Below are 125530 nucleotides of genomic sequence, written 5' to 3' on the forward strand. Positions count from 1 at the left end.
TGTTACTAGAATGAAATGCAAACTAGATTGTGTGTAAGGAGAGGACACTGAGCAGCTGTTTTCACATCTGGACACTGGAGCACTAGTGTGGGACACAAGAACACCATTTTTATTAGGGGGGCCACACAGGTGCCCCAGTGTATACTATAGGGGGGGGCTACATCTGTGAAGCTTTTACCAAACAGGTAAAGTATTGCAGCTTGACAAAGGGCACTAAAAAAGCTACATCTTGGAACTCGGCTAAAATAGACAATTTTACCCCACTTCCAAGCAATGTTTCATCTTTATAGTTCTGACATTAAATATCTGTGTGCTAATTATACCATTTTTGTTTTACATAGGGGAGAAAAGACTCGGAGGACACCCCTCATCCGAGGAGACCAGAGCCCCCCCCCTCTGGAAGAAGGGGAAATCCCCCCAACACAAGATGAGCAGGAGGATGAAGACGTGGTGGAAGTAGTTACCACAACAGGTGAGTGTCTGCGACCACAGGCTCAGATAAGAGATGGATTGTGGCATTTTTTTGAAACCTAATTTATTTTGGGTTTCCTCTCTTTTTAGGTGATCGTGAGGTTGTGGATCCAGATCATTTCACATCCGAAAGTGCCCAGATCCTGATCGGGGAGATCATGGGGTGTAATTTACAATTGGAAAACATCAAGCAAAACATCAATGATGTTATTCCAAAATATAAAAACATAATTGATGTTTTGGGGCGAGTTTAAAACCCCTCCAAATCACTTTCTTCTTTTGTGTGCTACAATGTGCGAAATGTTTTTGTGATTTTTCCCAAAGCCAAATTTGGAGGATGCACACAGTGTGTCAACATGTGCTATCTGCCATCACGGGAGATCAATGGACGCGTTTTGGGGGTGCAACCCCTTCCTCAATAATAAAGTAGCGGTGAGGAAGGGCTTTCTCCCCCAAAACACGTCCCTTGATCCCCCCTGATGGCAGATAGCACATGTTGACATTGGGAAATTTGTGTGCATCTTCCAAATTTGGCTTTTCCTGGGGTGATTTCCCCCCATCTGAATGCTATATCAAACACAGTTCCTAAATACTCATGTCTGATATAGCCTTCCAGTTCTACCAAATGTGAACTTTGTAAGATCAAGATTTGTGTCTTTCTTGTTGGTTTTACACAGGCCTGTTTTCTATAAAATGCACATTTTGATTTTGGATAATGACACCACAAAAATTGTTATACAACAAACATGTTGGTTTGTCAGAAAAACCTTTGGTAAATGCACATGTGATTGTGCAGGTATTAAAAAGATTGTTCATCAAGAATGTGTGGATTATTGTCTCACGCTACAACACTTTTGGGGTGATGTAATTGTTGTTTTATGAGAAAATGGGGGTTATTTCCTAAGGGGAAATCCACTTTGCACTACAAGTGCAGTTTCAGTGCAGTTGCAAGTGCACTTGTAGTGAAAAGTGTCTTTGCATTTAGTAAATAACAGCCAACAGTCCTTTGTATAAGGGTACACAATCACGACATTTTCTGGACTCCACACATTTCTGTCAGGGTCAGCTCAAACAAACACAAGCAGTAAATGTCCACAAAGAAGAGCCTGGGGGGAGATGCCTGTCGAGAACTTGAGGTCCTGCAGGCTTCTCCCTGTGGCCAAATACCGCAGGGTAGCGACCAACCTCTGCTCCGGAGTGATGGCTTGCCTCATGCAAGTATCCTGCCTGCTAATATAAGGGGTCAGCAAAGCCAACAAACGGTGAAACACGGGGTCCGTCATCTGGAGAAAGTTCCTGAAATCATCAGGATTATTCTCACGGATCTCACGGAGCAAAGACATATGAGAGAACTGGTGACGCTGAAGCAACCAATTCTTGGTCCATGAACTCCTCCCCACCCTGTTCATGGACTGGACTTGTGTCAAGGTCAGGACCCCAACACCAAGCCCCCCGCATAGCACGAACTGTACGAGGAGTACGCATACGAAACATGGCTAGAAAACGGTCGGCTGCTCAGAACGAAGTAACAGAACGCACTGAAGAACAGCAAGGCCTGTGAAGAGCGACCTGAAAAACAGCAACGAGCGGGCAAGATCACACAGAAAACTCTGATACGAACTGACTGCACGCACTGAAGAGCAGATACAAACCCACAAGCACAAACTGAACGGCAGAAAACGATCTGAAAGCCACTAGTCTGAAAAAGCGCGAATCGTCTCTCACCAAACTTTTACTAACACGAGATTAGCAAAAGGAGCCCAAAGGGTGCCGCGCTTGGTTCTGAACCGGCCTTTTCTAGTCTCGTCGTACATGGTGTACGTCACCGCGTTGTTGTCGATCGGAAATTCCGACAACTTTGTGCGACCGTGTGTAGGCAAAACAAGTTTGAGCCAACATCCGTCGGAAAAAATCCTAGGATTTTGTTGTCGGAATGTCCGAACAAAGTCCGACCGTGTGTATGGGGCATAAGGGGATCCCCCAGGTACTATATTTAAAGGATTTTTTTATTTTTATTGTTGCACTTAAAGAACCATAAAATCACTACTCCTGTAAAACCATTGCATTGGTACGAAGAAATAAAAATAGATGCTGGATAGCCGCACTCCAAATATTCACCTTTATTTATAAAAAATGGAATCAAAGCATCATATGTAGATACAGACCAACCGCACATCTAACATGTTTCACACCATATATGGTGCTTAATCATAGCTAGAGTGCCACACATACACACAGATATATATATATATACAAACAGGCAAAACATGTAGAATATTAATTGTGAACATCAAACCTGCAGATTAACCATTGAATAGGTGAAAATAAACCTCCTTACAGGGAATTCTACATATGAAAAAGAGAAACACAAGTGCAAAAGACAAAAACATTACATACAATTTTAAAAATATTTTTTATATATGTAATAAAAAACACATGCACTAAGATCTGCAGCAAAGGGGGGGTGACATATACCTCTTGCCGATGCCGCTCAAAAAAGTCTCCTCTGTTCCATGATAATATATCGTTACTCCTTTATTGAATTTTTGTTACATTCTTATCTTATTTTATTATGTTTTCCCATTTTATATAAATATATAAAATATATAATATATAAAATATAAACTATCTTGGCACCCCCATCCCATTGCTGAAAAGTGGACTACATGTGGCCAATGAGATTAGCTGTACATACACCTCTCCCGATACAAGTCCACGTAATCAAACCAAATGACATGAACATGTCTAAGCAGTGAAAAAATAATTTTCATGGAAACATCGGGGGAAACATATAAAAATACACAAATATAAACACATTGGTATGTCTCCATGAAAAAATACACAACACTACTGGAAATGGTGTGTCATGGTGCAACATGGCCATACAGCAAACCATGAATGCATAAATAGCATAAATATATATGGATAATTGACTATAAGAACTATATCGCATGTATTGTGACTAATGTGTTTGACTCTAATCTCTAAAGGTCCCAGTCTAGCAAAGGGAATGAGAAAAAAGGGAGGGGGGAGGGGGGAAAAAAAGGGAAGAAACAAAAAAAAGAAAAAAATGAAGAAACAAGAGAGAGACAATGAGCCAAACAAAACTCAGATAAAATAGTACAGCACTACGCGAGCAACAATATTCCCCATCAAGGAACACAGTTTAAATATGTAACTGGCCCAAAATAGGGACATCTCAAACAGACCTCCAATCAAATCCCTTTTAACCGGTTCAATACAGGGCAATTTCACCCCCTTCCTTCCCAGGCCAATTTTTAGTTTTCAGCGCTGTCGCACTTTAAACGTCAATTGCGCGGTCGTGCGACGTTGTACCCAAAAAAAATTGACGTCCTTTCTTCACCACAAATAGAGCTTTTTTTTGGTGGTATTTGATCGCCTCTGCGGTTTTTATTTTTTGCGCTATAAACAAAAGAAGAGCGACAATTTTGAAAAAAACACAATATTTTTTACTTTTTGCTATAATAAATATCCCAATTTTTTTTTTTAAAAACACATTTTTTCCTCAGTTTTGGCCGATACGTATTCTTCTACATATTTTTGTTTAAAAAAATCGCAATAAGCGTATATTGATTGGTTTGCGCAAAAGTTATAGCGTCTACAAAATATGGGATAGATTTATGGCATTTTTAAAAAAAAAATTTTTTTTTATTTTTTTAGCGGCGATCGCGATTTTTTTTGGTGACTGCGACATTATGGCGGACACATCGGACACTTTTGACACATTTTTGGGACCAATCACATTTATACAGCGATCAATGCTATAAAATTGCATTGATTACTGTGTAAATGTTACAGGCAGTGAAGGGGTTAACCACTAGGGGGCGGGGAGGGGTTAATGTGTTTCCTAGGGAGTGATTACTAACTGAAGGGGGAGGGGACGCACTAGGGGAGGAGACGATCAGTGTTCCTCCGTTCTGGGAACACAGATCGCTCTCCTCAGAGCTGACAGGCTGTGGATCTGTGTGTTTACACACACAGATCCACATGCCGGCCCGGTTAACGGGCAATCGTGGGTGCCCGGCGGACATCGCGGCCGCCGGGCACACGCACCGGGTCCCGAGGAACGCGGCGGGCGCGCGCGCGCGCTCCCGGCGGCGCGCGCGCGCCCCCTAGACGCCCGGGAATCCCAGGACGTCATATGATGTCCACCCAGGATGGGAGATCCCATCTGGGGACGTCATATGACTATGGGCGGGTAGGGAAGTGGTTAAACACTTATACCGCCCCCCTACTAATTTCAATGTAAGCAAAGGATATATATATATATATATATATATATATATATATATAGATAATACCCAGGGGGAGGGAGGGAGGTAGGGGGGGAAAGGGGGGGAGGGGGAATGGGTGGGGGTAGGAATGGGGGGGTGCAGTGTCAAAAGCCTAGATGATAGATTATAATTAATCATTCATAGAAGTGTGAGATGTCCCACTCAAAGTTGAGGCCAATGGGCCTTCTGGTATTGAGATGGAATATCCAGTACACTTCCCTCTTGCAGAGTAATCTAAACTTGTCATCCTCCCCTTTTTGATAGCACTATCTTCTCAACTCCCTGGATACGTAGGCTACTGACATCCTTACCATGACACAAATTCCAATGTCACGCTACGTTGGTAGAGTGGTCTTTAGATATGTCATACAAATTATCGTATAACCGATCCCTAAGCCTAAAAGACCCACATATTGGACGGAGCACTGTTCACAGGTAATTACATATACTAAAAACTTAGTGTTACAGTTAATGAATGTAGATACCTTAAAATCCTTGTTTAGAGAAATAGAACAGATCATACCCCCCCCCGCCCCGTTGTATATGGGGCAACACGTGCAGCCATTGGCACCACAACGATACAATCGCTTAAACTCTAACCAATTTGAACAGTGAGGTCTACTCATATAGAGCCTGGGGGACAATGTCCCTCCAATAGTGGGAGCTCTAGGAGACGCTGATTTGATGCCTTTAGACAGAACCTAATCATTAACCACTTCCCGACCGCCGCACGACTATGTACGTCCTAAGTTTGAACGGGGATATCGTTGTTATGGCAGCAGCTAGCTGCCATAACCCCGGTATCCCCGTTTTCGTGCGGCGGCCGGCTTTCAGATAAAAGCGGTCCCTGCGGCGGATTCGCCGCGAGATCACTTTTATCGGTGGCGGGAGAGGGGCCCCCCCCCTCCCGCCGCGATCCGGTGCCCTCCGCCGCTTACCGGAGCCGTCGGTAGCGGCGGAGGCGATCGCGTCCTCTGCCGTGGTGTGTATAGAATGAGTGAGGCCAAGATGGCGCTCACTCGTCTCCATGACACTGCTGGGCGGAAGCGACGTCAAAACGTCACTTCCGTCCACGCCTCTTAAAGGCATATTTTTTCAAATGTCATTTTTCTAAATGAATTTTTTTTTTTTTTTTTTTTTTTTATTGCATTTTAGTGTAAATATGAGATCTGAGGTCTTTTTGACCCCAGATCTCATATTTAAGAGGTCCTGCCATGCTTTTTTCTATTACAAGGGATGTTTACATTCCTTGTAATAGAAATAAAAGTGACACAATTTTTTTTTTTTTTTAAAGTGTAAAAATAAATAAAATATTGTAAAATAAATAATAAAAATAAAAAAAAAAATTTTTAAAACCCCCCCTGTCCCGACGAGCTCGCACGCAGAAGCGAACGCATACGCGAGTAGCGCCCGCATATGAAAACGGTGGTCAAACCACACATGTGAGGTATCGCTGCGACCGGTAGAGCGAGAGCAATAATTCTAGCCCTAGACCTCCTCTGTAGCGCAAAATATGCAACCTGTAGAATTTTTTAAACGTCGCCTATGGAGATTTTTGAGGGTAAAAGTTTGACGCCATTCCACGAGCGGGCGCAATTTTCAAGCATGACATGTTGGGTATCAATTTACTCGGCGTAACATTATATTTCACAATATAAAAAAAAATTGGGATAACTTTACTGTTGTTTTATTTTTTTATTCAAAAAAGTGAATTTTTTCCAAAAAAAGTGCGCTTATAAGACCGCTGCGCAAATACGGTGCAAAAAAAAGTATTGCAATGACCGTCATTGTATTCTCTAGGGTGTTAGAAGAAAAACCATATATAATGTTTGGGGGTTCTAAGTAATTTTCTAGCAGAAAACCTGTTTTAAACATGTAAACACCTAAAATCCAAAACGAGGCTGGTCTTAAAGTGGTTAATAGGATCGTTGTATAGAACCGGCAGATACTTCTCAATAGTATTTTTTTATTTCTATGTCTCTGTTGCAAACAGAGCCGGCACCCAACTTGATTGTGGAGACAGCTGATCCCAGTAGAGGTAATTGTCTTGGAGCGGTGAACTCCCACATTGCATTGATATATGTCCCTCGGGGCAGTACCCAGCCCCCATACCCTTTTTATGGCCAATTACTTGCATATAAGCCTTCAAAATGGGGATTTTTTAAGTTCGGTCCCATAGACTTTAATAGGGTTCTCCGTTCGGGTCAGAACTTTTTCTCTGTTCCGTAGTTCTGGTGCAAACTGAAAAGGGGGGCGTTCGGCCTATCTCTACTCCTAATGATCATTGTACAGTAACCAAACTTCTCCCCCGCCCATAGAATGGTCATCATATCTTGGTTCCTACTGTTCCCAAACTATCCTGTAGAATCTGGAAATTGGGCGCTTTTATTAATCAGATTCTTTTAGGGACTCTGCTGTAACTTCCAAGCAAAAGCTTGGCTATGGATACATTTTAAGTGAATTGTACATTTTAAATGTAAACTTGAATTAAACTTTAAGGGCTCATGCACACAGGACATTTTTACAGCTGCTGTTAGGGGCATTTGATGTTTTTTTAACTGCCTCTAAAAGCCCCTCCATGTTAGCCTATGTGTCCATGAACACATAAACTGTCAGAGGCATTTGAAGCCATAAGCGTTTAGTGGCAGTAAAAAAAAATCGTAAAAATGAAAAATGGCAAAATACACGTCTAAACGCGGCTAAATGCTTCAAGCTGCATTTAACCGGGTTTAGTCGCCATAGATGTTTTTATATTATAGGGAGTGTTTTTTATGAAAAAACTTCCAAAACACTAATGCCGAAAAACGCGGCAAAACGCTATTGTAAAAATGTGGCAAAACACGCATTTTTAACGCTGCTGTAGTACTGGCGTTTTTAAAACGACCTGTGTGCATGAGCCCGAACTGCCATACTACTGCCATATTGAAAATAATTTAGTAGTTGTCAGTTATTTCTCTGTTTATAACTGTCACTCTAGAAATAGCCTTTGGGTGGAAGGTGCACTCATTGATGTCTGCAATGGAGCCATCTATAAACAGGGCTTTTCAAAGGCCCTCTTTATAAAGCCAATCTAAATGGCTCTGTACTATGTGATTGCTGTAATGACCATTCACAGAGATCACATTTTATTTGCTATGTTTTATAACAGAAAGTAAGTGAAACGGTTATTTTCACAAGTTTTAATTTTTTTTCCTGTATATAATTAAAAAAAAATGTGGTTATTAAAAACCACTAAAAAATACTCTGTCTCACAAAATGATATCAAACTCATTTGTGATTTGTGTTGTATGATGGAGCAATTGTTAGTCAAACTATGGCCACATTGAAAACTGGAAATTAGCCTGTTAACAGGCTGATACTGACGTGGTTAAAGTGTATCAAAACCCAAGAACAAAAGTGTAATACAATTCAGCTACATTTGTTTTCTTTTTTTTCACCTGGTGATCCGGACAGTTTTACACTTACTGTCTTAGCTTGGCTACACGTACTCTTCAACTGTATCTACACTACCATGCAAAAGTTTGAGGCAGTTGTGAAAAAAATGCAGTAAATGAATACTGCTTTCTGAAATAGAAGTGTTAATAGTTGACATTTATCATTTAACAAAATGGAAAGTAAATGAAGAGTAGAGAAATACAAATCAAATCAATATTTGGTGTGACCACCCTTACCTTCAAAACAGTTGTTCTAGGTACACTTGCACACAATTTTTGAAGGAAGTCAGCAGGTAGGTTGTTCCAAACATCTTAGAGCATTAACCACAGATCTTCTGTAGAAGTAGCCTGCCTCAAATTCTTCTGTCTCTTCATGTAATCCCAGACAGACTTGATGTTCAGATCAGGGCTCTGTGGGGGCCAAGCCATCACTCACAGGACTCCTTGTTCTTCTTTATGCTGAAGATAGTTCTCAATAACATTGGCTGTATGTTTGGGGTTGTTGTCCTGGCTGCAGAATAAATTTATAGCCAATCATTTGCCTTCCTTATGGTATGGCATGATGGATAAGAATCTGCCTGTATTTCACAGCACTGAGGACACCATTAATGCTGGCCAAATCTCCAAATCCATTATCAGAAATGCAGCCCCAAACTTGCCAAGGACCTCCACCATGCATTACTGTTTCCTGCAGACACGTATTGTACCACTCTCCAGCCCTTCAGCAAACAAAGTGCCCCCTGGCAAAGCCAAATATTTAAAATTTTGACTCATCAGTCCCGAGCGACTGCTGCCATTTTTCTGCACCCTAGGTCCTGTGTTTCTGTGTAAAGTTGAGTCCCTTAGCCTTGTTTACACATTGGAGGTACGGCTTTTTGGACAAAATTCTTTCATAGGGACCACTGCTGGCCAGACCTCTCCAGATAGCACATGGGTGTACCTGGGTCCGATTGGTTTCTGCTAGTTCTGTGCTGATGGCACTGCTGAACATCTTCCGATGTTGAAGGGAAGTAAGCATGTTGTGTCTTTCATCTGCTGCATTAAGTTTTCTTGGCCAACCACTGCGTCTATGGTCCTCAACACTACCCGTTTCTTTTTGCGTCTTCAAAAGAGCTTGATAGGCAAACCTTGAAACCGGAGTCTGCTTTGAAATCTTAGCCTGTGAGAGACCTTGCTGATGCAGTATAACTACCTTGTGTCTTGTAGCTGTGCTTAGTCTTGTCATGGTGTATGACCTGTGACATGAAACTGTCTTCCACAACCTCACCTTAGTAGCAGAGTTTGGCAGTTCCTCTATTCTCCTACACAGATGTTTCTGTTTCAGTTAATGACTGTGTTTAAACCTACATATGAAATTGATGATCATTAGCACCTGCGTGGTATAATTGGTTAACCATACACCTGACTCTAATGCCGCGTACACACGATCGGATTTTTCGACAACAAATGTTCGATGGGAGCTTGTTGACGGAAATTCCAACCGTGTGTAGGCTCCATCAAACATTTTCTGTCGGAATTTCCGACAAACAAAATTTGAGAACTGGATCTCAAATTTTCCGACAACAAAATCCGTTCTTGTAAATTCCGATTGTGTGTACACAATTCTGACGCACAAAGTTCCACACATGCTCTGTGCTCTGAATCAAGTAGGAGACAGAAGCACTCATTCTGGTAAAACTAGCATTTGTAATGGAGATAGCACATTTGTCACGCTGCAAATTTTTAAATCTTTTAATGCAGCGCATTCTCTTCTTCTTTATATGCTAGAATAATGAAGTTGTTTTGCTGCTGATATTCACACAGAGTTCTGACAAACTGATTTCTCTATTATTTCTCGTGATCTCATGAATATTTACTGTTTTTTTTTTCATCAGATCTCCATAATAATGTTTACAATTTTTGTTTATAGTTTTTTTTTTTTTTTTATCAAGATCTCCTATTTTTTTTTTTTTTTATAGTGCTCTCCATAATGTTTTCTTTCGTTTTGTGTCAAGTTACCACAACACCATTATTATCTTGTATTTTTTAACCTCAAGGAGGTTGGTGTTGGTGTCCCTTGTTAATTTGACATTGTATTTTTGAAATGTACCTGCCTACTCAGAAACAAACTGTCCTTTTTGAAGTAAAACACATAGGCAAGTATTTGTGAAAAATAAATACCCATTTATTATGGGTCATAAAAAAATAAAGAGGAAGGCAACGCTAGAGAAACTGGTGAAATTTGCGAAGTCTTTGTACCTCAGGGCAGTCATCAATTATTTTACAGTCAAAATTGGTGGCCTAGAGGAGTCCTTATAATAGTGAGCACAATCCGGTCCAGGACTACAAGAGATCAGGAACAGCAGCAGATGACATATCTGTCCCCAGGCTGTGGGCTTACCACAGCCTGCATCTTTTGTCAGACCAGACAACCCAGGCCATCACTTTCTTTTCTTCCTTCCACGCTTCCTTCCACGCTTGCTTCCAGGCTGTGGCTCTGGTGTTGTAGTTGTGGCAGGAGGTGGAGGAGGACCATGGTTGAACTCACAAATGTGGCTTTGGCTTGTGAGTTTGTAACATAACTTCCTCACATAAGAGGCGTTAGCCCTCCTCCATTTCCTGCATTTTGCAGGCTGCCATGTAGGCAAAGTCATCTTGATTATTGGGGGGGGTCCTGAGGGCAGCAGTAGTCTTCCGAAATAGGCCAAGTGTTGCCTCCTCCAGGTTACTCCTCTTCCTGGGACTTTTTTTTTGGAAGGCGAAGGGGAGGGACCTGGGATTCGGGCATGCTACTGGGCCTGGCCACATCCTGGCTGCCACTTACCCCCGCCACCTCCTGGCTGCCACTTTCCACAGCCTCCTCCTGGCTGAGACTTCCCTGTGTATGAAAAAGGGACATAGTTTTAGTTTTTGGTTCATCAATCACACACAATTTTCAGCTCATGACTGTTGCAAATTGAATGTTAATAATTAAAAAAGACTATCATTCTGACCCCAGCATTTTTCATTCTTGTCCCAATCTTTTGTGGCCACTACTGTCTATTGATATGTAAAACACATTGTAAAATCAGAAATTACTGATCAATAATAACATCTAGTTAACATCAATATGTTGAACAATGCTATACCTGGCTCAAGCTGGGCTCCTCCACTTCTTCCTGGCTGGAAGGCCCAGGTTGGATGTCGGAAGCCTAAGCTGAGGTGGAAGGAAGCCTTGAAGGAAGACTGGAGAGTGCTGGCCTGTGTTCAGTCTGGCCTGCCAGAAAATGCAGTCTGTCATAGTACCACAGCCTGGGTACATACATGTCATCTGCTGCAGCTCCTGATCTCTGGGAATCCTGGACCTTCTTGTGCTCCCTATTATAAGTGCTCCTCATGCCACCAATTAGGGCCTTCAAATAGGGGAAGTCTGCCCTGGGGATCACCAGCTTCACAAATTCCAGCAATTGATCCAGCGTTTCCTTCGCCTTTGTTTTATTGTTATAAAAGGGGTGGTTTACCTGCCACAGACAGGCCAGCTCCCTGTACATATCAATGAATATGGGAATAAAGTCCTCATCATTGAATAGATCCATTTTCTCTGCAAGACAAACCTTAATGTCAGGCTAAACTCTCCTAATCTTGTCCCAATATAGGCCTCAATCTATAAGCAGTATAGGTCACTGATGCACCAAGTTAAAATTGTACCTTCATTCTAACGATCGGCGCTTCCGATACTCCTTCCTCCTCTCACAGATCGTACGTACGACGCACGCGTGTTACGCTTTATATACACTGCGCATGCGTGAAACTCCGCCCACGCCTGATGTTCTTTCTAGTCTATTCCCCACCCTTTGTCTTTTGGCGCAGTGGGGGAGCACATGGCGGAGAAAGAGCAAGTGCATGCAGAGGAGAGCAGCAAGGATGAAAGCCCGGAGCTACGAACGTCCCGATCTGGAGGAGACTTAAGGCCTCAAATATGTCCTTTATAGAGATGGTGGAGATGGTGGACATCTTGAAGAGGGTCGACTATAATGGGAAGCATGGACCTTACCCAAACCCAAATGTCAGAAAGGCCAAGATCATGGCTAAAGTTGTGAGTCTGCACAGGAATTTTGAGGTACGACGATCCAAGGATCAATTGAGGAAACGCTGGTCAGACCTGAAATTGAGGGAGCAGGATCAGTACAGAAAGACCAAGAGAGTTCTTCAAAAAAGTAAGTATTTGTCGTTTGTTCCTATTATTATTATTACTTGCATGCTCCTCCATGTGCTTTTCTTTACTGTTGTACAGTTTAAAATGTCAACTTTCAGGTTCGTGGGCACAGTAATCATTCATAGTAAAATTCGTTCGTTCGCCCACAAATACGATGTTTTTGGCAGATACAGGTTAACTACATTTGTTCAATCCTATTTGTATTAAAAGAAGTTTATGACATTTTTGTCTAGATGGGTTTGTACTAGAATGAAATGCAAACTTGATTCAGTGTAAGGAGAGGACACTCAGCAGCTGTTTACACATATGGATGCAGGAGCACTAGTGTGGGACACTAGAACAAACTTTGTAGGGTGTCCCACACAGGTGCTCCAGTGGATACTAGGGGTGTCTCCATGTGTGAAAATTGTACTAAAAAGGTAAGTATTCCAGCTTTATAAAGGGAAAAAAAATAATGTCTTCAGCTTGGAACTCTGCCAAAAAAGACAATTGTACAACACTTCCAAGCAATGTTTCATATTACTATTTCTGGCCTCAAATATCTGTGTGTTAAGTATACATTTTTTATATTCACATAGGGGAGAAAAGACTTGGGACATCTGAGGACACCAGGGGCCCCCCACCCCTGAAAGAAAAGCAAATCCCCACACCACAACCGGAAGATGCGGAGGAAGGAGAGGTTTATGAAGTGGGTGAAATAGTGACCACAACAGGTGAGTGTCTGAGACTACAGCTTCAGGTAATAGATGGATGCCTGCATATTTATAATACATGTATTGTTTTAATTTCAGGTGATGTGGATGTTGTGGAAGAAGATTCGTATTTCACAAGTGCAAGTGCACAGGTCCTCATCGGGGAGATCATGGTGTGCAATCGTGATTTACAGATGATCAAGGAATACATCAATGATGTGGAAAAAAGATTCAAAAACACCATTGATGTTTTAGGCAGAATCTAAAAAACCCCAAAATTCTTCTAGTTTGTTTGTATTTGTAGTATTTTCATACATTTTAAATATTTATTAGGAAGCCAAATTTTGAAGATGCACACAGTGTGTCAACATGTGCTATCTGCCATCACGAGATATCAAAGTACGCATTTTGGGGGTGCAACCCCTTCCTCGCAACTAAAGTAGATGAGAAGAAGGGGTTGCACCCCCGAAACACGTCCATTGATCCCCCATGATGGGAGCTAGCACATGTTGACATTAGGCATGGGATCAGGAGGGAAATCCCCAATTTGACTCTCAATTTGTGTGCATCTTCAAAATTTGGCTTTCACAGGGGTGACATCACCCCATCTGATGAAGGCAAGATCAACACAGTTTGGACATACTAATGTCTGATATTGCCTTCACTTTGTCAAAGTTGAACTTTGTAAGTTCCGGAGTTGTGTATTGTTTTATGGTTTTAAACATGCCTGTTTTAACACAAAAAAGGCTATTTGTACTGTCAAAAACAAAAATGTTATTACTAAAATATGTTGGTTTGTTCAAAAACCATTTTCTAACGCAAATGTGAATGTGCACAGAGTAAAAAGTTTTCTAATCAACAATGTGTGGCTTCTTCTTTCAATGCTCAATATCATTTTTTGGACTACATTGGTGTTTACACTGAAATGGGGGTTATTTACTAAAGGCAAATCCACTTTGCACTACAAGTGCTCTTTCAGTGCAGTTTCAAGTGCACTTTTGCAGTGCACTTGTAGTGCAAAGTGGATCATCACCAAAATTCATTCATGGTGCTGAAAATGATGTATATTTTTAACAGTGATGCATTACATACATTAACAACAAAAACAAGGCGTGTGTGTGTATCAGACCCACAACATAATAATAGTTCGCTGAAGAAGAGATTGTCACCTCATGTATCAAATAAATTACGTTTGAACTATTGAAGAAAATGGCTAAAAAAAAAAGCCCAATGGAGAACCTAGGAGACAGCTAAAAGAAAAGCAGTAAATCAAAGGAAATATTATTTCAGTTTAACTAAAAAAAATGTATTTTTTAAATGTTTATTTAACATTTTCTGGCATATCAATGGCCCCCCTACCCACAAAGTACTCAATAAATTTTATACAGACCTCACGTGCGCTTTGGGGGGGCAAGCACTGAAAACCAGATACGAACCCACAAGCACAAACTGAAGAGCAGTAACAATTGGAAAAGCACGAGGCTGAAAAGCGTGAATCGTCTCTCACCAAACTTCTACTAACACAAGATTTGCAGAAGGAGCCCAAAGGTGTGGCGCACTGGCTATTGAACTTCCCTTTTCTAGTGCCGTCGTACGTGTTGTACGTCATCGCGTTCTTGACATTCGGAATTTCCTAAAAGATTTGTGTGACTTGCAAGACAAGTTTGAGCCAAAATCCATCGGAAAAAAAACATGGATTTTGTTGTCAGAATGTGCGATCGTGTGTACGTGGCATAATCCTGTAAAAACCCTGACTTTGTGCAAGTGTACAAAGTGTGCAAGTATAAGAATTGATGCTGGTTTTAAGCCAAAGGGTAGGCACACCAAATATGGATGTGATTTTGATTTTTCCTGTTCGCTCACTTGGCATTTTGTAAATTGATAAACATAAACAATTAAAATATATATTTTTTTTCAAAACATTCTTACTTTACATCATTTCTTCACATCTGCCTAAAGCTTTTGCACAGTACTGTTTGTAGGAGGAATGTATCATCCCTGGACAGTAGGGATGAGCTTCATGTTCGAATCAAACGCATGTTCGACTCGAACATTGCCTGTTCGGTGGTTCGCCGAATTCCGAACTATATGGACCATTTGCGCCAAATTCGAATGGCACGTCACGGCCCATAATTCACTGCGGCATCGCAGTGCATTGCTGGCTGATGATTGGCCAAGCATGCACTATGACCCGCATGCTTGGCCAATCACAGCGCCGTCTGTACAGAGAGCCATAATTGGCCAAAGCCAGTGTCCTCTGCACAGTGTGTACCTAAAGCTACCTGAAGAAAATTTGTGGTGTTCTTCTGATCCTATTAATACCACAGGCAGGCAGCTACAGTATTTACAGTTAGTGTAGTGCATCCTCTGCACAGTTTGCACCTAGAGCTACCTGGAGACAATTGCTGTTGTTCTGCTCCTATTAATACCACAGGCAGGCAGCTACAGTACAGGACACGCTTGTCCTTTTTTCGGCAGCTGGCCGTGTTGAGCCGCAACATGTGGAAGACTTGGTATAGTGGATGACCAAGCCGTCCTCATCCTCCTCATCTTCTCTCACCCAGGCTCAGGGGGGTACTTTGTCTGGCAAAGCAGCTGCCAACGTGGCCTCTTCCCTCGGCTCAATGGCATCAGTCACTCCTTCCCTAGCCCCACCATGTCCTCCTGAGGAGTCCCCAGAACTGTTTGACCACAGTGTTGGGTACATGCTCCAGGAGGATGCCCAGCGTTTTGAAGGCTCCGATGATGGTACCCAGCTAGAGGAAGGCAGTAACGTGAGCCCAGAGAGAGGGGGTGCCTAAGAAGGACAGCAATCTGGCAGTCATGTTCCCCCAGCTGCAGCATACTGCCAGCTTTGCTCCAGTGATGAGGAGGGAGGGGATGATGAGGTCACTGACTCCACGTGGGTGCCTGATAGGAGAAAGGAGGAGGAGGCACATCACCAACAAGGCAGGATGCCCTCCAGGGGTAAGCTTAAGGGCAGCACACCGACTGCATCACACCGCATGTGCAGGGTGCTGCTGTCTCTGCGCGTTATTCCAAAAGTTCTTTGGTGTGGGCCTTTTTTGAGACAAGTGCATCAGATCCCACCGCTGCTATTTGCAACATATGTCTCAAGCATATCTCTCGTGGCCAAAACATCTCCCGCTTGGGCACCACATGCTTGACCAGACATATGGTGACCTGCCATGCAGTTCGTTGGCAAGCGTACGTAAAAGACCCACACCAAAGAACAAAGAGGACCTCTTCTTGCTCCTCATCAGTTGGGATCTCCAACCCCACTATACCTTCAGTCCTCTCTGAGACCTGCACTGAGAGGGATGAAGGTGTAGAATTAGGTGTGTCACAGCCAAGTACTTGGGGGCAATCTGCTATTGGTACACCGACGTCAGATTGTACCAGGCAAATTTCCCTGCCCCAGCTGCTGCACCGCCGAAAGAAGTTCGCTCCCAGCCATCCACATGCCCAGCGGTTGAATGCTAGCTTGGCTAAATTGCTAGCACTTCAACTGCTGCCTTTTCAGTTGGTAGACTCTGCCCCCTTCTGTGAGTTTGTGGTGGCAGGTTCCCAAATGCCACTTTTTCTCAGGGAAGGCGATTCCGGCTCTCTACTGGCATGTCTTGGCCTCGCTAGACAGGGCGGTCAGCGGTAAGGTGCATATTCCTGCTGACTCATGGTCCAGCAGGCATCTATCTATCTTTCACCGTGCACTGGGTGACTCTTCTGGCAGCTGGGAAGGATGCAGGACAGGGTGCAGTAGTGTTGGAGGTTGTTCTGCCACCACGCCTCCAAAATAATACTAGTGGTGATTCTGCCACACCTCTCTCCTCCACCCCCTCCTCTTCTTCTTCCTCCATGGCCTCTTCCTGTGCTGATTTGACTTCGGAACCAGTGGTGCTCCGTAGGCGTTCAAGGGGCTACGCAAGTACGCAGGCCAAAAGATGCCATGCGGTGCTTGAGCTGGTGTGCTTGGGGGACAGGAGCCACACTGGGTCAGAGATTCTGTCAGCTCTGCCAGGGCAGGTTCAGAGGTGGTTGACGCCACGCCAGCTTAAGGCATGTATGGTGGTTTGCGACAATGGCACTAACCTCCTCTCCGCCCTCCGACAGGGACAACTGACCCATGTGCCCTGTTTGGCTCACGTCCTTAACTTGGTGGTGCAGCGGTTCTTGGGCAGGTACCCGGGCTTACAGGATGTCCTGAGGCAGGCCAGGAAAGTATGTGTGCATTTCCGCAGGTCATATAATGCCAGTGCTCGGCTGGCTGACCTCCAAAAGGAATTTAACCTGCCCAAGAACCGCCTAATCTGTGACATGCCCACCAGGTGGAACTCAACGTTGGCCATGCTGCAGCGGCTGCACACGCAGCAGAGGGCCATCAATGAGTACCTGTGTGACTATGGCACCAGGACAGGGTCAGGGGAGCTTGTTTTTTTTTCCCCACGCCAGTGGGCCATGATCAGGGATGCATGCACTGTCCTGTCACCATTTGAGGAGGCCACGAGGATGGTGAGCAGTGACAGTGCATGCATCAGTGACACTGTCCCCCTTGTCGACCTGTTGGAGCACACGTTGCGTGGAATAATGGACAGGGCACTTGAGGCAGAACAGAGGCAGGAAGAGGAGGACTTCCTTAGCTCTCAAGGCCCCCTTTATACAGACAGTGTTCCTGCATGCCCGCCGATCACACAGGAAGAGGACGAGGAGGAGGAGGAGGAAGAGGAGGATTGTGTCAGCATGGAGGTGGAGCCTGGCACTCAGCATCAGCAGCAGTCTTTAAAGGATAATTTACAGTCCCAAGAAACCCATGGACTTGTACGTGGCTGGGAGGAGGTGGCTCTGGATCATGTCGTCCTTAGTGACCCAGAGGACTCCGGACCGAATGCCTCAGCAAACCTACGCTGCATGGCCTCCCTGATCCTGCAAAGCCTGTGGAAGGATCCTCGTATTCTTGGTATCAAGGAGAGGGATCAATACTGGCTGGTAACCCTCCTTGATCCACGTTACAATGGTAAGGTTGCGGACCTTATCTTGCCATCGCAGAGGGAGCAGAGGATGAAACATCTTCGGGAGGCCTTGCAGAAAGGTCTGTGCAATGCGTTCCCAGAGACTGGGAGGTTACAAACTCATGTTCCTGGACAACGTGTTGCTGAGGCTTCAGTCAGTCAAAGAAGGAGCGGTGGAGAAGGTGGCCGTCTGACCGATGCGTTCAGACAATTTTTTAGTCCGCAGCCCCAAGGTATGATCGGTTCCAGCAACCATCACCAGCGTCTGTTTTACATGGTGCAGGAATACCTAGGGGCAAGATCTGACTTGGACACCTTTCCCACCGAAAATCCTCTGGGTTACTGGGTCTTGAGGATGGATCACTAGCCAGAGCTTGAACAGTATGCAGTTGAACTACTGGCCTGTCCTGCATCCAGCGTTCTTTCGGAACGCACATTCAGTGATGCTGGAGGTTTTGTAACCGATCACAGGGTGCGCCTGTCCACTGACTCAGTCGATCGACTGACCTTCATAAAAACGAATCAGTCTTGAATCACCACCAGATGCCAAGCACCTGATGCTGATGTAACCGAATAATTTTTTTTGAAATATCAGATCCCTTCAAGACTGCCTATGCTGATGCTGAGTAACTATCCTGTTATGCTGAGTGACTATCCTCTTCCTCCTCAATGATCATGCTGATAGCTTGTAAGAATATTTTTGGTTCTGGGCGCCGCCACCAGTGGCTAAGGCCCAATTTTTCAGCCCCTGTTTAACAGGGGTGTGTAATTACAATTTTTGATGCAATATTTTGCAAGGAGGGTTCGTTGCTGCACTCAACTAGAGTATTTGTGAGGGGTTGCAGTGTTGTGGCACCAGCACCAGAGCCTAAGGCCCAATTTTTCAGCCCCTGTTTAACAGGGGCGTGTAATTACAATTTTTTTAGCAGGGCTTGTTCCTGCGCTCCAACTAGAGTATCTGTGAGGGGTTGCAGTGTTGTGGCACCAGCACCAGTGCCTAAGGCCCCATTTTCTGCCCCTGTTCAACAGGGACATGTAATTACAATTCTTGATCTAATATCTCATAGCAGGGCCTGTTTCTGCGCCCACCAAGAGTAACTGTGAGAACTTACAGTGTTGTGGCACCAGCGTCAAAACCACCAAAGGCCCAATTTTTCTGCCCCTGTTCAACAGGTGCATGTAATTACAATTCTTGATCTAATATTTCACAGCAGGGCTCGTTTCTGCGCCCACCAAGAGTAACTGTGAGGGCTTACAGTGTTGTGGCAACACCAACACCTAAGGCCCCAATTTCTGCAGAGTATATAGGGCAGGCCCCTACCTTCAAACATCCAACTTACAAATGACTCCTACTTGCAAACGAAAGGAGACAACAAGAAGTGAGATGAAATCTACCCCTAGGAAGGGAAATTCTCTCCTGTAAGAGTTAATATGGGAAAAACATGTCTCCTTTCCACTGATGCTTTATCACCAATCCTTGTTTCACTAAAAACTGCAAATTGTCAAAAAAACATTTGTAATTGGGACAGAAAGTGAGGTAAAATCTTCTGAAGAGGTGCACAGACAGCAAAACAAATGCCACAGGGGTGATAACCCTTCCCTATGTTTTCCAAAAAGCTTAAAATAGATTTTTTGGCTGGAGCTACACTTTGAAAATGTACCAGTTCAAAATTACAAACAGATTCTACTTAAAAACAAACCTACAGTCCCTGTCTTGTTTGCACCGCCTGTATACTGCTGCTCAGAGGGCCTGGGGCCCCACGCCTTTTTTTAATTTGGGTGCGGGGTTCCCCTTAATATCCATACAAGACCCAAAGGGCCTCGTAATGGACTGGGGGGGGGGGGTACCCATGCCATTTGTCTCACTGATTTTCATCCATATTACCAGGACATTACATTAAAGCCGTAAGCAGTTTTAAATGACTTTTATTCCTTTAAAAAAGTCATTTTGTGCAGGGACTGTTCTAAGCACGGGAAACACGCGCCACTTTACAGGCATACTATAGACACCCCCCAGGTACGATATATAAAGGAATATTTCACTTTTTTTTTCACTTTAAGCATCATTAAAATCACTGCTCCCAAAAAAACGTCAGTTTTTAAAACTTTTTTTTTGCATTGATACATGTCCCCTGGGGCAGGACCCGGGTCCCCAAACCCTTTTTAGGACAATACCATGCAAATTAGCCTTTAAAATGAGCACTTTTGATTTCGAACGTTCGAGTCCCATAGACTTCAATGGGGTTCTAACGTTCGTGCAAATTTTCGGTCTGTTCGCAGGTTCTGGTGCGAACCGAACCGGGGGGTGTTCGGCTCATCCCTCCTGGACAGTAGCATTATCAAGCTGTCAGGAGGGTAGTACTAGGCAGACTATCAGATTTAGATGAGCTTTACTTAAGTAATTTTGCATTTAAATTTACTGAGGCAATTCTGGTTTTCATCTCATTGACAGTAATTTGTTGTTGCTTATTTTGTACATTTGGTTGGCCCACTAGTGAAATCCCTGGAGTTGTCAGAATCATTATCTTCCTATGGACCACAAGCCTGCGGAAAGGCAGCCCAGTGTGTTCTATGGTTTGAGCATTGCGCAAAAATGCATCCACTGCAGTCCAATGTCCTATTTCTGTGGCATTAAAGGAATGTCAGATTCAGATGTCAGGAATCGCAGATTCATATGACAAAAGGCTGCAGTTCGTTCTATAATCTCCTGCTTATAAGAAAATAAAGACCTAAGACTCTGTAAGTATCTGCTACCGTTTACTGCTATCTGATAATATCACAGTGTTGTGTATAATTATTATAGAAAGGTCTCCGGCCTCCTTCAGTTTATTGAGAACCTCCAGAGCCAGAGATAGCTGACATCCTTCTGTATGGGGTGAGTTGTAAGGCATGGTGGGTGCAAGGTGGATAAAGTTATTGGGCGCCAGACACTTCTTGAATGGAAAAGAGATATTTATTTCTCTTACAAACTTTTATAAGGGAAAGAGGGTTAGGGCCAGGACACCCTTGAGTAGATGCAAGTTCAATTAGCAGACTCCAAGACTTCAATAGGAGGACAGTCGTGCAGGGAAAGGCCTCCAGCAAGAAGCCACATCTGCATGTGCAGGAATGCTGTCCCCTATGGCAACAGTCTTTAAGAGTTCCTAACACAAACGTAACAGTTCTTTCACCTTCACTACAACTTCTCTTTGTAGTTCTTCAACACACTGAGCTCCCGGTCTCTCACTAGACCCACTGATTCACTGCCACTGAATCCCTTGAGCTACTCCAATCTTCACGGTGGTATCTTCAAGCGTCACTCCCACCTCTCTGCTGGGTCCCTGGCTTGGCACTCCCGATACTTCTCAAGCTTCACCATTGCTGGCCTGCTCGGTCCCTGGCTTGACAAACAAGGCTGCTCTGCAAGCGTCACCTCCGCTGGCTGGGTCCCTGACTTGATCACCACCTGAATTTTCCCAATTCTCCACGTGCCCGTTCGGTGAGAATACTGCTCCGGTACTTGCTTCAGTTACTCACTGTGGTCCCTGGTAATAAGGTGGTTGGTCCCTTAGTGGCAACAGCTTCCCCTCTACCTCCGACCATGACAGGTTCTCTGGTCGGTAGAACTGTCACTTTTGGTTGGACTGGAAGCCGCAATCCCAACCCTGTGCTGCTCTCTTGCTTCTGGATAGGCCCACAGACAGCCTAGCAGCCAGATGCCCCCGGGATAGGCCCAATGTTTGGCCTAGCACCCAATCTTCAGCCTAGCAGCCCGGGGCAACATGACACACATCCACCCAGACAGCCGTCCAGGTGGCACAGAACATAGATCACCTGACTTTACCCAAATATATAGGTGCTCCCAGCAGGCCAAGGGATTAGATGCCCAATATTCCCATAACCTGACCTCGAGTTGCCTTTCTCATATCTAGTACCACCAAGTATCCAGCCACCTAGTGGTAGTAGAGAAAAGTGCAACAAGGCCAAGCTTAGGGAGAAATCAATAGATCTCTAACAATTGACCAGGATAACTACTCCTGGCAAGTAAATTTGTGGGGAGCTCCCTGCCTAAACTCCAGGGTGCTACATTATGTATTAAGACTTCTTGTCTCTGGGAAGGGAAGTGAAGAGAGAGACAGAAAATGGAGAGACAGAGAACTGAACTGATATTATTAATATTATTATTAGTAGTATTATTATGTCTTATACACACAGGGGCTGCTACTGCTGCTGTATTTTCAGCCACATCACAAGTAGAGACCATTATACAAGTATTCCTATGTTCTTATAGTTTAACTGCAGCTGCCCATAGCTTCTTGAGTGTATTTCTGAATTCATGTGGCAGACATACTTCTGTTCTATTGCTATTATGTCATATGCACAGTGCCTGGTAGCTAGGTCTGCACTACTGTATGTGTAGTAGTGGTCATCTTGATGCATGTTAGTAGATGAACCTGTTTATTGCAATATAATTTGTATACAGCTCCTGTTATTCTAGTTTACCCTGTCCCTTCTGGTCTGGGATTCTATATCTGATTTTAATTTTAGGCTCAATAACCAGCATAGGCTAAAGCCAGGTTAGGCTTCCGTGGCCATGTTGGGATTATAGCCTTAGAGGTCTGTTTGTATTTCATATTAGAAACTATAAGGGAGGGACTAAAGTGCAGAGGTGATAGGCTCACTCTGAGTTCCAGAGCTACAGTTACAGTGATGCAATACAGTTCCTGCCAGTGAAAAGCTCTATTCTAGGCTGGTTGGACAACAGCTGGAAGATTCCTGTGACCGCTGATCTTGTCTTCAGGTTTCTAATACAAAGACAAATGCCACATCATCCTTATGGGCCCCTTTAACCACTTACAGACCGGAAGATTTGACCCTTTAATGACCAGGCCATTTTTTGCGATACGGCACTGTGTCACTTTAACTGACAATTGCGCTGTCATGCAACGTTGTACCCAAACAAAATTAACGTACTTTTTTCCCATAAATAGAGCTTTCTTTTGGTGGTATTTGATCACCTTTGCACCTCTTTATTTTTTGCGCTATGAACTAAAAAAAGAGACACAGTTTTGAAAAAAAAAAAAAAAAGATTTCTTACTTTTTGCTATAATAATTATCCCTTTCATGACTAAGCCTAGTTTTGAAATTTGGTGTTTACAAGTTAAAATCCGTATTGTTTGCTAGAAAATTACTTAGAACCCCCAAATATTATATATATTTTTTTAGAAGAGAGTCTAAAGAATAAAATGGCGATTGTTGCAATATTTTTTATCACACGGTATTTGTGCAGCAGTGTTTTAAACGCAAATTTTTGGAAAAGTGACACTTTCATGAATTTTAAAAAATCCAAACAGTAAAGTTACCCCAATTTTTTTGTATAATGTGAAAGATGATGTTACGCCGAGTAAATAGATACCAAACATGTCACCCTTTATAATTGCACGCACTCGTGGAATGGCGACGAACTACGGTACCTATGAATTTCCATAGACGACGCTTTAAAAATTTTTTACGGTTACCAGGTTTGAGCTACAGAGGAGGTCTAGGGCTAGAATTATTGCTCTCGCTCTGACGATCGCGGCGATACCTCACATGTGTGGTTTGAACACCGTTTAAATATGCGGGCGCGACTTCGGTATGCGTTTTCTTCGCTGCGCGAGCTCGCGGGGACGGGGGCGCTTTAAAAATTTTTTTTTTTTTTTTATTTATTTTATTTATTTTTGTACTTTTATAAATTGTGTTTAAAAATTTTTTTTTTTTTTTTACTTTTATTGCTGTCACAAGCAATGTAAACATCCCTTGTGACAGTAATATGTGGTGACAGGTACTCTTTATGGAGGGATGGGGGGTCTAAAAGACCCCCCATCCCTCCTTTACACTTCAAAGTATTCAGATCGCCGAAAACGGCGATTCTGAATACTGTGTACTTTTTTAAATTCTGCGCCATTGGCAGCCGAGTAAACGGGAAGTGACGTCATGACGTCGCTTCCGCGTTTACAATTAGAAGGCTGGAACGAAGCCGCTCACAGCTTCGTTCCAGCCCGCCCCCAGCCGCCGGAGATTCCCGAATGGACACCGGGCCTCCCGATCGCACGGGAGGCCCGGTAACAGCGGCGGGAGGCGGCGGGAGGGGGGGGATGTCCCCTCCCGCTCCTCCGGTATAACAGCCGAGCGGCTTTTAGCCGCATCGATTGTTATATTCGGGTAGCCGATCGCCCGCTGAAAACAACGGTACCGGGATGATGCCTGCAGCTGCGGGCATCATCCCGGTATAACCCCGGAAAGCCGAGGACGCATATGTGCGTTCGGTCGGCGGGAAGGGGTTTTAATTATCCCCAAAAATGTTTTTAAAAAACAAAATTTCTTCATCAGTTTAGGCCAATATGTATTCTTCTACGTATGTTTGGTAAAAAAGATCCCTATAAGCATATATTGATTGGTTTGCGCAAAAGTTATAGCATCTACAAACTATGGAAAGGATTTATGGCATTTTTATGGCATTTTATTTATTTATTTTCTTACTAGTAATGGCGGTGATCTGCGATTTTTAGCGGTACTGCGACATTGGGGCGGACAGATCGGACACTTTTGACATATTTTTGGGACCACTGACATTTATACAACGATCAGAGCTATAAAAATGCACTGATTACTGTGTAAATGTCACTGGCAGGGAAGGGGTTAACACTAGGGGGCGATCAAGGGCTTAAATGTGTTCCCTCGTGAGTGTTTCTTACTGTGGGGGGATGGGACTGACTGGGGAAGGAGACATATCGCTGTTCCTACTTACTAGGAACAAACGATCTGTCTTCTCTCCCCTGTCAGAACAGGGATTTGTGTGTTTACACACACAAATCCCCGTTCTTGCACTCGTGCCCATGACCGTGGGTGGCCAGTGGCGATCGCGCTCACTGGCCATGCGCATCAGGTCCCCTGCCATGCCGTGGGCGTGCGCGCCTGCTATGGCTCTTAAAGGGAAGACGTACCCATACATCGTTTTGCGGGAACGTGCCAATTTGCCAACGTGTATCGGGGCGAGTCGGTCAGCAAGTGGTTAAATGTACTTTGCTGCAGCATTAATCTGGAGGTATAGTAATAACTATATATATACCCGGGTATACTGTGTGTTTACAATTCCACAAGGACAACTATCGGCCACTTTGCTGATAATACCTCTCTGTACATTGGATGTAGGTGCTGGTATTAATCCTATCTGTTATTAATGCTGGTTTTGGTAGTCTTTTCTGCTCTCAATTACTTTGTTTAGATTACTGATTCGTTTCCTAGGAAAGGAATCCCCTCTGATCACAGAGGCCAAGTCCTGGGTGGAGGCACTACCAATTTTATTAAGAAACACACTCTTCCACTTAGCGAAGGTTCTGTTTTTTCTATGTGTGACTTCTTTGTAGTTATTGGAGCAGCGATTGATATTAGGCTGTTTTGGGTTTCATAGACTGCAGGTTTGACTATTTCCCCCTGCCTTCTTGAACATGAAGAGGGGAGAGTTAAATTTGGAGCCTAATATTTATTGAGTACCAGCCAATCTTTGCTTCTGAGGATAGTAGCATAGGGAAGAGTGTCCTCTTATTGCACCTTGTAGCCTATACCCTCAACTCTCCCCAATTGTTAAAGTTTCTAGAAATAAGCCCTGGTTCACACTGAGTGCTGGAATTAAATCGTGTGAGTTCAGCTGAACTCGCACAATTTCATTCCCACATATCAGTCTTGATTTCGGGGACGATTTCAGAGACATCTGTACGGGTTTCTGCACAGATGTCAATGGAAATCGCATCCCAAAATCACCAAAAGTATTACAGAAACTACTTTTGGAAATTTATGTGGCGCCGCAGTGATTAGGACGGTGCCATTGCCGCCAATTTGGCATGCGATTTGACATGTCAAATCGCATGCCAAATCTCACCAATGTGAACCAGGGCTCAATCATAAAAAAAGACATTCCCCTAGATTGCTCCTTGCGTCAGTGTGCTTGCACTGTGGTCTGTTTGTGCTGGTAGCCTCTGCACTAGTAGGGGAGAAGTTTTATCATCATCATCAACCAGCGACCCCTTTAGGGGTATCGCTACAAATGCAAAAGCTGTTGCTAATGTTTTTAGAAGATTCTATCTAAAGGTGATGATCCAAGAAATGTGCAGTGTTTTTCAGGGTAATTTCCCAACTTTGCATAGGAATATACCACCATCCAAACCTGGTGCTGCCTGTACTATTCAATCCCATGTTACTATAATGCAAGCATTATTAAATGGGCAGAACAGTGGTGTAGTGGTTAGCACTTTCACCTAGCAAAAATAGGGTTTCTGGTTCAAACCCTGACCACGACACCATCTGCCTGGGGTTTGCATGTTCTCCCTGTGCCTGCGTGGGTTTCCTCTGGGTGCTGCGGTTTCCTCCCACACTCTAAAAGATTTGCTGGTAGGGTAATTAGATCCTGTCAAAAAAATTGACCAAATATTTGTATGTAAGCGCTTCGGGACCCCATGGAGTAAAGGACTGCGCTATACCGCCGATGGACATCAGCGGCAAAAAGCGCCCTGAGGCGATTCAGTTTGCATAGGTAGCGCTATACAAGTCACTCATTCATTCAAGCATCCAGTGTGGACATTCTTCTGTAGAAGCCCATATATACTCTGTTTCAAAATATATCACTATAATTTCCCATTATATCTGCCAGAAGCAGCTGACACTATAATTATGTAAGAAGGGTTTTCAACAAGAACCCCCTGAGCGGACTTTAGAGGCACAACAAACCTAAGAAAGCATAATCAAAATAACAATATAACCATTTTATTAAATATAAACACATACAATACATACATACAATACAAAGACATAGAAAAAAGATAATAAAAAATCATCTATATAGAAATATACATGATACAAGCCCTGATGTGTCTACGCGTTTCGTATAGAACTTCTTCGGGACACATTCAGGTTTCAGTTAATACACAAGAGGGTTTCACTAAAATGAGAAAAGATTTTATAAAAAAGTGAACACATAAACATATAATATCGTACAACAATGGATGAAAAGTGATAGCCCATGCCCAGAGATCAAACACTATATTAGTCCACTATATTACCTTGTAAAGAGACTTTAACAAAAACAGTAGTTCAAATTTGTTCAAATATAGACGTCAAGGTCTTAGCAATAGAGGTGGATGACCATCAACTAGAGAAGGAAGAAGAAGAAAAAAATAATAATAATACATAATAAAGATAGGAAAAAATATATGTGTATACAAAGGTCATAATATAGGAAAACAAGATGATATGATGTATACCTGTTTCCATTTACAACCAATCTCGGGGTTCAGTTCCAAGGAGAAAAAAGCCATTAAATAGCCAATAATAAATAGTAGTACTACAGCAACCATAGGAAGGCATCAAAGAGCCCATAGACCGTATCTGCTCAATGGTCCATGTGGAACCGTGCAAATGCACTGGGAGAGCCTATGGTAAAACATAACAGAGAGAGAGGAAAAAAAAACCACAGTAAGTTTGGGGTCCATTTATGTTCAATAAAAACGAATATAGTAACATCACAGCAGAGGATAGAATTGGATGTAAATCCCCAGGAGGATACAGAGATGTTCCTGGGTTGAAAGAGAGTGAGCAACTGCTATATAGTGTGTTTAGGCGCCAAAAGGGGAGGGGAGGGGGTGTGGCAGACCATATAGGCACCAAAAATTAACCAGTAAGGCACAGAGGGAACATCCTAAAGTATAACAAAGCAAGAAGGCGGAGAAAACCACAATATGTGGCTAAAACACACATTTACACAGGACGTGAAGTCTCTGTGCCAGGAACCAGATTACATCCTGTATAGAACAGTAAGTAGCGGCCACTGGAGGACCAGAAATGAAAAAAAAAAAAAAAAAAAAACCTAGGAAGATAGATGCAAACAGACATACTCTGTCATAGGCCACATGTCAACACATTGAAGTACGATAAAATGAAATGATATAAAAACAATATACAGTAGTATGCATTGGAATAATTAGTAAATACAAAAAAACAAATATAATTGTAGTAACAGATTTGCTCAAGGGTATAAGAGAGTACTTCTAAATAAAATATTATAGTTCTAATGATCCTGTTAATTGCATATTATCAATAGATTAGTGGTAATAGAGAAAAAAAAAGGAAATCATATAAAAAATAAACAGAAAATATAAACAAGAAAACATTTATAAAAATGGTTTGAAACTAAGCATATCATTAAGACCAGGGTATGATGTAGCTTGTAAATTATACACCCACTGGGTCTCCCTTTGGAGTACCCTTTGGTCAAAATTACCGCCTCTGGGATCATCATAAATACGATCCAGAATGGCAATTTTGAACGATTGTGGATCGTAGTTATGCCTAAATGCCACATGTTACCCAATGACCTTGTTCAGTATGCCATTGGTGGCATAATAGACATGATCTTTCACTCTTTTCCATAGAGGTCTAATTGCTTTACCGATGTAGAACACTCCACATCGGCACAAAATAATATAGATAACCCCTTAACATGTAACATGGTGCTTTAAGCGATGTAATTGACCATTAGGCAAGGTAAAGGAAGGTCCCTCCAACAAAAGATGACAAAAATCGCAACTACCACAATGGAATAAGCCAGGTGGTTCTTGTTGTGTATCTCGAGATTTGTGGTAGTTGCTATGCACAAGAAAGTCCTTAATAGATCTCGGACGTCTATATGTTATCTGAGGACGTGGTCCTAGGTACTTTGTTGGAGGGACCTTCCTTTACCTTGCCTAATGGTCAATTACATCGCTTAAAGCACCATGTTACATGTTTAACTAATGGGTGTATAATTTACAAGCTACATTATCCCCTGGTCTTAATGATATGCCCTGTTTCAAACCATTTTTATAAATGTTTTCTTGTTTATATTTTCTGTTTATTTTTTATATGATTTCCCTCATTACCACTAATCTATGTATAATATGCAATTAACAGGATCATTAGAACTATAATATTTTATTTAGAAGTACTCTATTATACCCTTGAGCAAATCTGTTACTACAATTATATTTGTTTTTTTTTGTATTTACTAATTATTCCAATGCATACTATATTGTTTTTATATCATTTCATTTTATCGTACTTCAATGTGTTGACATGTGGCCTATGACAGAGTATGTTTGTTTGTATCCATCTTCCTAGGTTTCTTTTTTTTTTTTTTCATTTCTGGTCCTCCAGTGGCCGCTACTTCCTGTTCTATACAGGATGTAATCTGGTTCCTGGCACAGAGACTTCACTTCCTGTGTAAATGTGTGTTTTAGCCACATATTGTGGTTTTCTCTGCCTTCTTGCTTTGTTATACTTTAGGATGTTCCCTCTGTGCCTTACTGGTGAATTTTTGGAGCCAATATGGTCTGCCACACCCCCTCCCCTCCCCTTTTGGTGCCAAAACACACTATATAGCAGTTGCCCACTCTCTTTCAACCTAGGAGCATCTCTGTATCGTCCTGGGGATTTATATCCAATTCTACCTTAAGTGAGTACTTTATCCTCTGCTGTGATGTTACTATATTAGTTTTTATTGAAGCATAAACGGACCCCAAACTTACTGTGGGGTTTTTTTACTCTCTCTCTCTGTTATGTTTTGCCATAGGCTCTCCCAGTGCATTTGCACGGTTCCACGTGGACCATTGAGCAGATACGGTCTATGGGCTCTTTGATGCCCTCCTATGGTTGCTGTAGTACTACTATTTATTATTGGCTATTTATTGGCTTTTTCCTTGTTGGAACTGAACCCCAAGATTGGTTGTAAATGGAAACAGGTATACATCATCTTGTTTTCCTATATTATGACCTTTGTATACACATATATTTTTTCCTATCTTTCTTATGTATTATTATTTTTTTTCTTCTTCCTTCCCTAGTTGATGGTCATCTACCTCTATTGCTAAGACCTTGACGTCTATATTTGAACAAATTTGAACTACTGTTTATGAACTTGTTAAAGCCTCTTTACAAGGTAATATAGTGGACTAATATAGTGTTTGATCTCTGGGCATGGGCTACCACTTTTCATCCATTGTTGTACGATAGTATATGTTTATGTGTTCACTTTTTTATAAAAGCTTTTCTCATTTTAGTGAAACCCTCTTGTGTATTAACTGAAACCTGAATGTGTCCTGAAGAAGTTCTATATGAGATGCGTAGACACATCGGGGCTTGTATCATGTATATTTCTATATATAGATGATTTTTTATCTTTTGTCAATGTCTTTGTATTGTATGTATTTATATTTAATAAAATTGATTATATTGTTATTTTGATTATGCTTTCTCAGGTTTGTTGTGCCTCTAAAGTCCGCTCAGGGGGTCCTTGTTGAACCCCCTTTTTTCTTTTCTATGACATACAATTTATATGGATGTGGCCATAGGAATGTCCTTTTTTTCTATTTTTTGTACTATAATTATGTAATCCAACAATTCAGTTCTGCATAAATATTGTAAGCCTTGCAGTGTTCCAGCTACAGAAAGAATCACTAGTGGTACATGTCCCACATTAGGGAAACAACTGGAGGACAATTATTTGATGCATATTGACTTAGGCTGGTTTCACATGGACATTTCGTCTTTTTGTTCAGTTCAGTCACATTTTTTTTTGTAAAAAAACAGATAAAAATGGATAAGCATGTCAATTTTTACATCTGTTTTCATATCCGCTTACATCCGTTTTTTACACACACAAAAAAGTGACTGAACTGAACGTCAAACACTATATATAGCTGGTTGCTAAGGAGGGGGCAGAGAAGCCGGCTGCTGCATCCTTAACAACTAATGAGTTATCAGCTGTCAGCGAGATTCCCTGCTGACAGCTGAATGTAAAAAAAAAAATTGCTGGCAAAAAAAACGTGAAAAAACATGGGTCTAGTATGGATTCAGAGGAAACCCCCCACGCCAACATTTAAAAAAAAAATGGTGTGGGGTCCCCCCCAAAATCCATACCAGACCCTTACCCGAGCATGCAGCCTGGCAGATCAGGAAAGAGAGGGGATGAGCGAGTGCCCCCCCCCTCCTAAACCATACCAGGCCACATGCCCTCAACATGGGGGGGTTGGTGTGTGTATGGGGACAAGGGCCTCTTCCTGACAACCCTGGCCGGTGGTTGTCAGGGTCTGTGGGTGGGGGGGCTTATCGGCCCCCAGATCCCAGCCCCCCTCCATGTGAATGGGTATGGGGTACATACTACCCCTACCCATTCACAAAAAAAGGCAGTGAAATGTAAAAAAAAAAAACAAGAGACGGTTTTTGACAATTCCTTTATTAATAGCCGCTGTTCTTCTGTTGCTGACTTCCTCCGTTGTGTTGTCGTCCGCTGTCTAGCAACTGTTATATAGCCATGGGGCATGGCTATCTGATATCGTCACCTGAAGAGCCCGCCCGCTGTGGTGTCACAAGGTGACGTCATCTGATGGCCACGCCCCATGGCTATATAACAGAAGTGGGTAACTGTGGCGAGGAAGAAGACGGCAGTGGGAGAGAAGGTATCGAGGAAGACAGTGGCAGAAGAAGTTGACGGTGGCAGGAAAGAAGGCACTGGGAGAGATGGCAGAAGATGGCGGCGGGAAAAGATGGCGGAGAGGACGGCATCGGGAGAAGACTATTAATAAAGGACAAGTCAAAAACCAGCTCGTTTTTTTTTTTACATTTTACTGCCTTTTTGGTGAATGGGTGGGGTAGTATGTACCCGATACCCATTCACATAGGGGGACCTGGGATCTGGGGGCCCCCAGATTCCGATAAGCCACCTGCCCGCTAACCCTGACAACCACCGGCCAAGGTTGTTAGGAAGATGCCCTTGTCCCCATCAACATGGGGCACGGTGCTTTGGGGCGGGGGGGCGCCGAGCCCCCCTGCCCTAAAGCACCTACCCCCCATGTTGAGGGCATGCGGCCTGGTATGGTTCAGGAGGGGGGCACTCGCTTGTCCCCTCCCTTTTCTAACCTGATGGGCTGCATGCTCGGATAAGGGTCTGGTATGGATTTTGGTGTGGGGGGGCCCCCTCCCAATCCATACTAGACACCAAAGGGCCTGGTATGGACCTGGGGGGGACCCCACTCCATTTTTTTCATGTTTTTTTACATTCAGCTGTCAGCGGGGGAACCCCGCTGACAGCTGATGACCCCGGCCCCCTCCTTAGCAACCAGCTATATACAGTGCGTTTAATGAGAGGGGAAAAAGGGTTTAAAAATGGATCGGATGTAAGCGGATCGTCCGCTAACATCCGTTTTTCATCCGTTCCATTTTTTTACGGGTATAAAATTAAGGTTTTCTTTTGTCATAAAAAACGGAGCTTAGCGGAGACGGATGTCAGCGGATGATCACCTGCTAACGTCCGCTATCCCATAGAGATACATGTATGTCCATTTTTCATCTGTCAATAGATGGATGAAAAATGGACATACGGAACGGCCGTGTGAAAGGGGCCTTAGGTGATAAGATAGATGTAATGGTGAGACCAGGTCCTTTAGAACCCAAGATAAAGACTGCAAAGTATGCCCCGTCCCCTCTTCCCCTTGAGATGAGACTGATTGTGCTTGCACACACTTTGGCTGGACCAGGCAGTGTGCAGAAATACAGCAAGGATTTCAGCCTTGTGGTTTATGGAACATTGGACAGGTTTGGGGAAAGAGGGTGTTACAATATGGTTAAACCAATGTGAATGGGCACAGTGAAACCAGACCAGGTCTTTATTACCATTATGATAACCAACACTTATTCTCCTATTTGAGTGCTACTCATACTGCTCATCAAACCTGCATGTGATTCGTCACTTAAAATTACGTATCTGATACAAAGCAGTTTTTTTACATTTTGTGTATCTTTGTAATAGCGCGCTGCACAAATAAAATAGAAAAATAAAATAGTTTAAATTCAAAAAGCAAGCAAAAAAATAGATACAGGAGTTTAAAAAGAATTTAAAAAGGTTTAGAAATGACTAATGCTGCATACACTCGACCGGACTTTTCGGCATCAGAGGTCCGACGGAACAAATCCGTCGGACAATTCGATTGTGTGTGGGCTTCATCGGACCTTTTCTGTCTAAAAAAACAGACCTTAGAAATAGAACAAGTTTCAAATCTTTCCAATGGACTCAATTCCTATAGAAAAATCAGTTTATCTGTATGCTAGTCCGACGGACCAAAAATGATGCAAGGGCAGGTATTGGCTACTGGCTATGAACTTCCTTATTCTAGTCCGGTCGTATGTCATCACGTTCAAAACAACCGGACTTTGGTGTCATCGTGTGTAGGCAAGTCCGTTTCGTTGGAACTCTGTCGAAAAGTCCTTTGGGGTTCAGTCCGATGAGAAGTCCGCTCGTGTGTACGTTAGAGTTCAAAAGGGTTAGCTAAAATGAATTTTTTTTAATACAATTGATGGCCTATTGGAAGTGACTGTGCAGAAATAGATCAAAGGACAAATATTAATTTATGAAGGCTGCAAACAGGTTGCCAACTAAACCTGCTCAGTGTTTTGGGGGCCACTGTCAGCAGACCAGCCCTCAAACTGATGGAGAAGTCTGTAGATTATATTAAGAAAGCTGTTCTTGTGTCCTGTGGGACAGGGCTGTAAGTTTGACAACCAAGTCCTCAAGGACATTGACAGCAGAAAAGGCTGCTGTTAGAGCTGCCCTTCCAACATCAAATGACCCAAGGTGGAAGCCCCTAAATAGGTCCACTCACTTTGCCTGCAAGCATTTAAACAAAGTGGCTGCTTACATTTTCATTTACAATTTCAGAATCTACATAAATGAGCTGAAGACCCATAAACTCACAAAGGATGCACAAACCATATGCATTCAGTAAATGATCTCCTAAATGATCAAATTGTTTGTTGTCCATGTGACATAATAATAACAAGGATAAAATGAAATCATGAGAATCAAACGTTCATCAAAATAAATATGCGTAATGAGGGACAAATGATGTGCATCAATGTAAAGAGGTCTGAGCAAAAGCCCTCAGGGACAATTTTGTAAAAATAGATGAACAATAACAAAAGAGACAAATAAAGATGAGGGGACAAATCAACAATGAGTCACTTGTGGTGGATAATGAGACTTATATGAAGGCTAATGGTTAACAAGGGCTGAATTATGAAAGGTGGATAATAATGAAAGAATTGTAAATACAATTTGTTTTTTTTTTTGTGTTAACATTTTTCATTTTTATCACTGGCTAAATTGTGCCCTAAAAGTCAATTCTACGTAGCATACTAAAGTGCTAACCAGGTTTTTTCAGCACAATAAAGAGGTTTTTAATTTTTATTTTGCTAACTGAAGGGCATTTGGGCCATCAGCATACCTCTTTGTTTAACTGCAAACCCCTTACAACATACTGCGACTGATTGGCTCCATTCGCTGTCCCCCCTCTTCCAGTCTGTGTTGCTGTGCAGGTGAATACAGGAGCTGATGAAGACAAATTCAGGCAATTGCATTCAAAAATACAGTTCATTAATTTTTAAATAAACACCTAACTTTATTAATTGATATACTATCTAAGGTGTCCCCTAAAGGTGAACTTCCGGCTAACAGCTAAATGCACAGATGAGAAGAAAATTTGTATTGCTGTCCATCCAGTCCCAAAATGTACACAACTCAGCCACATAGCGCAGCCATGTCTGGAAAGGAGTCCTGATATTTTTCTGCTGCAGTTTAAGCAGAACTAATTTGCTGACTGCAAGAGGGAGCTTTTGTCATAACCGGCGCTATGCACAGCATACTTGCATATTATGACAAACTTGCCTGCAAGCCAGCAATCCTTGTTCCTATTTCAGCCTGTACCAGGACAGTGAGAGGATACGCAGCATACTGATGAGCTCATCTCTCTGATACTCTGTTCTCTCCTCCTATCAGCATTTTCCTCATAGGCGTGCGCATAGGGTATGCCAGGTGTACCTGGGCACACCATAATCACCCCATGTAGCGCAAATATCCCATTTAGACCCCTGGTATTTCTCCAAAGCCCCCTAACTGGGCTTCTAAAAGAATTATAAAAAAAAGAAATAATAAAAAATAACATTGAAAAAAAAAAAAATAAAAATAATAAAAATAAAAACTACTGACACTGTCCACTGCCCTACTGACACCGTCCATTGCTCTACTGACAGTGTCAGTATATATACACATGCACACACGCGCATATGTGTTTGAGCTTTGGGGTGAACACCCTAATGAAATAGGCTGTGCACACCTATGGTGTTCCTTGTTAGCATATGAGCGCTGCTGCACACCTGACTGGTTTATTTTGCTGCTTCTCCCTCTCTCATTCTAAACTCTGCTGTACAGTGGATTGTAAAGGTTGATATCAAGTAAAATTCAGGTATTTACACTGCTTGCATTTAAAAAATATATTTATTGATGTAATAATAAATACAGAACTGCATTTGTTTGTGTCTTTTATATCTGCATGTACTCTCTTCACAGCTAAAGTATATGTATTCCCTAACAATGAACTTCTCATATGTATTCTCGTTTGGCCTGTTAAATATATACAATTGAAAGCATTGAGTTATATCTGTTTGATACCTGCAAAAAATCTGTGGTTCATGTCAGAAATTCAGGGCTCTCCTGTGTCCTCTGCATGCTTCCTGTCTTATCTCAAAGAATCTAGTTAGCCGTCCTCATTCTTATTGTGGACTACAACATGATTAGTCTTTATGTTGTATGGATCTGAGAGTGAGATTGGTTAAAGAGGAACTCCAGTCCCCTTTTATGTGGCTCTATCCACACTGCTATTATGGCATGTGCGCAGATGTGCCAAAGGATTCCACCCGGCCTTTGGGTCTTAACAGAGCCCTTTAGCACATCTGCGCAGAAGATTTCCTGAGCTTCAACAAAGATGGAGAAGTTTTACTGCTTCCATAATAGCTGCTTTTGTAAATGCATGGAGAAAACCACATGTGCACAAATGTGCTGGGAAATCTGTGTGTGCACAGATGTGCGGCAGTGCTCAGTCAGGACCCGATGCTCTGTGACATGTCTGCGCATGTTAAGAATCTGGGCTTGGAGGGGGGGGAAACATCATTTTCACCTAGGCCAGAAATGCAGAAGTGCTGCTTTGGAGCAGAAAAAATTATTTTCGTTTTACAATGATTTTTATTGAGGGTTTTAAATACAGTGTGGTAAAAAAGCATTCAGAACAGATACTTGAGCAAGAAAGTGTATGACACCAAAGGGAGTGAAGCTCCTCACAGTTTGGATCAGAAAGAGTGCAAGTACAAAGGTTGACAAGGCTTTCCATGGGAAGGTTTATAAGTATACTGCATAACAAAATAACGAGAGGTTTGTAAACCCATCAGTAGTCTGCTGCCAGCCAGCAGATAAACACCGCCATTTAAACAGTGAAGGGGTAGCCTGCAAACTATCCATTTGGTGAGGTTTCATAGGCAGAGTAATGAGAAGCTAGGCAGAGAAGAGAGAAAAGTGGAGTAAGAGGAACGAGAGAGGAAAAGGGCTAGCCGAGTAGGAGGAAGGGGAGGGGTCCCGTTGGGTCCAGCATAAATCAGCTAGCTCATGGCCTGCGATCACAAGGACAGAAGACAGCGGTCAATGCTCAAATGCTCAGTATAATCTAACCATGGGCTCCAGACCCTGAGATAGTTTGCATGAGTATCGTTAAGTATGAAGGTTAACTTTTCATATATCATGGTCCCCAGGAGCCTTTGTTTGACCTCAGTAAAATGTATTGATGCCCATTTCCAGACTCTAGCCAGGATCTGCTGAGCTGCTAGGAATACAAACCCCGTCATCTTCCTCTGGTGTCTATTTAGATGTGGGATGGGTTTATGCAGTAAGGTCCATGGGTCTCAAGTAAGGTTAGTGTCCAAGACCGAATGGAGCATGTTATATACCCATATCCAGAAACAGGTCCACCAGATATGCAGTAAGGTACTCCGGTCAGTACAGCCCTGAAGGCAGCGCGGAGAGACATTAGGGATGAATTTAAACACACGATCAGGGGTCATATGCCAGCGGAATATCAGTTTATAAGTGTTTTCCTGGGCAACTACATTAAGCAAGCATTTAGAGGAAGCCAGCCAGATGGCATTCCAGTCCCGTGTGTCAAGAGTGGTGCCTAAATCCTTTTCTTAATTTTCCATATACTTGTTAGGAACCAGGGAGTCCACAAGGGATGCGTAAAGAGTGGACACTAGGCCTTTGGAATACAGGTCCTTCCTACAGCAGTCAGTGCCGGAGTCAGGTGCTGGGGAGTTTTGGTGCGGTGTGACTGGATCCAAAAGGTAATGCTGTATTTACGCATAACTGAAGTGTTCTCTATTCGGCATGTCCCAGTGTTTGCAGATGTGGGTGAAGGACTTTATGCCATCCATAGAAAATAGCTGTATCTGAGCGCCACCATCAGAACGCAAGGGGATTACTGTAGGCTGGGATGAAGAAGGGGGTATCGAGAATCCACGATAATGGGAGGTGGGAAGAGATAAGTTTGCCCGAGTATTTACCAAATTCCATTGTCTAAGAGAGTGTTGCAAGGAGGGGGCCTGAAATCTTGGGTTTCAAGGAGGGAGGGTCTAGGCAGTCAGCCTCTGAGAGGTAGGTACAGATAGGCTATTCGTGTAAGGCATGTAGCGAACCTGGTGGGGATATTTGGGCCACCAGATAAGAATGTATAAGGGAAGGTACCACTAAATCGCTCGCAAGAAGCCTGCGATAAAGCGTCAAGGCTGGAAGTCTAGGTTTACGATGGCCCCAAATAAATTGTAGCCATTTACGTTGTAAATTTGCAGAACATTATTTGGTACAAGGATGGGTTGTTTAGTACCCTGAAATAATAGAGCAGTTTAGGCAAATAGGTCCTTTTTATGTTGTGTATTTTATAGAGCCAGGAGATGGAGAATGACCTCCATGAGGTGAGAAGGGTAGCTAAAGTCCTAAATAACGGGGGGATAGCAGGTCCTATACAGCGAGTCGAAAGACGAAGTCAGTTTGATACCCAGGTAGGGTAAAGAAGCGGACCAAGCTAAATTATAGTTGTCTGGTGTTTATGTGGGCATAGAGTAAGATTTAGGGCTTTAGATTTAGCTTCACTGATGACTAAATTTGAAATGGAGCCAAAGTCCACCAGAAGAGCAAAGGCATAAGGAAGTGTGGGGGGAGTAGAGCACATCAGGATGTCATCAGCGAACAGCAACAGTTTGTGGTGTGTCGCCGATGTTTGGAGGCCATGTACGTCTGGGTTTCGCTCAGATAGCAGCTGCTAAAGGTTTAAGGGCCAAAACAAATAAAATGGGGGAAAGGGGGCACCCTTATGTTGTGCCTCACCGAATTGCAAAGGAGTTGGCAGTGTAACCCATGTATCTCAGTGTAGCTGAAACCCGGGCCTACAGGGCAGAGATCAAAGAGAAAAAAAACTTTTAAGTAATAAAAAAGTGTGTCCAATTGTGGAAGACAGAGAGGGGAGGAGGCAGGGCTAACACTGATCAGACCATAAAAATGCTGTGTGTTGTCAACTCACAAGGCATAACAGCTAAATGCATATCTGTTCTTGCAGGGTCTGTTAAAGGAAAAAAACACAAAGAAATATGCATGTATTGCAGAGATATATTGTATATATATATATATATATATATATATATATATATATATATATATTTTACTTGATATACATGTTAATGTATGTAGTATGATAGGAAATGGAGGCCAGATGCACCAAAGAGGATTTATTCAGTTTTCTTTTTTTATTTTTATTAAAAAACTGGAAATCTGAAGGAGCCCACAAGACATTTAGGCTGGTTCTGGCCTTCCCTATCAAGGCTCTACTTTTACATTGAATAATACCTGACCTTGTAACCTGGAACCACCAGCACCTTTTTGGCTATCTTGCCAAGTGCTGTGATTAACACATTGTTTTCAGACTCGTGTTAATTCTTTCTGGTAGCTGAGATAATTTTTATTTTATTAGGATACTGATTTGAATATTGCTATAGTTCACTTTGTTATTGCTTTAATTCAGTTTCTATTTTAGTCTATATTTCTAAACCTACCCGTGTATTAAAGAGACAACAGAAACACAAAACAATATTTCAACTGAAAAGGAAACCACTAGGTATCTATTGCTCACTGTTAAGAAACCGATGGTGGTATTCTTTGTGTACAAGCTTGTGTCTGTAAAGGACTGCTGATTTTTCATTCTATACCATAACACTTAATTGGTAATATTTGCCAAAATGCAATTTCTGTTACACAGTTTCAAACAGTTTGAACAGGCAACTGTCTTGCAAGTTCCCATAGTCCCTAGTACTAAGTTACCATACGTACAAGGTAACATATTCTTACAACATAATGTTGGTATAGCACAGTAGTTCTCAAACTTTTTTGGTCATAATTTCCTTTGGAAGCAGATGAGTTTTCATTCCCCCCTCACCCCCGTACACATTTATTAGAAGGGCTGGGCAGCAGACACAAAATGTCAGACTGTCTTATGACGTCACTCTATGTAAGCTGTGAACAAAGCATCCGTATGCTATGTTCATAACACGGGAAAAACAAGTCTTAAAATCCTCCATGAACAATATGAAGTTGGAGCTATGAACTAAAGAGGAAAAAAATGCTATCTTAATTCTTAATACAGTACTCTGACTTGCGGAGTCTGTAAAATCGTTTCTACCTTCTCTCTGATAGCATGTGAATGTAGCTTAGGATGTCAAAAGGGTTGGAGGGTGCATAACAACAAGAAAAAAAAAGGTGTCTGTGGCCTTGTCACCTGGAAACAAAGTTTTGAACTGCTCAGATTTTTACAGCCACAACACTGAAATACAAGATCCAATCCAACAATTCCAAAATGTGGACAGCAAAAAGATGGTACAAAAGAGCTGGATCATGCACTGTTATGAACTGCACACTGAAAAAAAAATTAATAAAGAGGTGGGTTACCATCTAAATAGATGATTTACCAGATTAAGACAGTCCCTCCAATAGCTTTGGCATCCACCACCACTGCATCCAGCATCACCACAAAACATAGTTTGGTAGGAATAATGGAGCACTGTTTCTTGTTTAATCATTGAAGTATACAGTGGGAATATAATTATTTGATCCACTTACAAAGATTTAAATTTAAATGATAAGAGACAGGATATCAACCAAAAAAACCACATGATACAGATGTTATAAATTGAGTTGTAGTTCAGTGAGTAAAATAAGTATTTGATCCCCTACCAACAAAAATTATTCTGGCTCCCACAGACTGGCTACATGTGGTACACAGATTAGTCCTTAATTTCTTCCTCCCATTCAAACCTCACCATCATGCTCAAGACCAAAGAGCTGTCAAAGGATGTCAGGGACAAGATTGTAGAGCTGCACAAGTCTGGAATGGACTACAAGACCATCAGCAAGAAGCTTGGTGAGAAGGAGACAACTGTTGGTCCAATTATTTGCAAATGGAAGAAATACAAAATAACCATAAATCACCCTTGGCCTGGAGCTCAATGCAAGATTTTGCCTCATGGGGTAAAAATGATCATGGGAAAAGTGAGGGATCAGCCCAGAACTACACAGGCAGGCAGTTGGGACCACAGTCACCAAACAAACCATTGGTAACACAATGCGCTGCTATAGATTGAAATCCTGCAGTGCCCGCTAGGTAGGCCTGTCTAAAGTTTGCCAGTGAACATCTAAATGATTCAGAGAAGTATTGGGAGAAATTAATATGGTCAGATGAGACCAAAAATTAGCTTTTTGGCATTAACTTGACTTGCCGTGTTTGGAGGAAGAAAAATGCTGACTATGACCCTAAGAACACCACACCTACATTCAAGCACAGAGGTGGAAACATTATTCTTTGGGGAGGTTTCTCTGCTAAAGGTACAGGCTGAATTTCCCACATTGAGGGGCCAATGGATAGGGCCAGGTATTGTAAAATCATGGATGAGAACCTTCTTCGCTCAGCCAGAACACTGAAGAAAGGTCATGGATGGGTCTTCCATCATGACAATGACCCAAAACATACTGTCAAGTTAACAAAGCAGTGGCTCCAGAAGAAGCACATTAAGGTCATCGAATGGCCTAGCCAGTCTGCAGACCTTAATCCCATAGAAAATTTATGGAGGGAGATGAAACTTCAAGTTGCCAAGCGACAGCCAAGGAACCTTAAGGATTTACAGAAAATCTGTAAAGAAGCGTGCACCAAAATCCCTCCTGAGATGTGTGTAAACCTGGTAACAAATTACAAGAAACATCTTACCTCTGTGCTTGCCAACATGAGTTTCTCCACCAAATACTAAGTCATGTTTTCTTGGGGATCAAATACTTATTTTACTCACAGAACTGCAGCTCAATTTATATAATTTGTATCATGTGTTTTTTCTGGATTTTTGGTTGATATTCTGTCTCTATCATTTAAAATACACCTATGATGAAAATTATAGACCCTTAATTTCTTTGTAAGTGGGCAATCTTACAAAATCTGCAGGGGATCAAATAATTATTTTCCCCAATGTATACCACTCTGATTAGTGCTCACTCCACTATCATAGACACAGGAGGCTGGGGTAGCCATCACTGTGCAGAGGCACAGTAATTATGTAGCACCTTGGGTGCTAGAGTATAGTAACAGTGAATGTCACATTCGGAGGCTTCATAAATATAGGGGATTATTTACTAAAGGCAAATCCACTTTGCACTAAGAGTGCACTGCAAGTGCACTTGAAAGTGCACTAAAAGTGCACTTGGAAGTGCAAGTTGATTTAGATCAGAGGGGGACGCGCAAGGATAATAAAAAACAGCATTTTAGCTTGCACATGATTGGATAATGAAATCAGCAGAGCGTCCCCTCATTTCAGATCTACCCCTCAGATTTACAGCGACTGCACTTCCAAATTCACTTTCAGTGCACTTTCAAGTACACTTGCAGTGCAAAGTGGATTTGTCCTTAGTAAATAACCCCCATAGTGTCATTAGCCCCAGGCTGAACCAGAAGGGTGTCAACCCTACACATGCCATCCACTTCCTGTACTGAAGGGGTCTCCTCCAAAGGGGGGTGTACGCTCCACAATCTGAGAATCACTGGTATACCATAACACTTTTGCACCGCTTAAAGATAAATCCCAGGTATGGAAAATTTCACATTCTTACATCCAGCTTGGAACAATGGAAACATGCAAAACGTGTAAAACTTGTGGGCTGTCCATAGAAGCAGAAAATCACTGTAGTCAGCACTGCTACTACAGTGATTGCTGCTAGCTTCCAGGTCCCATGCCAGGTGGCTGCACTGCTGTTCACTGAACACAGGAGGTCACCAGCTTGGCATGGGCCCATTCAGAGAACACTTTACATATTCTTAATGAATGCAAAGAGTTCGCTGACTGTACAAGGTGGGGACTGCGATGTCACTATCCCTCTCTGCACTGTTCAATCAAAGAATGCTTTTCATTCATTAAAAAAATGTAGAGTGTTCCCTAAATGGTGCCTAAGCTAAGCATGCAGCCTACTTTGTTCACAATGCAGTAGGGCAGGCACTCGGCATGGGACCCGGAAGCTAGTAGAGATCGCTGTAAGAGTGGTGCCTAGTAGAGTAATTTCCAGTTTCCACGGGTATCCCACAGGTATGGTGCATACATACTTAAATTGGTCTAAGCTGGACCAATGTAACTATGGTAAAATTGCCATACCTAGAATTCATCTTTAACTTTATTGAGCTGTACTCCAGGAAATGATGACACCAAATAAACACTGGCACTGTTGTCCCCGTTGTTTGGGGTATTAAATGTCCAATACATCTTTACCTGAAAAGGAAGTTGGTTGAATATGCTTGCACCTGAAATGGCTGGTATGTTATTCACTAATGCAAATGACTAATTTCTTTGTCTATATCACTACTCACTTCACCCTCATTCTATGACAACATGCAGTACCTAATATCTGGACATACCCTCTTTAGAAGGTGTGTTGCTTAATTTTTTTGCCCCTGTGCTCTCAGAGTGCTATCTTGCTTTGATGGTCATGGCTGGTAATTTTCTCCCCAAGCAATCAAAGACCCATTTCAAATGAGCTCAGTGACTTATAGGTCCGTGATCATTTAGGGCAGGGATATGCAATTAGCAGACCTCCAGCTGTTGCAGAACTACAAGTCCCATGAGACATAGCAAGACTCTGACAGTCACAAGCACGACACCCGGAGGCAGAGGCATGATGGGACTTGTAGTTTTGCAACAGCTGGAGGTCCGCTAATTGCATATCCCTGATTTAGGGATCTAAGAATCTGCTCTCATTGCCAGAACAATGCAATTCTAGGAATGTTTCTGCCAATCAAGACATTGGATGGAAGAACACAAAATGCAAGGGGCTTGTTCTGGAGACTGTGCAGATGCAGTTATGCAAAAGAGTCACATATATAGTGTGAGCATGTATAGTTGATCCTGTCAGTCACACAAAATCATTACACAACATTGGATACCGACTATTTCTGCTATCGTGCACCTGTTAGGTCAACATCAAGTAAAAAGCTTAAAGGAAATATACTGAGAGAAATATTGAGGTAGCCATTGCTGGCCTTGATCAATAAATTCCTGGGAGAGTGGAAAAATGGCACTGGAACCCTGAATTTTCTTATTACCATCCAATAGTATGGAGGTAGTGTTAATATATGGAGTCTGTTTGCTGGCGACTTCTACAGTACACACCAAAGGATTTCCATTGTTACCTTGGGTTGTGGTAGGGATGAGCAAATCTAGGACCAAAGTGTAACACTGTGAAATTAAAGTCAAAATAAAAATTTGTTTCAGTGTAAGAATCAAATGAAAGAATGTATACAGAACAATTCAATTTTGGGAGCTACAGTCTTGTCCTCTTCATCAGCGCTAAATACAACATTTCTTCATAGTTCTTTGTGTTGTTTTTAGCCCTGATGAAGGGGGCAAAAATACATCCCCAATATAGTGTTGGCTTTGTGAATAGTCTTTCATATGACTTTTACATTAGAATAAACGTAGGATATTGATATCATCATGTCGCACTTAAGTTTTAGATTTACTCTTTCTCTAAAAATTGTCTGGCTGTTTCTGGCTTCAGTACCTTCTGAGACAGAATAGTCAGACCAGGAAAGTCAGAGCCAAGTCAGACCTTATCTGTACACATTTTCCAAGTCAGAAAGTATTAAAGGCATTGAATCATTATGGCACCCAGAAACCTAGCATTTTCAGCAATGGCAGCCTCCATGCTCCGTCAGTGCACTTTTCCTTTAGGTCATTTGTCAGCAGTTTACAACACTTGGGTATTGACATCTTGCACAGTCCAGGACTGGAATAGCTATTTTAAATACAAAGGTATAATACTTGTATGTGCCCAGCAATTACAGAACACTGTCATCTAAAAGACTTTTCATAAAGTTTTCCTCCCAATCACTGTTGTCCGCAGCAACCTGCCTAAATAAAGCTTGTATTGTGTGTTTCCTCTTCGTATGCCTGCGGAGGGTGTTTTTTTCTGTGAAGCGCACATAGCAGATTTCACATTGATAGGGCTTTTCCCCAGTGTGCACCCTTTGGTGTCTTTGTAGTTCACCCGATTCACGGAACCCTTTGCGGCAGATGTTACATAAGAAAGGTCTTGCTCCAGTGTGAATATGCTTGTGCCGTTGCAGGTGAGAAGAGCGTTTAAAGCTTTTTCCACAAACTTTGCATTCAAAAGGTTTGCATTCAGTATGGGTAATACTATGGCGTTCCAGATCGGACACGTACAAGAATGACCTGAAGCAGACAGGGCAGTAATGAAGTCTTCTGGGATCCTCTGATGATAGATCATCTAGGTCATCACCATTTTGTAGTGATGAGATTATATCATCTTTGAAAACAGTGTAAGGAATCCCTTGATCATCTATCAACAGGAACTTGCTTTTCTCTGTACAAGATTCATTTTCACTCCCTTGGGGCTGGCATCTGAGGCCTTTGGATTTGGGAACATATTGTGAAAAGCAATTGTTGACCTTGTCACCTTCTTGCTCCTCTTCAATAGTGTCTGATATGTTCATTATGCCTGATAGATCATTATTGAGAGGTTCTAAACCAGAGCTTATCTCAGGAGAGCAAGGATCCTCAATTCTGGAATCTAGAGAGACAGGGCTAGCCTGTACCCCCTCAGCTACTGTTGATACTGAGTTTGAACAATGTAAAGGTTGTGGAACCTCATCGACAATTTCACAATCATAATCTCTTACTGCCTCAGGGGCATTCTCTATTGCATTCCAAGGAGTTCTGAATAATGAATGTGAAATTGGTACTGTAGCTACTTTTATTAGCTCTGTTCCAGCCGTTATCCATTGGGAGGTTACATCTTCAGCTATTTCTTTGCTTATCCATTGGGATGTTACATCTTCAGCTATATCTTTGCGATGGGTATTATCAAAGTGATTGTATGGAATGTGAAATCTGTCTTCAAATCTAACATCTGAGCTGGCAGAAGGCAAATGTTGCAGAAAGCAACGAGCGTGAGCTTCATTACTAACACATGCTTGTAGATTACTACCATACTGATATGTCGGTAGAGGTACTGGCTTTACATGTGAAATATAGGGTGTTCTACTGACAGGTTGAAGGGCATGAGTCCAGGCCCGGTTCCATGTCATATGATGGCTCAATGGGTTTGGTAGGTTAGTCCAATCCTTAGGACACAGCTGATTAACCATCCAAGGCTGATGAAATTGCTTGTTATAGTTCGTAGACTCCATAATTAAGTATTTTTCATACACAATCCATTAGTCTTTACTTACTGGTCTATAACTGTAAATAAAAAGGAAAACATCATTTCATTTGTATACTGCAAATAACTACAAGTAAACCTGTTACAAAGCTGTGTAATTCTTACTTAGCACAATTAAGCATATGGAAAACAAAAAATTTAAGCAAATATTAACTTCGGTAAAAAAGTAAAAACTATGTGAAAAAGATCAGCCGATCCAGAGATAAAGGCAACTGAATTTTTCACCTCCCAAGCCTCCTTTGTAGTCAGTGAGGCTGCCAATCAGTTCAAAGGCCATTAAAAGGGTTAGGAGGAGGAAAAGACAGCACCAATCATAACAGGATAGGTCAAGCTCTGCATTTAACTTTAGCTGCCTATATGTCTTAATCTGTTTGTTGTTCTGACATGCAGTTTTTACTGAATGTTTTTTGTGATTACACATTTTTTATCTCATGCTTGGTTGGAAATGCCCAGTTTTGTAACAGGTTTAGGTTAAAGCCGAACTGTAGCCATTTTCAACACAATAAAGAATAAAGCACTAGGAGCTTTTTTAATGCTGTCCTTGTGTTGTTTACATTTTGTTGGCTTAAATTTCTGTTCAAGAATTATCTCCTTCCAAGTTGTGTGGTTACAGAGTGGTAATTAAGGCGCTGGATGGGATAGAGTTTCAGGAGAATATGCCCCATTCACTCAGTAACACCAAATACATGATCTGTAAATGTAACGTTGTTACCGTTAAGCAATGAAGACATGTCGGTGGCTGCACTGTTATATCCAACTGGGGCATCAACCGACAAAGTGATAGATATTCCCTGCTACTATGCATGGCTGTCAATAGGAAAAAAATCAAGTGATTTCAAATAAAAATTCACAAACAATATATACACATATTTCTAAACATAATTTGGTAGCAGAAACATAAATATAATCCACTGGGGTGGCTACAGCTCCACTTTATAGCACAGCTATCAATTGACAACATACAGCAAATTAATTTGTAAATTGAATGAAAAGGCAAGCACATTTTTCCATTGCCTGACTCTGCATTCTAATTTGTCCACTCTGCAGAGAATTCAATAATTCATGATTTATGATTGCCCAGATTCCTTATAACTTCATGAATCAAAAGGCAGGTCAATTAAATGAAAGTTAAATATACTTTCCACGTTTTAAAAACATTAGTTTTGTTAAAAAAAAGTAGTCAGGAAAACATGAAATATTGCATAATAATAAAAATACAGTAAATACTAAACCTGCGCTTCTACCTTACCCAAACAATGTGAAATTTTTATTATAAACAGCTGCATAAGTTAAATATGGCATGTGTAACTAAATGTGTCAAAATTCAAACAGCACTACAAGTGTCCCTTACTTATATTATATTATTAAATCAATTGTGCAACAAATCATTTAGGTATAAATAGATCCATATGTAACAGTAATGTAATACAAAGGTAAAAAAAAAAAAAAAAAACAAGATTAAGAAGCCATCTTATGTGAATGGTCAATTATAGTCCCATTAACCCCTTTTAGGTGGATCCCACAGTTCTTTAAAACCCCACCAGTAATCTCACTAACTGAAAGTGAGAACATATTGACATTCCATGCATCCGTTCAACGTGTTTCATCCCATAAAAACTTTTTCAAGAGTGGCAACTCAAGGGATGGATTGAGATCTGTGAAGGCTTAAAGGGGTTGTAAACCTTTTGTTTTTCACCTTAATGCATTCTATGCATTAACTTGAAAAAACACCTGGCAGTGACCAGCCCCCCAGCCCCCCCGTTTTACTTACCTGAGCCCTGGAACTTGACCCGGCGGGGACACGCTGTCTCTCTGCCCGGGGGTTCTCAGTGTCAGAAACCATGAATCAGACTGAGACAGAAGTACAGTTAAATCATACTTGTTTAATAATATAAAAAAAGGTAAACAGAGTAAACATAGTCAAAACATAGCCAGAGTTCAGGAACGGGTAGTCAGATAAGCCAAACGTCAGGGAGCAGGAGATGAGCGTAGTAAAACAGCAAGCAGGATGTGGAGCCAGAAGGGATGTCAGCCAAGCAAGTCTTTAATAGGAATGCAGGAGATAGTCTCTGTGATGGTGACCAAGGCGAAGGCAGAGACCCTCTGGGCTGGACGGCTTAAGTAGGCAGGACTGACGAGCAGGATATCAGCAGCAGCTGAGTAACTGTGGAGAGATAGGATCTGGCAATTAGGCGACAGCTGAGCGGCCAGCTCAGAGAAGGAAGGGCAGAGCCCAGCCCTGACAGTACCTCCTGCTCAACGACCCCTCTCCCTCGGAGGACCACCAGGCTTGAGGGGAAATGTCTATGGAAATCACGGAGTAGGACAGGGGTATGTACGTCCGAGGATGAGACCCAAGAGCGTTCCTCCGGACTGTACTCTTTCCAATGCACCAGGTACTGTATGCGCCCATGGAACCTACGGGAGTCAACAATGGACTGTATTTCATACTCTTCATGGCTCTCAACCTGTACAGGGTGAGGACGTGGCACCTAGGTGGTAAAGCAGTTACAGACCAAAGGTTTTAATAAGGAGACAAATACATTCGAAATACCCATATTAGAAGAAAGGTCTAATGCGTAAGCCAATGGGTAATCCTGCAAAGAATACAGAAAGGCCCAATAAACCGAGGTGCGTACTTCAGTGAGGGGACACAAACCCGGAGGTTTTAAGATGACAGCCAGACTCTGTCCCCAACCTAGTTTAAATGCGCAGGCAGGTGAAGTGAGAAGGAGAAGTGAGACTGGTGTGAACCGTAGCCAGAATACAATCAGGAGGAATCACAGGAACCGGAACCAACTTCATCTTGGAAGTGGAGGAAAATTGTCGTGACAAAGCGTCAGCCCTTACATTCTTAGTACCGGGTAAGAATGAGACAATGTAAACGAAACTTGACAAGAAAAGAGCCCATCGCGGCCTTCTGGGAGAGAAGCATTTAGCCTCAGACAAGAATGTGAGATTCTAATGGTCAGTAAGAATGAGAATCGGCACAGGGTTCCTTTGAGGAGATGTTTCCATTCTTCAGGGCTAAAATGATCGCCAGCAGCTTTCTGTCACCAATCTCGTAATTGCACTCCACAGGTGGCAATTTCTTGGAAAAGTAGCCACAAGGATGCATAGCGCTCTCAGAGGTAGGACGTTGAGACAGAAGGGCGCCAACATCAGTCAGCATCAGTCAGAAGCATCAATCTCAAGGATAAAAGATAAGATGCGATCAGGATGTGCCAACACAGGAGCAGAAACAAAGGCAGCCTTGAGACTCTCAAAGGCCTTAACGGACTCTGGAGACCAACTCTGTGGGTTACTGTCTTTTCTGGTCATATTAGTCAGGGGCTTGACCAGAGACGGGAAGTTACAAATACATTTCCGATAATAGTTGGCAAAGCCCAGGAAACGCTGCAGAGGACGTAAGCCCATTTGTCGGGGCTACTGTAGGACTGCTGAAAGTTTCTCTGGGTCAATCGAAAAACCAGCAGTGGAAATGACATAACCCAGGAATTTAACCTGTTCACGATGGAACTTGCACTTCTCCAGTTTACAATAGAGATTGTTCTCTCTTAGTTTCTGAAGCACATGACAGACATCTGTGTGGTGGCTCTCCAGGGACTTGGAAAATCACACATAACTGCAACAAATTGGAGGAGATCATTAATAAATTCCTGGAAAACTGCCGGGGCATTACAAAAGGCCAAAAGGCATTACGAGGTACTCATAATGGCCTGTTCTGGCATTAAACTCAGTTTTCCACTCGTCACCCTCCTTAATCCTCAGAAGATTGTATGCCCCTCTCAAATCAAGCTTCGTGAAAACCGTTACTTGAGGCGGTCAAATAACTCTGTAATCAACAGATTCGGATAGGCATTCTTAATCGTGAAACTATTGAGGCCCCTATAATCAATACAAGGTCTCAGTTCACCACTCTTCTTCTTCACAAAGAAGAAATCAGCAGGAGTCAAGGATTTGTGGATGAAATCTCGAGAAAGTGCATCTGCAACATACTCCTCCATGGCCTTATCCTCCAAGACTGACAAAGGGTAAACTCGGCCACGAGGGGGTATGGCACCAGGTTGAAGGTCAATTGCGCAATCATACGCCTGGTGTGGAGGCAAACTACCGGCTTGACCTTTGTCAAAGATATCGCTAAAATCTTAAAAAGAAAACTGTGCTATTATCTAAAAAGGACCAAGCTGCAACTCAAGGCATTATACGACGCCAAAACAGAAATAAAACAAGATGAAGCTGCGCTAAGGATTGATATTAAAAAAACAATCTTTTGGAATTGGGCCAATGCATTTACCAATAGCAAACGGTAAGTGCAACATGATAATAAAAAGGCAGATGAAACCCAATGCAAATACCGTTTAAATGTGAGCACAAAAATTATATATAAAAAAATTTTAAAATATTATATTTCAAACATTAAAAATGCAAAAACACTGAGTGTATATATGGATGGGTTGGTGAAACCCAATCTCAAAGAAATACAGTGATGGCAAAAGGTATGGCGAGAAAGTGATTAATAAAAAACATCAGTGACAAAATGTAATAATAGACAAGTGAATCTTGATTGGCAAAAAGAACAAATAAGTGAGTCCATATAGCATGTGATATCTGATGTAAAAAAACAAATAAAGAAAAAAGATCCAAAATAAGTCCATACACAATATGTGAAAAACTTGATCACGGTGAAAAAATTCAAAACAGTACAGAAACCGCGCAGAGAGTAATAAAGATACCTCCACCTACAGACACAGTGCCGCTTACCAGAACGATATGGTCCCTTATGACAGGGGACCTAGAAGCGCAAGTGGCTTATAACTCAGCCTGGGGTCTCAATGGCAGGCACAAAACTCCTCAATCCCAGCAACAGTAATCATCATCTCAATGCAGCCAGATGGTTGAATCCTCAATGTGGCGTCCCTCTAAGGAGTGGGCTGCCGTGCCCACACCAACGTGGCATGAAGAGCCACAGTTGGCCTTACAAAGCAATTTCCACATGTAGCTCTCTCTCGGGTAGTTTTCCTGAGTCGCAGGCCAGTTGCAAAAATCGCAGTACTCCTCCGGCAGGGAGAAGAGTAAAGAGGTGCACAGGACCTTGGCCACCTTCTGAAAGCATGTCTTACTGCATTGTGATGACCAGGAGAGAACCTAGGCATGGAGCCAATCAAAAGAGGGGTTGTGCCTCTGTAACCAAGGATAACCAATAATCAGCGGAAACTTAGGTGAGGAAATAACTTGGTGAAGTTATGGTGAAGCGCCCCTACGGCCTTGGACAACGGGAAAGTCTCATGAGTCACATGGGCAGGCTGTAGAGGTCTTCCGTCAAGAGCCTAAATGGCAAGTGGAGTGTCACGCAGCTGCAGCGGAATTGAATGCTTCGATACAAAGGCAGCATCAATAAACAGGCCTGCAGCCCCAGAGTTGATTAGAGCCTGTATCTCAATGGATGACATAGCCCAAGAAAGGGTGACCGAAACCAGGAGCTTATCCTTCTGGATAACTGGGGACAAAACAACCACACCTAAGGTCTGTCCATGACAGGACCTCAAGGTTCGGGCGTCCCCTGGATGGGTAGGACAAGACTTCAAAAAGTGACCTGCCTGGCCACAATAAAGGCACAATCTCTGCCTCCTCCTAAAGGTTCTCTCATCCGCAGAGAGAAGCGTGAAACCCAAGTGCATGGGTTCACCTTTACTGACCGACTCGGTACCAGTAGGCATAGGAGGTGAGGGAGGCACGGGTGGGACTGCAAAGCTTGGAGACAAATGTACAGGAGGTTTCCGCAAGCGCTCCTTAAAAGAGAGTCTTTCTCTGAGTCTGGAGTCAATGAGGATGGCAAACGTGATCAACTTCTCCAGCTCAGTGGATATATCTCATCTTTGATGGTATCCGAGAGACCATGAGAAAAAGCAGCCACGAGGGCCTCATTGTTCCACACAACCTCTGCTGCCAGAGTACGAAATTCAATGGCGTAGTCGGCAACAGTTCTTGTACTCTGTTTGATGAAATGAGGCACTTGGCAGGAGAAGCGGAGCATGCAGGAACGTCAAATACCCTTTTAAAACGAAGCCACAAACTCAGGGTAGCTCAAGACAACAGTTTTTTGCGCCTCCCATAGAGGGTTTGCCCAGGCCAAGGCTCTCTCAGAAAGCAAAGATATCATGAAACCTACTTTGCTTCTGTCCGTGGGAAACGCAAATCCAATGACGTGGGCGCCGGGGTGCGGGGCTGAGTCATACATTCGGCGGCTATGGACGCTGAATGCAGGACTCGGGAGCGCGCCCACAAGGTAACCCCCTCGGGAGAGCGCTTCGCCTAGGGGGTTATCTGATGTGGGGAGGAGCCGCGAGAACCATGCGGGACCCCAGAAGACGGTGTTCGGGGCCACTCTGTGCAAAACGAGCTGCACAGTGGAGGTAAGTATGATATGTTTGTTATTTAAAAAAAAAAAAAAGAACCCTTATAATCACTTTGAGCAGAAGGCTTTGCCTGGCTTGCTCATTTGTGGGTTCACAACAGGATATGTGAATTTAGCCTTTGTTTATTAAGGGTCCAGTGAGATTCCTTAAAGTAGAACTATAGGCAAAACTTTTTTTTTTTCCATTTTGGATAGAGTAAGGGAGGGTTATAACAGATTTTTTTTTCTTTTGTCAGATTTTATATTTTTTTGCCATCTGTGTCCTATTGCAGAGATTTCCTTTCAATTCCTGTCCCATAGCCAAACAGGAAGTGAGAGGAAATCCCTGCAAATTCAGGGAATTCCTTGGGGACCCCCAAGTCACCAGAACTAGTGTCCCCATTAGAATATTTCCACTCTATTATTTTTCAGGGGACAGCTCAAAATTTGGGATTTTCTTTTACTTTCACTTTCATGAGAAGGTTGAATATCCTTAAAGATGAAGAAAACTCCTCTTTTTTGTTTGTACCTATGGGTAAGCCTATAAAAAAGCTTACCTATGGGTACTGTAAATATCTCCTAAACTTGCATCATTTAGGAGATATTTACTGTATATATATCTTTACTGTATACTGCTCAGATTATGTCATTGGCGCATGCGCTCTAAAGAAACGGCCGCCCGTGCCTTCCTTCAGGGCCTATGCCGTGACCGGTGGCTCCCGCGCACATGCGCGGGAGTGACATCATCACAGCTTCAGCCAATCACAGCACCAGAGACTGCAAACCCGGGAGAAAGACCGGGGAAGATGTGGGCTGTGTTAGCGGTGTGCGGGCACCGCTGCAAGGCTTCGTTCTAAGGTAGGTGTTTCATAATGAGCTAATATGCGATATTCACAGGGAGGTCTATTGGAAAGTCTATTGGATGGAAGATTGGTTACAATTGGAATTCTGTGCCCAAAGAGATACATCTAATTGGGACTATAATTGACTATTCATATGTTTATTTTTGTTACATTTGTATTATTGTTACTTATGAATGTGTTTATGTCCTTAATTTATTTGTTACACATTTCACATATCGAGTATGTGTAGAGACACTTGCAGCATTTTTTGAATTTTGACACATTATGTTGCATATCAAAATTTTGTATTCTTCTATTGAACCAAAGGTTTAACCACTTCAGCCCTGGAAGGATTTGCCCCCTTCCTGACCAGAGCACTTTTTACAATTTGGCATTGCAGTGCTTTAACTGGTAATTGCGCGGTCATGCAATGCTGTACCAAAACAAAATTTTCATCCTTTTTCCCCACAAATAGAGCTTTATTTTGGTGTTATTTGATCACCTCTGCAGTTTTTATTTTTTGCACTATAAACAAAAGAAGATCGGACATTTAAAAAAAAAAAATTTCTATTGTGTGATTTAAAAAAATACAATAAACTAAATTTTAATCATACATTTAGGCCAAAATGCATTTAGCCACATGTCTTGGGTAAGAAAAAATTCAATAAGCGTATATTTATTGGTTTGCGCAAAAGTTATAGCGTCTACAAACTAGGGTACATTTTCTGGAATTTACGCAACTTTTAGTTTATGCCTATCTCATTTCTTGAGGTGCTATAATGGCAGGGCAGTACAACCCCCCCCCCCCTTCCAAAATGACCTAATTTTGGCAAGTAGACACCCCAAGGAATTTGCTGAGAGGCATGTTGAGCACAATGAATATTTTATTTTTTTGTCACAAGCGATTGAAAAATGACAACAAAATAAAAAAAATTTACACAAAGTTGTCACTGAAATTTTATATTGTTCAAACATGCAATGGGCATATGTGAAATTACACCCCAAAATACATTCTACTGCTTCTCCTGAGTATGGGGATACCACATGTGTGGGTCTTTTTGGGAGCCTAGCCACGTACAGGACCCCGAAAACCAAGCACTGCCTTCAGGCTTTCTAAGGGCGTAAAATGGTGATTTCACTCCTCACTATATATCACAGTTTCGGTGGCCATGTAATGTCAAGATAGCACAACCCCCCACCCCCTCCAAATGACCCCATTTTGGAAATTAGACACCCCAAGGTATTTGCTGAGAGGCATGTTGAGTCCATGTAATATTTTATATTTTGCCACAAGTTTCGGGAAAATGACAAAAACATTTATTTTTTTCACAAAGTTGTCACAAAATGATATATTGCTCAAACATGCCACGGACATATGTGAAATGACACCCCAAAATACATTCTGATGCTTCTCCTGAGTACAGGGATACCACATGTGTGAGACTTTTTGGGAGCCTAGCCGTGTACAGGACCCCAAAAACCAATCACCGCCTTCAGGCTTTCTAAGGGCGTAAAATGGTGATTTCACTCCTCATTACCTATCACAGTTTCGGAGGCCATGAAATGCCAAGATAGCACAACCCCCCCCCCCCCCCCCCAAAATGACCCCATTTTGGAAAATAAACACCCCAAGCTATTTGCTGAGAGGCATGTTGAGTATTTTGCAGATCTCACTTTTTGTCACAAAGTTTTGAAAATTGAAAAAAGAAAAAAAGAAATGTCCTTCTCTTTCTTCCTTTTTAAAAAACAAATGAGAGCTGCAAAATACTCACCATGCCTCTTAGCAAATACATTGGGGTGTCTAGTTTCCAAAATGGGGTAATTTTGGGGGGGGGGGGGTTGTGCTATTTTGACATTTCAGGGCCTCTGAAACTGTGATAGGTAGTGAGGAATAAAATCACAATTTTACGCCCTTAGAAATTCTGAAGGCGGTGATTGCTTTTCGGGGTCCTGTACACGGCTAGGATCCCAAAAAGTCCCACACATGTGGTATCCCCGTACTCAGGAGATGCAGCAGAATGTATTTTGGGGTGCAATTCCACATATACCCATGTCATGTGTGAGCAATATATCATTTTGTGACAACTTTGTGAAAAAAAATAAAATAATATTCCCGAATATTGTGGCAAAATATAAAATATTCCATGGACTCAACATGCCTCTCAGCAAATAGCTTAGGGTGTCTACTTTCCAAAATGGGGTCATTTGAGGGGGGGGGGGTTGAACTGTTCTAGTATTTTATGCACAACATTGGAAGCTTATGCCACACATCACCCTCTGTTCTAACCACCTGAAGACAAAGCCCTTTCTGACACTTTTTATTTACATGAAAAAAATATTTTTTTTGCTAGAAAATTACTTTGAACCCCCAAAAATTATATATATTTTTTAAAGCAAAGGCCCTACAGATTAAAATGGTGGGTGTTGCAATTTTTTTTCACACAGTATTTGCGCAGTGATTTTTCAAACGCAATTTTTTTGAAAAAAAAAAACACTTTTTTGAATTTTTATGCACTAAAATACACTATATTGCCCAAATGACCAAATGTTAGTAAAATATAAAAGCTGATCTTATGCTGAGTACATAGATACCAAACACAACATGCTTTACAATTGCGCAAAACCGTGCAGCTGCGACAAACTACATACATTTTTAAAATCCTTTAAAAGCCTTTACAGGTTACCACTTTTGATTTACAGAGGAGGTCTACTGCTAAAATGACTGCCCTCAATCTGGCATTCGCGGTGATACTTCACATGCATGGTGCAATTGCTGTTTAAATATGACAGGAGGGGGGCGTGTCCAAGATGGCGCTGGGAGCGGACGTCTAGTACCAGAGCTCCCACTCCGGACTTATATCCTCCTAATATCCTAGTGTGGATTTTGCACCAATTTCCCAGCCACACACACTGAGGGTTCCCCTGTGACTCAGGGAATGCGCAGGTATAAAAAAGGGGCACAGAAACCGCAAGCTCCTGAACATACACGAATGACAGGAGGGGGGCGTGTCCAAGATGGCGCTGGGAGCGGACGTCTAGTACCAGAGCTCCCACTCCGGACTTATATCCTCCTAATATCCTAGTGTGGATTTTGCACCAATTTCCCAGCCACACACACTGAGGGTTCCCCTGTGACTCAGGGAATGCGCAGGTATAAAAAAGGGGCACAGAAACCGCAAGCTCCTGAACATACACGAACGCCGCCGAAGCCCGGGCCCTCTCTCCCCAAGGCCTGTCACATGGAGACACAGACCTCTGCTCCGCCGGATGGCGCGATCCAGGCTGGATTTCAGGCGTTTGAGGCTCTGATGCAAGCTATCTCCACATGCCAGTCAACTCTCACCATCAAGATAGACCATGTCCAGGAAGAGACTGCCCTCATTCGCCAAGACATGGATCGTTTCAGGGAGCGAGTGGGGGAGGCGGAAAGGCGGATTTCCACCACAGAAGATGTGCAGAGAGAACACCATGAGGACATACAGATCCTAAAATCGAAGGTGAGAGCACTTGAATCCAGGGCCGAGGACGCCGAGAACCGGAATCGGAGGAACAATCTCCGGGTTCTCGGCCGGAGGGCGCAGAGGGGACGGATCCGGTCGGCTTTATGGAGAAATTGCTGCCAGCTCTTCTCCCGAGAGCACAATTTTCCCCGCACTTTTCCATTGAACGCACCCATCGAATGCCTGCCAGCAGAGGCCCACAGGGAGCTCCGCCGCGCACCTTCATATTCAAGCTCCTGCACTACAGGGACAGGGACACCGTGCTCCGCTCTGCTCGCTTGCAAGGAGAAGTACAATATGAAAATACGAAACTTCTTATTTTCCCAGACTATTCTGTGGAGACACAGAGACAACGGAAGTCTTTTGATCATGTCCGTGCCATGCTGCGAGAGAAAGGGATCAAGTATAGCATGCTATTCCCAGCCAGACTGAGAGTACAGGACAGCGAAAAAGTGCAATTCTTCACCTCTCCCAGAGAAGCGGCTGCATGGGCTGACACTATCCAAAAGTGACTCTCCTCTTGGGAACTGTGAGTATATTTCTGGAGATTCTGCAGGGGATTTTGTTTGTGGAGGGGAGGGATTGATCCTTTTGGGTGCCTTTGTGGACCCCTCTCACATCATCAAGGGCGGCCATGGGCTATCTGTTCAGCATTCCCTCTTGTTCTATAACTTTGGAACTACCCCACACTCCCCCCCTCAAATGCATCTCCAGGGGCACACAGATTCCTCCAATTTCCAGTGTGGAGTCAGAAGAGACATCTGGTTTGAAACCCTGAACTCTCCTCCTATATAGACTCCCTTCATCATTGCCGTTTACTATTGGAGAAACGATGGGAACTTTTATTAATGCTGGGATGCCACTATGGATGCAGATATGACGCCTTATCCTCCTTGGGACATGACAAGGCCTTAATAGTTATCTCCCTTTTGCTTCTTTCCTTCCCCTTCCCCCCCCCCCTCCTTCCCCTGCTATTTTTCCAGCAAGACCTTGATCCCGGCCGGGGTCGGGGGTAATCATCGACTACTGCAAGTTTTGTGCCCCCGGGGCTCCGGGTGATCCACACCATCTCTTCCTTACCAGAACTTAAAGTACACTTGATTATATTTGATCCACAGAGGTTGGTTGCCTGTAGTTCACTGCCTCCATGATCAGCCTTTTGGCTGACGCAAGTTTTGGGACACAGACCTGCCTCCATGTTTGGGGGTCGGGTGGGGTGGGGGGAAGTTTGGGGATGTTGAGCCGTGTTCTTGGCTGCCAGTTTTTTGTTTTATACTATTTGACAGTACTGTATTTGCTCTTTATATTTAAACTGATGTCAGGCTCTGGTTCACTTCGGGCGTTCCTTTTGATGGCTTGTGGTGACCTAGGATTCGCAAGTAGTCTGTATCCTGTTTTTTCTATAATTGAAATATATACATGACTAATCTTGATGTCCTCTCCTGGAACACACGGGGTTTAAACTCTCCACTTAAGCGCTCCTTAGTGTTTCAATTTATAAAGAAGCACAGTCCCCATATTTGTGTGTTACAGGAGACACATCTGATTGGTAGCAAAACTCTTAGTCTAAAGAAACCATGGGTAGGTCATCACTACCATTCTACTTACTCTAACTTTGCCAGAGGGGTTAGTATTCTGGTCCTGAAAACTCTCCCTTTTAAGCTCCTTGATTTAATTCTGGATCCTGATGGGAGATATGTACTAATACATGCCCTGATCTATAATTTACCATGGGTGCTGGTAGATGTGTATCTACCCCCCCCAGCTTCCTTTAAGATCCTCAATTTAATCTCGGGTGGGCTGGCTCAGTTTCCCCCCGATAATGTTGTATTGATGGGAGATTTCAACCTTGTTCCGGACTCTGGGTTGGACAGAAGCACAGTGGGAGGTGCTACCCGTCATGATTTGGCGGTCTGGGCTGACACATATGGTCTAGTGGATGTATGGAGATGGAAGAACCCTCATACCAAAGCTTTTACATGCCACTCAGCCACGCATAGATCTTTCTCTCATATAGACCTGGCCTATGTTGCGGCCCCTGTCCTCCCCAGAGTTCGGGACATCAGTATACTACCTCGGGGGATCTCAGACCACGCCCCACTGCTACTATCCCTGGAACTGACGGTGACTCCGTCGGATAGACTCTAGAGGTTGTCCAGGTTCTGGATATCCGATGCAGATGTTGACTCTCAGTTTCGAGAAACGGTACAACAATTCTGGAAAGACAACCCGGGAACAGCTTCTGATAATACTGTTTGGGAAGACTTTAGGCCTCATCAAGGGGGCAATACCAATGTATTATTGCTAAAGGAAGGAGACTACATAGGGCAGAGCTTACCAGACTTGAGGCTGAGGCAATTAGACAAGAGGCTTTATATGTCCGGTCCCGTGAACCACGAGACTATACAACACTCCAATCCCTTATCCAACAAACCTTACTGTTACAGACCTCCCTGACACAAAAGAAGCTATTATACCAATCCCAACGCATATTTTAGCAGGGGGAAAAGACAGGTCGTCTTTTGGCCTGGCTGTCCAGGGAACAATCCGGGGTGACGGCAATAGCGCAGATTCGCGACGGGACACTTCATTCCTCCCCAGTGGAAATTAATCGATGCTTTACTAATCATTACCAGCAATTATATAGCTCACGAGTAACATATGACCAACAAGACCTTACTGACTACCTGGAGGAAATTGACATCCCAGTCCTTACACCTGCCGCAGCAAATATACTAGACGCTCCCATTCAATTAGAGGAAATACAAAAGGCCCTCAAAATGATGCAGACAGGCAAGACTCCGGGTCCAGACGGCTTCCCAGTGGAGTTCTACAAGATCTATATGGAAGAACTAGCCCCTAGATTGCAGGCGGTCTTTGGCTCAGCTTTAAAAACTGGGGCCCTCCCGGCCTTGATGAGCGAGGCGGTTATAGTACTTATCCCCAAGCCGGGGAAAGACCCTACCCTCTGCGCATCCTACCGCCCTATTTCTCTCCTAAATGTTGACGCAAAGGTCTTTGCCAAAATCCTCGCCAACCGTTTAAGTAAAGTTATCACAGCCCTGACTCACCCGGACCAAACGGGGTTTATGCCCGGAAGAGGCACAGATATAAATATCCGAAGATTGCACACTCACATTGCTGCGGTTGACCCGGGGAGCCCTGGGGTGGTAGCCTCACTCGACGCAGAGAAAGCTTTTGACTCGGTCGAGTGGGGCTACCTGTGGAGGGTCCTTTCTAGATTTGGCTTCGGTCCAGTCTTTCTCTCCTGGATTCGGATGTTGTATGCACACCCTAGAGCTCGCATACGCAAGGGCAGTTCTCTGTCGGAGCCCTTTTTCTTAGAGAGAGGGACTCGGCAGGGATGTCCCCTGTCCCCGGCATTATTTGCCTTGGCCCTTGAGCCGCTGGCGGCTCATATTAGAAGCGACCAAGCTATTAGAGGTATTAAAGTAGGCCCGTTGGAGGAGAAATTGTCCCTTTATGCCGATGACTCTCTCCTTTATTTGGATGATGCCTCCGGGTCCTTGAGGGCTGCCTTGTCTCAGTTTGATACCTTCAGCCGTTTTTCAAGAGTCCGTATCAACTGGGACAAGTCGGTCCTTTTCCCACTTCACCCCTCTTTGCCTCGCATTAATACTCAAACCCCTCTTCGATGGGTCGAAGAGTTCACATATTTGGGCGTAAGGGTGGCCCTATCTTTGGATAGATATCTAGACCGTAATATCCTTCTGGTGTTGGACAAACTCGCCAAACAGTGTACCACCTGGCGCAAGCTCCCACTTACGCCGGTGGGTAGAGGGAATTTAATCAAAATGGTGTATTAACCCAAGTTGTTATATTATTTTCGTCACACTCCTGTCCATATACCCCGGGCCTTATTTCGGATATTGGACAGCATTGTGAGTGACTTTGTCTGGGCGGGTAGACCTCCTAAAATGGCCAGACGAACCCTTTATCTTCCCCTGTCTGGGGGTGGTCTGGCCCTTCCAAACTTCCTTATATACTATTGGGCGGCGGTTTTGGTTACCGTCCGCTGGTGGTTTTCCCAGCCTAGGCAAAACCCAGCGGTTACCCTTGAAGCAGCAATCCTTGGTTCATATGCGGCCCTTTCTAACCTAAACTTCAGGGGGTGCAAAGCACACCCGGGTGTTACGGTGCCCATGAAGACCACAATTCGAGTTTGGCAATGTTCCTGGGCAGCCCATCGTGACCCCCTGGTGGTCTCCCCTCACACTCCCCTCTGGGGCAATCCCCTTCTCCCCCACTTGAATACAGTTCATGACCCAGCGGCGTGGGCAATGAGGGGAATTGTTACCCTCAAGCAAGTAATGCCAAATGGTAAAATCCTAACATTTCTAGAATTAAGACAATCATTTAAACTTCCTCGTTCCTTCCAATTTCGATACTGGCAGCTCCGACACGCCCTTACTTCCCAATTCCCTGGCCCAATCACTTTGAATTCTGATTCTATTGAGAGACTTCTCACTTCGGAGTTACTGCCCAAACCACTCTCCACCCTCTACATGTATCTCACAGTGGCCCATGACACGGACACCTCACACATGCTGGCCAAATGGGGGGAAGATATTCCCAACCTAGATGAAGACATATGGGAAGACTGTGTCTCTACATTTATTCCTTCTATGATAGCTTCTAGAGACCGTTTCGTGCAATTGAAATTTTTACATAGGGCATACTATACCCCACAAAGGCTGGCCAATATATACCCCTCTCTCAGCTCACTGTGCACGAGATGCTCCATTGAGCGAGGCTCCTTCTTCCATATGGTTTGGACTTGCAACAAGATCCATCCATACTGGAGGGGGGTAGCGGATGTACTAACAGAAGTTTGCGGCGCCACATTGACACTGGACCCTCTTGTCTTTTTGCTCAGCTACCTTGGGGACATGGAAGGTGACCGTTATACCAAATTATGTTTGACTTTTGCCCTCTATTATGCTAGGAGGGAAATCCTGTTGAGATGGAAGGGTACAGAGCTCCCTACAGTTGCCTCATGGTGAAGTACAATTAATAAAGTCCTTCCATTATATAAGATTACATATGAAAGTAGGAACTGCCCGGCGAAATTTGAAAAAATATGGTCACATTGGTCTGATGCCTGAACTAGTGAATTCCTATGACATGCAACTGTCACTGTATTGTGCATATGAGTTAATGGAGATCTGGGAGTTCTTGCGGAATCTCCCTCTGACTCATCTCCCCCCCCTCCCCCCCTTCCCCTCCCCTCCTATCTCCCTTTCACCTCCTTCTTTCCTCCCCGCTTTTCTCCCTCCCCCTCCTCCCTTTCCCCTCCTCCCCCCTGAAATCGTCTTCTTCCCTTTATATTTTCAGCCTAAGATCACTGGGATCAACCTAGGACTGCCTTTGTTTTTATAAAGTATACACCTCCCTCTTCTTGTACTGTATTATTTGATATTTGTAATGAATCTATAGACATATTCTTATACTACAGGATGCCTTTCACCTTTGGGAACCCTGATTCCATCAACGCCTGGCAATAGCTACATTCCATTGAGATATGATCTGGTAGCATGTACTGTACTGTTTATGCTGTTAATGCTGTTTTGTATTTCTTGATTTCTAAATAAATAAAAACTCTTACTGTCAAAAAAAAAAAAATATGACAGGAGACCAACGCTTGCGTTCGTCTTTGCGCACGAGCACGGGGGGGACAGGGGTGCATTTTTTAAAATTAATATTATTATTTATTTTGCCTTTTTATTTTATTTTTACACTGTTCCTTTCTTTTTTTTATTATAATTGTTATTGTTATCACAAGGAATGTAAATATCCCCTATGATAGCAATAGGTAGTGACAGGTACTCTTTTAAAAAAAAATTGGTGTCTGTTAGACTCTAGATCTCTCCTCTGCCCTCAAAGCATCTGACCACACCAAGCTCGGTGTGAGAAGATGCTTTCCCAATTTCTCCATGGCACTGCTTATATCCAGCGAAACTGAAGTCATAAAATGCACATAGCTTCTGATTTCTTAGATCATAGAGGTGATTGGAGCCTGGTCTTCGATCAGCTCTATGGTCAGCTGGCGGAACCACCGGCTGCATTCTCAGGTTCCCCGCTGGGACAGGAGATCCCGAGAAAACCATGGAAGATGGCGGGAGGGGGAACGACATTTCCTCCCACTGCTTGTAAAAGCAGTCTAGCGGCTAAGTAGCTGCTAGGTTTGCTTTTACATGAAAGCTGACCGCTGGCTGAAAAGAACGATACCAAAATGATACCTAAACCTGCAGGCATCATTCAGGTATAACCACTCAAAGTCCAGCAACATACCAGTTGCTGGTCCTTGTTGGGCATATATTGTAATGTTCTTTTTTTTCATGCAGTCTGTGTGCTGAACGAAAAAAGAGATTGATTGGTGGGTATGCCCACCATTAGAATACCACCCTGCATCCACCTACTTCTAATGATGGGCATACATGCACCGTTCTTTTTTAACTGTGGTAGTAAAATCACTTCCTACAGCGCTGGAGTCACTGGTTTACGTATCGTGAGAGCAAACGCTGTTGCTGTCAAGATAAATAAATCAGTGCTGCAGCTGAATGGCGTACCTGAAAAGTAAACAATGGTAACAATAAAACATTAACTCAATAAAACAACTTTTTTATTGCAATCTGTGCCAAAAAAAGTAAAATATATGCCGAAGCATGGACACAATCCGTCCCTAATGTTAGGGGTAAAACGCCCCTCCACCCCTGCCCCCATGCTTCGGCATATATGCTCTTTTTTTTCAACTGTGGTAATAAAATCCCCTCCTACAGCGCTGGAGTCACTGATTTATGTATCATGAGAGCAAACGCAGTTGCTGTCAAGATAGATAAATCAGTGCTGCAGCTGAATGGCAAACCTACAAAGAAAATAATGATTAACAATAAAACACAGTAAACGGTAAGGTATAAAAGAATGACATACCTGCAAAGCAAACATGATACAACATAGTAACAATAAAACATTGCAGTTAAGCATAAAATGCCGTAAAACAGAGCAGACCAATAGAGAGAGAGAAGAACAAGAAAAACACAACTATTTTTGGCTTTTTTATTTTATATATATATATATATATATATTTTTTTATTTTTTTTTTACACTTTTTTTGTAACTGTAACAGTTCCAGGTTTGGGTCTCTCAAAAGGCAATGGCATCTTTGGGGACCCTGTGAAAGTGTGTCCTATGACTGTGCAGTGCTGTACCCTACGCTAATACTCCACTAGTGTGTGGTAGCGTTGGAAACATTCACCGATGCAGAGACCAGGTTGGTCAGGACAGGAGGGACAATAAAAGTGGGTGTCACGCCTGTGTCCGCGTTTCCTACAGACACAACATCTTCTTTGGGGGGTTTGTTGGGTAGGGGTACCACGGAGGACATACAGAAAATGCCTCTCATGCAGCTGGCTCACTGCATTTGCATTGGGAAGTTGGGGCACAGCACAGTCTGGAAACAGAAGGGCTGTGATGACCTCTTCCTGGAATTGAAGGAAGGATTCAGTTCATCCTGACACCTTGTATAGCACATAAGCGTTCAGCAGAGCCAATTGAAATAGGTATATAGACACCAGCGTCTGGCTCTATGGGCAATTATGTACGGCGCCATCAACTGGTCGTTGAGGTCCACCCCTCCCATGTTAAGGTTGTATTCGTGGACATAGAGGGGTTTCTCCACAACACCAGTCACAGTTGCAATTTGGACTGTCGTATCTGCATGAAGGGAGGACAGAACGAAAACATTCCGTAAATCCCTCCACTTCACTGCGAGCAAATTATTACATCTCAAGTAGGTTCTCTCCCCCAGCCTAAGACAGGAATCTACAAGCCGCTGGGGTAAGCCCTGGCGATTAGATCACACGGTGCCACATGCGCCAATTCCACAATCAAAAAGGTGACTAAAAAGTGGCACACTTGTGTAATAATTGTCCACGTACAAGTGGTACCCCTTTCTGAATAAGGGTGACACCAAGTCCCACACAATCTTACCAGCGCTCCCTATGTAGTCTGGGAAGTTCTCAGGCTCCACGTGACTATCTTTTCCCTCGCAAACCATAAAACTATATGTATAGCCTGTTGCCCCGTCACAGAGCTTATACAACTTGACCCCATATCTGGCACGCTTGCTGGGAAGATACTGTTTGAAAGACAAGCGGACAGAAAACGTAATCAGGGACTCATCAACGCAGACAACTTGATCGTGAGTAAACAAGGCTGTAAACTGTTGGTTGAAGTGGTTTACGAGGGGACGAATTTTGTAGAGCCGATCAAATCCAGGGTCACCCCGAGGACGACAGAGTGCATTGTCGTTGAAGTGCATAAATCGCAAGATCTGCTCATATCTAGCCCTGGTCATGGATGCAGAGAACACGGGCATATAGTGAATAGGGTCAGTGGACCAATATGACCGCAACTCACTCTTTTTAGTTATGCCCATGAGGAGGGATGGGTCCAGGAAGGTTTTAAATTCAGAAACCAAAATAGGTATACAATCTCTGGCAAGGGTCAACTGGGGATTAGTGGCCAGAATTGGCCAGCATACAAATTTCTTGACGTGACATAAAATCAACTGTTTCCACCTGAATTCTGGGTTTGCCAGTGAATGGGGGAAGTACGGGTGCTGCAGAAGTGGTGGGCTCCCAATTGGGATTGGCAAATGCAGCAGGAAGGGCACTATGGGCTCGACGGGCCTGTGTTTGTCTTCTTGGTGGCTGCGGGACACTACTTGTGCTAGCCACCGCACCAGCTTGAACGGCACTTATGGGACACGCCACGTCACCAAATGTTACTGCAGTGCTTGTTTGACTATGATCAGGGTGTACTAGGCCTCTGGTGCTTGCCAGTTCACCAGTAAGAAGAGCGACACCAGTACTGGCTCTCTGCTTCATACAAGAGCCCTGCGGTTCTTGCACCTCAACAACAGAAGAAGAACGGGGTCAGGTACGCCTGACCTTAGCAGGGACCACTACTCTGTCATCAGAGCTATCTGTCAGGGTGCCGTTGCTGTCTACAGGATCATATTCTGAGCCTGAATCTGACAGATGGGTGACTTCCTCTTCACTCTCATCTGTCATGCTCAGAAATGTGTAGGCCTCTTCACTAGTGTACTTTAGATTGGATATTGTGGCCTCTAAATTTACTGGTACAACTAGTGAGACTCATAGGCAAAAAGAGCACCCGATTGTCAGCGACTGCTTCAAATGCCACCAAAAAAACTGTTAGCATTCATAGGGATCAGGCCTGACTCTGCAAACACTGCATTTATGTGTTTAGTGTTTTGTAAGTGACAGTGATCGATTGATACTGCACTTGGGTGGGCTGGGCTGGGCAAAGGGGCTAAACGCAGGTGCTAGCGGGTATCTGGGCTTATCCCGCTAACGCTGCATTTTTGGGAACCCTAAACTACTGGGGACGCTAATATAGTTCTGATCAGATCAAAGATATTGATCCGTTCAGACACTATACTACTAAGGGAGGTGTATGGTGCGTGCATGTGTGCGCTACTAGCACTAATCTGACGCTGCCTGGGGCGACGTGGACCCTGACGCTAAAACCTAACTGATGTCACCCGCCGGGTGATCAGGGGGTTAAACCTTTATTAGGTAATATATGGCAGGTGCCCTTGCGCTATAAAAAATAACTAACTAACCAGCGTCACCCGTGACACTAATACGGTGATCACTGGTGACAGGGGGTGAAAAGGTTAACTGGGGAATTATCAAGGGGTTAAAACTTTTATTTGGTAATATATGGGGGTACCCTGACGATATAAAAGACTGACAGTGAAACTACCATCTAACTGGCTAATCTGGGACACTAATATGGCGATCAGAATATAGAGCTATACACTGTATTAGTGACACTGGTGACAGGGGGTGAAAGGGTTAACTGGGGGGGGGATCAAGAGGTTAAACCTTTATTAGGGGGGTTTAGGGGGGATACTCTAGACCTACCGGGGCCTATTACTAACTGCCCTAACACTTATTAGTCACAAATGACACCAATGCAGTGATCAGTGAAAACTGCACTTGGTGACACTGTGACAGGGAGTGAAGGGGTTAACTGGGGGGGGCGATCGGGGGTGACAAGTGTACCTATGTGTACTGGTGTTAGTGTAGTGTTGTGCAACTCACAGTTAAATGTCCTCTCTCCTCTCTGGAACGGAAAAGAGTTCCACAAGGGGAGATGACATAATTTCCTCTGCCTGTCTTTACACTTACAGGCAGAGGACAGTCTCTCATTCGCCAGAACCGATCACCAGGTCCAGGCCAGAAATCATTGGCCTGGAGACTGATCGGTTCTGAAATTAATCTGAGTGCCGCAGGTGCGTGCTCGCGCTCCCCCTAGGCGGCCACGCGCCCGACATATACCTATGGCGATTTGCCCAGGAGAGGCCGACCTGCCGCAGTATAATGACGGCGGCTGGTTAAAGTGGTTCTAACGCTAAAACATTTTTTACCTTAAAGCGGAGTTCCACCCATAATTTCATCTTTCTATAAATCAGTTCCTTTCTGCTCACATAACAACATTTGGGCCAAAAGAATTGTTTTCCTTACTGTATTTACTTGTTGCTAGGGTGTCCCTTCTAATCTGCCAATACCGGGCCGCAGCGATGTATGTCATATCCTGTGGCGCCTGTGCTCCTGGGAGATGTTTCATCGTTCCCAGAAGTCAGTGGGCCACAGGATTCATTGCCATAACAACAGGGAGGGCTCTTCATCCATCGCCGCCCATTGTGATGGCAACCAGACACACTGTCTACGCTATGACCTGTCTAGATTGCACATGAGTGGGATTGGGAGGGGCATGCTGGGTAGCTAGCAGCACCTTATCCCAAGAGAGAGTCCTAGTGGGCTTCACATGCCCACAATCAAGATGGAAGCACTCAAGAAAACGAAAACTAAGGTAAGTAAATTCTAAAAAAGATGTACTCGAACCGGGATTGCATTATAGAGATAATTTACTGTATATTATTAATAGAAGCAGAGGGGATGCGGAAAAAAAAATTGTGGGCAGAACTCCACTTTAATGCATTTCTCTGCCAATTGTGGTTCTATACCTAATTGTGGTTTCTCTTTAGCTAGCCCACAATTTCTGAGAATCCTTTGTCGTGTCTTAAATGTTTAATTGTAAAAAAAAAGATTGTATACATATAGATACATAACAGATATATAAAAATAGTTAAAAACGAAAAAAAAAATGAAATGCCTTAAAACCATTTTAGTTTCCATTTAATGAAAAGCAGTAGGGTATTCTTAGTGTAAACTCCAAATACTATGAGCACTAGTGTATATGTTTCCTGTTATTCAGTGCATAGGCTCTATACTATATGCCTATATTAACTTATTTTTAAATGGGGCCATAGAAGAACTGATTCATTCTACAAGGTTGAATGTTTAGCATAAATTTAATAATGTCTTTTCTATTTAAACAAGATTGTGCCAGATTATTTTATTGAAGTCTTTTTCCCTTTGTTGTTCTAATATAATTCTGGGTTTATACAAATTATACAGTTAGGTCCATATATATTTGCACACAGGCACAATTTTCATACTTTTGGCTCTGTATGCCACCGGAATAAAATTAAAACGAAACAATCCAAATGAATTTGAAGTGCAGACTTTCAACTTTATTTCAAGGGGTTGAACATAAATATTGGTACAAATTTTAGGAACTGCAACCATTTTAATACACAGTCCCCCAATTTTCAGGGGCTCAAATGTAATTGGACAGATGAATATATTCATAAATAAAATGTTCATTTTTATATTTTGCTGGGAATCCTTTACTGACAATGACTGCCTGAAGTCTGGAAACGGGGACATTACCAAAAATTGGGTTTCCTTCTTTCTGATGTTTTGCCAGGCTCTAACTGCAGCTGTCTTCAGTTGTTCTTTGTTTGTGGGTCTTTCTGCCTTTAGTTTTGTCTTCAGCAAGTGAAATGTATGCTCATTTGGGTTAAGATCAGGTGATTGACTCGGCCATTGCAGAATATTCCACTTCTTTTCCTTCAAAAGCTGTTGCTTTTGCAGGGTGTTTCGGATCATTGTCCATCTATACTGTGAAGCGTCCTCCAATCAACTTGGCTGCATTTGGCTGAATCTGGGCTGACAGTATACAGTGCCTTGAAAAAGTATTCATACCTTGAAATGTTCCACATTTTGTCATGTTACAACCAAAAACATAAATGTATTTGATTGGGATTTTATGTGATAGATTAACACAAAGTGGCACATAATTGTGCAGTGGAAGGAACATGATAAATGGTTTTCCAATTTTTTTACAAATAGATATCTGAGAAGTGTGGTGTGCATTTGTATTCAGCTCCCTTTACTCTTATACCCCTATATAAAATCTAGTGGAACCAATTGCCTTCAGAAGTCACCTAATTAGTAAATAGAGTCCACCTGTGTGCAATTTAATCTCAGTATAAATACAGCTGTTCTGTGAAGCCCTCAGTGGTTTGTTAAAGAACCTTAGTGAACAAACAGCATCATGAAGGCCAAGGAACACACCAGACAGGTCAGGGATAAAGTTGTGGAGAAGTTTAAAGAAGGGTTAGGTTATAAAAAAACATCCCAAGCTTTGAACATCTCACAGAGCACTGTTCAATCCATTATCCGGAAATGGAAAGAGTATGGCACGACTGCAAACCTACCAAAACATGGTTGTCCACCTAAACTGACAGGCTAGGCAAGGAGAGCATTAATCAGAGAAGCAGCCAAGAGGCCCATAGTAACTCTGGAAGAGCTGCAGAGATCCATAGCTCAGGTGGGAGAATCTGTCCACAGGACAACTATTAGTCGTGCACTCCACAAATCTGGCCTTTATGGAAGTGTCAAGAAGAAAGCCATTGTTGAAAGAAAGCTATAAGAAGTTCTGTTTGCAAAAGCCATGTGGGGGACACAGCAAACATGTGGAAGAAGGTGTTCTGGTGAGATGAGACCAAAACTGAACTTTTTGGCCTAAAAGCAAAACGCTATGTGTGGCTAAAAACTAACACTGCACATCACCCTGAACACACAATCCCCACCATGAAACATGGTGGTGGAAGCATCATTTTGTGGGAATGCTTTTCTTTAGCAGGGACAGGAAAGCTGGTCAGAGTTGATGGGAAGATGGATTGAGCCAAATATAGGGCAATTATAGAATAAACCTGTTAGAGTCTGCAAAAAACTTGAGACCGGGGCGGAGGTTCAGCTCCCAGCAGGACAACGACCCTAAACATACAGCCAGAGCTACAATTAGATAAAAGCATATTCATGTATTAGAATGGCCCAGCCAAAGTCCAGACCTAAATCCATTTGAGAATCTGTGGCAAGACTTGAAAATTGCTGTTCACAGACACTCTCCATCCAATCTGACAGAGCTTGAGCTATTTTGCAAAGAAGAATGGGCAAACATTTCACTCTCTAGTTGTGCAAAGCTAGTAGAGACATCTCCAAAAAGACTTACAGCTGTAATTGCAGGGAAAGGTGTATTCAGCCCACTGAGTCAGTAGTTCTGACTCAGTGGGGCTGAATACAAATGCTTTTTAGATATTTATTTGTAAAAAAAAATTGAAAACCATTTATCATTTTCCTTCCACTTCACATTTATGTGCCACTTTGTGTTGATCAATCACATAAAATCCCCAAAATATGCAATTACGTTTCTTGCTGTAGCATGGCAAAATGTGGAAAATGTTAAGGGGTATAAATACTTTTTCAAGGCACTGTATCTCTAAACACTATAGAATTCATCCAGCTGCTTCGGTGTTCGGTCATATCATCAATAAACACCAATGATCCAGTGCCACTGGAAGCCATGCATGCCTATGCCATCATACTGTCTCCACCATGTTTTACAGATTATGTTGTGTGCTTTGAAGCATGAGCTGTTCCACGCCTTCGCCACACTTTTTTTCTTCCCGTCATTCTGGTACAGATTAATCTTAGTTTCATCCGTCCAAAGAATGCTTTTCCAGGACTGGTCTGGCTTTTTTTTAGCAAATTCTTCATGCTTATAATTAGTTTTCCCCTTGTGGTGAACCCTCTGTATTTGCTCTCATGAAGTCTTCTCTTGAGTGTAGACTTTGACAATGATACGCCCACCTCCTGGAGAGTGTCCTTCACTTGTCTGGATGTTGTGAATGGGTTTTTCTTCACTACAGAGAGGATCCTGCGATTATCCACCACTGATGTCTTCCATAGATGTCCAGGCCTTTTTATGTTGCTGAGCTCACCAGTGCATTCTTCTTTCCTCAGAATGTACCAAACTGTTGATTTGGCCACTCCTAATGTTGCTGCTATCTCTCTGATGGATGTTTTGTTTTTGAAGCCTTACAATGGCCTTTTTCACTTGCATGGACAGCTCCTTTGAGCGCATGATGTAGGTTCACAGCAACAGATTGCAAATGCAAATACCACACTTAGAATCAACTCCAGACCTTTTACCTTCTTAATTGATAAAGAAATAATGAAGGAATAGCCCACACCTGGCTATGAAACGTTAAGCTTTAAATTCAATTGTCCAATTACTTTTGGTCCCTTGAAAAAGCTATTCTTAAGAGCTGTAATTCCTAAACCATTCCTTCGATTTGGATGTACAATATAAATTAAACCTGAGAGTGTGCACTTTCAGCCCATATCCATTATATAACTATAGCTTAAATATGTTTTGGTAAATACCTGAAAAAAACTAAAATTGTGCCTGTGTCTTAATATATATGGACCTAACTATATATTCAAAACAAGTAACCCATTCATTGTCACTTAGAAAGTAAGTGACGCTTTAATTGTTTATAGACATAGATCCTCTTATATACTGTTAAAATGTAGACTTTCCAAAAAAAATTAAAACATCGGATCATTGTCAAAGTTAGGCAATATCTGTGAGGAAAGGTCAGCAAGGTCAGTAATTAAAGAGGAAGTAAACTTCCTCTGCAGACATTTACCTATAGGTAAGCCTTTAATAAGGCTTACCTATAGATAGTGTAAATATCTCCTAAACATTTACTGTTTAGGAGATATTTACATTACATGCAGCCAGTGACATCACTGGCGCATGCGCTCTGAAGGAACAGCACGGGTGCCGCGGGAGAGACATCATCGCGGCTCCGGCCACTGGAGCCTGCGAACCTGGAAGAAACTCCGGGAAAGATTCCAGCCACCTCAGCGGTGTGCGGACGCCGCTGGAAGGCTTTGTCCTAAGGCAAGTATTTCATGAGCTAGTATGTGATGGATACTAGTTCATTTTGCCCTTGCCTTACAGTTTTTTTTAACCACTTGCCGACCGCCTCACGATGATATACGTCGGCAGAATGGCACGGGCAGGCAGAATCACGTACCCGCACGTGATCTGCCTCCCGCGGGCGGAGGGTCCTATCGGACCCCCCTCGGTGCTCGAGGCGGTCGGCTTTTGTCCAGTGGTGATCGGAGGTGAGAAGGAGGCCATCCATTCGTGGCCCCCCCTCGCGATCGCCGCCGGCCAATGAAATCATTCCTATGCTGCTGTATGGTAAACAGCAGCAAAGGAAATGATGTCATCTCTCCTCGGCTCGGCAGTTTCCGTTCCGGCGCCGAGGAGAGAAGACTGTAATGTGAGTGAAAACACACACACACAGTAGAACATGCCAGGCACACAAAACACCCCCGATCACCCCCCAATCACCCCTCTCCCCCCCTGTCACACTGACACCAAGCAGTTTTTTTTTTTCTGATTACTGCACGGTGTCAGTTTGTGACAGTTAATGTGTTAGGGTAGTTAGGGTTAGCCCCCTTTAGGTCTAGGGTACCCCACTAACCCCCCCTAATAAAGTTTTAACCCCTTGATCACCCCCCGTCGCCAGTGTCACTAAGCGATCATTTTTCTGATCGCTGTTAGGAAGGTAAATATTTAGGTTCACCGTCAGCGTTTTATAGCGTCAGGGACCCCCATATACTACCGAATAAAGGTTTTAACCCCTTGATTGCCCCCTAGTTAACCCTTTCACCACTGATCACCGTATAACTGTTACGGGTGACGCTGGTTAGTTCGTTTATTTTTTATAGTGTCAGGGCACCCGCCGTTTATTACCGAATAAAAGTTTAGCCCCCTGATCGCCCGGCGGTGATATGCGTCGCCCCAGGCAGCGTCAGATTAGCGCCGGTACTGCTAACACCCACGCACGCAGCATACACCTCCCTTAGTGGTATAGTATCTGAACGGATCAATATCTGATCCGATCAGATCTATACTAGCGTCCCCAGCAGTTTAGGGTTCCCAAAAACGCAGTGTTAGCGGGATCAGCCCAGATACCTGCTAGCACCTGCGTTTTGCCCCTCCGCCCAGCCCAGCCCACCCAAGTGCAGTATCGATCGATCACTGTCACTTACAAAACACTAAACGCATAACTGCAGCGTTTGCAGAGTCAGGCCTGATCCCTGTGATCGCTAACAGTTTTTTGGTAGCGTTTTGGTGAACTGGCAAGCACCAGCCCCAGGCAGCGTCAGGTTAGCGCCAGTACCGCTAACACCCACGCACGCACCGTACACCTCCCCTAGTGGTATAGTATCTGATCGGATCAATATCTGATCTGATCAGATCTATACTAGCGTCCCCAGCAGTTCAGGGTTCCCAAAAACGCAGTGTTAGCGGGATCAGCCCAGATACCTGCTAGCACCTGCGTTTTGCTCCTCCGCCCGGCCCAGCCCACCCAAGTGCAGTATCGATCGGTCACTGACACTTACAAAACACTAAACGCATAACTGCAGCGTTCGCAGAGTCAGGCCTGATCTCTGCGATCGCTAACAGTTTTTTTGGTAGCGTTTTGGTGAACTGGCAAGCACCAGCGGCCTAGTACACCCCGGTCATAGTCAAACCAGCACTGCAGTAACACTTGGTGAGGTGGCGAGTCCCATAAGTGCAGTTCAAGCTGGTGAGGTGGCAAGCACAAGTAGTGTCCCGCTGTCACCAAGAAGAAGACAAACAGGCCCGTCGTGCCCATAATGCCCTTCCTGCTGCATTCGCCAATCCTAATTGGGAACCACCACTTCTGCAGCGCCCGTAATTCCCCCATTCACATCCCCAACCAAATGCATGAGAGGCATTTTCTTTATGTCCTCCCGAGTACCCCTACCCAGTGATCCCCCCCCCCAAAAAGATGTTGTGTCTGCAGCAAGCGAGGATATAGGCGTGACACCCGCCATTATTGTCCCTCCTGTCCTGATAATCCTGGTCTTTGCATTGGTGAATGTTTTGAACGCTACATTTCACTAGTTGAGTATTAGCGTAGGGTACAGCATTGCACAGACTAGGCAAACTTTCACAGGGTCTCCCAAGATGCCATCGCATTTTGAGAGACCCGAACTTGGAACCGGTTACAGTTATAAAATTTAGTTACAAAAAAAAGTGTAAAAAAAAAATATATATAAAATTTTAAAAAATAGTTGTCGTTTTATTGTTCTCTCTCTCTCTATTCTCTCTCTATTGTTCTGCTCTTTTTTACTGTATTCTATTCTGCAATGTTTTATTGTTATTATGTTTTATCATGTTTGCTTTTCAGGTATGCAATTTTTTATACTTTACCGTTTACTGTGTTTTATTGTTAACCATTTTTTTGTCTTCAGGTATGCCATTCACGACTTTGAGTGGTTATACCAGAATGATGCCTGCAGGTGTAGGTATCATCTTGGTATCATTCTTTTCAGCCAGCGGTCGGCTTTCATGTAAAAGCAATCCTAGCGGCTAATTAGCCTCTAGACTGCTTTTACAAGCAGTGGGAGGGAATGCCCCCCCCCCCCACTGTCTTCCGTGTTTTTCTCTGGCTCTCCTGTCTCAACAGGGAACCTGAGAATGCAGCCGGTGAGTCAGCCAGCTGACCATAGAGCTGATCAGAGACCAGAGTGGCTCCAAACATCTCTATGGCCTAATAAACCGGAAGCTACGAGCATTTCATGACTTAGATTTCGCCGGATGTAAACAGCGCCATTGGGAAATTGGGAAAGCATTTTATCACACCGATCTTGGTGTCGTCAGATGCTTTGAGGGCAGAGGAGAGATCTAGGGTCTAATAGACCCCAATTTTTTCAAAAAAGAGTACCTGTCACTACCTATTGCAATCATAGGGGATATTTACATTCCCTGAGATAACAATAAAAATGATAAAAAAAAAAATGAAAGGAACAGTTTAAAAATAAGATAAAAAAGCAAAAAAATAATAAAGAAAAAAAAAAGCACCCCTATCGCCCCCTGCTCTCGCGCTAAGGCGAACGCAAGCGTCGGTCTGGCGTCAAATGTAAACAGCAATTGCACCATGCATGTGAGGTATCACCGCGAAGGTCAGATCGAGTGCAGCAATTTTAGCAGTAGACCTCCTCTGTAGATCTAAAGTGGTAACCTGTAAAGGCTTTTAAAAATTTATTTATTTTGTTGCCACTGCACGTTTGTGCGCAATTGTAAAGTATGTCATGTTTGGTATCCATGTACTCGGCCTAAGATCATCTTTTTTATTTCATCAAACATTTGGGCAATATAGTGTGTTTTAGTGCATTAAAATTTTAAAAATGCGTTTGAAAAATCGCTGCGCAAATACTGTGTGAAAAAAAAAATGAATCACCCACCATTTTAATCTGTAGGGCATTTGCTTTAAAAAAATATAATGTTTGGGGGTTCAAAGTAATTTTCTTCCAAAAAAAAAAAAAAATTTTTCATGTAAACAAAAAGTGTCAGAAAGGGCTTTGTCTTCAAGTGGTTAGAAGAGTGGGTGATGTGTGACATAAGCTTCTAAATGTTGTGCATAAAATGCCAGGACAGTTCAAAACCCCCCCAAATGACCCCATTTTGGAAAGTAGACACCCCAAGCTATTTGCTCAGAGGCATGTCGAGTCCATGGAATGTTTTATATTGTGACACAAGTTGCGGGAAAGAGACAAATTTTTTTTTTTTTTTTGCACAAAGTTGTCACTAAATGATATATTGCTCAAACATGCCATGGAATGAATATGAATATGTGAAATTACTCCCCAAAATACATTCTGTTGCTTCTCCTGAGTATGGGGATACCACATGTGTGAGACTTTTTGGGAGCCTAGCCGCGTACGGGACCCCGAAAACCAAGCACTGCCTTCAGGCTTTCTAAGGGCGTAAATTTTTGATTTCACTCCTCACTACCTATCACAGTTTCGGAGGCCATGGAATGCCCAGGTGGCACAAAACCCCCCCAAATGACCCCATTTTGGAAAGTAGACACCCCAAGCTATTTGCTGAGAGGTATAGTGAGTATTTTGCAGACCTCACTTTTTGTCACAAAGTTTTGAAAATTGAAAAAAGAAAAAAAAATGTTTTTTCTTGTCTTTCTTCATTTTCAAAAACAAATGAGAGCTGCAAAATACTCACCATGCCTCTCAGCAAATAGCTTGGGGTGTCTAATTTCCAAAATGGGGTCATTTGGGGGGGCAGTGAAGAGTGAAATCAAAAATTTACACCCATATGCCCCGTACACACGGTCGGATTTTCCGATGGAAAATGTGTGATAGGACCTTGTTGTCGGAAATTCCGACCGTGTGTAGGCTCCATCACACATTTTCCATCGGATTTTCCGACACACAAAGTTTGAGAGCAGGATACAAAATTTTCCGACAACAAAATCCGTTGTCGGAAATTCCGATTGTGTGTACACAAATCCGACGGACAAAGTGCCACGCATGCTCAGAACAAATAAAGAGATGAAAGCTATTGGCCACTGCCCCGTTTATAGTCCCGACGTACGTGTTTTACGTCACCGAGTTTAGAACGATCGGATTTTCCGACAACTTTGTGTGACCGTGTGTATGCAAGACAAGTTTGAGCCAACATCCGTCGGAAAAAATCCTAGGATTTTGTTGTCGGAATGTCCGAACAAAGTCCGACCGTGTGTATGGGGCATTAGAAATCCTGAAGGCGGTGATTGGTTTTCAGGGCCCCGAGAAGCAGCTAAATGTATTTTGGGGTGCAATTCCACATATGCACAAGGCATGTGTGAGCAATATATCATTTAGTGACAACTTTGTGCAAAAAAAAAAAATAAAAAATTGTCACTTTCCCGCAACTTGTGTCAAAATATAAAATATTCCATGGACTCAACATGCCTCTCAGCAAATAGCTTGGGGTGTCTTCTTTCCAAAATGGGGTCATTTGGGGGGGTTTTGTGCCATCTGGGCATTTTATGGCCTTCAAAACTGTGATAGGTAGTGAGGAGTGAAATCAAAAATTTACGCCCTTAGAAATCCTGAAGGCGGTGATTGGTTTTCGGGGCCCCGTACGCGGCTAGGCTCCCAAAAAGTCCCACACATGTGGTATCCCCATACTCAGGAGAAGCAGCTGAATGTATTTTGGGTGCAATTCCACATATGTCCATGGCCTGTGTGAGCAATATATCATTTAGTGACAACTTTTTATAATTTTTTTTTTTTTTTTTGTCATTATTCAATCACTTGGGACAAAAAAAATTAATATTCAATGGGCTCAACATGCCTCTCAGCAATTTCCGTGGGGTGTCTACTTTCCAAAATGGGGTCATTTGGGGGGGTTTTGTACTGCCCTGCCATTTTAGCACCTCAAGAAATGACATAGACAGTCATAAACTAAAAGCTGTGTAAATTCCAGAAAATGTACCCTAGTTTGTAGACGCTATAACTTTTGCGCAAACCAATAAATATACGCTTATTAACATTTTTTTTACCAAAGACATGTGGCCGAATACATTTTGGCCTAAATGTATGACTAAAATTGAGTTTTTTTATAACAAAAAGTAGAAAATATCATTTTTTTTTCAAAATTTTCGGTCTTTTTCCGTTTATAGCGCAAAAAATAAAAACCGCAGAGGTGATCAAATACCATCAAAAGAAAGCTCTATTCGTGGGAAGAAAAGGACGCAAATTTCGTTTGGGTACAGCATTGCATAACCGCGCAATTAGCAGTTAAAGCGACGCAGTGCCAAATTGTAAAAAGTGCTCTGGTCAGGAAGGGGGTAAATCCTTCCGGGGCTGAAGAGGTTAAAGAGTTTACAACCTCTTTAAAGCCTACATATTTCTTAGGTTTCTTCAGAACTCAGTAGGATAGTGACATATTACCGAAGGATCTTGAAAAAAGGACAACAAAGAAATGTACAAAGAACAAGGGCAAATGAGCTGCTTTTGGAGGAAAGAGGATGTGTTTGATGGGGTTCTTTTCAAAAAGGGTGGGTAAGCTGTGGAATGCCCTATAACATAAAGTAGTTACAGAAAGTACAGTTTTTGTGGCTTTGCTACAAATTTGACTCCAATCCAAATCAGTCAACTATGAAGATTTTGCAAAAACAAATTCATCATTGGACTTTTGGTAGTTTTCTACCTAAAAAGCACTCTACTTAAAAAAAAATGGTACTGGGGTGCACTCACTCTGCCTCTTGTACATACCTTTTGGTCCATCACTATAAGGGGCTGCACCACTAACCAATAGGAATGTGTAAGACATGCAAGCTTTGACACTAGCAGAAAGTGACAACGTTTTGCATGATCAGAATGTCCTGAGGTTCTGGCTTGGTGATGGTCGCTAGAGGCTGCTCCAGGTATGTGAAGTCGTCTCTAGGTGCCCACACTTTCTACCTGGGAAGGAAATATTATTACAGCCCAGTAACAAAATGCTTCTGGGTTACTATTCTGTGAATGGGGAACAATCTTGTTAGTCATATGGCTAAAATGACTTGATAGAATCAGGCTGCTGCAGCCACCAGTCCCTTGCTTTGTGCATACTTTACTTTCATATATTGCCACAACGAGAAGGATGCATGTTGATAGTTGAGAGATCCGTCATTTTACCACTCCTAGAAAATTCCCACATGAGATCAGGGTCTCAAATTCGTTTTTCAGCAATGTTACAGGTCTGCATTATAAAATTCCTGAGATATTAAAATATGCAGCAACCATATAAATTTCAAAAATCTTCTACATTTTATCTTTAAAAAGCTGTCCTTGAACCCCAGTCAAGTGACTTTGGCTAGGCTCAGAAAATGTCTCAGTTTGCTGCAGGCAGGACAAAACATTTTCTTGGTTTCCTCTCTCCCTGTGATCAGACTAACATTGTAACAAGTCATAAAGGGAGAGGCTGCAGTAGGGGCTTATCTGTGTCAGGTATCTGTGAACACAGGCAAGAACCATGCAGCTACTGGGATTTAATGTTTGTGCCACCTTCTCAGCCCAAGAAGTATAGTGGATACTGATCCTGGATGATGCCTCAACAAAGATGGTTCCATCCTTCTGGGGAGAAAAGCAAATAAAAGCATTGTAATGAATCTCTGGTAGGGATAATAGATATCAGAAAGATTTTACTTTGTATTCAAATACCTTAAAAGAAACTGTCAGGCAGTGTAATAGAAATGTAATTGTAAGCTTAAAAATGACATGCAGGGTATTTTACACGTTTTATATAAATACAAATTAGCAGATAAAAACATGAATAAGGTCATGTACCTAAAAAGGTGAGCCCTGGAAGTACTGCCCCGGTCACACAGTAGTTCTTGACCGCTCTCACATCTTGCATATACTAACACCAGCTGGCTGCATTCTGTTGCAAGCTACACATAAAATATAAAGTTGATGAAAGTGTGCCTTGCCATTCTATGTGTCCAGCTCCCATGGATCCTCTGTGGCACATTTTCCATTATCTGCATGATCCACAATCAATATGGAATCTGGAGGATACACTTCAGCAAACAAGATACACCTGTGATGGTGCAAAAAAATAAAACTCAATGTTAGGCATTGTGAGTGGAGCAGTACAGAGGAATAACATTAGTTACTTTAGGCTTATTCATATAAAAACATTGTTTATGCATGGACAAAAAATAGTTAGAATAGCTGTCAGGTTTTTATGGCTGTCTGTATCTCTGCTGGGGAAATTTACCCTCTCTAGATCCAAAATGTTATAGTTGGTAGAGAAACAGAATTGGAATAGAAATAGGATTTTCCTTCACTTTGGAGAGATTTCAGCTAACTTGCTTTTTTGTCTCTAGGACTGGAGGTAAATATAAATCTGGGGCACAGACAGCAAAGGAAAAAAAACTGTCAGATGAATATCAAAAATTGCACATACATACTTCACATTTACTATCTGTGGACAGCAGGTGGAGTGCTAGAGTCTAGAAAAATTTGCTGCCTGCAGAATTTCTATAGTGTTTTAATTCCATGCTATTACATTCTCATAGAGCTTCATATAGATTTTCGATTAAAAAAAAAAAATCACTCAACAAGTAAGCAGCCTCTAGGATTTGTCAGTAGACATTTCGCATGCTAAAAACCTCTTATGGAAACACCCTGTGTTAAATATGTATTAGTGGAAAAATAACATTTATTACAAGTTACAGAAAATGTTATTCACAGAATCAATTTCTAAATTTAAAAAATAAGTATACAGTGGTACCTTGGATTACGAGCATAATTCGTTCCACGTTACTTACAATCCGAGGTATTATTGTATACTGTACATAGATAGAATGAACTAATACAATTTCCCACAAAATATCCTTACTTTCCCATATTACTGTATGTGATTTTAGGTCCAGCTCACACCAGATGCAGTTTCGTGCAGTTCCATTTTTTCTGCACCAATACAGTCATTTCCGGTCAGTTTCTAGTCAGTTTCTGCACCAGACTGCATGGTGTGAACTAGAGCCATTGGAATACATGGAAAACACTGTGCATGCATTTTTAGTGCAGAAAAAAAGCGCACGAAAATGCATCTGGTGTGAACTGGCCCATAATGTGATTATCCAAGAAATTGAGTCTGGGTTTCTCTGCTTTTTCAGTTTTTTTTTAGAAAGTTTAAATCTGACCAATGATTGTTTCACATTAAAGACTCGAATTTTGTCAAGGGGGCCAGATTTTACATTTCGGTAACCTTACTATGTGAAGCTGTAAATAAAGAGAAGAAAAAGAGTTGTCACCAGAGCAAGAAGTGAGGGTAAGGCTATGTTTCCACTAGTGCGTCCCCAAAGTCGCGCGATTTTGCCGCGATTTTTTACCGCGATTTTACCGCGACTTTTTACCGCGATTTGAAGCAATGCCTGTTTCTATGGACCTCAAGTCGCATCAAAGTGGGACCAAAGTAGTGCAGGGACTACTTTGAAGTCGCTGCGACTTGAAGTCGCACAGATATGAACGGTACTCATTGGAAATCATGGGAAACAATTTGTCATGCGACTTTTCAGTCCCAAGTCGCATGAAAAGTCGCACTAGTGGAAACAGAGCCTAAACCCTTCAATGGGAACACTTGTTCCTATGATAATGTAAAAGGTTTATAGTACCCTTAGAAAAATAAAAAACAGTCCAATTTTATAGTCATCTCACCTCCCCTTCATCTAATATGCCATCTTATACAGGGCAGTGGTCCAGAGACCTTGAGCTAGATCTGGAGTCAGAGGATTGGGATACTATTTGGACAACCACTAAATCCTCCTCTCAAAATATTTTAGCGCTTGAAACTTATAATGATGCTCTGGTATTTGGTCTAGGTAAGGATTGCCACATTTTTACCTGGTTACCCCACCTTGTGTTTCCATGCGTCTGGTCAAGAGGGTACTCATTTACATATCTTGTGGGCGTGCCCCATCGTGCAGCAACTTTGGACTGAAGTTTTCCAAATGGCCTCCTTGATGACATCACGCCTGATCCTGACCCATCACTTACGTTACTCAATCATAACACCTTAGACTGTACTAGAGCTCAGTTCCACCTCATACTGTAATTCATGATGGCAGCTAAACAAAGTATAACGTGTGCCTGGAAGTCCCCCACCCTTTGTACCATTGAAACTAAACAGGGTCACCCAGGCTATGATACACAGCAAAATTGAAGCAACTATTCAGGATAAAATTCCCAAACAACTCAAAATTTGGTAACCCTGGGTGGATTACTTTCTTCCTCCAGGCTTTGATGAGTCCCTCCTGGAACCCTGAGGCATGATCATTCATGACTGCCATGGCTAGGGCCTTGGGCTGGCCTGGAGCAGTAGACCTGCCTTCTTTCTTCCTCTTCTTTTCCCTGCTCTTTTCTCTTCCCTCTTTACCTTTTTTCCTCCTTTTATCTTCTCAAAACACTAAGGCTGGGTTCACACTATGGTGAATTGGATGCAGGTTTCACCGCATCCAATTCACATGTCAGGAGATTGTGCCCTGCTCTCTATGGAGCCGTTTCACACATCTCCGGAGCGGTTCCATTGCGAATTGCACAGGAGTCCTGTGTGTCTTCTGGTCCGTTTCAGGTCTGAATTCAGCCAAAAATTCGGGCTGAAATCGGACCTGAAAAGGTGAACATGTACGCACCGGACCCCTGCTGTGAGCCGCTCCATGCTGCGGTGTGAACCCAGCCTAAAGGAATGTGATTTTTTTTTTTTTTTTTGAGGTTTCCTCTTTATACACTTCCTGTCCACCAGTTCTGAATACGTTAGTAATTGTTCCAATGTTGGTTCTTCTGTTGTTTGATATGATTTGCTTGGAAGCCACTGTGCCTCTTTTCTGTTATGTACGATGCATAGTTAATGTGTGCCTAGAACTGACATACTGTTGAGCTTTGTACCTGCATGTATGCATTATGCTCCCTTTACATTGGAATCTGATTCGTACTTTTTTCTAGACGTGCAATTCGTTTAGTTAGTTTGTTTTTTAATGAATTTAGACAAATTAGTTAATTCGGAAATATCCAAATTTTCGAATTTCCGAACTTTTCTGAATATTCGAAAAATCGAAAATTGGAAATTCGAACATTTAGAAATTCGGAAATTTGAAAATCCAAAAATTCTAAATTTTGGAAATTTGAAATTCAGAAATTGGAAAATTCTAAATTTCGGAAATTGGGAATTCGAAAATTCAGAAATTTGGAGATTGGGAAATTCGAAAATCCGTAAATCCAAAAATAAGAGTGAAAATCCGAAAATTCTAAAGAACGAAAACTCGAAAATCTGAAATAATAACTAACTAATAATAACTTAACTATTATTAACTATTAAAGTGTAGGTATTTCATTTTCCTTTCAAATCTGGCTGTTAGTGAACGTAACGAATAAAAATTTATCTGAAGTTACGAATTATCCTTAATAACGAACGCCATATCTAAACGAATGGAATGTAACAAATTAATAATAAATAACAATAATAATAATAACTTATTATTATTTATTATTATTTAGTTTCATTCCATTTGTTTAAATAGAGCATTCTTTATTTTGGATAATTCGTAACGTCAGATAAATATGTATTCGTTACGTTCACTAACAGCCAAATTTGAAAGGAAATTCCAATACCTATAATTTAATAGTTAGTTATTATTAGTTAGTTTGTTAGTTATTATTTAGAATTTTTGGATTTTCATTCTTTCTGATTTTCGGATTTTCCTTTCTTATTTTCGGATTTTTGAATTTTCGGATTTTCGAATTTCGAATTTACGAATTTTTGCATTTCTGAATTTTCGAATTTTTGAATTTACAAATTTTTGAATTCCGAAATTTCGAATTTCCAAAAACAACAAAAAACAAATTAAATGAAACGAAAACGAACAATTTTTCCCACAGCACACATCTACTTTTTTCTATAACAATAAAAAGTTTGAAAAGAAAAGAAAACATTTCAAGCTTAGGTGAGCTGCAGGCCTAGGCTTTAGCCATTGCTGTAGAGTCATGTAGCCTTTGTCATCATCCAGGAATGATGTTCAGGCAGAACCACTGATTGGCTTGCTCTGATTTAGTGGTTTTGATGATAACCATCATTACAAAAATATCCCGCTATGGGATAGTGGGGTGTTTTTGTGACTCTGGTTCTCCTTTAAGAGTGTAGTGGGTAAACTCTTAAATATGCTAACAAAATATATGGCATGATGAGAGTGTAATAAAAATCAGTTTTAAAAACTTGCAATGTGTTTTAGAAATCCTTGATGTCTATTAGAGTTGTTTTTTAATTTTCTACAGTCTATTATAATTTTATAGTTTAAGTAAAGCATTTTTTTTTTCTAAATACCAGCAGTCCATGTGTCATTCCTCTTTTCTGCCCTGGGTAATAGTTTGGACTAATAATATATTCGCTACAACTGTGCTATCCAACAAACCAACAATTTTCCTAAACCCTAAAGCTTCATTCTCTTGAGGCGGATCCACTGCCACGGAGTCCGCCTCTGTCCGCCAGCTCAGCACGAGATCTCTCCGTTTATCTCCGCTGAGCCAGCGAATGACAGGTCCCTCTCTGCTCACTGAGCGGGGAGGTGTTTGTCGAGTGCCGCTAGTTACTATGGAGAGATCAGACGAAAATGGACAGCATGTGTTTTCATCAGAGCTCACCCGATCCACCCACTAGGTACGGAAGCGAATGTAGGGGCATCCGTCTGATTTTAGCGGATCGGATGTCAGCGGACATGTCACCGCTGACATCCGCCGCTGCACAGACTAGCATGGAGTGCCCGTTCAGGTCCGCCGACAAAACTGACAGTGTAAAAGGGGCCTTATGCGAAAAGTACCTGTGATTAAATTAATTTAAAACTAAAGTTCAAATATGTGCTACAAAATAATAAAAATACAATGTTGCAAAGTCCACAATCTTTTTATGTAACTTTGTTTCATTCAACACACAAAGAATGTCCTTAGAAATGGATCCATGGCCTTTAACCAGATGAATTTCCCCGCCACTGCATGTGTTCTTAACTACACTTCTGATGTGCCTCAGCTATGTTATTCACCACCACCTTCAGAAAAACTTACTCACCATAAGAAATGGACCTCAAATTATAAAAGTCAGATGTGCACGTTCACCGTTATCTCCAGATCTCTCATAGGAAAAAACATTCAGATAGAAATAACCAATTATTTAGTAAAATATCTCTTTTCCATCATTCCAGCTGCAACACCCATTCCACAAAGTCTTTCAATGTGGGAAAGATATAAATATAAAATACAGTCCTATACTGTTTTATTAAAAAATAATAATAAATACAAAACACATTGTTATACTTACACTGCATAAGTGCACGGAGCACAATGATAAAAAGCATGCAAGTATGGAAAAACATGGAAAGTCATCTGCATAAGGTCCAATCACAGCATGAAAGCTCTGGTCACCTTGAACTCTATTAGTGGTAGATCCCGGGCTCATCCTCCTTACAACTCAGGGTAGGAACCATGAACCAACGCAATGATGTAACCTGCTTAAGAACAAAAACAAAACAAAAAAAACGGGGAGACTTGATAGACTGCTCTGCCTTTTTTCTGCTGTCATTTTCTACCCTTCTATTTTGTCTAATGACTTTATTAAGAGCACCAGGGTGCTGTTTATCAAGCACTGCTGTACAGTATTTTTTTTCTTTAATAGAACAATATTACATGTTTACATTCATCCCACATTAATGGACTTCATGGAGTTGGATTTTTTAATTACGGAAAAGAGATCCTTTAGAAATTAATTGAGAGATCTGGAGATAATGGTGAAAATGGGCATATGACCTTCATAATTTTGGGTCCATCCCATCTGGTAAGTGAGCCTTTCGTAAGGTGGAGGTGGAAGAGACCATTGGAGCACATTTGATGTGGCATTCTAAACTCATGCAGTATGGGGATATTTCACCTGGCTAAAGGTCCCTTTCCAAGGACTTTTTTTTGTGTGGTGAATAGAACACAGTTACACAGAAACATTGTGGACCTTGCAACATGGTGTTAATTATCTGTAGCACACATTTGAACTTTGCTGCAGGTTGTGTAAGTGGATATAATAATAGTTTGGACTACACTTCCTTCCCACTTACACTTCGTGACAGTAAGACGTGGAATTATTTAGCGTTTTGGGATTGTTTGGCCCTCCCAAGTGCATTGAAAGATGCTATATTGTCAATGCAGCATAACTTCCATAGGAATTATCTCTGCTGAGATAATTACAGACTTTGCCAGGGACATGTAATGTGTAGATAAACACTACTTGCCTCACCTGCCATCTAAACACTGACTGTTTTGCTATATAACATTTGCATAATTCACTGGAGATTATCTATTCGTGTTGAGGTGTCTTGGAATGTGAACAACTTGATAAGTCAACCAAATATCAAACATTTAACACTTTACCCTGTGTTTTTAAATCTGACTGTACAGCAATAGCCCATTATACAGGTTTGCTTCATTACCCTCAATCTCCAGCAACATACTGTATACTTACATTTTCTTTGCTACCCCCACCGCTCTATTCAACACTGAGAGTCAATGGAAATATCCAGTACCTTTGGACATGGGGGTGCATGGGTCTTTAATACACTGTACTGAACAACAAATGACACCACTACAGGTTCATGTGTTAGTTATGTTGAGAATTGGTGGCAAGGGGTGTGGTGGAAGTCTTCATAGTTTTTTTACAATGTTGAATATATATCTGGTTGTGTATAACAAAGGGCAAACAATATCAGTTCTCTTAAGATGTTGCCACTGTCTTTACTGATTTACCCAACAAAATTTTAATCTGAGCCTTGGTCTATGGAAAAAAAGATAAGTGGTAGGTTAACCAAAGCACACAAGGTGAGTATAGTAGCAAGTCCTAGTTGCAATCTCGAAACACCCAATACGAGGACAATATGCGACCGGTCTAAACTATGTGGCATGTTCACCAATGCCAGGAGCATGGCGGACAAGATGGGTGAAGTAGAGATACTGTTGTACGAGGAGGATTTGGATTTTGTGGGAATTTCAGAGACCTGGTTCAACAGCTCTCATGATTGGCTGGCAAACATTCAAGGGTATACCCTATACCGCAAGGATAGAGAGGGTAAAAAAGGGGGAGGGGTATGCCTATATATCAAGAATAATATACAAGTGAATGTGAGAGATGACATCACTGAGGGAGCTAGAGAGGAGGTGGAATCCTTATGGGTAGAGCTCCAAAGGGATGAAGCTAAGGGGAAAATAATACTGGGAGTATGCAATAGGCCCCCTAACCTGAGGGAGGAAGTGGAGACGGATCTCCTATCACAAATTGGATTAGCAGCAAGGATGGGAAGTGTTATCATAATGAGGGATTTTAATTATCCAGACATAGACTGGGCGGAGGGAACCGCCCATTCATTTAAGGCTCGCCAGTTCCTTAATGTCTTGCAGGACAATTTTATGGGTCAGATGGTAGACGCACCAACTAGAAATAAAACATTACTGGATCTACTGATTACCAACAATACAGACCTGATCACGGATGTGGAAATACGGGGCAATTTAGGTAACAGCGATCACAGGTCAATTAGTTTCAGTATAAATCACACAAATAGGAAACATAAAGGGAATACAAAGACACTGAATTTCAAAAGAGCCAACTTCCCTAAACTACAAACCTTGCTAAAAGGCATAAATTGGGATAAAATATTAGGAACAAAGAATACGGAGGAGATATGGGTTTGTTTTAAGAGCATATTAAATAAGGGCATTAGCCAATGTATCCCATTGGGTAATAAATTTAAAAGAGCGAACAAAAATCCTGGATGGCTTAACTCCAATGTAAAAATGCATATAAAAGCAAAGGAGACGGCCTTCAAAAAATACAAGGTTGAGGGATCATCCTCAGCATTCAGACTTTATAAAGAATGCAACAAGAAATGTAAGGGTGCAATTAGGACGGCTAAGATAGAACATGAAAGACACATAGCGGAGGAGAGCAAAAAAAATCCCAAGAAATTCTTTAAGTATGTAAACAGTAAAAAAGGGAGGACAGACCATATTGGCCCCATAAAGAATGAGGAAGGACATCTGGTTACAAAGGATGGGGAGATGGCGAAGGTATTGAATTTATTCTTCTCCTCAGTCTTCACGAGTGAATCGGGGGGCTTCAGTAACCAAAACTGCAGTGTTTATCTTCATGACACAACACAGGAAGCACCTCCATGGTTAACAGAGGACAGAATTAAAATTAGACTTGAGAAACTTAACATTAATAAATCACCGGGAACAGATGGCTTGCATCCGAGGGTACTTAGGGAACTCAGTCAAGTGATTGCCAGACCATTGTTCCTAATTTTTACAGATAGTCTACTGACTGGAATGGTACCAGCTGATTGGAGAAAAGCCAATGTAGCACCAATATTTAAAAAGGGCCCAAAATACATCCCTGGGAATTATAGACCAGTTAGCCTAACATCAATAGTATGTAAACTCTTGGAGGGGATGATAAGGGACTATATACAAGATTTTAGTAATAAGAACGGTATCATTAGCAGTAATCAGCATGGATTCATGAAGAATCGTTCTTGCCAAACCAATCTATTAACCTTCTATGAGGAGGTGAGTTGCCATCTAGATAAAGGAAGGCCCGTAGACGTGGTGTATCTGGATTTTGCAAAAGCGTCTGATACAGTTCTCCATAAACGTTTACTGTACAAAATAAGGTCCGTTGGCATGGACCATAGGGTGAGTACATGGATTGAAAACTGGATACAAGGGCGAGTTCAGAGGGTGGTGATAAATGGGGAGTACTCAGAATGGTCAGGGGTGGGTAGTGGGGTTCCCCAGGGTTCTGTGCTGGGACCAATCCTATTTAATTTGTTCATAAACGACCTGGAGGATGGGATAAACAGTTCAATCTCTGTATTTGCAGATGATACTAAGCTAAGCAGGGCAATAACTTCTCCGCAGGATGTGGAAACCTTGCAAAAAGACCTGAACAAATTAATGGGGTGGGCGACTACATGGCAAATGAGGTTCAATGTAGAAAAATGTAAAATGATGCATTTGGGTGGCAAAAATATGAATGCAATCTATACACTGGGGGGAGAACCTCTGGGGGAATCTAGGATGGAAAAGGACCTGGGGGTCCTAGTAGATGATAGGCTCAGCAATGGCATGCAATGCCAAGCTGCTGCTAACAAAGCAAACAGAATATTGGCATGCATTAAAAGGGGGATCCACTCCAGAGATAAAACGATAATTCTCCAACTCTACAAAGCTCTGAACGCTGAAAACCCGTATTAGCTGGTTGCAAAGCAGTGCACTACAATTGGTGTCTAATGCACAAGCCTTCTGGTTCAAGAGATGCGAGTGTGTGAACAAGTAGTTAGGTTTACATAAGGGAGGATCTGTAAGGGTTACAGTATTGCAGCGTACACACGATCAGATTTTCCGACGGGAAATGTTCGATGGGAGCTTGTTGTCGGAAATTCCGACTGTATGTAGGCTACATCGGACATTTTCCATCGGAATTTCAGACAAACAAAATTTGAGATCTGGATCTCAAATTTATTGACAACAAAATCCATTGTCGTAAATTTCGATCGTGTATACACAATTCTGATGCACAAAGTTCCACGCATGCTCGGAATCAAGCAGAAGAGCTGCACTGGCTATTGAACTTCATTTTTCTCGGCTCGTTCTACGTTTGTGCGTCACCGCGCTCTTGGCGATCGGAATTTCCGACAAGATTTGTGTGACCGTGTGTATGCAAGACAAATTTGAGCCAACATCCGTCGGAAAAAAAAACATGGATTTTGTTGTCGGAATGTCCGATCGTGTGTACGCAGCATTAGTGTTAGATGGGTTATGGTAGGGTAATCCTTTCAGTGGTAGTGATGCCAGTGCTGATCTGCTTGTGCTGAAAGCTAATTTACCTTTTCAGAAGCATTTCTAAAAGAGGGAGAATCTCTGCCCAGTAGGCATTGGTCCATTTAGTATCCCTAGTGCCCAGAAGGGGGAGCCTGCATTAAGTGGGACTTTATGTGCAACCTAACTACTTTAAGGTTGTATGCAAATATTGTTACACCTTGGCCAAGATCCAATAAACCTTTAAAACAAGAAAACATTTATTTGCTATCATTTAACCAAAAGAAAATTATTGGTGAAAACTCTGCCTAAGCGCCCGGGCGTCAGGCTGAAAGCGCCCGGGCGTTGGTGGAAAAGCAGCGCTATCTTTAGCGCCGCTTTACCGTTGTTTTAGCTGCGCTATTCGGCCACTTGCTAGACGGTTTTAACCCCCGCTAGCAGCCTAAAAAGAGTTAAGTCCGCCCGCAAAACGCTGATGCAGCGGCGCTTTGCCGGCGGTTCAGTGGCGCTGCCCATTGATTTCAATGGGCAGGAGCGGTGGAGGAGCGGTGGAGAAGCTGCTGGCAGGAATTTTTGTGACTCCCTGCCAGCGCAGTGCCCGTGTGAAAGCACTTAGGCTTTCACACTGTGTTTGCAGCTGAGGCTTTTTTCAGGCGCTATGCAGGAGCTATTTTTTTTAGCGCTGTAGTGCCTGAAAAATGCCTCCAGTCTGAAAGGAGTCTTAACTATAGAAAAGAGAATAATAAAAATAGCAGCAGGGGCTTCCCATACCTTCTGTCTCCACCCAATAGAATCCTGAGATTATGTTTGCTAGGGAAGGGAATTAGGTCCAATAGTGTTACTGTAACATGACATTTCATTCACTCAGACTAGTTCCAGATTGGGTACAGCCCTTAGTTCACAAATAAACATTTAATACAGGATGCACCCATGATACCAGTGTGACAAAGGGTTAACAGTAGGGATGAGCTTCGAGTTCGAGTCGAACTCATGTTCGACTCGAACATCGGCTGTTCGCCAGTTCGCTGAACAGCAAACAATTTGGGGTGTTCGCGGCAAATTCGAAAGCTGCGGAACACCCTTTAAAAGTCTATGGGAGAAATCAAAAGTGCTAATTTTAAAGGCTTTTATGCAAGTTATTGTCATAAAAAGTGTTTGGGGACCTGGGTCCTGCCCCAGGGGACATTGATCAATGCAAAAAAAACTTTTAAAAACGGCCGTTTTTTCAGGAGCAGTGATTTTAATAATGTTTAAAGTGAAACAATAAAAGTGTAATATCCCTTTAAATTTCGTACCTGGGGGGTGTCTATAGTATGCCTGTAAAGGGGCGCATGCTTCCCGTGTTTAGAACAGTCTGACAACAAAATGACATTTCAAAGGAAAAAAAGTCATTAAAAACTACTCGCTACTACTACTATTAGTGAATTGCTATTAATGAATATACTACTACTACTATTAATGAATTGCGGGTCTGACAATACACATAAAAGTTCATTGATAAAAACAGCATGGTAATTCCCCACAGGGGAACCCCGAACCAAAATTTAAAAAAAAATGACGTGGGGGGTCCCCCTAAATTCCATACCAGGCCCTTCAGGTCTGGTATGGATATTAAGGGGAACCCCAGCCAAAATTAAAAAAAAAAAAAAAAAAAAAGGCGTGGGGTCCCCCTCAAAATCTATATCAGACCCTTCAGGCCTTTAAAAATGACAGGAGACAGTTTTTGACAATTCCTTTATTTAAATGCTTCTTCTTTCTTCTATCTTCCTTCGGGTTCTTCCTCCATCTTCTTCTTCTTCTGGTTCTTCCTCCGGTGTTCTGATCTGGCATCTACCTCCGCGGCGCCGGCGTCTTCTTCCCTTTGTCTTCTCCGCTCCGCATCCAGCATGATGGGATGTGAGGCTCCCGCTGTGTGACGCTTCTAATTTTCTGATGGTTCTTATATAACGGAGGGCGGGGCCACCTGGTAACCCCGCCCCACTCTGACGCACGGTGACTTCCCTGTCTGCCCCCTCTGACATCATGGGGAATGCCACAGGGAAGGCGCCGCAGAGGAAGATGCCAGACGAGAACACCGGAGGAAGAACCAGAAGAACCAGAAGAAGAAGGTGGAGGAAGAAACCAAAGGAAGATAGAAGAAAGAAGATAGAAGAAAGAAGAAGCATTTAAATAAAGGAATTGTCAAAAACTTTTTTAACATTTTTGACACCTTTTTTGTGAAATGGTAGGGGTACTTTTGTACCCCCTTACCATTTCACACGGGGGAGGGCCGGGATCTGGGGGTCCCCTTGTTAAAGGGGGCTTCCAGATTCCGATAAGCCCCCCCGCTCGCAGACCCCCACAACCACCGGGCAAGGGTTGTGGGGATGAGGCCCTTGTCCCCATCAACATGGGGACAAGGTGTTTTGGGGGGCTACCCCAAAGCACCCTCCCAATGTTGAGGGCATGTGGCCTGGTACGGTTCAGGGGGGGCGCTCTCTCGTCCTCCCCTCTTTTCCTGCGGCCTGTGTGCTCGGATAAGGGTCTGGTATGGATTTTTGGGGAGACACCACGCCATTTTAAAAAAAAAATTTGGCACAGGGTTCCCCTTAAAATCCATACCAGACCTGAAGGGTCTGGTATGGATTTTAAGGGGGACCTCACACCATTTTTTTTTTTTAATTTTGGCCGGGGTTCCCCTTAATATCCATACCAGATCTGAAGGGCCTGGTATGGAATTTAGGGGGAACCCCCCACGTCATTTTATTTTAAATTTTGGTTCGGGGTTCCCCTGTGGGGAATTCCCATGCCGTTTTTATCAATGAACTTTTATGTGTATTGTCGGACTGGCAATTCATTAATAGCCGCGAGTAGTTTTAAATGACTTTTTTTCCTTTGAAATGTCACTTTGCTGTCAGACTGTTCTAAACACGGAAAACATGCGCCCCTTTACAGGCATACTATAGACACCCCCCAGGTACGAAATTTAAAGGAATATTACACTTTTATTGTTTCACTTTAAGCATTATTAAAATCACTGCTCCTGAAAAAATGGCAGTTTTTAAAACTTTTTTTGCATTGATCCATGTCTCCTGGGGCAGGACCCAGGTCCCCAAACACTTTTTATGACAATACCTTGCATATAAGCCTTTAAAATTAGCACTTTTGATTATTCATGTTCGTGTCCCATAGACTTTAACGGTGTTCGCATGTTCAAACAAATTTTTTGCCTGTTCGCATGTTCTGGTGCGAACCGAACAGGGGTGTGTTCGGCTCATTCCTAGTTAACAGTTTCTAGAGAAAGAACACAGCAAACAATGGTTACTTTCAGACTGTCTCTCTCTAATTGAACATTACATTGTAGTAGGGAGGAGGAGCACTGGGGTTCTAGATGTACTAGTATATACAGTAGATATTCAATGGTTTGTGGGGGATTTTAGGCAGCTTTCTAATATTAAACACCCTCTTGGGCAGTCCTTATAGAAGCATTAGGCGAGGGTAGAAGATTCAATTGCCAATCCAGCACAGCCAACATATTTCAGGACTTCAGAAGTCCCTCTTTGTGAAAACTTTAAACACATACATGTATATTGAACAAATATAATCAACATACAGTAATTCATACTAACAACAAAAAATCCATATGTATTCATTCATTATACTTAGCAATGGATTTATTTAATATATAGACATACTAAGAGCATTAGGAATGAATACATATAGTTTTTTTTTTGTGTGTCCTTTCTGGGCAGTCGCTTTGTTTGTGTCACTTGGGCACAGTGATTACATTGTTTATGTTCCTCTTGATATAGGTGTTTATAGTCCTGATGAAGAGGGACCTCTGAAGCCCCCCCGAAACACATTGGAAAATCTTACTGATGATAACATGTAATACAGTGAATTACTTTAGCCTTGCCTCCTATCATTGTCTTTTCTGTGTTAGTATAGTGTGTAGCATAGTACCCATTCCTCTCTCAGTCTGCTGTACATTAAACTGCAGGAGGCTAAAATTAAAACAAACTGAGATACTATTTTTGCATTTGCAGCCATTGGGCATACAAAGTACTTCCTAAAAAACTTACGTCAACTACATTGGGTAAACATCATACGTCCTGGTCTTCCTACCCACCTTGGCTACTTAACCAACAAAATCACATTGTCTCTGCTGCAGGAGCGCAAACAGCAAACACCGGTTGCCAGCTTAATTAATAAACACATCTTAATAATACTAATACAACTTATTTAAATTAGTTCTTTTATGAGCAGATCAAAAGCATGTCCTGAGGTTTTTACATAACATCATTTAAAAGAAGAGATGAAAAAAAGAAGAGATCATTTAAAAGAGTTAGGGATGAAAAGATAAGCTCTATTTTCTAATAAAAAAATAGTTCCCATTTATTTTTATATGTAAACTTTATATTTAGGCTTTTGTAGATTTATTTTTTGTGTGTCGTGTTAAAAAAAAAAAAATAATAATAAATAAAACTTTATATGTCTATTTAACTTGTAAATAACGTCATGCTTTGTACGAAAAATGTCATTTTACTTTCATTATAAAAACAGATAAAATGTGATTTTTTTTTTTCTACAATAATACTAGTTGTTCTAAAACTCACACTGGTAAAGCTAGAGGAAAAAAAACTTTATTTACCTTGCTGCATTTAAATTTCACAGAAGTTAAATAATTATTGCAAAACAAAAAAAAAGCCTTGCCTGTGATTAAATAAATTATAATAAATTACCTCTCAATAGGAAATGGTTAAGACCCCTGACAATTTTTGTTACTGTGATCTTTAACCACTTCAACCCCGGAAGATTTTACCCCCTTCCTGACCAGAGCACTTTTTACAATTTGGCACTGCGTCGTTTTAACTGACAATTGCACAGTCGTTCCACGCTGTACCCAAACAAAATTTGCGTCCTTTCTTCCCCACAAATAGAGCTTTCTTTTGGTGGTATTTAATCAACTGTGCAGTTTTTATTTTTTGCGCTATAAACAAAAAAAAGAGCGACAATTTTGAAAAAAAAAACTATATTTTTTACTTTTTGCTATAATAAATATCCCCAAATGTTTTTTAAAAAAAAAAAAACAAATTTCTTCATCAGTTTAGGCCAATATATATTCTTCTACATATTTCTGTTAAAAAAAAATCGCAATAAGCGTATATTGATTGGTTTGCGCAAAAGTTATAGCGTCTACAAACTATGGGAAAGATTTATGTCATTTTTATGGCATTTTTTCTTTTTTTACTAGTAATGGCAGTGATCTGCAATTTTTAGCGGTACTGCGACACTGCGACAGACAGATGGGAGACTTTTGACACTTTTTTGGGACCATTGGCATTAATACAGCGATCAGTGTTCTAAAAATGCACTGATTACTGTGTAAATGTCACTGGCAGGGAAGGGGTTAAGTGTGTGTTTCCTCAGTGTGTTCTAACTGTATGGGGATAGAATTGCTTAGGAGAGGAGACATATCATTTTTCCTACTTAGTAGAAGCAAACGATATGGCTCCTCTCCTCTGACAGCACAGGGATTTGTGTGTTTACACAAATCGGACGTAACTGTACGGGATTTTGCCCAGGGGAGCCATTCTGTCACAGTATATCTGCGTGACATGGTCGGGAACCAGTTAAAGAAATTTACTTTTACTTCCTTTCCAAGTGACACAATAGGAAGTAAGAAGAAGTCTCTCCACAGAGAGAAGGGGCAAGCCTTGATAAGGAAGTCATAGATCATACAATTTTCTTTCCATCCACCACGAGTGGAAGGGAAGAAATTTGCTTGATTCTCCCATTAACACAGTCAGTGTTGATGGGGGAATCACTCCTTCAGTGCTCTTGTATTCGGCTGTAGCGGCTAGAGCTGCCGGCAGCAATCGCATGCAAAAAAAATGACAGGCTGGTTGTACTGAAGTTGATCAATAAATCAACTTTAGTACAACCAGCCTGCCCGTAGATGGAACCGGCAGAGATTCGACCCATCTATAGCTGGAGTCTACACCTCCAATAAAAATAAAAAACGCTTTAAAACTCTATTTATCTATTTAAAAATTTAAATAGCTTATTGTGCTTGTAGAAATGTTAATTTAGTTTCACTGAAAAATCGCATAATAAAATTTGAATTTTTTCATCTACTGTGATATAAGTTGTATAAAAACTAACAATGGCAAAAAGTATTTTAAATTTTACATTGCATGAACTCACTATCAAATTTGACTACCTTAGAAAAGTAAACTCCCTAGCCTAGCCCCTTCCATGAACGGTCCGACCGTGTGAAAGGGGCCTAAAAGATGCATTAAAGATGGTGCAGCTATAAGACCATACAACAGAACAAAATATTACAGCGCACACATGCAAAAAAGACATTTACCTCCTGCAAGTCTTATTTAAAACACCTAAACATTTTCAAAAAACATTAGCAAAAAATATGGGGATTTGGTCACACCATATTGCTATATGGTGCTTAAGCCCACTTACTGCAACAAATTACCCCATGATTAGTGGGAAGAGTCATGGGTGGAGACCTCTAGTTCTCCCATATAGAGGAGTGTATTGCTCCCATGGTTCAGAGAAGCAGGATCTCCCAGTCTATGGTAGTGTAGGACCCACTAATCATGGGGTACTTTGTCGCAGTAAGTGGGCTTAGCACCATATAGCAATATGGTGTGACCAAATCCCCATATTTTTTGATAATGTTTTTTGAAAATGTCTAGGTGTTTTAAATAAGCCTTGCAGGAGGTAAATTTTTTGCATGTGTGTGCTGTAATATTTTGTTCTAATTATTTGTCGTGACCCAGCTCCTCAATTCCTCCATCCCTACATGACCTTTTATGTAGCAGCTGAGAGAGGAGCAAAGTTGAAAACTAAAGAACAGCCATTCTCAACCAGGGTTCCATGAAAGCCTAGTGTTCCTCAACGGGTTGCAGCACTTTTTTTTTCATTCCTCAAGAGGTTGCTCGGGGTTCCTTGAGCAGTGGCTCACTGACATTCCGTCTGATGATGCCTCATAGTTCTGGGGTCAATTCTACTTTCAAGAGAAAGCGACATGACACCAATGATCTTAATAGCTTTCTATAAGGGGTAAATTCTTCCCACTGACCACCAATGTAAATGCATTCTTCCCACTGACCCTGAATGAACTGTTTGTTTACTTATAACTTCTGTTTTTCCACTTCTGTTGAGTGAGGCAATGGTAATGTAGCTTTGGCCTCACAGCTGCATCCTGGGAAGGCTACATCAACAGTTCCTCCCCCTTCAGATGGCACACACTGTCACATGTTTTAGGCAGTAAATGGAGATGGATTCATCTGCCCTTTGTGAAAATGGCCACTGTGAGATGAATGGGGGGGGGGGGCAAAAGAAAATTAGGTATGCAAAGAATAAAAAGCCTGCAGTTATCTATAGGTATATCCTTGTAGATTGCCATTTCTAAAGGTGCCTTTGTCATAATTTTTAAGATAAGGGAGAAGTTCCTCTTTATTAATCCTTGTCTGTTCATTACTATTTCCTCTTGGAAGCTGGCACCAGGAATGTTCGGGTATGTCAGTAACACTTTCTTCCTGCATATATACCCTCAGGGCTTTCTTCTCATTATGTTAACAAGTGTAGACATGATTTTTTTGGCTGCCGTGGTTGGAATGGGTTTGCACAAGTTACCATTCCCATATGTCTATGGCCACATTTAAAGTGAACCTGTGTTTTGCCAATGCATGGATAGCAAAGCAAGAGGTGCACTTTAAAGCCAAACCCCACAACAGCACATACAGTAATTGCCTTCTCCTTTCACCACCCCACTTCTTCATTTGCTGGAAAGTACAAAGGGAAAACACTGGTATGTCCAGGTATGGAAAAGCACGCGACTCGCTCCCAATCCTCCTACATTACAGTGCTCATGCTTAACTCCTGTATGACACGGTAACACATGTATGTGGCATCCAGGGAGTGGGATTTAATCCTGGGCATCGCATATATGTGTGCCTGCACCCAAGGATGGGGGAGAATGAAATAGAGAAGAAGAAGAGGATCAACCGTAGCTCATTGCAGGGACATGCGGCGAGGTCAGTGGCTGGTGAGGCACTGGCTAGTATCAGAGCCAGATACACACAGGTTACACATGCTGCGAACATTAGAGCGAGAGCAATAATTCTAGCACTAGACTCTAAACATGTAACCTGTAAAGGAAATTGAAATCATAGCCTATGGAGATTTTTAAGTACTGAAGTTTGGCGCCAATCCACAAGTGTGCGCAATTTTAAAGCATGACATGAAAGTTAGGTATCTATTTACTCGGCGTAACATCATCTTTCATAGTATACAAAAAAAATCGGGCTAACTTTAGTGGTTTTTTTTGTTTGTTTTTGTATCCATAAAGCAACATATTCCAAAAAAAATGTGTTCGAAAAATTGCTGCACAAATACTGTGTAACATAAAAAGTTGCAACGACCACCATTTTATTCCCTGGGGTGTCTGCTAAAACAATATATATAATGTTTGGGGGTTCTGAGTCATTTTCTAGAAAAAAGCATGTAGGAGAGAAGTCTCAGAATTGGCCTGGGTGGCAAGGGGTTAATTACCATAAGTAAGTAATATACAAATAATTATTTTATATTGTTTTTAAGGAAATTGACTATATTTTCAAAAGCTGTACTCAAGCAGGTGGCTTAACAGACACATTACTGAAGTTTGAAGTTATAACTTCAAACCAGTAGTTTCACAGTAATTAGATAAATAATAAATTATCTTATAACTTATAGCATAATAATATATGATTTAGCTTGTACCTTTTCAGCAGAAGCAGATTCTCATTCTCCCTCTTAACTGTGTGAGAAAAACATGGGATTGTGGGTAAATCTTATAACCATAAACACAGTTTTTCTCTTGTAGTTAAAGGGGTTGTAAATGTATTTTTTTTTTCTTTTAAATAACAAACATGTTATACTTACCTCCACTGTGCAGCTCGTTTTGCACAGAGTGGCACCGAACCTTGTCTTCTGGGGTCCCTCTGCGGCTGTCTCAGCTCCTCCCCACAAGAACTAAACAACTTCATGCGAGCTCTCTCGCATGGTGTATAGTTCTTGCAGGTGCGCTCCCGTGATACAGCCGGCGGCTATAGCAGCTGACTGTATCATTCGGCCCCACCCCCGCGCGCCACGTCATTGGATGTGATTGACAGCAGCTCGAGCCAATGGCTGCGCTGGTTTCAATCCATCCACTCTAGCCAATCAACGGCCAGGCTGAGCGACGAAGAGGATGTCGGGAGCGAGCGCGGGACTTTCGAGGGGTCAGGTAAGTAAAACGGGGGTCTGGGGGGGGGCGGCATTGTTGGATGTTTTTTCACCTTAATGCATAGGATGCATTAAGGTGAAAAAACGTGAACCTTTACAACCCCTTTACAGGGCTTGGCTGGAAGGGAGCATTTGTCTTTTAGACACATTCCCCCTTCTATGACACTGCATTTTTATTGGACAGCTTGGGCCAATGGTACTTTACCGTTGGTCCAAGACTCCAAGCTGTCCATTGAGCTCAGTGCCTCTGACAAGAAGTGAGAGGCACTGTGAGCTCAACCTCTCAGTCTGCTGCAAACTGAGTGTACCAGCTTGTATTTAAACTGGCTGCTCTGTATGCAGCTTTTGACAGGCTGTGCAAGGAGCCCCGTATCTCCGGAACCATAGATGATAGGATCCCCACATTTTGACCAGTGTTGGGGTAGGACTTCAGATATCAGTTTCTGTGACCCCAGATCGCCCAGCTACAACCCTTGAAGTCGATCGTTCATTTAAATTATTTTTTTCTTTATGTTAATTGCAGGGGAGGCTCTGCCTCCCCTGACTGCACGTCTCTGGCTCATTGGGGAGCCGAGATATAACAAATCCACAGATCCCATATCTAATCAAACTTTTTAGAATTGTTATGATGTATATGAGTGAGCTAGTCATTAGCCATGATCCAACTGAGTTTACTCTTGACATAATTGAAGGGAATAACCAACTGTTTCCAAAGCCTAGCAATTGTGATCCTTGCTGCCAGAAATATATAAGTGACCAATTTCACCGGCTTCCTGGGCACTTCTTAAAAATAATTTTAAAAATAAATAATTAAGGGTTTGCTCACACTTTGGTCTCTGAAGAGTGACCAGCATTTGAATTGCTCTTCAAAGAGCATTTGACAGGTGTAAGGAGACATTGTATCACCTCCGCACTGCCTGCTTTAACCCCTTAAACCAGCGGCTGTGAAGCAAAGAATAGGGGCCGCAGCATGTGTACACCCCCAAGGCGGCAAAATCCTTGCACCATCCCCGATTACAGTGATCATTAATCTGTGGCCCGCCCCTGTGTTGTTCTTTCACTGTAAAGAGGATAAATAGCTCACTTTCCCTCTAGCAAAGGAGGAGAAGATACATTGTATATTTTCCTCCTGGCTAGAGGACATGTCTGCAAAAATAGTCTGTCATTTAAAAAAAAATAATAATAACTAGTTCAGGGCTTGATCTAGTCTAATACATTGTAGTGGAGTTTAGGTGCCAGTGTTAGTGTCAATGTAAATATCAGTTAATGGCAGCTAGTGTCACTGTGTCAGGTAATGACAGTATAAGGGCTAGTTTACACTTGCTTCAAAACATGGCTTCGGACATGCTTTGCTAAAGCTCTCTGAACGCCAGTCAAAACCCGTTAGTAAAAAAAAATGGTTAGCTTACAGTCTTGTTTACACCTTGCTTTTGCTTGGTGCTTTGATGAGGCTTCGGTGGGGATTCGATCAGGCTTTGGTGGAGCTTCGATAAGCCTTTGGTGGGGCTTCAATGAAGCTTCGATGAGGCTTTGGTGGGGCTTCAAGCGAACTTTGCCATAGACTTCTATGGAGGCTTTGAAGATGCTTTAAAGCACCAAGGCTGGGTTCACATATGAGCCGCATCCGTCACACAGCAGAGGACCGGTGTGCGCTGGTTCACCGTTTCAGGTCCGATTTCAGCCCAAATTTTGGGCTGAATTTGGACCTGAAACTGACCAAAAAAGGCACATGTTTTTCCTGCAAAACGCTCCAGACCTGCTGCGGAGATATGTGAACCGGCTCCATAGAGAGACAGTCACATTCTCTTGCTATGCGAATTGGATGCGGGTTTCGCATAGGTGTGAACCCAGCCTAAAGCTACATGGGGTATAATTCTTGAAGCAAAGCAAAGCATAAGCAAGGTGTAAACAGAACTGTAAGCTAACCATTTTATTTAGTGACAGGGGCTTTGACTAGTGTCCAAAGCCTTGTTTTGAAGCAAGTGTAAACTAGCCGTTAATGTGTGTTGAAGCCGAAGCAAGTGTAAATGAGCCCTTAGTATCAGTTAATTTCAGTGTCAGTTAGGGTTAGTTTACACTTGCTTCAAAACATGACTTCGGACAGGGTTTGTTAACCACTTAAGGACTGAGCCTCTTTTTGAGATTTCTTGTTTACAAGTTAATAACAGTTTTTTTTTTGCTAGAAAATTACTTAGAACCCCCAAGCATTATACATTTTTTTTCTAACACCCTAGAGAATAAAATGGCAGTCGTTGCAATACTTTCTGTCACACCGTATTTGCGCAGCGTTCTTACAAGCGCACTTTTTTTGGAAGAAATATATTTTTTTGAATTAATAAATAAGACAAGAGTAAAGTTAGCCCAATTTTTTTTTATATTGTGAAAGATAATGTTACGCAGACTAAATTGATACCCAACATGTCACACTTCAAAATTGCGCCCGCTCGTGGAATGGCGACAAACTTTTACCCTTAAAAATCTCCATGGGCGACGAGGAGGAGGAGCCAATCGGTTTGTTTCTCTGTAAATTGCACTCCCAGCTCACGCTCCCATTTGGAAATATAGGGAGGTCTAAAGTCCAGAGGTTGAGCTATCAGTAATTGATAAGGCTGGGAAATCGCATGCCTCAATGGAGACTGCTCCAGGCTTAACAATTCAAAGGAGGTTAGTTGCCTCCTGTAGGCCACCGGAGAGGGCAAAGAGCCAATAAAATTAGCTAACTGTATTTTTTGCAAAAAGGAGAGCCCCGCCGAGGCCGGGTAGTCCATAATTTGTTGCCTATTCTTCCACTGACCATTAATAAGGAAGTGTCGGACCTGTGACCTTTCGACTATTTTCAATTCCAGAAGTCTAGGGTTGTTGAGTCCCGGACTGAAAGCTGGATTGCCAATAATGGGAGTGAGTGGAGATGGGAACAATGTAACCGAGAAGTTGCGGAAGGCCTTCCAGGGTAGTCTGCCACGTTTCCCCCACCGTGGGATGATTCAATATCCGATTTGGCAAGGGCCTCTGGCACCAGGGCAGCCACTCCAACTCGACCCCCGTTAGGGTTTGCTCTAATTGTACCCATTGTTTCAGAGCTACGTGCCGACACCAGTCCAGAGTACGGGTTAGGTGGCACGCCATGTGATAAAGGTTGGCATGCAGCAGGTCGATGCTGCCCCTAAATTTTGGAAGCCGAAGGACGGTTTGTGCCAAGGGGGGGTTTCTGGGCCCAGACAAAATTGACAAACGCTCTGTTCACCGCCCTAAGGAAAGAGGAAGGGACTCGAACAGGGAGTGCTTGAAAGTGATACAGCAACCGAGGCATGATGTTCATTTTCACTATGCCACCGTGCCCAAACCAGGAGAACAGACCATGCTGCCAATCCTGAAGGTCCTTCTTTATGGCTGTCAAGAGAGGGGGAAGTTGAGGGGAAAAACCTCCTCCACCCTACTGGGCAAAAGTATGCCCAGATACTTAATGTAGGACGAGGCCCATTTAAAGGGAAAGTCCACACGGATCAGTGCAGCTAAGGAGGGCGGCAGGGCAATCTCCAACGCCTCCGATTTCTGATAATTGATGCGGAAAAGCGACAACTCTTCATATATCTTCAGTTCCGCGAGCAGATTTGGGATAGATACCAGGGGATTGGTCAAAAAAAGTAGTAAGACGTCTGCGAATGCCGCAATTTTCAGGGAAAGGGTGGCATCCAATCGCAGGCCTGAGATGTTCAGATTGTCCCTGACTAATCTCAGAAAGGGTTCAAGGGTCAAGATAAATATCAGAGGTGACAAGGGGCGCCCCTGTCTCGTCCCATTCGTTATCTGAAATGATGATGAAAAATGGCAGTTAACCTTGACCTGTGCCGATGGGCAAGAATAGATAGCTTGAACCCAATTCATCAATCGTTTCCTCAGGCCTATGCACCTAAGAGTCTCAAACAGAAAGGGCCAACTCACCCTGTCGAACGCCTTCTCGGCATCAGTCGAGAGAAGCAACATTGATGTCTTCTGTGACCGCGCAGCGTGAATCACATTAATTGCCTTGGTTGTGTTGTCACGTGCCCCTCATAGGCACAAACCCACTTGGTCGGAGTGGATCTTTTGTGAAATCAGGTCCATCAGCCATATGGAAAGAATTTTGGTGAATATTTCTAGATCCACATTTAAAAAGGGAAATCGGCTGGAGGTTTGGCAATATAGGGGATCCTTACCCTCCTTTGGAATCACTGCAATGTAAGCACGCAAGTCGTCTCCTGCGAGGACAGTCCCCTCTCCCGCCGCATTATATGCAGAAAGAAATGGGTTTCTCCAGATCGGATAGTTCCTCCTCTGAGAGATGAGGGAATCCCAAGCTTTTGCAAGTAATCCTGTATGGTCCTCCATTCGAAGGATTTCTCCCGCTCAGACGCTGGGCACGGAAGATTATACAAAGAAGTATAATACCTCTGAAACAGGTCAGCTATATCCTCTGTAGCATGGACCTTATTGTGGGTATCATTAAGAAGTTCGGGGATAAACGTTCGAGCTTGCTGGGCTCTCAGAGCCGCGCCAGCAGTTTTCCACATTTGTTGCTATGCTCATAGCACGTTCGTCTACACTTGGCAATCACAGCTTTAGCCCTGAACAGGGCCAGGGATCGCAGTTGGTTCCGCAAGGCTGTCAGATCTGCAAGAGCCCAGGCATCTAGTGATTTTTTATGAACAGCCTCTAGGGATCTGATTTTTTCCAAAAGACTGAAAATCTGTTGCTCTCAAGCTTTCTTGAGCCGGGATCCTATCTTAATCAAGAGACCCCTGATGTATCCTTTGTGCGCCTCCCAAACCATCGTTGGGGCGACCTCTGGGTTTACATTAGTGGAAAAAAACTGCCTCAGTTGCCTTGACACTTCCTCTGCGACCTCAGGCATTTGGATCAGGGAATCATTAAGCTTCCACATCCACTTTGGGAGAGGGCTGCAATAAATCAATGTCTACAAAAACCAGGGCATGGTCTGAAAACGTTATGGAGCCAATCGAGGCTGAGGTAACCCTGGACAAAAGTGATTAAGGCATCATAAAAAGTTCAATTCTGGTGTAAGAGTCATGTGGGTGTGAGTAGGATGTGTAGTCTCTATGGCTCGGGTGAAGAACCCGCCACACATCCATGAGGTAGAAAGCATAGAAGTTTCTCTTTAGGCGTTTCAACGCTGCATAAGAGAGCTGAGAGGCATTCCTGGAGGAATCCAGGGCCGAATCCATGACGAAGTTCATGTCACCCCCCCCAGGATCACCGCACCTTCAGCAAAATTACCCAATTTGGTCAAAATCGGATCCAAGAAAGCAACCTGATTTGAATTGGGGAGGTATAGGTTCACCAGGGTGACCAAGGAACCACCCAGCGTTCCCTTTACAAAGAGAGCTCTGCCCTCCACATCACTCCATTGATTCTTCACCAACCACTGGGTTGTCCCACGGACCATGGTACTCACTCCTTTTGACTTAGAATCAGAAGAACACCCATGGTATGCCGTTGGGAAAAAACGATCTTGGAGTCTTGGTATTTTATCAGCATGAAAATGCGTCTCCTAAAGGAAAAAGACGTGAGCCTTCAAATGTTTCAGGTTAGCTAGCACCATAGAGCGTTTCTCCGGGGTGTTTAGCCCCTGCCCATTGATAGAGACAAGACGAACAGGCTCTGTTTTACCCATGCTCATGGTATGAGCTGGTGGAGGCATAAGGCCGATATAATAAAAAAAAAGGAGGGGGGGGGGGTAATGAAAAATTGGGGTAGAGAGAAAGGAGAGCTGAGATAGAGACTGATAAAAAACAGAGAGACCTAGTCTCAATGCACCCCAGTAACCCCAACAAAGGAGTCCCTGAGCGGGTGCAACCCTATGTGGGGGGAAGCGGTTGTTCACAGCAGGGGTCAGAAGCTCCCTATCCAGACCCACACTGTATATACAAAGAAAAGAAAGAGACATGAGTAGCTGAAAAGCCAGGTGATGCCAATACCGGTGCCCTGCCCATAGTTGTCCAAGCATCTGGTAACTGTTACAATTTAATGTAGGAGGATTTGTTTTATCTCTGTGTATCACCTGAGGCTAGTCACTTCACTGTGTGGATGTAAACCCTTTAAGGTGGAAGTAAACCCTCACATATACCCAGCGAAGTGAACAGCCTCAGATGATACACAGAGATGAAACAAATCTCCCTACATAAGTTCTACATGTATATCTGCTGTCTTCAGCTTTATATATTCCTTAGAAAGTTCAGATCGTGTTAGATTTTCTCTTCCTGTTAAGCACTGGAAGTGAAGTCGGGGCACACAGCCAAGACAGTGGATTGGAGGAAAAGCACCCCCCCCCGCCTCTTTCATAGGCAAAGACTTCTAGAGCTGTGCTGTGAATAGTTTAGCTCTCTGCTAACCTATTTATATCAACCTGCCCGACAAAAAATTCAGCCTGGTTTTATCACAGTTGACAGAGAACTTGTCAGAAGTTATAATGCTGATAACAGAATGGAGCAGGATAAAGGCATGGGACTTAGTGCTTTGAAGATAAATAAGAAAACACTACAGATTTATGTGCCCAGCTCAAATTTCAGGTTTACATCCACTTTAATACAGTGGTAAGAGATTTGCAGTAATCGCCAACTCTGTCTTATCCACTGGACCCACTACAATGTTAGTTGCAGAAGATAAAAACAGATACAAGGAGGCAGACACATATTTATTAGGGCAGCCTTACTCAACCTTTTTATCCCAGGGGAACCCTTAAAATAATAAAAAAAAAATAAAAAAATGTTAGGTTTGCAAGATGAAACTCTGCTGACTTCCATCATCCAAACACACCCTGGATTAAGTAGTGGAATCCATACCCGGGTTCTCTGGCTCCAAAGTGTCCTCTGTCCACTGGATATGATACAAAGTAAATAGCAAAAGTCGGCAACTCCAAAATCCTTTAGAAGACTTTATTCATGGCACAGGAGTGACATAAAAGCAAGATAATGCATTTCGGGACGTAGCCTTGATGGCATCATGCAGAAACGCGTTAGCTTGCTTTTATGTCACTCCTATGCCATGAATAAAGTCTTCTAAAGGATTTTTGAGTTGCCAGATCTTGCTATTTTCTATTTACTTTTTTGAAAATAGGCAATTGGGTCAAGTTTTTACTGCTTCCTATCAAGCAACAACACCCACAATTAAAAAGGAGCTAATAGAGGTGTACATAGGTGTATGTTAGTGTTATCCTACGTCTTGGCTAAAACAACACTGCCTGAAGAGTTCAGCAGGTGCCCCTGCTTTACAACCGCCTTCACTCACTTCTATTAAAATGTGGAGCAAATGAATGCAAAGCATCAAAAGTAGGGATGCACCGATATATTGGCTGCCAAAAATCATTAGGCGAAACTCTAACTCTATCAGCGTTTTGCCAATAGAAAAAAGGTGCCATAATGGCCACAGAAAATTATTGACAGAAAATAGAAAAAAGGTGCTGATATTTATTTAAATTCATGATAATAATTGAAAAGTCGAATATAATACAATTATATATAATATATGTATATATTTTTTAATAAACTGTCCATTTCAGGTTTCAGTTTTGCTTTTCGGCTAAGTGCATCCTGATTTTTTTGTTTCGGTCCAGAATTTTCATCTCGGTGTACCACTAATCAAAAGTGACCATTTCCCATTTAGGCATTGGAAAATAAAAAAATAAATATTATATACATATATATATATATATATATATATATATATATATATATATATATATATATATATATATATATATATATATATATATATTACACACACACATATATACAGTCCTGTGAAAAAGTATTTGCCCCCTTCCTGATTTTGTATTCTTTTGCATATTTGTCACACATCAATGATTCAGATCATCAAACTAATTTTAATATTACACAAAGATAACTTTGAGTAAATATAAAATGCAGTTTTTATTTATTTTATCAAGGGCAAAAATCTGTCCAAAGCTGCCTGGCCCTATGTGAAAAAGTAATTGCCCCTCTTTGCTAAATCATGAATGAACTGTGATTAACCACATTTTAGAGTTTTCACTTGCCACACCCAGGCCTGATTACTGCCAGAACTGTTGAATCAAGAAATCACTTAAACAGAAGCTGTCTAATAAAGTGAAGCACACTAAATGATCTCAAAAAGCAACACATCATGCCACGATCTAAAGAAATTCAAGAAAACATGAGAAACAAAATAACTGACATGTATCAGTCTACAAAGGGTTACAAAGCCATTGCTAAGGCTTTAGGACTCCAGCCAATCATGGTGAGAGCCATTATCCAAAAATGGAGAAAACTTGGAACAGTGGTGACCCTTCCCTGGAGTGGCTGGCCTACCAAAATTACAAGAGCATAACGACGACTCATCCAGGAGGTCATAAAAGAATCCAGAACATCTAAAGAACTGCAGGCCTCACTTGCTTCAGTTAGGGTCAGTGTTCATGATTAAACAATAAGAAAGAGACTGGGCAAAAATGGCGTCTATAGGAGAGTTCCAAGGCCAAAGCCACTGCTGACCAAAAAGAACACAAAAGCTTGTCACGCATTGGCCACAAAACATCTTGATTTATCCCTAAGACTTTTGGGCAAATATTCTGTGGACTGATGAGACAAAAGTTGAACTTTTTGGAAGGGGTGCATCCCGTTACATCTGGTGAAAAACAAACACAGTATTTCATAAAAAGAACATCATACCAACAGTCACACAAAGAAGTGGTAGTGAGATGGTCTGGAGCTGCTCTGCAGCTTCAGGACCTGGACAACTTGCCATAACTGATAGAACCATGAATTCTGAGCTCTACCAGAAAATCCTGAAGGACAATGTCTGGCCATCAGTTCATGACCACAAGCTCAACCGCACTTGGGTTATGCAGCAGGACAATGATCCCAAACAGACTAGCAAGTCTACCCCTGAATGGCTCAAAAAACAAAACAAAATGAAGGTTATGGAGTGGCCTAGTCAAAGTCTGGACTTAAATCCTATTCAGATGCTGTGGCATGACCTTAAACATGCTGGAAAACCCTCCAATGTGGCTGAATTAAAACAATTCTGCAAAGAAGAGTGGGCCAAAATTCCTCCACAGCAATGTGGAAGACTTATTGCCAGTTATCACAAATGCTTGATTGCGGTTGTTGCCGTCAAGGGTGGCACAACAAGTTATTAGGTTTAGGGAGCAATTACTGCACAAAGCAAGGTCCATAAAGACATGGATGAGCGAGTTTGGGGTGGATGAACTTGACTGGCCTGCACAGAGTCCTGACCTCAACCCAATAGAACACCTTTGGGATGAATTAGAACAGAGACTGCGAGCCAGGCCTTCTCTCCAGCATTAGTGCATGACTTCACAAATGCTCTTCTGGAAGAATGGTCAAAGATTCCCATAGACACACTCCTAAACCATGTGGACAGCCTTCCCAGAAGAGTTGAAACTGTTATAGCTGTAAAGGGTGGGCCAACTTAATATTGAACCCAACGGACTAAGACTGGGGTGCCATTAAAGTTCATGTTTGTGTAAAGGGATCCATCCCAATACTTTTAGTAATATAGTGTGTATATATATATTAATATCATAGGGCATTTGAGGTGCATTGCTTGACACAACTTGAACGCCTGTGCAAAACCTGCATAAATTCTACAGGCACGTTAATGTCGGCCTTAAAATTCACGTCTGTGAGCCTTGTAAATATGTGAAAATTGACTAATGGCGCACCAGAGCAGGGCGATTTTCAGGTGTATTTTTTCGGAGCTTTTTTTTGCATGTTTTTGCATGCATATATGACCATTGTAGAAGTGTATTCCAAGCGTTTTCCATGTGTATTCAAGTTTCAGACGTCTTTGTTTTAGCCAATGAATAGCATTAGTGGGAGGAGACTAGTTTTCTCAACAAAACAAAAAAAAGCGCAAAATCACTTGATTTTGTGCGTGTTCGGGCAATCTCTCATTTAAGCTAATGGGTCCAAAAACGCCCAGTTCTACCCAAAAAGTAGCTACCGTAAGTTTTGTAGCGTCGAGCTACAGGCTCATACATGAACGGCCAACGTGGGAATATTGGGGGTTTTGGATGTTGAGCGTATTTAAGCTACAAAACGCTCAGGTGTGAACAGGGCTTGCTCCTTTAGTAAATCAGCCCCATGGCGTATTTGTGACGTTTGCACGCGTGTAGATATCGCTGAGAGGACTACCCAGTTCTGGTCTTTGTCGCAATGCTGGTGAAGATGTGAGGAATGACACTTGTTCTATCCAATGTATGTGATGAATGTCAGGCAGACAAGTGTGATGAGGGAGGTGAGAGAGGAATGAGGAGGCCACCATGTCTCTGTCATTGTCCTGCAGAGGTAGGTCATCCAATGTTCCATCATACATACCTGTGTGATCAGGACATTCCGATGGTTGGGTTGTAGTGTGGACACCCCCGGCCGGCCGATCATTGTGCGGTGGATCATGTCCTTCTCCCATAGAACAATGGACACAGCGGATCCAGCACTGGAGCACTAGGACCCGCAGGCGTCTGCAGAGGAGGGGGAGAGGGGAGCGGAGGACGGCCGGTCCTAGTGCCTGCGAACTGCTGTGTACAGGAGAGGACAGGAGGAGCCGCTCTGCACCTCTTCTCTATACACACCGCCGACCCAAAGGAGGACTTCTGACCCTCCCTGCACCCGCACATCACTAGTGCCAAATATACATCCCGCTTAGACCGTGGCGGCTCTGCACACTGCACTATCAACTTTGTCCACTAGGGGGAGTGCGGGTGTTGTTATAGATGGCAGGCTGTGAACTGGGCTGCTGCTGATGTAGCCACACGTTGGACCACATACACAGTAAAGGCAATACAGAGACAAGAGACATTACATCCCACTGGAGGAGTAAAGGCACTACAGAGACAAGGTACAAGACACATCACAGCAAACAAATCACACTAGGGATGGATTCACTTTCCACATAAAAGTCACATTCAAAGTGGAACTAGATGTAACTTTTAGAAAACTTTGATCAGACAGAAGAGGCGTGCTATGTGCCCTCTGCGGTAATGCACACTTACCTGCCTGATCACACCAAATGTATACTGAGCTGCTCATGCGCAGCTCAGCGTCCATTCCCGCAATACTGGCTATGCCAGAACAAAGGACTTTTGTGCACATGCAGACATCTTCTCCCACCGGCCAATCAAAAGGTTGAAAACCTGGCAACTGTTGAGAAGATGACAGTTGCCTGCGATAGATGGTGGAAGTGAGTATTCTGGGGAGCAGGGGCAGCCCATCCATAAAGGGCACACGGGCGCCGCCCCCCTCATCTATGCGTCTGGCCCCTTTCAGGATGCCAGATGCATGGATTCCAATTGGGGGGGGGGAGTTTGAAGCACCTGATTAGAGCCAATGGCTCTAATAGGCTTCAAAATAGGGTGGGCTTGGGATGCAGAGAATGCAAACCGAGCCCACCTAGGAGTGTTACAGAGGTCAGTAGTAGGTAGGTGCAGCGTACAAAGGTCAGTAGTAGGTAAAGCAGTGTATAGAGACCAACAGTATGGAGGGCAGCGTATAGAGGTCAGTAGTACGTAGAGCAGTGTACAGAGGTCAGTAGTATGTAGAGCAGTGTACAGAGGTCAGTAGGATGTAGGGCAGTGTACAGAGGTCAGTAATAGGTAGGGTCACGTACAGAGGTCAGTAGTATGTAGGGCAATGTACAGAGGTCAGTAGGATGTAGGGCAGTGTACAGAGGTCAGTAGGATGTAGGGCAGTGTACAGAGGTCAGTAATAGGTAGGGTCACGTACAGAGGTCAGTAGTATGTAGGGCAATGTACAGAGGTCAGTAGGATGTAGGGCAGTGTACAGAGGTCAGTAGGATGTAGGGCAGTGTACAGAGGTCAGTAGTAGGTAGGGCAGTGTACAGAGGTCAGTAGTAGGTAGGGCAGTGTACAGAGGTCAGTAGTATGTAGTGTAGTGTACAGAGGTCAGTAGGATGTAGAGCAGTGTACAGAGGTCAGTAGTATGTAGGGCAGTGTACAGAGGTCAGTAGTAGGTAGGGCAGTGTACAGAGGTCAGTAGTAGGTAGGGCAGTGTACAGAGGTCAGTAGTAGGTAGGGCAGTGTACAGAGGTCAGTAGTAGGTAGGGCAGTGTACAGAGGTCAGTAGGATGTAGAGCAGTGTACAGAGGTCAGTAGGATGTAGGGCAGTGTACAGAGGTCAGTAGGATGTAGAGCAGTGTACAGAGGTCAGTAGTATGTAGAGCAGTGTACAGAGGTCAGTAGGATGTAGAGCAGTGTACAGAGGTCAGTAGTAGGTAGGGCAGTGTACAGAGGTTAGTAGTATGTAGTGTAGTGTACACAGGTCAGTAGTATGTAGGGCAGTGTACAGAGGTCAGTAGTAGGTAGGGCAGTGTACAGAGGTCAGTAGTATGTAGAGCAGTGTACAGAGGTTAGTAAGATGTAGGGCAGTGTACAGAGGTCAGTAGTACGTAGGGCAGTGTACAGAGGTCAGTAGTATGAAGGGCAGTGTACAGAGGTCAGTAGTAGGTAGGGCCGTGTACAGAGGTCAGTAGTATGTAGTGTAGTGTACAGAGGTCAGTAGGATGTAGAGCAGTGTACAGAGGTCAGTAGTAGGTAGGGCCGTGTACAGAGGTCAGTAGTATGTAGTGTAGTGTACAGAGGTCAGTAGGATGTAGAGCAGTGTACAGAGGTCAGTAGTATGTAGGGCAGTGTACAGAGGTCAGTAGGATGTAGAGCAGTGTACAGAGGTCAGTAGGATATAGAGCAGTGTACAGAGGTCAGTAGGATGTAGAGCAGTGTACAGAGGTCAGTACTAGGTAGGGCAGTGTACAGAGGTTAGTAGTATGTAGTGTAGTGTACACAGGTCAGTAGTATGTAGGGCAGTGTACAGAGGTCAGTAGTAGGTAGGGCAGTGTACAGAGGTCAGTAGTAGGTAGGGCAGTGTACAGAGGTCAGTAGTATGTAGAGCAGTGTACAGTGGTCAGTAGGATGTAGGGCAGTGTACAGAGGTCAGTAGTAGGTAGGGCAGTGTACAGAGGTCAGTAGTATGTAGAGCAGTGTACAGAGGTCAGTAGTATGTAGTGTAGTGTACAGAGGTCAGTAGGATGTACAGCAGTGTACAGAGGTCAGTAGTATGTAGTGTAGTGTACAGAGGTCAGTAGGATGTAGAGCAGTGTACAGAGGTCAGTAGTAGGTAGGGCAGTGTACAGAGGTCAGTAGTAGGTAGATCAGTGTACAGAGGTCAGTAGTATGTAGTGTAGTGTACAGAGGTCAGTAGTATGTAGAGCAGTGTACAGAGGTCAGTAGGATGTAGAGCAGTGTACAGAGGTCAGTAGGATGTAGGGCAGTGTACAGAGGTCAGTAGGATGTAGAGCAGTGTACAGAGGTCAGTAGGATGTAGGGCAGTGTACAGAGGTCAGTAGGATGTAGAGAAGTGTACAGAGGTCAGTAGTATGTAGGGCAGTGTACAGAGGTCAGTAGGATGTAGAGCAGTGTACAGAGGTCAGTAGGATGTAGGGCAGTGTACAGAGGTCAATAGGATGTAGAGCAGTGTACAGAGGTCAGTAGTATGTAGAGCAGTGTACAGAGGTCAGTAGGATGTCGAGCAGTGTACAGAGGTCAGTAGTAGGTAGGGCAGTGTACAGAGGTTAGTAGTATGTAGTGTAGTGTACACAGGTCAGTAGTATGTAGGGCAGTGTACAGAGGTCAGTAGTAGGTAGGGCAGTGTACAGAGGTCAGTAGTATGTAGAGCAGTGTACAGAGGTCAGTAGGATGTAGGGCAGTGTACAGAGGTCAGTAGTAGGTAGGGCAGTGTACAGAGGTCAGTAGTATGAAGGGCAGTGTACAGAGGTCAGTAGTAGGTAGGGCAGTGTACAGAGGTCAGTAGTATGTAGTGTAGTGTACAGAGGTCAGTAGGATGTAGAGCAGTGTACAGAGGTCAGTAGTAGGTAGGGCAGTGTACAGAGGTCAGTAGTATGTAGGGCAGTGTACAGAGGTCAGTAGTAGGTAGGGCAGTGTACAGAGGTCAGTAGTATGTAGAGCAGTGTACAGAGGTCAGTAGGATGTAGGGCAGTGTACAGAGGTCAGTAGTAGGTAGGGCAGTGTACAGAGGTCAGTAGTATGAAGGGCAGTGTACAGAGGTCAGTAGTATGAAGGGCAGTGTACAGAGGTCAGTAGTAGGTAGGGCAGTGTACAGAGGTCAGTAGTATGTAGTGTAGTGTACAGAGGTCAGTAGGATGTAGAGCAGTGTACAGAGGTCAGTAGTATGTAGGGCAGTGTACAGAGGTCAGTAGGATGTAGAGCAGTGTACAGAGGTCAGTAGTATGTAGGGCAGTGTACAGAGGTCAGTAGTATGTAGAGCAGTGTACAGAGGTCAGTAGTAGGTAGGGCAGTGTACAGAGGTCAGTAGTATGTAGAGCAGTGTACAGAGGTCAGTAGTATGTAGTGTAGTGTACACAGGTCAGTAGTATGTAGGGCAGTGTACAGAGGTCAGTAGTAGGTAGGGCGGTGTACAGAGGTCAGTAGTAGGTAGGGCAGTGTACAGAGGTCAGTAGTATGTAGAGCAGTGTACAGAGGTCAGTAGGATGTAGGGCAGTGTACAGAGGTCAGTAGTAGGTAGGGCAGTGTACATAGGTCAGTAGTATGTAGAGCAGTGTACAGAGGTCAGTAGTATGTAGTGTAGTGTACAGAGGTCAGTAGGATGTAGAACAGTGTACAGAGGTCAGTAGTATGTAGTGTAGTGTACAGAGGTCAGTAGGATGTAGAGCAGTGTACAGAGGTCAGTAGTATGTAGGGCAGTGTACAGAGGTCAGTAGTAGGTAGGGCAGTGTACAGAGGTCAGTAGTAGGTAGGGCAGTGTACAGAGGTCAGTAGTATGTAGTGTAGTGTACAGAGGTCAGTAGGATGTAGAGCAGTGTACAGAGGTCAGTAGGATGTAGGGCAGTGTACAGAGGTCAGTAGGATGTAGAGCAGTGTACAGAGGTCAGTAGGATGTAGAGCAGTGTACAGAGGTCAGTAGGATGTAGAGCAGTGTACAGAGGTCAGTAGTAGGTAGGGCAGTGTACAGAGGTTAGTAGTATGTAGTGTAGTGTACACAGGTCAGTGGTATGTAGGGCAGTGTACAGAGGTCAGTAGTAGGTAGTGCAGTGTACAGAGGTCAGTAGTATGTAGAGCAGTGTACAGAGGTCAGTAGGATGTAGGGCAGTGTACAGAGGTCAGTAGTAGGTAGGGCAGTGTACAGAGGTCAGTAGTATGAAGGGCAGTGTACAGAGGTCAGTAGTAGGTAGGGCAGTGTACAGAGGTCAGTAGTATGTAGTGTAGTGTACAGAGGTCAGTAGGATGTAGAGCAGTGTACAGAGGTCAGTAGTATGTAGGGCAGTGTACAGAGGTCAGTAGTAGGTAGGGCAGTGTACAGAGGTCAGTAGTATGTAGAGCAGTGTACAGAGGTCAGTAGGATGTAGGGCAGTGTACAGAGGTCAGTAGTAGGTAGGGCAATGTACAGAGGTTAGTAGTAGGTAGGGCAGTGTACAGAGGTCAGTAGGATGTAGGGCAGTGTACAGAGGTCAGTAGTATGAAGGGCAGTGTACAGAAGTCAGTAGTAGGTAGGGCAGTGTACAGAGGTCAGTAGTATGTAGGGCAGTGTACAGAGGTCAGTAGGATGTAGGGCAGTGTACAGAGGTCAGTAGTATGTAGGGCAGTGTACAGAGGTCAGTAGGATGTAGGGCAGTGTACAGAGGTCAGTAGTATGTAGAGCAGTGTACAGAGGTCAGTAGTATGTAGGGCAGTGTACAGAGGTCAGTAGGATGTAGAGCAGTGTACAGAGGTCAGTAGGATGTAGGGCAGTGTACAGAGGTCAGTAGTAGGTAGGGCAGTGTACAGAGGTCAGTAGTATGTAGAGCAGTGTACAGAGGTCAGTAGGATGTAGGGCAGTGTACAGAGGTCAGTAGTAGGTAGGGCAATGTACAGAGGTTAGTAGTAGGTAGGGCAGTGTACAGAGGTCAGTAGGATGTAGGGCAGTGTACAGAGGTCAGTAGTATGAAGGGCAGTGTACAGAAGTCAGTAGTAGGTAGGGCAGTGTACAGAGGTCAGTAGTATGTAGGGCAGTGTACAGAGGTCAGTAGGATGTAGGGCAGTGTACAGAGGTCAGTAGTATGTAGGGCAGTGTACAGAGGTCAGTAGGATGTAGGGCAGTGTACAGAGGTCAGTAGGATGTAGAGCAGTGTACAGAGGTCAGTAGTATGTAGGGCAGTGTACAGAGGTCAGTAGGATGTAGAGCAGTGTACAGAGGTCAGTAGGATGTAGGGCAGTGTACAGAGGTCAATAGGATGTAGAGCAGTGTACAGAGGTCAGTAGTATGTAGAGCAGTGTACAGAGGTCAGTAGGATGTAAAGCAGTGTACAGAGGTCAGTAGTAGGTAGGGCAGTGTACAGAGGTCAGTAGTATGTAGTGTAGTGTACACAGGTCAGTAGTATGTAGGGCAGTGTACAGAGGTCAGTAGTAGGTAGGGCAGTGTACAGAGGTCAGTAGTATGTAGAGCAGTGTACAGAGGTCAGTAGTATGTAGAGCAGTGTACAGAGGTCAGTAGGATGTAGGGCAGTGTACAGAGGTCAGTAGTAGGTAGGGCAGTGTACAGAGGTCAGTAGTATGAAGGGCAGTGTACAGAGGTCAGTAGTAGGTAGGGCAGTGTACAGAGGTCAGTAGTATGTAGTGTAGTGTACAGAGGTCAGTAGGATGTAGAGCAGTGTACAGAGGTCAGTAGTAGGTAGGGCAGTGTACAGAGGTCAGTAGTATGTAGGGCAGTGTACAGAGGTCAGTAGTATGTAGAGCAGTGTACAGAGGTCAGTAGGATGTAGGGCAGTGTACAGAGGTCAGTAATAGGTAGGGTCACGTACAGAGGTCAGTAGTATGTAGGGCAATGTACAGAGGTCAGTAGGATGTAGGGCAGTGTACAGAGGTCAGTAGGATGTAGGGCAGTGTACAGAGGTCAGTAGTAGGTAGGGCAGTGTACAGAGGTCAGTAGTAGGTAGGGCAGTGTACAGAGGTCAGTAGTATGTAGTGTAGTGTACAGAGGTCAGTAGGATGTAGAGCAGTGTACAGAGGTCAGTAGTATGTAGGGCAGTGTACAGAGGTCAGTAGTAGGTAGGGCAGTGTACAGAGGTCAGTAGTAGGTAGGGCAGTGTACAGAGGTCAGTAGGATGTAGAGCAGTGTACAGAGGTCAGTAGGATGTAGGGCAGTGTACAGAGGTCAGTAGGATGTAGAGCAGTGTACAGAGGTCAGTAGTATGTAGGGCAGTGTACAGAGGTCAGTAGGATGTAGAGCAGTGTACAGAGGTCAGTAGGATGTAGGGCAGTGTACAGAGGTCAATAGGATGTAGAGCAGTGTACAGAGGTCAGTAGTATGTAGAGCAGTGTACAGAGGTCAGTAGGATGTAGAGCAGTGTACAGAGGTCAGTAGTAGGTAGGGCAGTGTACAGAGGTTAGTAGTATGTAGTGTAGTGTACACAGGTCAGTAGTATGTAGGGCAGTGTACAGAGGTCAGTAGTAGGTAGGGCAGTGTACAGAGGTCAGTAGTATGTAGAGCAGTGTACAGAGGTTAGTAAGATGTAGGGCAGTGTACAGAGGTCAGTAGTACGTAGGGCAGTGTACAGAGGTCAGTAGTATGAAGGGCAGTGTACAGAGGTCAGTAGTAGGTAGGGCCGTGTACAGAGGTCAGTAGTATGTAGTGTAGTGTACAGAGGTCAGTAGGATGTAGAGCAGTGTACAGAGGTCAGTAGTATGTAGGGCAGTGTACAGAGGTCAGTAGGATGTAGAGCAGTGTACAGAGGTCAGTAGGATGTAGAGCAGTGTACAGAGGTCAGTAGGATGTAGAGCAGTGTACAGAGGTCAGTAGTAGGTAGGGCAGTGTACAGAGGTTAGTAGTATGTAGTGTAGTGTACACAGGTCAGTAGTATGTAGGGCAGTGTACAGAGGTCAGTAGTAGGTAGGGCAGTGTACAGAGGTCAGTAGTAGGTAGGGCAGTGTACATAGGTCAGTAGTATGTAGAGCAGTGTACAGTGGTCAGTAGGATGTAGGGCAGTGTACAGAGGTCAGTAGTAGGTAGGGCAGTGTACAGAGGTCAGTAGTATGTAGAGCAGTGTACAGAGGTCAGTAGTATGTAGTGTAGTGTACAGAGGTCAGTAGGATGTACAGCAGTGTACAGAGGTCAGTAGTATGTAGTGTAGTGTACAGAGGTCAGTAGGATGTAGAGCAGTGTACAGAGGTCAGTAGTAGGTAGGGCAGTGTACAGAGGTCAGTAGTAGGTAGGGCAGTGTACAGAGGTCAGTAGTATGTAGTGTAGTGTACAGAGGTCAGTAGTATGTAGAGCAGTGTACAGAGGTCAGTAGGATGTAGAGCAGTGTACAGAGGTCAGTAGGATGTAGGGCAGTGTACAGAGGTCAGTAGGATGTAGAGCAGTGTACAGAGGTCAGTAGGATGTAGAGCAGTGTACAGAGGTCAGTAGGATGTAGAGCAGTGTACAGAGGTCAGTAGTAGGTAGGGCAGTGTACAGAGGTTAGTAGTATGTAGTGTAGTGTACACAGGTCAGTAGTATGTAGGGCAGTGTACAGAGGTCAGTAGTAGGTAGGGCAGTGTACAGAGGTCAGTAGTATGTAGAGCAGTGTACAGAGGTCAGTAGTATGTAGAGCAGTGTACAGAGGTCAGTAGGATGTAGAGCAGTGTACAGAGGTCAGTAGGATGTAGGGCAGTGTACAGAGGTCAATAGGATGTAGAGCAGTGTACAGAGGTCAGTAGTATGTAGAGCAGTGTACAGAGGTCAGTAGGATGTCGAGCAGTGTACAGAGGTCAGTAGTAGGTAGGGCAGTGTACAGAGGTTAGTAGTATGTAGTGTAGTGTACACAGGTCAGTAGTATGTAGGGCAGTGTACAGAGGTCAGTAGTAGGTAGGGCAGTGTATAGAGGTCAGTAGTATGTAGAGCAGTGTACAGAGGTCAGTAGGATGTAGGGCAGTGTACAGAGGTCAGTAGTAGGTAGGGCAGTGTACAGAGGTCAGTAGTATGAAGGGCAGTGTACAGAGGTCAGTAGTAGGTAGGGCAGTGTACAGAGGTCAGTAGTATGTAGTGTAGTGTACAGAGGTCAGTAGGATGTAGAGCAGTGTACAGAGGTCAGTAGTAGGTAGGGCAGTGTACAGAGGTCAGTAGTATGTAGGGCAGTGTACAGAGGTCAGTAGTAGGTAGGGCAGTGTACAGAGGTCAGTAGTATGTAGAGCAGTGTACAGAGGTCAGTAGGATGTAGGGCAGTGTACAGAGGTCAGTAGTAGGTAGGGCAGTGTACAGAGGTCAGTAGTATGAAGGGCAGTGTACAGAGGTCAGTAGTAGGTAGGGCAGTGTACAGAGGTCAGTAGTATGTAGTGTAGTGTACAGAGGTCAGTAGGATGTAGAGCAGTGTACAGAGGTCAGTAGTATGTAGGGCAGTGTACAGAGGTCAGTAGGATGTAGAGCAGTGTACAGAGGTCAGTAGTATGTAGGGCAGTGTACAGAGGTCAGTAGTATGTAGAGCAGTGTACAGAGGTCAGTAGTAGGTAGGGCAGTGTACAGAGGTTAGTAGTATGTAGTGTAGTGTACACAGGTCAGTAGTATGTAGGGCAGTGTACAGAGGTCAGTAGTAGGTAGGGCAGTGTACAGAGGTCAGTAGTAGGTAGGGCAGTGTACAGAGGTCAGTAGTATGTAGAGCAGTGTACAGAGGTCAGTAGGATGTAGGGCAGTGTACAGAGGTCAGTAGTAGGTAGGGCAGTGTACAGAGGTCAGTAGCATGTAGAGCAGTGTACAGAGGTCAGTAGTATGTAGTGTAGTGTACAGAGGTCAGTAGGATGTAGAGCAGTGTACAGAGGTCAGTAGTATGTAGGGCAGTGTACAGAGGTCAGTAGTAGGTAGGGCAGTGTACAGAGGTCAGTAGTAGGTAGGGCAGTGTACAGAGGTCAGTAGTATGTAGTGTAGTGTACAGAGGTCAGTAGGATGTAGAGCAGTGTACAGAGGTCAGTAGGATGTAGGGCAGTGTACAGAGGTCAGTAGGATGTAGAGCAGTGTACAGAGGTCAGTAGGATGTAGAGCAGTGTACAGAGGTCAGTAGGATGTAGAGCAGTGTACAGAGGTCAGTAGTAGGTAGGGCAGTGTACAGAGGTTAGTAGTATGTAGTGTAGTGTACACAGGTCAGTGGTATGTAGGGCAGTGTACAGAGGTCAGTAGTAGGTAGTGCAGTGTACAGAGGTCAGTAGTATGTAGAGCAGTGTACAGAGGTCAGTAGGATGTAGGGCAGTGTACAGAGGTCAGTAGTAGGTAGGGCAGTGTACAGAGCTCAATAGTATGAAGGGCAGTGTACAGAGGTCAGTAGTAGGTAGGGCAGTGTACAGAGGTCAGTAGTATGTAGTGTAGTGTACAGAGGTCAGTAGGATGTAGAGCAGTGTACAGAGGTCAGTAGTATGTAGGGCAGTGTACAGAGGTCAGTAGTAGGTAGGGCAGTGTACAGAGGTCAGTAGTATGTAGAGCAGTGTACAGAGGTCAGTAGGATGTAGGGCAGTGTACAGAGGTCAGTAGTAGGTAGGGCAATGTACAGAGGTTAGTAGTAGGTAGGGCAGTGTACAGAGGTCAGTAGGATGTAGGGCAGTGTACAGAGGTCAGTAGTATGAAGGGCAGTGTACAGAGGTCAGTAGTAGGTAGGGCAGTGTACAGAGGTCAGTATTATGTAGGGCAGTGTACAGAGGTCAGTAGTATGTAGGGCAGTGTACAGAGGTCAGTAGGATGTAGGGCAGTGTACAGAGGTCAGTAGTAGGTAGGGCAGTGTACAGAGGTCAGTAGTATGAAGGGCAGTGTACAGAGGTCAGTAGGATGTAGGGCAGTGTACAGAGGTCAGTAGTATGTAGAGCAGTGTACAGAGGTCAGTAGGATGTAGGGCAGTGTACAGAGGTCAGTAGTATGTAGGGCAGTGTACAGTGGTCAGTAGTAGGTAGGGAAGTGTACAGAGGTCAGTAGGTTGTAGGGCAGTGTACAGAGGTTAGTAGTAGGTAGGGCAGTGTACAGAGGTCAGCAGGATGTATGGCAGTGTTCAGAGGTCAGTAGTAGGTAGGGCAGTATACAGAGGTCAGTAGTAGGTAGGGCAGTGTACAGAGGTCAGTAGCAGGTTGGGCAGTGTACAGAGGTCAGTAGTATGTAGAGCAGTGTACAGAGGTCAGTAGTATGTAGAGCAGTGTACAGAGGTCAGTAGGATGTAGAGCAGTGTACAGAGGTCAGTAGTATGTAGGGCAGTGTACAGAGGTCAGTAGGATGTAGGGCAGTGTACAGAGGTCAGTAGTAGGTAGGGAAGTGTACAGGGGTCAGTAGTAGGTAGGGCAGTGTACAGAGGTCAGTAGTAGGTAGGGCAGTGTACAGAGGTCAGTAGGATGTAAGGCAGTGTACAGAGGTCAGTAGGATGTAGGGAAGTGTACAGAGGTCAGTAGTAGGTAGGGCAGTGTACAGAGGTCAGTAGTAGGTAGGGCAGTGTACAGAGGCCACTAGGTTGTAGGGCAGTGTACAGAGGTCAGTAATATGTAGTGTAGTGTACAGAGGTCAGTAGGATGTAGAGGCAGTGTACAGAGGTCAGTAGTATGTAGTGTAGTGTACAGAGGTCAGTAGTTTGTAGGGCAGTATATAGAGGTCAGTAGTAGGTAGGGTGGCATACAGAAGTCAGTAGTAGATAGGGCGACGTACAGGAGGTCAGTAGCATGTAGGGTGGCGTACAGAGGTCAGTAGTATGTATGTCAGAGGTTTAGGACATGGTACAGGGAGGTCAGGAGGGCAAGGTATAGGGGTCTCAGGGAGGCATGGTACTGGGGGAGTCGGGGGGCACAGTGCAAAGAGATCAGGAGAGTATAGTACTGGGAGATTGGGAAGACACAGTACAGGGGTATCAGGAGGGCTGGTGTCTCAAGTGGGCATGGCACTGGGGGGGACAGAAGGATATGGTATTGTGGGGATCAGGGGGGCTGCAGTCTCAGGAGAGCATAATACTGGGGGGTCAGGAGGGTATGGTATTGGGAGGTCAGAAGGGAATGGTACTGTGGTGTCAGGAGGGCATGGTGCTGGGACATCAGGAGGGCTGTGTTGTCAGAAGGACTGGGTGTAAGAAGGGCATGGTGCTGTGGCATCAGAAGGGCTAGAGTGTTGGGAGGGCACAGTATATTTTTAAATGCCTGTGGCACATGGAAGGTACAGTGGTGCTGGTCCCTGCCGGCAATCCTCTCTCCCCTTCCCACATGGTATTCTTGGATCGGGGAGGAGGGCTGGTGGTGATCAGCATGCAAAATGCATATTAAGAGCTTGGGCGTGGTCAGAGAAGAGCCCGAACCTGCTCAAGCGATTCCAGAGGCTTTCCCTGCCCTGCAGCCGCACGTACGCAAGGGGTGGGGGCGGCCTCTGCAGCCAGGCATTGTGTGAGCCTGCGCATGCGCCTCTCTAAAGCAAAGACTCTGGTCGGCACCAGTGGGACGTCTTTGTGGTCTATCCGTTACCTGTCGGTGGTCAAGGGGTAGCCCGCAATAGACGGATTGCCCCCGGATTACAGCACCTGTCAGGTATTTTTACTGTCTGTTAGGGAGATTCACTCTCTATTTGTCCTGTTTACTGTTATCATTGAAACTTAAAGAAAATCCCAAATTCTGAGTTGTCCCCAGAATAGTAATAAAGGAGATTTCTTCCAATGGGTGGCTCTGGTGTCAATTTGGAGGGATTTCCTCTCACCAACTTCTTACTTATTTATTTTATTATTTATTTCAGGTACTTATATAGCGCCGTCAATTTACGCAGCGCTTTACATATTCATTGTACATTCACATCAGTCCCTACCCTCAAGGAGCTTACAATCTAAGGTCCCTAACTCACATTCATACATACTATGGACAATTTAGACAGGATCCAATTAACCTATCAGCATGTCTTTAGAGTGTGGGAGGAAACCGGAGTACCCGGAGGAAACCCACGCAGGCACAGGGAGAACATGCAAACTCCAGGCAGGTAGTGTCATGGTTGGGATTCGAACCAGCGACCCTTCTTACTGCTAGGCGAGAGTGCTACCCACTAGACCACTGTGCCGCCCACTAGACCACTGTGCCGCCCTTTCTTTCTTTTATTTTCACCTGATGATCTAGTCAGTAAGTCTGCTGTTTTTCAAAAGAACAAGCTTCCCTGCAAATGTATCAGTTAAGAGGTTTGAGACAAACCCTTTACCACTGACTGTTTGCAATGATCAGGTTTTATTGATTTATTTATTTAAAACTTTTCTCTCAAAGGAATAAAAAAACTGTTGCAGTAACTGCATGTGTAACTGCAGCATTAGCTGGAGTTTGGCTTCAATTTGTTAGTGTATTAAAATCTGCTAGTATATCTAACACTCCCCCAGGCTGACAATGCTGCTGTCCAAAGGTACTTCCTGTGCTCCTTCATCCAGAGTAGAGGCACTCTATTACAGGGGGCGTGTTAGCGGGCATAGCAGCTTATTCATTTGAATGGACTGCTTTACCTACAGAAATTGCAGGTAAAAGGTGCCTTCGCCTTTTCCAAAATCGCAGCTGTAAGGAAACCGCATAGTGCTATGCAGTTCTCCCCATGGGAAAACATGCAGCGGTTTCCAGTGTGTGGGCGTGCTATTAAGAATAAAAGTGTTACTAAACCCAGAACCCTGCATTCACTATATCTGGTCTCCCACAGTACACAGAACATGGAAATGCAATTATTTTAGTAAATATAAACTGCTAAATACATTTTCTCATCAGAAGTATATAGCAGTCTTGTGACTTCTAGCAGTGTCTAGATAAAACGTGTAGGATGAGTTTTCTTTCTCCCCTGATTGTCCTATGAGGCTGCAGGACCACTGGCCCTCTGTCTGGACAGTGCTGATCACACGCACTCTCCCAAGAGACACCTCTCTAGCAATACACACCAACTGAGCATGTGCAGAGTAACTCCAAAGGCTCTGTACTATCAGGAGAAGGATTGGGGACTGTGGAAGAAGGAGAGGATCAGAGAAGACAAGATCAAACAGCCTTTTTACACAATGCGCAGGATTAACCCTTTAGGTTCCACAGTGAGTATAACAAGCATGCTTTACTGCAAAGAGAGACTGATTTTACTGTTGAGGGTTTAGTAACACTGTAATGGCCCCCCCGTGCCTCTGCTAACAGCAGTGCATTTTTGGTTCGGGTTCAGCAGAGCATGCGATTACGCTCAGGGGCGCAGTTGCGATCCCGTAATGTCAAGTACCGACGTGAAGCTGGCTGCGTGGAGCTTACCTGTGACATCATTGCGCACGCTGGATACTGGGCAGTGGCGCCATATTTTTGGTGTAATGCCTACCTATGTCTTCTTTTGTGAGTATAATCACTGATTAAAAAATTTATGTGATTTGTGATACTGGGCCATGGAGTTTTTTATGTGTTTCGTTTGTGTTATACGAGCATGGTGATTCTGTTGGTGGTCCACTGGAGTGTTTGCGAAGCTGCTGGAGCCATTTTACAAACTGACAGGGGTTATAACCCTCCTTTATTCTATTTAAGTTAAAAAAAAAAGTTTTGCCTTTAGTTCTACTTTAAGACCCTCCATAGAATGCTTGAATTTCAGCCAACAAGTAACACCCACCTTGAGAAAAGCCAATTAAAAAATCCTCTGAGCTGAATGCAGAATTATCATCTGAACAGTGACTGCATTAGTCACTGCTCAGGAACGCTAGGAGCTGCAGCTGCCTGAATACAGTGGGGAATCCCCCATCTACACTGTTTAGCACTGAGGAAGGTACTGAGTAATTTTTTGTCTCTAGCAGGCAGAATGACCTAAATTTGAGCCATCTATGCTCATCCTTAAGCTGGCCATTCACTGCATGAATTTAGCCCAGTTCCTGATGAACCAGCTAAAATTCCCTTAGTAGGTGGTGCTATAAGTCCCCTCCTGCCCAACATAACTAAAATTAAAAAATCAAAGGAGCCAGGTGGAAAATTCTCTGAAGAAGCTACATGATGTGTGGCGCAACGCGTAAGGGCGGAGTCTAGAGTGACGTCACTGAATGCCAGAAGCTGGATGTGGTTTCATCTGTGCCATTCATCTATGCTTACCATTTCTGCTTGAACGTGAGTGTCATTTTTATTCAATAAAAAGGTCATTTTTATTTTGCCAAATAGTTTGCACACAATTTTTTTCTTTGTTGCTGCTTTATTTAACCACTTCCCCTCTCACACCTGTTCACCCCCTATGGACCAGAGCATTTTTTACATTTCTGCCATGGGCCTGTTTATTCGGCAATAACTTGTCATTACTAAAGATAACAAGATAATACATATATTGTTTTTTAAGGACACACAAGGCTTTCTTTTCATGATATTGCCTTGGAGCAATTATCCTTTTTTTTCAAATTTATTGGACAATAAAACTAAACAAAACACACTTTTTTTTTCTTTTTTTTGAGCAGTGTTAGTTTAAAAAATAAATAGTGTTACTGCACGTAAAATGTATGCATTTTATTCTATACTTTGTCCTGTTTAACCACTTGCCGACCGGCTCACGCCAATATATGTTGGCAGAAGGGCACATACAGGCATATTACAGGCATATTAACCTACTTGTACGTTGCCCTTTAAGACGGGAGCTCCATGAATGTGATCGCGGGACCCGTGGACTCGATGTCTGCGGGGATACCCGCGATCGTCTCACGGAGAGGAAGAACGGGGAAATGCTAATGTAAATAAGCATTTCCCCGTTCTGCCTAGTGACAGGACACTGATCACCGCTCCCTGTAATAGGGAGCGGTGATCAGTGTTGTGTCACACGTAGCCCCTCTCCCCCCCCACAGTTAGAATCACTCCCCAGGACACACTTAACCCCTACAGCGCACCCTAGTGGTTAACCCCTTCACTGCCAGTCACATTTACACAGTAATCAATGCATTTTTAATCGCTGTATAAATGTGAATGGTCCCAAAATAGCACCAAAAGTGTCCGATCTGTCCACCATAATGTCACAGTCATGATAAAAATCGCTGATCGCCGCCATTACTAGTAAAAAAAAAAAATATTAATAATAATGCCATAAAACTATGCCCTATTTTGTAGATGCTATAACTTTTGCGCAAACCAATCAATAAACGCTTATTGCGATTTTTTTTTACCACAAATATGTAGAAGAATAAATAACGGCCTAAACTGAGGAAAAAAAATGTTTTTTTATATATTTTTTGGGGATATTTAATTTAGCAAAAAGAGGTGATCAAATACCACCAAAAGAAAGCTCCATTTGTGGGGAAAAAAAGAACGTCAATTTTGTTTAGGAGCCACATCGCACGACCATGCGCTTGTCAGTGACGCAGTGACGAATCGCAAAAAACGCTCTGGTCTTTTGCCAGCCAAATGGTCCGGGGCTGAAGTGGTTAAAATGACATTAAAATTATGATTCTGGTACAAAGCATTGCAAAGTTATTTACAAATAAAATAAAGTGCGTTTGTTTTTTTCCAATTTTATACCGCCGAACGTCATATGATGTCCTTGGCTTTCAGTGGAGATATCTGAATGATGCCTGCAGCTACAGGCATCATCCAGATATCATTTAATAGAGCCGGCGATTCTGAGCACAATAAGAATGATCATAGCGGCTATTCAGCCGCTTGATTGTTCTTAGCGGCGATGGGAGGGCCCTTCCGCCGCCCTCCGATGCTTCTACGGGCTCTCCCGTGCGATCGGACAATGAATCGGCCAGCACCGGAAGAGAGGCATTGAGATTTCCGAGGGACAGATGGTCCCCGGAAATCTCTATGATCCTCGGAGGCGCAGGCATGACGTTGTCACATCCGGGCTGCAGACGTAAACAAAGCCAAGATCTCGGCTAGAAAAGCATCAGATCGTCAATTTTTTTTTTTGCTCTCATGCTTCCCAGCCTGGAGGAGAGATGTGGGGTCTTATAGGCCCCCCATCTTTCCATAAAGAGGACCTGTCATGCACCATTCCTATTACAAGGGATGTTTACATCCCTTGTAATAGGAATAAAAGTGATAAAAAAATGTGTTAAAAGGAAAGTGTAAAAAAATATAACTAAAATAAAATAAACAATAAAAAAAAAATTCAAGTGCCCCCCCATCCCCGCGAGCGCATACGTAAGTCGCGCCTGCATATATAAACGATGTCCAAATCACACATGTGAGG

The 125530-nt window shown here is 43.1% G+C and overlaps 1 protein-coding gene across 3 annotated transcripts; it reads right to left on the minus strand.

Annotated features, from left to right (window-relative positions):
• Window positions 1-38664: 38664 nt before the first annotated feature.
• LOC141110892 (uncharacterized) lies at window positions 38665-109123 on the minus strand. 3 transcript variants are annotated; one of them, XM_073602653.1, is made up of 4 exons: window positions 108710-109123; window positions 84535-84721; window positions 79014-79266; window positions 38665-45825 (listed from the first exon to the last, which is right to left on the minus strand). In XM_073602653.1, the coding sequence occupies exon 4, from the start codon at window positions 45771-45773 to the stop codon at window positions 44403-44405; it is 1371 nt and encodes a 456-aa protein (XP_073458754.1). In that variant the 5' UTR covers window positions 45774-45825; window positions 79014-79266; window positions 84535-84721; window positions 108710-109123; the 3' UTR covers window positions 38665-44402. The 3 variants fall into 3 exon arrangements, with proteins under 3 accessions (XP_073458754.1, XP_073458755.1, XP_073458753.1); XM_073602654.1 differs by having other exon boundaries at window positions 84535-84724; XM_073602652.1 differs by lacking the exon at window positions 84535-84721.
• Between the last annotated feature and the right edge of the window lie 16407 nt (window positions 109124-125530).

This window comes from Aquarana catesbeiana, linkage group LG10, assembly GCF_042186555.1.
Source record: "Aquarana catesbeiana isolate 2022-GZ linkage group LG10, ASM4218655v1, whole genome shotgun sequence".
NCBI lineage: Eukaryota > Metazoa > Chordata > Amphibia > Anura > Ranidae > Aquarana > Aquarana catesbeiana.

What these genes read in the sequence shown, in the direction of transcription:
- LOC141110892 (XM_073602652.1), bottom strand. Translation starts at nt 45,773, where the DNA reads ATGGAGTCTACGAACTATAACAAGCAATTTCATCAGCCTTGGATGGTT.